This window comes from Rattus norvegicus, chromosome 4 (genome assembly GCF_036323735.1).
Source record: "Rattus norvegicus strain BN/NHsdMcwi chromosome 4, GRCr8, whole genome shotgun sequence".
In the NCBI taxonomy this organism is placed as follows: Eukaryota; Metazoa; Chordata; class Mammalia; order Rodentia; family Muridae; genus Rattus; species Rattus norvegicus.
Window position 1 is genome coordinate 44,931,831 of NC_086022.1, and position 144,179 is coordinate 45,076,009.

The 144,179-nt window shown below is 39.8% G+C and overlaps 1 protein-coding gene across 5 annotated transcripts; it reads left to right on the forward strand.

Annotated features, from left to right (window-relative positions):
• Positions 1–6,470: 6,470 nt before the first annotated feature.
• Positions 6,471–86,327, forward strand: Mdfic (MyoD family inhibitor domain containing). Of its 5 annotated transcripts, none has more exons than XM_006236103.5 (5): positions 6,477–6,945; positions 7,171–7,348; positions 26,340–26,462; positions 56,408–56,686; positions 59,660–62,793. In XM_006236103.5, exons 2-5 carry the CDS (start codon positions 7,255–7,257, stop codon positions 59,791–59,793), a joined length of 630 nt encoding a protein of 209 aa, XP_006236165.1. In that variant the 5' UTR covers positions 6,477–6,945; positions 7,171–7,254; the 3' UTR covers positions 59,794–62,793. The 5 variants fall into 5 exon arrangements, with proteins under 5 accessions (XP_038963698.1, XP_006236165.1, XP_038963697.1 ...); XM_039107769.2 differs by lacking the exon at positions 59,660–62,793 and adding an exon at positions 80,395–80,496 and having other exon boundaries at positions 6,484–6,945; XM_006236102.5 differs by lacking the exon at positions 59,660–62,793 and adding an exon at positions 83,779–86,323 and having other exon boundaries at positions 6,491–6,945; positions 26,343–26,462.
• The last annotated feature ends 57,852 nt before the right edge of the window (positions 86,328–144,179 follow it).

Below are 144,179 nucleotides of genomic sequence, written 5' to 3' on the forward strand. Positions count from 1 at the left end.
TGGGTTTACATAAACCTGATGCGTATGTTTTCTAGAAAAGACACATTCGTACAATCTGGGGATAACTCACTGAATGCTCCTGAAAGAACTTAAAACATTTATTAAGTCATTTATTCTGAAAACATGTATAATAACAATAATACTCATCATTATTTAAAAGAGAGAGGGTCCACACCCATGCCATGCCATCCCCTGCCATGTATGCAGGCTGAGAGAGAACTAATAGGAGTCTCTTTTGGTTGAAGAGATTGAATTCAGGTCATTATGGCTGTGTAGCAGCATTACCCACTACGTCATCTCGACTCCTCAAAGTTACTTGCTTTAAAAAGCAACTGATGAAATATCTGAGTATGAATCCTCATTGTGTCTCCATTCATAAATTATACATAAGTGATTACAGTAGTTTTCACATCTTGTACTCTTTAATACTCAACATATGATCATGCAAAAACAAGTGTACATGCATATTTAAGATCATTCTGCTCATATTGCCCTCCCCTGGAATACATATAAGTAAAATATCCTATTTACAGAACTCTGGTTTTGATATCCATGTGAGGTATATAACTTTGATATGGGGGTGGGCTGGGGAATAAACTATGCAAGAGCTGATTTTCACACATCGAACTTATTTCCGGAGCCTAAGACATAACCTAGGTATAGAGAAATGCGTCATACACATGTAATGAGTAAATGGTGAGGATGTTTTGTAATGCCATTGTCCTAACTCAAGAACACCTTCTCATTAGATGTTTGCATCACTCACACAGAATGGTTACAGAGGACACTGGACTGTCTACCTACAGTGGGGGGCTTTGATCTAGGATTGAAGCCCTCCATTCTACTAGAAGGCTGGCCTCCACGGAGTGCTTCCACCCATTTAGATTACTGTAAAGTACAACTTGGAAAACGTAGGCATGAGGCTCAACCTGAGATATTTAGAACAGCAAGTGGGACAGTGGTACCAGGGGTACCTAGCTACTTGTGATTTTCTATCTCAGTCAATAAGGGGTTGGGCTGGGGGTGGAGAATCAAACAAACCAGTAGGGACACATTTCAATTGAGAGTCCGTCTATGTAGGCCCTCTGGTGTGAATCTGCATAGTAACCTTGAGCACCCTTGTAACGGTCCCACTAGTAAAACACCAACGGTGTGTTGGTATTACAGATGCACACCTAGTAGGCCCCTGAGCGCTTCCCACTGAGTGCCTTGTGGATCCTATGTTGTTCATATCCATAACTAAGTCTGCTTTTCTGGTTAAGGTAGACATAGAAACCTTTGAATTCTCTAGTCCTCATCTTTCCCTCTGATTCTATGGTTCCATTCTTATCACCTGCATCACTTCTGATCTCATGAGCATCCCAGTGCTTCCAAACTATTTTATACACACACAGGGGCACATTTTTTAAAATTCTGGGGCCAGTGAGAGGGCTCAGAAACTAAAAGACCTTGCCACCAAGTGTGACACCTGAATTTCATTCCACAGCACCACATGGTGGAACAGGTCCTCTGACCTCCACAACGCTCTTTGAACATGTGAATCCATACACCACTATACCCCAAACACAGAAATGCAATAAAATCATAATTTGCACAGTGCAAACCCATGCTCTAGTCTGAATGCTTTTGTTACCCCCAGTTTCTTTTACTGAATGCTAATTATCAAGGCCTTAGATGAGGGGGTGGGAATGATTTGAGAAGGTGACTAGTTATTGCCATGACAAAACAAGCAGCCACGTCTTTTTACAAGGGCACTAATGTCATGACCTAATTGCTTCTGACAATACTGTCACACTGGAAGTTGGGATTTCAACATATGAACTGTAAGGGAAACATAAACACCCCGAGACACAGAATGGAATGTAGGCATTGGGTGGCTCACCAGGAGCCAAGCTAAGTAGTCAGGATAAGCAAATGCAGCAAGAAGAGGGAGACGGAATCCTAGGGATGTCTCAGGAGCACACATCCAATTCCTGTTCAGACACCAGGATCATGGCATGAGATCCAAGGGGGAGAAGACCCGAGTTTACAAAGCTGAGATTGATTGAATCCCAGCTAGGCCAGTGTAAGAATTCTTTGCTATAACTTGCTTAAAGTACATGACATCATTACTTTGTGTGTGTATGTGTGTGGGACGGTGATAGGTAGCTTGATCCCCTGTTGTGCTAAGGTTAGAAATACCAGTGACACTGAAGGCACACTAGGAGTTTAGCCTGTTCCCAGGTCCCAGGCCCCAATCACTAGCCACAGTATGTCCCTCCCCACCCATGATGGATTTGTGGCCATCAACTATATAAGGGCAGCATCCCAAGCCCCTCCACATATAGAGGACATGGTCTGAGGTCAAGTAGGCTCAAGACAGATCTCCATTTTTGATAAGGTGCCTAAAGGCCTGGAGGGCTTAGCCAGTTTCTTCCCAGACACTCCTCCCTGGAAAAGGTATTTTACCTCAGACCCACCCTGAGAAGTGGGGTATGGTTTTACACATGCACTTTCTGCCCTGACAGTAAATGCCTTAAAACCATGGGCTGTCTTTTTTCACCAGGATTTGCAATGGGAAGCCATGGAGAAGCCCTTTGCCTTCAGAGCCGCAATCAATCTCCCAAAGAAGGCCTCTCTGTGCTCCCAGTCATGACCAAGCCAAACCCAAGCCTAAGCCTTCAGCCTTCAAGCCAAGAACTTTCCAGATTCCCCCATCACACACACCCCCTCCCCCCAGATCCAGTCCGAGTAGGAGGGAGTGGGGACACTTCGTTCTCAGCTCTTCTAGGACTCCCAGCGGGGCCTGGGTGTCCAAAAGCCTGAGAACCAGATGCCCCAGCCTCATTGCAACTACCCCCACCCCAGCCACCTCCTGCTACACCTCAGACCTTGCTTCCCAAGGGCAGGAACAGTGTCCCAGGGAAGCCCCTACAGCCCAACACCCACCCACAGGGTAAGCGCAGTCAGCTTCCCACATCTTACCTCCCCAGTGGCCCAGCCCGTGGTGGAGCTGATGCGGGACCCCAAACCCTACATATGTGCATGAGAAACAGACACACACACACCCGGATTTTGAGATAGGGTCTCTCATTAGCCAGGATCTCCTGTAATTAGGCTGTGCTGTCTGTCCAGTAAGCAGCAAGGATCTCATAGCACTGGAATTACAAGCGCATGACCCCACTCGTGGCCTTTTATCATGAGCTCTGGCGATTGAACTCACTGACTGAGCCATTACCCATTGTTTTGATGTAGACCTGGTGATAGTTGTTTAGTTTGAGACTCCTGTGCAGGGGGCTGAGGTGCATGTTTTACCTACTAAAGCAGACCTAGCTTCCGGGTTCTCTCAGCATCCCTTGGTCCCTACCTGGTGTACCCTGCCCCCAACACTGAATTTTTCAATCTAGGAGCTGAGTTACCCTTTCCCCAGAGGCTCTTTCCTATATAATCCAGACATTTTGGGCTCCTCTTCTTTTCTTCTCTCTCTTTAGCTCTTTCTCTCTTTCTCTTCTTTTTCCTTCTCATTCCCTTCCCGCGGTGACTCTCCTGGCCTCAGTCCTTGGGGCCAGTTGAGTCGACTGAAAACTTCTTCCCAATAAACCTGCGCTTAATCTAATCTAATCTGACTTGAATCGGCTCATTTCACGGGCGGAAATGTCTCATGCTCATTTTTATAGGGAAAAAGCTTCCACCGAGCGGGAGGGAGAGGTGCATTAATATTGAAGGTGTTAATTTTTATTTAATGCATGGTAGTTGTGCATTTTCATTTCTTTACCTTGGAAAATCCTCTGTATCTGCTCTTTCATAGCTCTAAGTAATTGTTGTCGACCATATTTGCCGTAGCGTTTTCCACAGCTTTTAAAGTTATTCCTTCTATCTAGATGCACTTCTTTAACCATCAGCCACCCTCTCTCCATCCTCTCCCTCACCTTACTCTCTGCTACTCATAACCCTACTCTTTCATGAGAGCCATGGTCCATAATTTGGAGCACTTCTCACACACTTGGCACTTTTCCAACTGCTATAGGATATAACCTTACTGAGTCCTCATGGAGAAACTTACTATTCTTCCCTTTAAGAGGCAACCTGAGCACAGAGTGCTTGATTGACGTACACTCAAGATGCAGCTTTTGACCAACTTGCTGTCTCTACAACGCAGTCTTTGGTTGGTTTTTACCTAATCTTTTTTACTTGAATTTTATTTCTTCCCCAACTAGAGTAAGATGCTTATCTTTAATTCAAGGAGCGGTGGAATATTGTGAAACCCTGCTGATTGAGGCCGAAGTCTATGACCAGATAACTTCTCTGAGCTCAGTCCCGAATAGAGGACTCGCTTTACCAGCACTTCCTCTTCTCTGACCTTGTCTGGGAAGCCTGAATCCTATACCCTCTACCTGGGGGAAGGTCCAGTAGTCCTTGGCAGACCTACAAGTTCAACTTCCTCTTTTCCTCTTGCTTCTTTCCCAATAACAACCCACCCAGCCAGTACCTGGGATTCCTGGAATGCCTCTCTATGTAAATGAGGTATTACAGAACTTTAAAACTCTGAAGATTTTCATTTACAGTGAAAACTCCTTGCCACTCTCCAAGGTCCATACATACCCCTGTTCATCCCAATAGAGGCATTCACACAAAGTAAAGCGCTGTTTCTTTGAAGGTAATTAGAGAAGGTCTCTCTGCTCAAAAGAGCTGTAACAAGATCCTCAGAGAAGGTTTATCCCCAGTCCCTGGCCCTCACTCTCTATCCCTTACTCCTGCAGAACTCTACACATTTGAGAACCTGGCCTACCTCTCCAACATACATACCCTAGTGAAAGAGGATCAAGCTCTCTTATGCTTGTCTTATTAGAAAAGGTAGGTATTATATGCCGTGTGGAAGAATGAAATATGGCATGCAGTTCAGTGAATAAATATTTGTTGAGGGAGAGGGCTCTGTGGGAGAATGGTGTCTGTGGAAGCCTGAGGAGCTGAGCTGGGAGAGCTAGAAGTGTAGCCTCTCTTTCTGGCATTCCTGCTGGAAGATGGGTGTTACTAACATGTAAATAGCTGGAAATTCATGAGTCTGCTACACTGTGTATGCAGCTAGTAACAATATGGGCCCTGTTCAAACAGGTGAAAGGTAAGGACTGGCAGTCAGAGGCCATTCTCTGACCTCCACTCGGTCACCATAGCACATGTGCTTGCTCAACGAAAGATTGAAAAAAAAATGGCAATGGCTTTTAGAAGCAAGGTGTAAGTTCCCCACATCTTCACTTGCTTGTAACAGAATGAACAATCTGAACAAGGAGATAAACAATAAGGGGGAAAGAAGAACTTTCCAGAACTTTCTCACCAACCCTTGTAAGTAAAGCTGTGCTTGGTAGAGCACAAGTTTCCCGAGTGTTTTTAATGCTGACAAGCCTTCCTCACAACTGACTTGGCTCCAAAAAGTAGGTTCCATATAGTCCAGACTCTTGACACTTTCTTAAGAGAGTTAAGACACCTTTACAATGCCATCTATGAATCTACAAATTTAATTTTAAAATGGGGGGGGCATATCTATTAGCTATAGCCCGTTGAGTAAAATGTCATCTTCTATGGAATCCAAATATCTGTCTTCAGAACCTTTGAAGATTGACTTCTCAGAGTAGTTGAAATCAAGTTTGAACACACTGCTTCTTTAGAGGTAAGAAATAGAGTTTTTCAGTCAGTTGCAAAGACCTTGACTGGTCACTTTTTGAAGATATAACATTCCTGATGTATTAGTAATGACAGGGTTAGTGAGAAGGGGAATCCACCAAGTTTCTTCAGTTTTGATAAGATGGCTGACTCCTCATGTACTAGACAGTCCGTCCACAGATGGTGTGCAACTCGGCTGAATTCTGCGTTTCACTCACACAAAGAGCAAACATTAGCCAGATAGAGAAAAGTGCTTTACAACCAGTTTCACTTGGTCTTGGTCCTTTAGAGTCTGTGCTACAATCAGAACAGTTCATTTATAAAGCCACAGCCAATGAGCTTTTTACTTCTGACCACAATTTAACTTCTCACAGTTGTCATAGGGTCAGAGAGGCATTCTGCCCCTTAATGGGACAGATGTTCTCAAGTATGTTAATGTTAACGTTGCACACCTGGGTGTTTTCAATGGCTCTGCCTAACAGCAACTGGTTTAACCAGATCAGGAATCCTGTTTGACTAAAGTAAAACAGTAAAAAAAAAAAAAAAAAAGCAAAGATGAAGAGAGTAAACAAGTACTTGGGACCCAGGAACAAGGTTTTAAAATACTTGTTTTTATAGAACCAGGAAAGTCAGAGAGTGTGTGTGAACACTCGTGTAAACACACACACACACACACACACACACACACACACACACACACACACACACACACAGTCATCCCTGCTTTCCCTGGGGGTATTCCTCAAGATTTAATAGTCCTTTGAAGGGCAGGATTGAAAGTGGTTTTGGGGGTGGGGGGTTCCCAGAAAGGCTGGGAATTTCTGAGCTCCCTCCCTGTTTTCCCAAACCTTGGTGGGCCAGGGTGGAGAAGCCTGCTCCTGGCCTGTCCTCTCTGGCTGGCCTCCTGACCCAGACAGTTCCCTCCTCAAGGGAGCACAGGGCCAAACCTAGGTCGCGCCGCCCCCAGCCTCGGGGCTGTCTGCCAAGAGTTCGAGGCCACCCCAATCCGGATATGATGAAAGGGCGCCACAGAGAGAGAAGTGTTTGAAGAGTGTAGGAGTGGCAGCCCGAGGGTGAAAGAGACGCACAAGTGGATCCTAAAGTCCTTCCCGGAGAGGGACTGCCCGGAGGGAAGGGACAGAGTGCACGGAGTCAGAGCGGGCGGCTGCCACCGTCGCCGCCACTCTGGGAGACCGCTGGACCTGGTCAGACTGACCGGACGTGATGGGCCCGCGGCCCGAGCCTCGCTGACGGCCGGCGGTGGGAGGAAGGACTCGGAGCTGCCTGCAGGGTTGGGGTGATGCAGAGGTAGGTGGAGGTCCGGTAGGTCGCTCTGCTGCCAGGGTCCCCGCGCGTCCCCTCCCAGCGCGCGCGTCCCGCTCGCAGCGTTCCCCCCACGGCTGCTTTCAAATCCTAACTTCCCTGGGGTGGAGTTGGAGGAGGGACGCAGAGGGGGAGGGAATGGCCCGGCGCGGCGGCGTGCTGGACTCTAAAAACAGTTGATCTCGCTGTCCCATTTGCTTTTCCCGCCAGAGGCAGGCAGTTTCCTGCACCCAGCACCTAAGTAGCCGGGGTCGGTGCACCCCGCGGGGACGGCGCGGGCTCCGAGCGTGGCCCATGTCCGGCGCGGGTGAAGCCCTCCCTCCAGGGCCCGTGGGGCAGCAGTGCCCAGCCGAGGCGGGCGGTGGCCGGCTGGGCTCCCCAGCCCACGGTGAGTAACGAGTGCTCGCTAGTAGCGAGTTTCTGGGACGTGCTTGCACACTTACGGATGGGGCGGTGTTGGGGGTAGGGGGCTGCGAAGACCGGCTCCAACTTCGTAGTTGTGAACTTTCGCACATTTCATGTTACTTGAACAAGTCTGCCCTAGGATCCCTGCCCCTGATCAACAACCGGATAGGAGGGCGGGGTCCCTGGTCCCTCCGCTCCCTCTTCCTTGCAAGAAACAGAATGACTTCTACCTTCTGCCTAAGCACTTCTTGGCTTGACACTCGGGAGGAGTGTGAGGTCTCCACTTGTCTAGTTCTCTTAAGTTCTTGTGTTCTTTTCTCATTCAGGGCTGTCTGCTCTCTAAGCAAGCATGGGCTCTCCTCATCTTTCTGGTTCTTTTGGGGTACTCTGACTCCCAGGTTAAGCATCCAGGTTTCTGAGACCAGTTTCTTTTGGAATGGCTCCCGCATGTGTTTTCAATAACTTTTGTTTTGGAATAAACATGCGCCAAGAATGAATTAACTCTTTTGAGTTCTTCCAAAAGGAAAACAACATTTTTTAAATTTATTTTTATTTTTATTCTTTTGGTTCTGGGAAGCTTCCATAACCACATTTTAAAATTCTTTAAAGGTAATAGACTTCAGGTGCTCTTTGGTGGCAGAACCAGACTGTTCCATTTCTCTTACCCTTTCCAGTAAGGACATTTCAAATGGGGTTCTGACTGATATACACCGGATAACTTTCCAGGTCTCCAGAACTCTCGATTTTAAGCATGTCCAAAATCTTGTCTCCCAGTACCCCAATATATATTGCCAGAAGTTTCTTTCTTTTTTTAATGCAGAAAAAAAAAAAAAAAAAGGAAAAGAAGTTGCTGTTCTAGCCAGAGTAGATAAAGGCAGAAAACATCCAGGCTTAAATTGAAATGTTATGTTTATCATTTTGTTTTAGGAGAGTGACTCATTTCTTTTTCCTAAACAGAGAGAATTCAAGTGATTAGCTGTAGAAAGGCACAGAACTAGACCGGTAAACCCATGTTTTCTCAGAAGCAGCCCGTCTTACACACACTGTATTGTCAACACTGTCATTTCCCTCTCATTAGCCATGCCTGCCACAGCCATGGCCACTCGTTGATAGGCGCTCTACACTCCCACGTGAGCCATTAATCACTGCTGCTAAACAATGCTTACGCCAAAAACCAACAGCAAACACTCCAGGTAAAACGATTTGATTGTGAGGTAGTCAATATGCACAAAATTCAATGTTAACGCTATGGATGGTGCAATTCTCCAGGGAGAACTTGCCATGACACCTAGTATACCTGTGCAGTACAAAGCCACTTGGTGTCACGTGATCTGAGTACAAGAAGCAGGACATCCAAAAGGGCCTGAGGTTAAATGCTAACTGTATACACTATGTGTATCTCTATGGAAAAAAAAAATCAATGTCTTCCTCAAATAGTCCTACCTTCTTACCCTGCCACTGGTTATTCCTTGTCCTTTCTGAAAAACAAAACTAGTGTCTGAGCATCGTAGGACATTAGTGTTCAGTGAATCAAAGTTTAGTTTTAAAATTCTGCACACTAAATATAGTAAAGAAAATATAATTCTTTAGGGGTATTTGCAGAAGATGTTTTGTGAAAGGAAAAAGAGAATATGAGACATGTCTTCTGCAGAGTTAAATATACTTATTATATGTTCACGGTGGTCACATGTGTAATACCATTATACATATGTGTAATACCACAGTATGTTACCGTGGACCATTCACTATGTTAACCCAAGGTACAATTCTTAAAAATTGGAAGCAACTTTAGGTATTTTCTTTTTTTAAAAAAATCTTGTTTGAACCCCCTAATCAAATCTTGGAATCAGTTCTACAACCGTTAAGGTGTGTGGGGCAATGTCAATGTCACAGAGTAGCCCACTGGGTTGTTCAGCACTGAGGTGGAAAGGTTTTCTTTACTGAGAGGACAGCCTGGAAACGTGTACCTTTCTGCTGTGCTTCTGTGATCTTTTCTATTGCTTTGAAAGCATTATAGATAGTAGGACTCTTTCTGGTGTGTTCTGACAGGTGTCACAGAGTATGGTGCTGACATTGGCAGGCAGGGTATTGGTGGGATTCAGGGTTCAGGAGAGGAAGCGGGCCAGGAGATAACACTACTAAGTTCTAGATAAGTTCTGTTGTGTCGATCTATATCTTCGGGTGTCCAAAGGGCTTCGGGAAATCTACATGGGTCTGTGTTTCATCATTTTATAGTAAGTAATTGAGTGGTTTTTTTTTTTTCCTCTGTGGCAGAGAACCAACCACACCTGGAGGTTGGATATGACCTCTGGGGCTCTGATTTGTTGTTTCTGTTTTTGCAAACAGAAAGCAAATGCGGTTTAAAATGATTTTCCTGTTTATAACCAACTTTTGAAATATTGAGTTCCGTTCTCATGCAAAATTCCTGTGGCAATGCCTTGTTAGGTGAATGGCCATCTGGGCCACGATTGTTCTCGTGGTAAGAAAATGGGTTTGTAGATATGACTCCTCTCCTTGCCATTTCCTTTGCTTTTGGATGAAGCATTTGAATGCTCTTTCTGCTATCACGCAGTACTGTCACTGAAAAGGCCTTTGAATTAACTGCTACGCTCGTCAGTTTGTGATTTATACGTAGCAGAATCTTTAGAAATAATTTATTCCATTTGGTTATTTTTTATAGGAGGGGAAGGACCCCCCAATGAATTTAAGGGGTTTGCTCAATACGGCGATTGCCCCACAAACAAGAAAGCAGGTGCAGCACAAATTGTAAGATGTACGCCATAGTGATCAATGTGGCTGCAGGAGTGAGTCAGTACAACCTTGTCACATGGGGAGATGCACTGAAGTTAATAGGCTTTGGATAGCATAAAGCACTGGAGCCTGTTTCCGCCCCAGCCCCAGCCCCCACCCCGGTGCACTTGCCAAGATGTAGACTGTTGGGCTCAGTGCTGGTGTATACTTTAATGTGATAATGTGTGATTTAATGTACTCTTGTCTCTGGGGAGAGTCCTCTGAGACTATTAGGCGGACTTTTCATAGCAGGATGCAAAATGCCAGTGAAGTTAATTAAAAATAATCTAAAATAGAAGCGAGGGAGAGGCTCTTCAAGTTGAAACTGCTTAAGAGGAGCTCCGACTTAGAAGCTTAGCTGAGTTGTCAGGAGTTTATAGAGCTAATCAGATTTCCTTTTGGGGAAGCCTGTTTGTTTCAATTTATATAATGCAAGCTTTACGTATCTGAATTTCTCTACTCCTATCATGCTGTTTTTATCTCTTTTAAAGATGGCGTTTCCCAAAATTTACTGTCTTTGGACAGCTTCTGTAATTGGTTCTCAACTAGGGATGATTTTGGGCCCAGGAAGATTTTTTACTACATCTGGAGGCATGTTAGGTGGTCCCAAGATGGCAGGGTATGTTGGCATCATTTGGTGAGCAGAGGCAGGGGTAACTGCTCAGCATCCTCCAGGGCACACTGTAGCACAGTCCCAAAATAACTGGTCTGGCCCAAAGTCAGTACCACTTAGACAGAAAAACCTTCTGCCTGTATTTCTTGGGCACCAACAGGAATTTATCTTTACTCAGGTGCATAATAAGATTCTCTAGGTAGAAAATCAGAGAATTTGCATCTGTACAAGTTCCTGCTGCTCCTTGATTCTGTTTGAGGTGTATTAATTTAGAGCCTTTATCCACAAAAATACCCATTTTATTGATGTTTAAGTAGAGAATACTCCTTTCTTTTTGTGCTGGGAGGGGTAGAAGGGAGTGAGAGTGCAATAGAGTATCTTCAAAAAGCTATAAAAGCAAGTCTAAATTTAAATGTCATTAGTCCATGAAAACTCTCTACTGATGTCCCCCCCCAAATTTTGGTTTTATATTTCGGTTCAATCTCAGAGTACTTCTGAGCTTCGAAATTATATAGTCTAAAATGAAGTATGTCTTAAACAGCATACAAGAGATAGAAGAGGAAAATGAAGGCATACCACAGTGAAGAGGGTTTGAACGTTGCCTTTGCCACCTCAGTAGAGATTCTTGTCCTGCATCCCTTTATAAGCTTCTTGAAGATAACTACTCTGTAGCATGACACAGGGACAGCTCTCTCCTCTCACATGAGTCCTGGTCATTTGTATGTTGGACTCTTGGAGACTGGATTATAGTTTTCCCTAGAAATATTAATAAATTATATTTAGTTCCTTAAATAAATCTCAAAATTGTTGCAAATACATTTTATTGAAACTTTCATATTTTTAATGATAAATCCCAGACAACTATTACAACTCTGGCAGCCACAGACAAGTAACAAAGAATAAAAGTGAATTCAGTAGAAGGTGTCTTAAAACAATTCTCACATATTTATGCCTGAGGAATGACAGAGTTGGGAAAATAGATGGAGTCGTTAGGATTTAAAGGGGATGTGGGGACATTTTTAGGCACATTGAAAGCCAAAGTCCTATAATGTTCATGCTATAAGATTAGCTCCATTAGGGCAAGGCTTGTCAGGACTGTATTGTTTCTTCCTTTGCTAAGAGTTAAATGAGTCAAGGAATGCAAACTGGAAGATTTTAGTTACAAAGGGACAGAAGGCAAGGGAAGGAAAGCAGGAAGGAAAGCAGGAAGGAGTAAGTTAAAACTCATCTGTCCTATGCATTGATTTGAGTATTTGGAGGGTTTAAGTTGCCTGAATTGAATGGTAAGAAAAATCTGTTTTGTGGTTTAGTCTGGTATGACCTGGACAGACTAGCATGTTAAATACATTTACATACATGTATATGTATACAGACAGACAGACAGACAGACAGACAGACAGACACACACACACACACACACACACACACACACAATTATGTACCATAATAAAGGCACAAAGAAAGTTCAATGACAGAAATCAGAAGACACCAATCTTGTCTAGTTGGGGATTTGGCAAAGTCTTCAGGAAGATTTAATGTGACATAGACTAGGAAGCATGGTGTTAGGACTCCTTGCTGAGACCGTAGAAAACATGACTCACTCAGGAGGTTAGATTACAGAAGGTTGGGTACTCCAGACAGATAATTGAGTGGGCTTCATGAAAGAGCAGAAAATGACAGTGGAAACAATAAAGACTGGGTAAAGTCTGGGTCAGAAGGCTCTGTTCTGTTGAGGAACATGTACATTCTTTTATTGTTGGCATTAGTGAGCCTTTGAAGGTTCTTTAGAAGGGGAAAGTAGAAGACATAATTTGTGTTTAGAAAGAGAAGCCTGAAGACAGGTCAAAGGATGATTTTGGAGTAGGACAAGGAGCAGAATTGGAAATTGTCTTAGAGGGTTCCTGCAGTAGTGTGGAAAAGGGTAGAAGATCCAGGACAGCATCATTGTAGGGGACACTGAGGGAATAAATTTAAGAACAGCAGTCCAGATAGGATAACCTTTGCTTTTCTTTGAGGGCCCCTTAATATTTACTAATCTTTGATTCTTTTGAGATCAAGTGTATTTTCACACATGCTGATTAATTAAATGGGCATTATTACATAAAATATATAATATGGAAGCTATTTCAAGGTAGTAATTTAAGGCCACCTATAGATTTACCCTGCCACTAGCATGGTAACATGTAGGAGCCTTGAAGTCTTGTTTTGAAAATGTTGTGTTCAGGAAGCTTCACATTAGTCATAGTCAACAATAAATAGCCAAGACTTTGTAACTAGGCTTTGTAACTGGTGGAGGTGACTGTCACTGTCAGGGAGGTAGAGTCAGGGAGGGGATGAAATCTTGAGGGAAAGGCTGTACCTTGAGTAGAAGTAATAAAATAATATAGAAGAGGAATATATAATAGTTCTCCAGAAGTATTGAATATTCAGTGATATTTAATGGTTCCAGGAGGCAAGAATTGTCATTTGTAAAGATCAAAGGATGTGCATAGAAAGCTTCTCCCAGAATAGTTTGTTGAGAATTCTCACTGTATTGGGAAGAAAGCTCAGGACAGGGGCATCAAAATATAACATGGGTCAGTTTGGGTGTCTGTGTGGGGCCAAGCCCTTGTACACAAAGAGTCAATTTCTAGAAAGGGTTTAGAGAGTTGGGATAGTTTTCCCCTTGAAATGGTGTGGGAGAAAAGGATTAAACTATAATCTGGAGAAAATTAGATAAAAAGGGACTATTGAAGGCTCAGATCTTCCCCCTAAAGTAGATGCTGGTATTTGTAAAGAGCAAAGGAGGTTAGGATGAGTCAAGACATTTGAGATTTGTGGGAAATGGTGAAAGAGGAACATATTCAAGGGGGAATCAAACTGATGCAAACTGATGCTACTCAGAGAGGCTGAGGGCTTAGCTAAGAATGAGTGGCATGAATTCTGCTGGACAGGGATCAGCATGGCTGACTGCCTTTCTCAGAAGGGATCATGTGGGAGCTTGGGAATAGAAGCAGAGAGAATGGATTGCGGTATTGGCATAGGATTGGGAATTGGCAGGCTCTCAGAAGCAATGGAGAAAGAGGGACAAAGGACAAATATTGCACAGATGTGGTGTGAGTGCCTTTGTCACTCTTTCACTCATTGGTCATCACTTCAGGTTGGTAGAGGGGGGCAGGAGGAGGAGGAGGAGAAGGAAGATAGTGAAGGAAAGCTTCTCAGCTAGCAAACACTGGCACAGGCAGTTGAAGACTCCAGCAGAGGGCTGCTTTGTTTGGTTGGTCAGCCTTCAAGGACTTGATATATATGATCCAGTGACCTTTACAGAGCTGTGAGGGAAGCTGTGGAATTTTGGGGCGTGTTAGGACTTTTCCTGTTTCTTTCAACCTTATTTCCTGGATCTGGTTGAGATGATTTCATGGAAAGACAGCCAAATAACAGTGCATTTTACCAGTATTATATTTTTATAGTAATAAAAGGGTGGGGGAAAATAAGGAAACATAAATTGACATAGTCTACAGTTATGCCATTTGAAAGTGGAAAATTGTTTAGAACAACAAACAACTGGGGAAAAATTCCATCTAATGGCATGAGATAATGTAGATATTCTCTCGGGTGAAGCCGAGGCTAAAGCCAGTGATTTCTGTTTCTATCTCTAGGTGTTTGTGTTCTGCTTTTGTTAAAAGATAGCTGTGTACATTGCCTCATTCTAGACTTTGGGATTACTTTAATGTTGGTGATTCCCTGGAGGCAGACTGAAGAGATTGTAGCCCTTCTATTTCAGGGAGAGGTTGTATATATGAACCAGTATTTTAGATCTGTCTCCCTCCTTTTTTCCTTCTTTCCTCCCTCTCCCTTCCTGCTCTGTACCTCGTGTGAGTAACAGTAGCTTTTCCAGAAAGGATTTCAAAGTCCACCTCTTTTTTTCACCTTAGCATACATAGCCAGGAGGAGTAAACCTCTTTACTCTTAAACTACTGAAGTAGGAGTTCTAGTTTATAATTCTAATTCTGATCACTCAAAACTCCGGTAAGCAGGAACTTAACTATTTTAACCCGAAAATGTTAATTTTGCTTGTGGTTTCTACTTGCAGCCTACTTCTGTTTTCAGATTCACGCCCACATGATTCGTATGAAGATGATTCACATACATGTGCCTTTTGGCTCAGTCTTTTTGTAGTCTCCGGAATGAAGCTGGAAATGAGTTTCATGCTAGCACTACATTTTAGTATTGACATTTGAAAGGGGAAACCCTGTTCCCAAGTGTTCGGTGTACCTGCTATATACATGGTCGCTTGAAGATTAAGAATGCTTATGTGCATAGCTCTACCCATAAGGCATTTAGCCATATGCAAATTGGTGAGGCAGAGTGTGAGGTCTGCTAAAGGGAATTGCCATCTTCGTTTACATAGCACTGGAGATTACAACAAGAATATGTGACAGATTAGGTGAAGCCTGTTGTCACTCGGGTGGTTGGGGTCTAATTCTGGAGCTTCTCAGATTGTGTAGCGACTGAGAGAGACTCTCAGGATGATGATGAGAGCTTGGTTTTGTTGGGCTTGTGTTGCTGATGACACCAGTTGAAGAATGTCTGACACGGATTTTAGGCTTCATTTCTTTACCCGTTTAGTTTGGTTTGAATTTGTGTAGAGCTCACAGTCAAAATGAGGTTAACTTGTGGTAGAGCAGGTTTCAAACTCTGAAGGCAGGTGGCAGAGTGATCAGGAGTTACCTCTGCCTTTTCTACCCAAACCATAGTTTTCCTCTTTCCTTTCACGATGGAGCGGCTTCTGACCGTTAGAGCCTTTACACATATAAACCTTCTGTCTTGTTTTACCCAAGTTACAATCAGAATCCTTAGTTATTTTTTCCTGAAAGGTTTCATATCACTTCTTAGTAATAAGCAAAATAAATGATCAGGCAGGAGAAACCAGTATAGGAGCTGACAGCATTAGGTATGATGTTAGATAATTCTCCAGTCTTGGCCAAAGTGCAATGGGGAAAGCAGGTCTTTTCATTTGTTTGTTTAGCAAACAAGTGTTTAACATAATTTTCACACAAAACATATGGAAACAAATAGTCTAATCTGGGAACAGAAAGTACAGTTTCTGTGTAATTCTTGATCTACGGAGCACTGTGCTGAGGTTTTCTGAGGAAAGTACTTCTCCTTGGAAAGTAAAGAGACAGAAGGCGACCTGGCAGCGCATGGAGATTTGTAAGCAGGTAGGCAGGAATGGTAACCGATTAATGTTTAAGACACAAGGAAAACTGGAAAATAAAAGTTGCTGGTGATTCTGTTCTTACCATTGCCCCAGATTCAAACTTCAGTGGGGAAATAGGCAGGAAGAGTTGAAGACGAGGGATTTGGGAAGTCACTGCCTTTCCGTTGCTAAGGATGGTAGGCCTATCAGAATATCTAAGATAAGGGACCTGTACAATGTCAGCCTGTAGCTGCTGAATGGGTGAAAGGTAAAGAGATGATGGAGATTGCAGACTTACATAAAAGCCTACTGACCCATTGACTTCCATCATCAAATGTGGCATCCCAGAGGTAGGGCTGAGAGTGTCCCAAAGGTGAGTTAGGGAATTATTCGAGAGGCTTGGGGTTTAGGTGTTTCTGATAACAAGCAGAGGCTCTACCTCTTGACTTTAAATCGAATCTCTATCAATCATTTGGTAGTGTAAGAAATCAATATCAATATAGTTTTAATTCATACACCACCTTTTTATTTGTGTCCTTCCCACCACTTGTAATGGCCTGCTCTGTCTTCTCTTACTTATTTACTTCAAAGTCAGAATCTTGAGCTTTGAAACGCTGTTACAGATTAAAGAACCCCTTTGGCTCATTGTTGAGCTCCAGAGCCCTTCATTCTTGTAAAAGTGCCAAATAAGGGTTCAGTGCTTGGCTAGAGAGCCAGAAAAGGAATTTGGTCCTGATCAAATCTCTCAGAGCTAACAGAAAAGTGTTTAAAACTGAGACCACGAAAAGAGGGATTCTAAAGTACATTATACGCATGAACAAAACGTCACAACTAATCGCACTGTGTAGTATAATCACCATGCACTAATAATTTTAAAAGGAGGAATAAAGAAAAGAAAGGTGAGCTTGACAAGATTAAAGATTAGCGTATCATTGTGTTGACACAGGGGAAGATGGCAGAGTTTTAGTTCATCCTACATGGTCTTCATAGAGTGATAAATAAGGGAGCTACTGTGGACACCGTACCTGGATTTCAGCATCTAGTTACACAGAATGTTTTCCCAATATTCTGTCTTTTAGGTAAGGTTAAGTAAGACCACTGTGTCTATAAGGACAACTAGACTGCAAATCCAGAGAATGAATTGAGGTAGTTATCATAGGGGAGAGAGAACATGGAACATTTTAAAAAATACAGTGGTCACATAAGGCAAGGGTAAAATGTATATACACTTGTTTGCTTGTCAACTTTGTGAACAGCAAACTAAAGCAAATCAATCATAATGAAGCAGGAGAGGAAGTTCACTAGGCATGGAGGAGGTCTTTGGATAAAAGTGATTTGCGGCTGTATTTCTGCTTTAGCCAGTTCCTTTCTCCTGAAGGATCAGTGTCTGTGCCTTTTGTCAGTTCTTGGGGGATGGTAGGTATTGGACGTTGTAGTCTGGGTTGGTGTCATGAGTAATTCTGGAGACTTCTAAGACAAGACTGCTACATTCCATGAACCTCTGAATGTTTGGCTATAATGTGAGTGTTCCCAGTTGAGAAAACATTGCTAAGCTTGAGTGAGAATTCCATGCCTCAGGTCCGAAGACTTAAAAGAACGTTCACCAGATTAGGAGCCTAAAGGTACTAGAGATTAAAATGTTAGAGGTAATACGTTCTCTTTCCATTACCAAATTTCTCTTTCTACTCCTCCTCCCTTGTTAAACATAGACAGAGTAGTATCCTTCTTTCCCTTTTGGACGTACTGAGACACATTTTAAACCACCAATGCATTCTATTTCTTTGTTTAATGTTCATATACAATCACATTTTTTCCATTTTGCATATGCATATTTTCCTTTGGTCACTTCAATACATAAGCTGGGTCACTTAAAGTTCTTTGTTTACCTTTTGTTTTGTTTCATCTTTTTTTTTTTCCATTTCGAATCCAACCAGACCTTAGACTTCTGAATTCCTTTCGAAGGAACGCATTTCAAATCTTGATGGAATGTTTCACCCGTTTTCAAAATACAGATAAAGATGAAATAACTGAATTGGCTTAAGCATTCAGTTCAATCCATAAACACTCATAGTTTATCTGTGATTACCTGTTTGTTTGTTTTTTTTTCCTGTTTATAAAATCCTGGAAGTTTCTCTACGTGCCTGTGTGTTAATGTGATACGGCGCTTATTTAAATGATCATACAGCTTTTGGGATAAGGAGATTGTAATGCACTGGGAGGAATGGACAGAGAAGGTCGGATTTGCATTGCTCTGTAAAGGTCGTTAGGATTCAGGGTTGTTATTGTTTTGTTTTGTTTCCCTTTGGATCAGTGAAGAAGTGAAATTCCAGGCCCCAGGTCTTCCTGAGAACTGTCTTAACTTTGTTTTCTTGTTTTAAAGGTTATATTTGCAGAATTTCCACATTGTTCTGAGCCTCTGGGAAAAGATAGTCACAGAGTTTTTCTTAGGGATTTTTGCCTCAGATTTCTTAGGATGTTGTCAACTAGAATACAATGGTCTGGATATTGAATAGATAGCTAAAATGAGGTTGTAGGAGACAAGTTTTATAGAGAGCATAGGGATGGATAGAGGTTTGCAAAGGGTGATAATATAGATATTTTGGAAACTCTATCTGTTATAGATGACTGGGTACTTAATTGAAGTATATGAGGCATAACTTGTAAAAGACCCCTAAACTTAAGCACAGTGATCTGTATTTTCTTTTCTTTGAAAATATAAGTTCATTGAACAGTGGCTAAAGTTTAGGAGGGCTTGTAAAGATAGTTTCGAAGCTCTACCATTGTTTATACATCCTCTAAGTAAGCAAATACCACATAGCTAACAAGAGGAAAACATATTTGGTGTTTGCTTTGTGAGTTGAACCTTGTCTACTTCAGGAGAACATTTGAGAGGACATGGTAATAGTACGTTAAAAAAAGGGAAAACATATTGAAACAGAATACTAGAAAAGGCTGAGGAACGCCCAGACTCTGTGGCCACAGACTGCTAAGTCAGATGCAGGCATTCAAATTTGTTCATGGATTTGACTTGAGAGTATTCTCCTTCTCTTGGAACTGCCTTGTTCACAATGGAAAACAGAAACAAAAATCCAAAAAACAAAACCCCACAACTTCTCATAGGATAGTACTTTTCCTTAGTCAATCTACAGACATGTAGCTTGTGTGGTATTTCAGGAAGGGATTACAAAGTGGTTATTAAGCTCAACAGCTTCCCCATGATATTTTTATAGCAGGACTTTGAAAGATGGTTATGTAAAAGAACAGTAATAGTCACTGAGAATGATCAATTACTGTAAGAAGACACTGCTTTCTAGGTATGAACTCATGTCCATTTACTATGATATGACCTATGTCCTCTGTACATTATTGTTCTCATTTTTATAGATGGCACTTTAAAGATAGGAAGAATCTTAACAAAGAATAATTTTTATATGATTCGCATAATTAGTAGTGGTCCCATTGATGTGACAAACTGTGCTCCTAAGTATTCTGTAGTGCAGAGTACAAATTGGGGATATTATGTCTGTCCTAGGGATCTTAAAGGTAATCTTTGTTTATTGACAGGGAAGGATGCACACATCTAGGATTTAAAATGACAGCAGCGTTAGCTTTACTACTTAGAAGGCTGTGAATTTTCAGAATTTTATAGTGTCTCAAAGTTTAATCAAACATCCTTGTCCAATAACGTTGCTCACTGTGCTAACAGTTCTAGCTCACTGTGAAGCAACAGTCTGTATTGTTTTGTTACAATGCTTTGTCAGAAACATTCAGTAATTAGGGCTGGAGAGATGGGTCAGTGGGTAAAGTGTTTGCTGTACAAACATGAGGGCCGGAGTTCAGATGCTCAGCAGGTCCATTAAAGCTAGGCACGCGAACAAACTTTTCCCAGCACTTTCAGGGATCGACACAGGAGAATCCTTGGCATCCACCGCATCCAAAATGGAAAACTTCAGGCTCGGTGAGAGAACCTGTGTCAAACAAACAAACAACAAACAGTGGAGGAATAATGTAGAAAACGTGTCAGCTTTTCATCTTCACATACACAAACATGGGTGAGCACACACACACACACACAGACATTCAAGTACACACGTGCATATAACAAACACACACATACACACAACCATCAACTATTAAAATGATATATTTGTTTATGTATAAACTGGTGGGGCCATTCCTGTTAATAGTCTGAGTACTTGCCTAATAGAAGGATTGAGTTCACTAGCTTTTGTCTACAAGAGAGAGGACTATAGATATAGACTACCTGATGACCCATGCATGGTCAAAACAAAGAGCACCTAACTGACGTGCCAAACTAAGAGCAGGCCATGTTCCTGTGCGGTGTCATTCCATTCAGTTTGAGAGAAGGGCTGTCTGAGCAATGAGTTTTCTCTGCTGAAATCAGCTGGGCCACAAGATTCTCCCCACCATCCCCACCACTATCATCCTGTTTTCACTTCGACATCTGACTCTGAGACACCATGTTCTCTCATCTATAAAACTGTACTGATGTCTTCTTCCTATTTTTATCACTGACCCTTGTGAAGATCAACTAAATATTACATATTAAAGTCTTTTGGAAATTTCCACGACAGTGCTCTAATTGTGAAAATTTATTAACTTTTCCTCTCAACAAAGTAAAGCATTTGTATCTTTCTCTTTAAAAAAAAATTACCAAACAACTACATACCAAATAAATGTGGTTATATGGCATACATGAATTTTATGTAAGTTATTCAATTTGTTTAATGTTTTTAGATTTTTCTTGCTTGTTATTAACTTTTCTTTCTTATTCTGAATCAATTATTTGATTTCCCCAAGTATCTGAGATAAGTAAGTAACATTATCAAGGTTTGAAATTTGGATAATGCCAGCTAGGTAAAATAGTATAGAATTTTCACTGAGATAGAAATTGTATGTACTTGAAATCTATTCTCCTTCAGCAGAAACAACCAAGATTATTGGTGAAGATTTCCTCTCACTATTCATGCTGAACCTGGATAGTGTTAGTCATTTTGGAAGAGGAAATATTGTATTTATATTGATCATTTAGAACTTTTATTTTTTTCTACCCCTTTGACTTTTCTTTAACATAATCCATGCCTATTACTCTCTCTAAGAATGAACTCAAGTCCTATGCCTACAGAGTTTTTTTCTATGATTTCTCCGGTTCTGAACATCCTATTGTGTCTATGGGAACTTGGATTCTATTGTTTACCCTTGTGCAGAGTCACTTACAGTGTCTGAGGGTGAGATGGCCTTGGCAGCCTAACATCTCTGTTTTTCCATGTAGAGGAGGAGGAAGAGCCTAGGGCCTTGCCCTGCTCACACAGCTGTGAGCCTTGGAGCCAGAAGGCTGACCCTGGACCGCTTCCACTGCCTTCTGTTTTGTTGGGGCTTGATTGTTTCATATGAGTGTGTTTGGTCTCCCTGGCTGAGAGATTTGTTTGTAAGACATGGTCTCCTTGCTTATCTACAAATTGTTTTCCACTTCTTTGTGTAGAGGAGGCACACCGGAAAGCTTGGCACACCCACAAGTATACCCCAATGACCCTGTGGTAATTTTCAATTTTTCATATCTATAATATATTTATTTTACCCCAATATTGGTAGAACAGGTTAGTCTTATAAATTGTTCCAATTTTGTACTTTCATAGTTGTTCTGATAATAAACTACAATTACATATAGATGTGTTCATTAGATGATTAGGTAAACTTTCATTTTCTGATTCCTTGGAATTCTGTGTTTAGGAGGTGAATAGTAAGATATGGATCTTACTACCTATCCAGCTTGGCCACGTTTCTTTACTGACATCACTCGCTCTTCCATTCACCAAAGCCAACTGCACTAGATCCTCTAAGGTTAGGGTCTGTGCATCTGAATGTGGCTAGAGTTCTCTGCATGGTTCTGCCTTATTGGCAAAACCAAGAAGCATGGCTGAGAATAATCCACCACACAGAGGAAAGAACCAGAATAGTTTGGTCCATAGTGATATCTTATGTTAGGGGAATCACTTGGTATTGGGGGGTCTCCATCCTAGGCCTAGGTGTAACTGATTTGCAACTACAAATTTTCATATATCCAGAATGCAGTGGATTGAATCCTTGGCTTTCCAATGCACATGTGACATTGCAGGCCTATGTTGATAACGATCATCTGTTATTAAACATGGTACCGTGCCTCCATTGATAATCATCATAAATATCTAATTTCTAACTCCTCTGAAGAAGGACGCCACTATTTGAAACTTTTGCCCAGGTTGATTTTGTTTAGTTGTTGTCCTTCAAGGTTGTTCATCAGTGAAATCCCTCTTTCTCCCGTCCTTCCATTTCCTCAGTGATGTGTGTAAGTACCCACTATCTATGGGGCTAATATCTCATATTCCTTTAAGATGAGGAAATGTAAAACAACACAAATAAAATGGTGTCCAGGCATTAGCTTTTCCTAGTGCTGCCAAGTGGCCACAGAAGCTTAATTTATACTAGTAAAGAGTTAGCCTAAGACAATTTAAGTTTGTACTGGGAGCCTTTACTGAGCCTTGCCTTGGACTGGGTGCAGTAGATCATCACAGGACAAATTAGAGATCAGCTTTCAAGCCATTTAGTCTTCAAAAGAGGCAAAGTTGGACATCCTAGTGATTGTGATGTCATAGGAACCACACATAACTTATTTCCCTTTGAATATAATGAGACATGGAGCGGTAGTTTTTTTTCTTCTCCTCTTTTGACTTTAGGATACTAGTGATCATCTAATTCTAGAGTTTGCAGATAAGAAAACTCATTTAAAAAAGCATAATAAACTGTCTCTTAATAAGAATTTGGGGTAGAAGGAACTCCATTTCCCCCCAGGAGTAGGTTACATCATCATAAATCCATGTGTATATGGAGTACGTGTCATTGCCATTTATTCTGTGAGGAGTTGAGAGGGTCTGTGCTTAGCACTCGAATATTGGACATGATTCAAATATGCGTCAAGTGTGTCTAGAGGGTTTATTCATACCTATTTTCTTTGAGTCAGCAATGCTTCATAATGCCTCGGTTTCATGAATTAATTTTAATGGAATTAAACTTGAACAGCTCAAAATTATATAATTAATTTCATTCAGCTTCAATTAAAGTTACTAATTGAATCAAGCCTACTAGCATGACACCTGGCGGCAGTCAGCTTCCTAACCGTGTGAGCGTGTAGGGCTGCTGATAAGCCAGTTCGTGTGTACTCGCGAGGTCGCAGAAAGTCTTTTTTGCTGATAATCTCTGAAAGGCTTGAGTTGACTATAGCAGTAAAGAATTCTGGAATTGTTTAAGAAAGTTAAGATTTTAATTGAAACTAACACATCTCTTGAAGATTACATTCTTTCCTCTGATAATGCTGAATAAATGTTACATAAATCTAGAACATATTGGTTTAGTATGCTTTAATTTATATTTCACTGATGTTTGAATATGGTTTTGTAGTCTAAAAATGCCTGAAAAGTCCCTAAGTAGCAATCTTAGCGTCTGGGTTTCATCCTGAGTTTACACTCAACTATTTCTCATGTGTTGAAATGTGCTTTGTGACAGAATTGTTAATTTGTTGTGAAATCTCAGTGATACATGAAAATTTTTTTTTGCATGTGCAGAAATTTCTTCTCTCTTCTACTGGAAATGTTAAGAAGATTGACTAACAACTTCTGTCTGAGTTTCCTTCATTTCTTTGCCTCTATGGCTTGGTATCATGGAGTTTCTCTACTCCTCCCTAATGGTACAGACTCTATTCTCTCTGCAGAGAAGCTCAGTAATTAGACATGCTTTAGCAGTGGAATTTAGGGTGATGACTAGTATGTGTCTAGCATGGTGCCAGGGATTGACCTTACTGGGGCAGCAAGAGAGGGAAGAAAAGACAAAACTCATGGACACATATCCAGTCGAGATCAGGTGTATCGGGCTCTTTGATGGAGGAGCCATGGTGTGCTGGAAGCTCCTGTTTATGTTATACAGTCGAACATGAAGGCAGCATTTACAGTGTAGAGCTGACTCATGGAGGTGTTTACGGATGCTGTTGGATCAGAGAGGCAGATTTAGCTAATATCACTAGAAGTAGTCTCTACAGGATAGCTCTTTTTCAGGTTGTAAAGGAGGAGGGCATGGCATATATTTTCTGCATACACCATGAATATTCACTCTTGGATTAGAAGAAGGTTTTGCAGTCTATTTGAGCCTTACATGGTGTGAAATGTACCAATTCTCCATGGGCCTAAGGCTTTGGTCTTTGGCTTGGCTTACTCAAGACTTGACCCACTCCCTGCAGATTAGCTAGCCATACTTTGTTTCTGGTTTGCACAATCAGATACTCAGTTTTTAACTCATCTCCCAGACCACGAACTGCATGAAGACTAGGTAATGTGTTATATTTCAAGATAAGGACATCACCCAGTGAAATGAATAAATGTTTATACATACCATATGTCTTTAAAAACACAATGTATACGTTATTCTCCCATTCTTCATATAGTTTACCATCAAATCTTGATGAAAAGTTTCGTCATTTTAACCCCATCCATCCACTTATCTGTGCAAACTTTACTTCATTTCTCACATCTGCCGCGGTTTCTGATATGTCATTTTGTTAAACTCTCCTCGGTGTCTATTTGAACTTGGCTGACTTTCCACTTCAGTGAATGTATTAGTTCCTTTTCTATTGCTATGATAAAAGATGTCAACGAAACCATCTAAAGGGAGACAATGTTTACTGTGGAGAAATGCATGGCATGGAAGACATATCAGCAGGAAGAGAAGGCACTGTTGCAGGAGCAGGAAGTTGCCAGGTCTCATTTGCCACTTAGGGAGCCCAGAGTGAATGAAAGGTGGACCATGCTATGAAATTTCAAGGCTGCCCAAAGTGACCCATTTTCTTCCATCGAGGCTTGACCTCGTGACATTTCTACAACCTTTTCAAATAGCTCCATCATCCAGGTCTTCACATGTGTGATCGTATGTGGGTAGTCTCAGTCTCTTTCCCTGAGGAGTCTGTCTGTCCTTTCCTCTTCTTCCTCTCTCTCTCTCTCTCTCTCTCTCTCTCTCTCTCTCTCTCTCTCTCTCTCTCCAGTGAATATATGAAGGATATATAGGAAAAGTGGATCTCCTGAGGGTAAGCTCCTTGTCTTTTACATGAAGTAGAAATTATTCATCTTGGCCCCTCAGTCAATTAGGATTGAGGTTGTTTATTACTCTCCTTAATACATAGCCTTAGTCATTTCACAGAGCCTCCATGGCTTCTTTGATTTGTTCCCCCTTGCTTTTGAATTAAGTCCAGATTTCCTCTGTTGACATTCAGATATCCACATTCAATCTTCATCAGAACTTCACAGCCTCACCTCCTGTCCCTCTGAAAGAGCTTCCTAGCCTGGAGCTGGGACCTTTGCCCAAGTGTCTGCTTTTGGAGTTTTCCCATGCTGTTCTTCCGCCTTTCTCCCATGTGACTTTTTGAAGTTCTTCTAATCTTTTAGAAACCATCCAACACGCTCCCTTCTCTATAGTGTCTTTCTTGATCTCTGAATCCTGATGAGATTTTTTTTTTCCTGCTCTTTTGAACTCCTTTAGTGCTCTGGACCTTTCATAGCATGCATTTTACCTTGTGTTATAGGTTGTGTGTTGTTTGACTTATGCTCCCAACAAGACATTCCCTTTCCTTACATGTTGTCTTTCCACCCGAGAACTCATAATCCTACATACCCACCTCTCATCCTAAACACTTGCCTCTCCGAGGAGGCATTGCACACTCTTTGACTTTTTCCTTCCGTTTCTACAGAGAGACCTCTGTACCTGTTTCCTATATCCTCACTGCCCAGTTACTTCTCATTCAACTGTGCGCTGGCTTTCATGTGTATCAATCATCTGTAGTCTCTTCTCCTTTGATGCTTTTTCTGTCTCACCTGCCTCCTACCTGTGTGGACTCACTCCTGCTCATCCTTGATGTAACCTTTCTACATTTCTCTTGATGACAGATCACTTGCTGCCCTAAAACTTATTTACTGCCATCTTGATAGGTTTTATTTTCTTGGGAGCATGTTTCCTTAATGATGAAAAGATGTAGGTACCCAACAAATGTTAATGGGCCAACAATATATGCAATAGTTGATAATGGTATACTTAGTTATCCTTAACCTATGGCCAACAACTTGGAAGTAGTAGAAAGACTTAAGCCATGTGTGGTGCTGCACACCCATGATTCCAGCACTTGGGAGGTACTGGTAGGGAAATCTGGAGTTCAAGGTCATCACTAGCTACATAGAGAATTCCAGGTCTATGCTTTATTAGATACTGTTTCAGAAAAATCCTCAAATAAACAAACCTTGAAGTACAGAAAGACAGGTAGCTTTCATCAAATGATAATTGACTTTTAATGTTTTTCAGAAGAGTGTAATGAAGACACTACCGAGAAAGAAAAAAGACAAACTACCAGTAGCCACACTAGGTGTGGGCTGATTCGGGACCAGTCCATTTGGAGAAATCCTTCAGATGGCGAACTTGTCAGAAGTAAGTATTTCTTAAGAGAGAATTGGAGTGATGACTATGAGAGTGTACCCTCAGGTCCCTTCCCAAGTAACATTGCTATACATCACTACATCTGGCAGTGTTTCTATTGGCGCTGAAACATCAGAGCTAATGCTAGGATGTAAATACACTGTGAGCTTTCATATCTTCTTTAGACTGGCATAACTGACTGCAAACACTATATTCTACTGTGAGATTTACTCAGATAGCTCTTTCTTGAGTGAGGACCCATTGGCCATCCTTAAGTACACCATATCAGATCTAAGGGATAAAGTGCTCTTGTCATTGCTGTTCTCTTGTCATTTGATACCAACTGTATTTTATGTTGCTATTTGTATCTTTTGGATGCTTCTTTTGGATGCTTCTCTTGCCGCTGAGGTGGCTCTGTAGAGACTTCATAAAGCATTGCCGTATTTATTTCACTCTGAGAATTTTAGAAAATGGGGTATCTTTTGGGTGATGTTGACAATGTGAATTCAGTATGAGGTCTAAGACTTGGAACTTGATTCTAGAACCTGAGTCCCCCTAGATAGCTCAGATTACATTTGCCATTGAAAATAACTTAGGCAAGGGAAGAGTATAAATGGACTCATTTGAAAAAGCATAGAAGGAAATCTTTTGAATTCTTATTCATGGTTACTGTGTCTCGGTATTAGTATGCTAGAGCACAGAGAGAATGCATTTCTCAGATTCAATTGTTGTACTACCTGACTTAATTTTACCTCATCATTTCAGACAATTTATAATATAGATTCCCTCTGGTAGTACGTTTTTTTTTTTTCCTTCGAAAGTTTTGATGTTACTTTCTTCTGAAGAATGCTCAGTTCCTGGCCCTCACTGAATACTAGAAAAACACCAACTTGGCAGAAAATTAGCAATACTAATAAAAATATTGTTGAAAGACATTTATAGTTTTCCTTTCTAAAAAAGCTCCCCAAACATGTTTTCTTTCTCTTAACTTTAGAGTTGAGATACTTTTGTCCTACAGATGGGAATAGGAAGGAAGGAAATGTAACAAAGAAATTAGTGACAAACAGGATTTATATAGCCTTTTCCAAAGAATCACATAAATAACATTTGAAGAAAACAGTTATGCCTCAACATATATTTATCCTCTTTTACCAAACTACGAACTCTAAACTTGGGAACGATAAAGTTTGGGGAAATGCTGGCACACTTTGCATATGATTTCCTAGAAACTAGACTTGGTGCTAAGGTTTACTGGAAAGAATTTAAACTCCACTTATTAAGGGCACGTGTAGTTCCCCCGACCCCTTCTCTCTTTCTTTTATAGAAGCAGAATTGTAAGGGTTTGATTTAACTAATTTATTTCTCCACTCTTCTTTCTCAAGTCCACAGTAGAAAACTGTAAATAAGATCTCTTAAGGCAAAACCCCAAAGACATTGTGACATGAGGATTTGGAGGTTTGGATCCACATGTTAGGGTTTTTTTTTTTTTTTTTTTTTTTTTTTTTTTTTTTTTTGCTACTTGGTAAATCTCATGCTAGACACAGAATTCATCTTGTTAAAAGACAGGATTTAAAGTGAATTGTTCTTTCCATTGTCTTTACTGGTTAAATGGACACGGATCAAACATATTGCAGGAAATAGTTTCCTTACTGAAATAATGATGCATTTCGTGCCGTGGAACACTGGAGCATTTGAGAACAAGTGTTTCGGTTGCTGCTAATGCTCACAGAACGACTGTAGAGATAGTGAGATCTGTCACCTTCTCTAAGAATGCTGTGGTGACCTTTGGCAGATAAATAGACTCGTGAAAATAATGACCATAGCCTGTAATACCATTGGAAACCCGAGCTGGCAAGGATTTTTCAAATACTCGTGACTCAGGATGAGGATTAAAAATTCCAAACTCTCTGATTTCTGCTATTTTCCCAGTCATACTTTTGTAGATGAAGGCTATCTTATTGGCTGTATAAGAAACACTTGAAGTGGAAGAACTTAGAGCATGCTAAATGTGACTCCGTTCCAGCCAGCATCAAGAAGTCTCCTATTGTGATAGCAGCAGCTAGTCCATCGCACTGATTTAGAACTTCATGGAGCTAATCCATCTCCCTGATTTAGTGCTCCATGAAGCAGTCTGCTTTTCCTTCTTGGCTTTCCCCAACAGAGTCCTCAGCCATGTCTCTCTAAGTCAATGTCTGCTTCCCACATTAGGGAGATGGGTGTTTTCTTGCTTTGCTGTTCAGAGGCTCAGCAGATCTTTTGTAATAACAATAGGTCCTGGAAAGGGAGCTGGTGGCTCAGAACCCCACAGGGCTGGAATTGAATGTCAGCGGTGAGTCAGTCCTGGCTCCCTCCTGTTCCAGGAGTCTTGTGTGGCTCCCTGAGTGCTGTGGAAGAACGGGACAGCTGGCTTCCACAGAACTGATGTGAGTGTTCCCACTGAGGTGCTAGATGGGCTGGAGGGAGAGCGCGTCAGAAAGAGAAAAAGAGAAAGAAGCCAGGTGTGAGAAGAGTTTCAAATGCACGGCCCACTCTTTTTTTCCAGTCTTCCTTGGGGTAGCTCAGCTGCAGGAGTCAAAAGTGCAAAGAGCAACTGTTGAATCTGACTGAGTTTTCTTTGTCTGCTCTTGAGAGTAGTTACAGAGGGCTGATGACGCACTGGCCTGTCTCCACTGTTCAGGCTGCCTGCTGCCTTCTCCATTGGACATTTAGGGGGTAATTTATAATGGACCAATATCTCTGGCCATGAGAAGAGACTTTTGCACTTCTCTTTATTGAGAATAAAACGGCTCTGGAACGTCAAGGGAGGGGTTGCTTTGGAAATTACATTCTAATGATAGGGTGTATTCCCAGGCTTCCTAGATGAGCTCCAAGCAGAGAACTATTTCTTAGTTATTCCATGATCTTTAACCTTGACCTCTGTGGACCACCTGCTTGGAGCTCACACGAGTTGGCTTCAGGGCTGGGTGGATGCTTGAGCTTTTCTTCTTCCGTAGTTACTTCTAGAAGAAACATGGCAGGTGGCAGGTGTGGGACTGTGATTTGAAGGCTTCTATTTCCAATATGTTGCCCCTGAGTTGCTCACTTATTAGAGAAAATCCTTTCTGGAAGTAATAAATAAAAGAAGAAATCCATATGGAACAGAATATTGTGAATAAATAGGCCACACAGAGTCTGGTGCAGGAATGTGCTGTGTGAATATCTTTCTTACGACATTTAAATAAAAAAGCGCGGCAGTTCTAGCTACTTGGCGTTTGTTTAAAAAAGTCTTAAATTAGCAAAGGATTAAAGGCACAATAGCGATTTTTTTCTGAGGAAAATTTATAATTGGAAAGATTCTTTTCTATTTTATGATTTTAACAAAGAGATCCTTAAAATGCCTAAGAAGCCTTCATATTCTGAGAAACTACTTTTGAGTATAATTTAATGTGGGGGGATTTATTTCAAATTGCAGAATTTATATAATTTTTGTGTTTTGCTTTGTTTTGTTTTCCCTGAGAGCACAGGCTGAGATGTCGGTTCTTCCCCTTATAAGAGTTTATGTGGTGTGCTGTACAATTGAAACTATACTTCTTAATAGTGCTTTGTTTTAGTAATCGCCAGTTTTCTGGCTTCATAAAATAGACATTGTAGTGAAATAACACCCAATTTAACATTCATGTTTCTATTTAATCTGTAATACACACAAATCCATAAGAGGTAACGGGCAACATTGCATGTTTTAATTATAATTAAAAAGAAATGATCTTAGGGTGGTTTTTAAGATAGGAGAGGATGTTTATGTGTGTATATGCAGATGCATACGTGTGTGTTCACATATAAATTTGTGCATATGAATTTACATGTGAATGTACATGTATGCACACATGCACCTCTATTGACAGGCAGATAGCATGTGTCGGCAATATTTTGGTTTAATTTAGGTCAAATTCTACTATACTGGTTATTTCCCATGAAGAGCTTACATTTTTCTTTGTTCCTCTTCTTAAGTGCCTGAGGTCTCTATTGCAGATTTTTCTTGGTCTTTCTGAGCATTCCTGTTACTTAACTTTATCCATGGACCTTGCTTTGCACATAAATGCCTCTAATTCTAAATGTCATTACTTAACTCCAGAAATTTTCCTCAGCTTCTCTTCTAAAATAAATTTCCCATTAAATTAAACTGTTTGGTTCAGCTAATTCTCTCCTTTGTGATTTTATAGAATTCCCATGATCTGAAGCAAAGTTAGAATGCTCTACTTAAATGGTAATCCCCATTCTGTTTAACCCATTTATTCATTTTGAAGAGTTTTTAGCTCTCATAATAGTAAGCACTTAATTGGCAGGAGAATGCAAGCCGCTCTCTAATTCACACTTGCCCGCCCTTACAGAGGGAGCCTCAGCTCCTTGCTTTTCCACTCACCCTCCTACTTGAAGCCTTCCTCTTGGCATCCTCTGAATCTCCTCTCCATATCAACAGGCTCTGCTGTTAGGAACTCTATTATTTCTTTTCTGAGCCTCTGCCAGCTTAGAGCTGATCACCCTTAATGAACACCATTCCATCACTCCAGGGGATTCTGCCTGTGTGGAAAACACAAGAAAGAAAGGCAGGTGCTCAGGCATACTGTCATATCCTTAGAACATTTCTTATTTCGATGGGAGAGAGAGAGCATGAAGAGGTTTTGATTTAAGAGTTTTCTGCAGCTCTCTTGTTTGAATGCACATTTCAACAACTATTATTTGGCTTCCTTTAGAGTTCGGTTTGTATGAAACTAAAAATTATCCCCCATTAATGTAGCACCTTGCGAGGACTGGTAGATGTAGCGTATTAAAAAAAAAATCAGTCGTCTTATTAGTTTCAGGCATTGCCTGACACTTCATGCTCATTCAGGTCTCTGAGAAGTACTAGGATCAAGTCGTTCTGACTTTTGAGCTGCTCACTGCCCTTTCTTGCTCTCTCCAGCTGTCAGTAAATTCTTTGTTTTTCACTATGCTGACCAAGTGTTTACACCCACGGGCACAGTTGCTTTTCCTATTGTCCTGGAGGAGAACATTTAATCATCAGTTATTACAAAATCAAGCTGACGGTTTGGTTTCCAGGTGGGGTGTGTGAAATTGTGAGTCATTTTTTGGATGTCCTCGGTTAATCGTAACCATGTAGACCCCTATTCTAGAGCAGAGGTGACATTTCCTTACACAATTCACTTTCAGGGTAGATTATTCCATGCTCACCCTGGGTTCTTTCCCTTCACTGGAGAGAAATATTGTTTATCTTTTGTGTTGAACCTCTTAATATTAGATGTGAGAAGGCCGGTAGAAATGAACTACTAGGAAAAGGGTCCTGATTATGTGGTTGCTACTGGTGTTGAGTAAGTTATCATCAGTGAACTCCTACTTCTTATTTCCCAAATGGGACTGCTAATACCAGGAGGCTCATCACGCCATTTTGAGGATTATACAGGTGACTTTGTGCTCCATTGCAAGAATGGATGGTGAGTTAGTTCATCAGTGTGCATTAGTATTATCCTTGAGTTGAGCTATGCATTTTAAGATATTTTTCTTCTCATTATGGTTCCATTGAGTCAAATGCTTGGAAGCACTAAGATAGATAGACTACATTTTATGAGACCTCTGAAGTCATGGCTGCAGGTTTGCTGCGTTCAGTTGATTAAGAGCTTTAATGTGTTATAAAGTAGCAAGATGTTTATAAACCATTATACAGAATATAAAAAAAATATTTGTGTTGCATTTAACAGAAATAGGTGTTTGTATGTATGCCTCTTTATCTTTCCCTAAACCACATTATTTTTCTTTTCCTAGAAAATCTAGGAATTCTCAACCTATGGGTCAAGATCTCTTTTGAGGTTGAACAACCACTTCACCTGTCTCCTGTCATATATTCTGCCTATTATGCATTGGAATTATGATTCATAATAGTATCAAACTACAGTTATGAAGTAGCCATGAGGAAATTGTATGATTGGGGTTGCTACAACATGAGGAACTGTATTAAAGGTTTGCAGTATCAGTAAGGTTGAGAACCACTGCTTTAGATTAATTCCAGGTTTAGAACTCACTGTTGTTTCTGTTAAGACTGTTGGCTGTGTGTTCAAGTTCCTTGAGTTATGCACAACACAACACATGTTGTCATTGTTGCTCTTATGCTGCTATTTTTGTTCTAATTTATTTGTACATGTTTGTCACCATATGCTAGGGTATTTGGCTTTTAATCCACATCATCTATTTTTCTGCCACAGATTTTCAAGTTCTTTCTGGTAGTCCTATAAAGTCTTTTGATCCTTCCTCACCAGCTAGATGGTTGAGTTGGAGTGCAGGTAGGGGATAAGGGCTTACCATTGACCCTAAATTTAGCATTTGTAAATTTTTCAAGCTTCTGAAGAAAAACTGAAGCCTGGGAATTATCATAGAGATCATCTCAAAAATGTTAACCTCTGAAGAAATAAATAGCATTTAATTATCAAGACCACAAGTGCTGTGGTCAAGATAATTTTAGTTCTCCAACCTCAAACTTCCTGCATCTGAAAATTCCGAGAACTTGTACAGAAATTATTTGTTTTTAGACTATTTCTATATGAAAATTTTGGGATTAGGATTGGAACTAAAACTTTGAAAGAGCATACTATGATAGCTGTGTTTACTACTGAGCTACATTGAGGATTAAGTCATGGTCTATGCAGGTGTAGCTTTTGCATGTGAAATTTATGATCTTGTGGCAAAGGCAGTTTCTCCTGAGATGATTGCTTGCTTTAGCAATACCTCAGGGAAAAGTGCAGGGCTGCTGTATGTTTACATAAGGGAAGTCCAAGTCCTGACATGGGAAGGGTATCAGAGAGAGCTTTGCAGAGGAAAGCCCTGAGGAAGCCATACCTGTGATTCTACCAAAGTGGTTTAGATAACTGAAATGGGTTGTGTGGTTGTATGTGTGTGTGGTGTTACAAGCCTAAAATATAGCACATTTTGGCATCTAGAAGGGGGCTAGTTGAATGGAGTTGGAAGTTTTGCATAAACTGGGACATAAAGTGTGTTCTTCAGAGGTAGAGAGTGATGAGAGGGAAAGACTTCCTTAGATGAAGACTGATGGTGTTGCAGTTTTGACCTGATAAGGTTTATGCTGTTTTAACTCGTACTTCTTTGTGGAAGATGGTGTTTGTAATAATTTGGGAAATAAATAGAAATGGAGAGGACTGAAGTCAGGAACAAACTCATGATAAGACCATTATTATATTAATAAAGGCAAGAAAGGAAGGTGTTTGGTCTAGATTATGTCACAGAGAATTGCAGGATGGAGAAACAGGAAATAGGTTTCTCTCTCTCAAGAGTCTCCCTCTCAGATCTTTCAATAGGCTCTCACTCTAGGCAAGACTAGCTTAGAATTCTCTGTGTAGCCCAGGCTAGCTTCAAACTCATGGGAACCCTCCTGTTTCAGCCTCCCAAGTTCTGAAATTACAGCTGTGAACCATTTGGCATTATTCACAAGGTTCATTAATTTGCGAGGCGAAGTCAGCCAGATGAAACAAGTGCTGGGAACAAGGCCAAGGATTTTAGTTGAAATAACTGTTGTGCAAGGACAATGGGGCAAAGCATTTAAGGACCTGTCATCAGAAGGTTTAAAGTGATGAGCTATGGGTATGGGGGAAAGAAGACATGAAGAGGCTTACAACTAAAAGAACAAAGATTAATATTCCAGAAAGGTTTCTACTATGTCAGAATCAAGATAGAACTAGTTGTAGTTGGATAGGTAATGTGGAAAGGTAAGTTTGGACATAATAATGGAAAATGTGGATTTAAGATGTGTAGGTTGAACCATTTTAGGTGAGATCAGGGTCTAAGTGTGGTCATGGAGATGAACAACTGAAATGGTTCATGTTAAACTCAGAAGGTTAACTTCAGAAAAAGCTTCGAACTGGGTTCTGCGCTCAACTGTCCTGCAGTACACAAACTCAATCGATTATCGATTATATTGCTGTTTCCTGCTGTGTGTTTGTATCTGCTAGTATGTAGATAGGACAGCAGCTTCATATCCCAAACTACAGCCTCTGAAGAGGTGGGATATGATACAGATCATTTGGAGTCTTTATTATTATAGGACACTAAGGAGGTTTTTCCACCCAGTACAGTCAATATATAACACTGGAATGATAAATATATGTGTCATGAAGAGTGTTACCTTCATGATATAGATGTTTATAGCTATCTGTATCTGTATATATAACATTGCATATATATATATATCTTCTTATTACAAGGTATATGGCCACTCACTTTGTCTCCTGGGGAGTTCAGTGAAATTGTGTGTAGACATATAGATGAAAAGGGTTTCCACTTAATATTTTGTGTACCTAGACTGCATTTCTGATCATCTCCTTAAGTGAATTATTTTATTACATTAAATGTAATTCAATAGTATTAAAACAAAACAAACAAAAAACCCCAAGTGCTCCCACATAGCAAAAATAAAAGAGTAGGGTTCAGCTTCCTGAGACAATAGAGAGTCCACCCAAGCATATATAGGACAAGCTTCAGGTTGTAGGCAGGATAGGAATTTTTTTTTTTGTTTTTCAGGATCTGAATACATTGGAATCCACCACAAAATTTGGGGACTGGATGATAAATACCAATAGAGAGGTAGAGGGGGAGAGAGGGAGGGAGGGAGGAAGAGAGAGAGAAAGAGAGGGAGACAGAGACAGAGAAAGAGAGAAATAGATGAGAGACACAAAGACACAGAGATATGAGAGACAAAGAGAGAAAGACAGAAGGCAGAGCAAGATACACGCAAAAGGAGGGAGAGAGAAATCTGTATACCCAAACCACTGTGAATTTTAAGCAAACAGAGACAGAGCATTAAACTCAATGCTGGGCCATTTAAAAAACCGGACACTCTGTATATATCCATACAGTTATAGGTCAGTAAAACTGGGTGTGGATGGAGTGGTAATCATGAAGGAGCAGGGATCTAGTTTTGCTAAGCATGAAACACTATTGTATCCTAATTTCATAATTTACTTCTCTCTGAGTTCTTACATTTCATGGTCAATGAGGTTTTCTAGGTTTAGGAAAATCTGTTGATCTCTTAGTTAATAACACTGAGTAACAGACAAACATTAGGGAGAAGGAACTATGAGAATCTCTGAGCCGTGAAGCTTCTCCCTCTACAACAGTCACAGCCTATAGGAGTGTGAGACTTGCTTTTAGCTCAGTCCATGGCTCAGAACAGAGGGTGAGGGTGTACACAATGAGAGAGGTTGTGGAAACCCCTTTTAACCCCTTTCAGAAGCTCTGTTCCTTCTCACCACAGCAGAGGGAAGAATCAATGCTATAACTTGTCCTGTTTCTTTCAACTAGTCTTTGGGAGTCAGTAGCAAATCGGTGCTACACAGTTCTCTACTAAAAGCAGAACTCTACCCAAGTTTCTTGGGTTCAGCAGCAAGATACACAAAAATCAGGGGAAATCACTCTAAAGCTCTCAAATGGTACCATTAGAGGGTGAAAATTACATTAAGTGAAACATAGACGGGAGTTGGATACAGAATGTGTTCTGCCTTGGAACATTATTTAATTAAATACATTTGCCATGGCTCTTGAGAACTTGTGAGAACTTGGCCTGGAAAATTTAAGAAATAGAGATTCCCACCATCTCAAATTGTCATGAATAATTGATTCATGCCAGTGTAACCAGAAAAAGGCTCTTCTGCTCATCTCCAATGCTGCCTGCCATTACTTGTCCCCTGTCCCACTCTGCAGATTGTCCTGTCACTCTTCCATTGACATTACAAAGCTGCTGTCCTAGCCACAGAGAGTGACAGGAGCAAAAACACATCCCATTTCTTTTACGGAGTTAAAATAATTTTATATACAGTAACTTACTATTGGAAACATTTTCTTATATATTCAAATTTTTAATACTTGAGTTAAGGTGGCTGATGTTTGTGTTGACAATTTCTTTTAAAGATTGATAACGTACTTATATCTACACAACTGACATTTTAAATAACTTTAAATAACTTGGTTAATTTTTAAAGTACTTAAATTTCTAGGCTCACGACCCAATGAAATAAAACACGTATCACTATTAAAGTATCTTTTAAAAAGATAACTTGAATAGTACTGACTTTTTTTCTAAGTTCCAAATTTGTTTAAAATTACTAAAGGCTTATTGAATAAAATCTTATTTTTTGACTGTTTTAAATGTTATATTGGTTGTGCATCTCAGCCCTGAATTCTTAATGTTAGAGATTTCTGGATGACAATGGGAAAGAGAGAGCTGATGCTTAGTGAATCAAAGAGGGTGTTATATGACTGTGACTCTTCACCCAGCATGCGTACCTCTGGGTTAACCTGTAGGTGACATCTGAACTCTGACTAGCATCTTGACTTCTGAGTCATGACTCCACAGTGTTTGGTTGACCCAGGACTTCTTTTAACGTCATCGATTGACATAGATCTTCCCTTTGAAGCGCTGACTTCCTTTATTTTACAAATAGGGAAATACATTTGTCTTTATTAGCACCAACATCTGTTCCACTTAAGATTTTCAAATCTGAAACTCACTTGATTGTTTTCCCACGACTTTGTCTTAGAAGTAAATAAAGCTTCCAGGGCTATAGATGATAGAAGAAGAAAATTATAATATAGGTACCATTCAAGGTCTTCTGTGCTTTGTGGATACATTCTAGGAGACAATTCTTCCTTATCTTTTGTGTAGTATTTGATGGAACGACTCTTGACCAACATTTCCTCCCTCTGCCTCTAGTTCTACTGTTTGCCTCTGTAGTGAGCCTGGCTTTCTCTCAGGTGCCTGTGAATGCGGCTTTACATGCCATTCCTTCTAAGGTTGTGTCAACATTGATGTCTTCCTAGATATCCACACCCTGCTTCATTCAATGCTCTTTTCTTTTTAGCCAGTGCCATCTTTTGTGAATTTGGTCAAGTCTATGCCTACAGCCACTTGACTCTAAGTCATGGAGATTAGCCCAATTCCAGGACCCCAGGAAACTTTCAGGGACTGATCCTGGGTGACTGAATCTAGGACCAACATCAGGCCTGCTTTTGATCTCACCACTTCACCGTTCATGAATCTGTTCCAGGTTCTTCTTTCTTCATCCTTCAGGGCTGGTCTTCCTTTGTGCTCCTTTTATCTGTTCAGCCAACAGCAAGGCTCTCATCAAGACAGGTCTTGTCAGGTTTCCTCAGGATAAAATTACTGGTTTTGAGGTTGCAGCCCACTTGTGTGTGACCTGTTCATCCACTGCTGGGCTGAGGTCTCCTAAAGGCAAAGTTGGCATCTCAATGAATTTTGTGGTGCCCTTTGTACACATCTATTCTATGTTCATTGCTGGATAAAGGAAAGGCCTTTTCTTGTTATCAGAGGGCAGGGATTTTGTGATGTTTGGGTCCTCTAGAGCTTATTTATTTGCTCTAATATGTAAATATTTCAAGCCCAAATTCTAGACCCCTGCCTTAGATGAAAGTCTCTGTTGCTTCAACATCAACTGTGAGTCCGTAGCCTTCCTTACTGTTGAGCTGTGGGAAAATGTTGGAATAATTGCAATATCCTATATGCCTTCCATATTTCATCTTTATTGTAATAAATTCAAGACAATTTCTAGGTTTAATATAAACTTGACATCTTAGAAAAGAAACTGCTTTGGTTTTCATAACTTTGAGCTTGGTCTCATTCCAAGAAAGAGATAAGCACTTTGGCATATGCCATTCTTTTTTTTAAAGCACCATTTCTTTTTCAATAAGAAGAAATCTAAAAGACTGACATGGAAGAGGTGGGTGGGGCAGGGACAAGATGCTGTGGTCACATCCCTCTGTGGGAAGTAATGGCTCCCACTCTTCATGTTAGCTTAAGAAACAGTTTTCCAGGTCCCGCCCAAACCAATTAACTTGGAATCTTGTGGGAGTGGAACTTACCCATCCTTGAGTTCCCTGGATAATTTCAGCCTGCAGAGAAACCAGTAAGGTTTGCACTTGAACGTACTGCCCCAGAACAGATGTGTTTGTAGAATAATTTGAGCATTAGTTATCAGCTAAACATTTGCCTTAAAGGAAAGAAAAGAAAAGCAGTTTCTTATGATTAATATAATCACTAAAACCCCATCTGTGTGACTGGTAGAGCAGGTACCAGCTTCTTCTTTTTTTAATCCCATAGTCCTTTGGGGAAATTGTTTTCTCAAACATTGTTCAGATGTGTTTCTAACTTTTCGTTTCACTATGCATGGCTTGTCAGTCTCATTATATGAAAACAGAACTATTTAATTTGCACATGAAGCCTTGTTAAATGGCAGAATGAAAGACTTCAGAGTCCTTCAGATGTAATCTTAAGGAATTATTTGATTGCCTTAGTATTCTTGATACCTTAAATAAAAATCAAAGTTTATCGTATATATGAGTGAAATTCTAAAGATGAAAACCATTTTATCTTATTTTATGAAGAATTACACACACCTACCTCTTTCATCCTCCTTTGATAACCGTGTCTTGAATTGGAGTAAGCTTTCTCTTTCCGTTAAAAATGCCCAGAATAAGCAGTTTCTAATCAAGTGTTTGTAGATAAATTGGAAAGAATATCTTAACTATTACATCTAGAGCTTGTTCTTGGAGGAAAGTGAGGCCTTCTGTAATAGAGATACGGTTTACCTAAGAGCCATATTAATAAGAGAAAAAAATCAGCTTTTTGAATAATATATGAATCCATATGGTATCAGTGGTATCAAGGCATTTGGGACAATACATAATTAGTTTCAATTCCCTTTGAGAGGAAGATGTGGATGTTAAAATAAATTGCTGATGAAGCATATACTTTGGAGAACAGTGTATTTCAAAACTTTGTGCAATATCAGCTATTTCTTTCAATGGTATGGAAATACAGAGGAAGTATGAGAAGATTTATTAGGTGTGATTTTAAACCATTCTTATGATATAAAGGTTCATAGATTGCTTATTTAAGACAGAAAGTAAAACAAGGATGATAGCTAATGCTTAGAGCCTCTGGGAGAACACAGCTTCTATACACAGTCTGGTGCCATTGTTTGTAGTTAGTGAACTAATAATGATCACATGTTTGTATGTGAGCTGTGGTATAACAATAGTTAACACTGTGTAGGACCCGGCTATTTAAATTATGATGAGTGAGTTTTTTTCTTTTTTCTTTTTGCTAATGAGCAACACAGAAAAGTCAGTATTCACAGAATAAGAAAATGTGGAATCATGAAATAAACAACAGGCGAGAAAGAAGAATAGAGTCTGTAATATGTAGGTGAAAGGGAAGGAAGGGCCTCTCTGCAAGGAACTGATTTGTTGCACGGACTGGACTGCGTATACTAAACTAGAATTTGCTTGTCTGGTAGGAGTTCCAGTCATACTCATGTGCAGGAAGTGTCTGTGAGCATTTCACTTTCATGGAACAAATAAGGGTGCTGTATGCATAATACAGAGGACTAAATGTGTGTATAACTTTCTGATTGGTCCCCCCTTTAAAAGACGCTCATGCTGGCTGCAACTTTTGTTATATGCATTCAAAGCAGCATCCTTAATAACTCACGGAAACCTAAAATGACTCAAAGGCATCTTAGGATAAAATAATGCATGGTATATGCATGGCATAGTCATGGCATAGTCAGGGCGTAGTCATAACATATAATAAATACCACCCAGCAAAAGAGTAATACATAGCACAGTATCACAGACACTCATATTTCTGCATTCTCTGTAGAAGTAAAAGTCTACAAAAAAAAAAAACTATATACTTCTTTTAGTTCTTTTCAGACAGGGTCTCAGTGTGTAGCCCTAAGTGGCCTCGAATTTTCTATTTAGATTAGGCCGGCCTGGATCTCATAGAGATCAGACTGTCTCTGTCTCATAAGTGGTGGGATTAAAGGTCTGTGTCACTGCATTAAGCCTTAGTGCTCTGAGTTTTTGAATGCGTACCCTGAAGGTGGGGTGCATGATCATCATGATATTAAATAACGCAACCTTTCTTCTTGAACAATGGAGCTCATGACATGGCTCTCCCCCTCACCCTTTGATTCTCATTTTTCTCCGCTGTGTTTGTTTGGATAAACCTTGAGTTCACTACACTGATAGGAAACAGGGGCTTAGTATAACTCTACTTGGGAAGAAGCCTTTAGTTTAACCTGTTTTCCTCATGCTATCCACTGAGTTAAGGTGACAGCATTTGAGTGCTACAGTTCCCAGAGTATGTATTTAATGTGCAAAGCCCGTGTGGGAGTGCTCATTTTCTGCAGTTACTTTTTCTTTTAACTAAAAACAAAGGCTAACCACATCACATTTTGAGCCTAAATATCCAAGCTCTCAGAGTCAGGATCTAGAGCAGCTTTGTACTGAGAGGAAACAATTACAGCCTGGTCAGTAATAATGACAGATTTTAGTGTCCATTTTAGTGTGTGAAACACTAAATTACAGTGAATTGAAAAATGGGCAGTTTGTAGTTTTCGAATAGAGTGTCTCGGGGTTGGGGACATCCTTTATGGATGGCTTTCGTCTTCTTCTCCCTCTTAACTGATGCTATCGTTTTTTTTTTTTTTTTTTTTTTTTTTTTGTTTCTCTGCATCCGAGTAAGAAGAGTGACAATATGTGTGGGCAGTCTCTTTGGATGATCAGCTTGTTCTCATATGTGTGTGCAAACTAAACATACCTCAGTGATGGGCGGATGGCACAGCAAGTTCAAACACAGCCCTGTGACTGTTGTATGCTACAGTGATGGTTTCGTACCCACAGGCCCTACTTTTATAAATCTTTCCAAAGAGCCATTTCAGCTCAGATAATTTCGATCCATTGTGCACCTGATGGGTGTGCTGGAAGCACCCGGTCTAAGGTTAAGGCATGAAAACCTTGAAAGAACTGGAGAAGCCACTATTGACAAATGAACGCAGCATGGCATTTACATAAAGAGAGAAAAATACCATTGCCATCAATTAGCTTGAAAATGAAGTAATGGCCCAAATTTAACTTGCTAGTAGCGAGCTCTATTATTGACAAGAGCAGGACTCAGCAAGGGTGGGGGCAGCACAAAACACCAAGATTCAGAGAAAGATTTTTGTGTACCTAGGAAAGCTGAGGCCTAGGGAAGGTGAGGGTCCTGTGGTTAAGTTTAAAGAAAACATACTCGTTATGGGACATTGGGCAAGTCACTCTTTCTTTAAGTTGTAAGTTGGCCAACTTTGACCTACACTCAGAGGTTAAACCCTCTCATTATTCCGTTGGTGATTGGTTAAGCAAGAAGATCTAAGTACACTCTTCACTGGCCAAGTCCTCAATGACAGGGCAGAGGAAGAAGTGTGGGTACACCGTAGGCTCTGCTGCTCTGGAAATACTGCCTTTTCAGGCCCAAGTACAGATTTAAAGTGGAACCAAGGGAGAAAAGCAGAGTGCGACTCCACACCTCACTCATCACTCAGCTTTTTGGGAGAAACAAGCAGAAGATCTAATGTGGCTTCTATTATGTGATCGTAAAATACTTATCAAATTGTATCTGAGCACATTGTGTGCAACGGGTGAGGCAGGAAGCCATTGCAGTGAGCAGAGTGTAATTAAAGTTAACTTTGGGTTTTAATTCATGACGTACCTTAATCAGATGAGAAAGGGGGGCAGTACAGTACAATCCCCGATGTATTGCCACCCATATTTAATGTGGGTTAACATTTTGTCATATCACATGACCTTAAGAAGCTGCGTATGGTGGATGGCACATGCCTTTAATTTCAGCACGTGGGAGATGAAGCCAGGCAGATCTCTGAGTTGCAAGGCCAGCTTGCTCTGTTTATCTATATCTGAATAGCCAGGCCAGGCAGGGCCACGTAGTGACACAGAATACAGTTCTACCCGTTTCCTCCTTAAGCATTTCTTCACATGAACCAGATGCTATGAATCAGCCATAGGAAATGTTTATTTTCATATTCCTCTTTGTTCAGTGGTTTTTCCGATTGGAAGAACAATGACAAAAGGAGGCAGAGATAGAATCTTACCTCCTGCTGGTTGCTCTTGTCATTGCAGTGGCCTTGAAAGTGAGGAACATGGCACTTGCTCACTTGATATTTTTTGGCCTGAGTGTGTAGAAAAGGCTCGACCGCTGCCATTACTCGTGCAGCCTGGTGTTGCTCCCAAACGCTTTTGTTTCCAGCAAAGATGTTATACTTGCGCCCTATTGTTCTTCTTTCTCTAGGAAAAGCTAAATAATGTCATTGATAGAAATCATTTATTTTTAGGTTTATTTATTTTACTACGTGTAATGAGTGTTTTTAACTTGCGTTTATGTGAGTGTGTACTACATCCGTGCCTGTGTCCCAGGAGGTCAGAAGAGAGCATTGGGTCCCCTGGGACTAGAGTTATAGAGATTGAGAGCTGCCTTGTGTGTGCTGGGAAGAGAACGCTGGTCCATGACAAAAGCAGTAGCTGTTTTAACTGCCAAGTCAGCTCTCCAACACATATATCAGATATACATATACAATACAATATACATGTACATGGATATTCAGACGACTTAATTTTCAAAATTACAAGTCCCTAGAGAAATGAGTCTTTACACCATCTATTCTACTTTACTAGATTTCTAGATATCAAGGCATGTGCCTATTATGCATCTACCTGTTGTCAGTGGTCATCTGAACTATGCTTTTGGATTACTATGGGTCAGCGAGATGCCATAGGAATTGTTGTGCATAACCTGTGTTTCTCGGTTGACAGAGTGAGGCTAAATGAAATAGACAAGGAATCGCCCAAGGATGCCTAAAATGGTGGTTGTATGTAATTCTTGATAATGAGCTTTGTTTATAGATGAGAATATGTGCTAACCACTTGTAATTTGTAACCCACAGGGTCTGAAAATCTGTATTAATAGGAAACAATTAATCAAGGCTAATAGGAATTTTTAAAGCCCCGTGTAGGGAAACATACTCAGTTCACTGTCACGTTGCCTATCTACTCTCTGAGGTAACTTCTGGTAATTTCTGAGGAAGTACTGATGCTCGGCAGTCATGTGAGCCCAGAACACACCGGAGGAGATGTAATACTTCCCAGAGAAGGACTAACATGAGGCAAACATGTTACTCAGCTCTCTGGAACTGGACAAAGTTTGAGAACTTTTGCCCGAGGCTTACGTAGTTTATCTGATCAAGGAAACTGGTTTAGGAACTTATAAGGTAAAACCGGAATGGAGTAATAATCTCCTAAGATCTGTTAAAATAACAATGTGATTCTTTAAGCCCTTTTCACTGAAAAAGCATCAAGCTATTCCTGCTTTTCTAAGGAGCCCGAGATCAGTTTTCACTGAATTGCAGCAGAAACTGGGTTAGTCCATTTCAGAGGCATGGATGTGTATGTCTTTTGTTCTTAGAAGGTAATTAAAGTGTAAAATTTCTGTAAATGTTTCCTAATATCCCTAGTTGTGGTTTCCCATTACATTTATATATAGCTGATGACTGTGCTTGATAACTTCCTAAGAGCCTTTTGTTGGGCGTGTCTCGAATCACTTCAAAGTATTTATGCCAGCTTCTGGTCAATGGAAATTGAGAGTGGTCCTGTAAATGAATAATTAATTGTAGTAATGGGCTTATGGTAAAGAAGCACAAGGTCCAGAAATGTATTTCCAGGAATAGTGATGGTCTGTGTTTCTCCAGCATATTCATTATTGTTTTAATTAGGTGATACGTGGATTGTCCAAAGGGCAGTGAGTATATGACCTCCCTAGGGAGGCACCTTCTTCTCAGGCCAGCAAACGCCCTGAGATCTGTTCTGCCTCAAGCTTTACCAGGTTGTTAATGTGACCAGATTGCTGTTCCTTCTCTTTGCCAGGTTCTTTCCCTTTCAGCTCTTTGTTGAGATCGCCTTTGCAGCTTTTCCAAAATGGAAAAGTTTTTTTTTCTTTTTTCTTGTTATTAGGAAAATAATGTTTTGAGTACTGTTTTGTTTTGTTTTGTTTTCACTTTGTAATAGTTAACATTCTTTTCAGTTGTGCACTGTTTGTGTTCTTCACCGTTGTTTCACTGACTGTGCATCGTGTCTGATACTTAAAATAAACCCAATAAGCACTGGATAATAGGCGGCAGACCATCCAAAACAAAGCAAGACAAACGACCTCACCCCTAATAAACCCACTAGTTCTTTGCACAACAGCTGTTTGCATCAACTGTTCACCTCAAGTGCTAAAATATGTTGTTGCCTTAGCTTCTTATTATGTCTAATTATTTACAATTTCTTGTCCACTGTTAGAATACGTGGTAATATTATACTAATGTGAAATTAATATGAGGTTCATGGTAATACATAAATTTGACATTTTTTCCCCTAATTCGTTTGAATGAGAAGTCGTGATAGGCCTAATGAATTACAGGCTATGCTGGGTGGTTGGGGATTTAGAGGATTCAGATACTTGACACACGTTCTAAACATCACCAAGGGAAAGAAAGAAGCCAGATTCTATTAGGGAGTGTAAGGGGAAGGCAATTCGGCTCAGCTTTTCCATGAGAGCACTGTGTAGTTCTCAGGGCTTCATTTAAAGAATTGGAATTGGGAACTGCAGGAGAGAGCTGTTGCTTCCATCTCTCTGTTCCTGTCAGTTTTCTAATGTTCTTTGCTCTTGGTGCTGGAGCAGATACCGGGCAGAGCATTCTACAAAGCATGACACACGATACATGCGTGTCATAGTAAACAGTACTATTCTATCAGTGCACTTGATGCTTGGTGTGGAGGCACACACCTTTTGGTGGAGAGGGCGGAGTTTTATACATATTTCTTCTCCATTCCAAAAGGAGGGAGTCACAGACATCTCAGAGAGAACCGTTTAGCAACGATGGCGAGTTGGCAAATTGTGGTGCAGATTTGAACTAAGAAAGAGGCAGTGGAGGGCATCCCAAGGCAGTGGATAGAAAAGAATGTCACAATGGCCTGGAAAGACTGATGCATTTGAGAAACTGAACAAGTTCCATATAGCTGGGGGGCCAGGAAAATGGTGGGGTAGGAGATGAAGCCATCATTGGGAATGCTCCATTAAAGTAGTGGTTTTATGAAGAAATAAACGTGGAAATTTTCACCAGGACAGTATGGCAAATAGAGTCTGGGTTGGTTCTGTTTGTATTAGTTGCAAAGTGGGCTAGATCTAGAGAGCTCTGAGTAGGTGGCCTTGGTGACTTAGGTAAGAAATGACTGGTGGGGCCCAGGCAGAAGGAAGAATGCTAGCACAGGTGGCACGTGACACAGGATTGAGATGCTCAGGGAGCCTGCTTGTGAAATTGCGATGCTTCTGGATGTGCTCATACCCCAGCCCCGCCTTCCCCGTCTCTTATTCTCTTGCATCCTCTTTCATCTGTCCTTCCGCTGTAGTTTTCCATTATTGTTTTGTTTTATCCCTGCTTTCTGACATTGTATCTCAGTTTTGTCTTTGTTGTTCCTCTTTAAGAGCATTGCGATTTAACATATTACATGCAAACAAAATAGCATGCGTCTGTGCACCGCTTATGCGGTGTTTTGTTTAGACACACACTTGCGGAGGATGCTGTCGTTCAGGAAAATGTGCCAGGCTATTCAGCTGAAAGTGATTTTGTTTTTTTTTTTGTTTTTTGTTTTTTTTTGTTGTTGTTGTTTTGCTTTTGGCTTTGTTTTCCCTTCCTATAACAAAAGCAAACTCAACTTACGGTACAAGCGAAGTTACTATGCCCTTGTGCACAGGGCAGCAGAATTGAAGATGAAGTGACCATTGAAAGAATTGCAGTGCGTTAGAGGGTACCACACGTTCAGTCTGATGTCTGGCCCAGGGGAAAACTGTGATGTCATTTCGATAGCTACTTTCCCTACTTTTGAATCCTTGCCTTTAATGGCAATAATGTGAAATTAACACTCGTAGGTCTGTCCTCTGGATTTATTGTTTCTTGAGACCATAAATATCCATAAGCTCTATGCTGGTGGATGACTTCTTTGTCAATTTCTTCCCTGTTAGATCCTTTGTCCCCAGAATAGTACATAACAAATATTTTATAATGACTTATTCCAGCAGTTTTGCAGGCAAAGTGACCTTGATAGATTTAGTGTATTTTAATGGAGGAATTAGGAGAGGATCCATTTATGTAAATGGTCTCAATCTGTGACTCTTCAAGTGTGGTTAATGGTTTTGTCCCTCTATATGTAGCCACTTGTTGATGCTTTTGTTTTAAGTAATATTTTATTCTGTCAAGTATTACTGCAATTTGATGACTCCAGTAATCTAAATCAGGATCCAGAAAGTTAAAGCTACCATATAAAAGAGGAGTTAAGATTTTTAACCTTGGTGTTGTGAATGAGAAAATACTTTGTTTTCTTATTCAATTATATATTTACTTTTCCTATTATGTACCAACTAGAATTTGCTATATATATTGGCTATGTACATTTTAAGCGTGCACATGAGAATCTACATGTGTAATCTAGCAATCCTTTGGATCACCTCTTTGAATATCGTTGGCAGTTCTGTAGGATAACAGGTTTTGCATCACTTCCGTATAGAGGAATATTGCCTGGACTCTGTAGGAGTCAGATATGATTATTATAGCCTGATTAGTCTTTGAGTCAATTCTTTGAACGTTACTTTCCATCTTGAATTTTCACATTAGTTCAGCAGGAACATCATTTATAAAAAGAAGTATTACTAATTATGAAGCACAGAGGTTTCCTGGTCTCAGGCCACACTTTAAGGGGAAGTTCTTCCCCTTAAAATTTATTGAAGCTCTCATCACAGCTGCTTACTGCAAACTTGGGGAGTTGTACTTGCTTAAAGCTGGGGTTTTTTCTTCTGGGAATTTGTTTTTCTTTTGGTTTATTTTATTTAAGCTTTCAGAAATGCCATTTCCTTCTTCAGTAGTCAACTGCTTGGCTAGAATTTTAGGTTAGCATTCTATGTGATTACATCTCTTTTGCCTGTGATGTCATTTGTACATCCATTGCCCTGTGCTCAAGGACATCCAGGCTTGACTTGTACACTGAGTTGGGTTTGCTTTTGTTATGGGATGGACCTTTTAGATATATAATTCGGCAGTGACTTTTCATGTGTTACTTTTTCAGCAAGGTTACTTGGTGAGCATTTTGATGCATTTCTCCACACGTCCTACGATATCTGTAACTGAATCTTTAATTCCCTTGTTATAACAGACAGAGTTTCTTGAATCCTCACCACAGTTCGACTACCCTTATATTATGCTTTTACAGCAATTCCCTAGGCCCAGGAAGGTGAAGGATGAAGTTTATAATGGTACTGAATACCAAACTGTTGCTTGATTTATTCAGGAAGGTTATTATATTCTGGGATCAAGTGACAGCTTAAAAGCTAGTATAATTCATCATCATCAGCTAATTTTCACTGGGTGTCCACTGGGTGCTGAACATCCTACAAGGCTCTTTGTCAGCATGCATGTGCCTGATAAGGTTGATGGAATTCTAGGAAGATGAGATCTTGTCCTCAAGGAACATTCTGCTGTCAGTGTGAGTCACTGAAGACTCAGGATTGTCAAGTTCTGTGTACAAATGCATGTAACTAAAAACACTTCATTGCTGCGGAAATTACTGTCAGCAAATCTAGGTCCCGTTCTCATTAACATCTACACTGTTGCCAGGGAAATAGAGAGATTTTGAATAGACAAGCATAGGTGTCTGCTCCAGTGACCTTAGCTCAGCAGCGTACATTTATGCTTGGGTCTATGGCAGATCCTTTTTGTCCTGTACACATAATTTCACGTTCTTAATGAGATCCAATTGCCCCTCTCCTCCCAAATACCTACGCACTTCATCTTTCCTCATGAGAAACGAGTCACGTAGATTGTACATCTAGATCTAGTGCCTCTTCTTCCCTAGACTGTTGGGCTATAGGTATCCCTCCTCTTCAATCATTTGGAAGACCAACCTAGATCAAATTTGGTACAACTTGTTTTCATCCCTTATGTAGATTAAGACAGTGAGGGTGATGCAGAGCAGCCCCTGTATGGATGGATGAAGAGCAGAGTGGGTCTGTGGAATGCTTGGTAGTGAGGATGGCATGAGTGGAGCCTATGCCCAGCATTTCCCTGTTGAGTTTCTAACCTGCCTGGGGCCTGGGTTCTGTGTGCAGTGAGTTTGTTTACTGGAGGACTCTGCTGAGATTTCCTTGTTTGGTGTCCACCACAGCCATTGCAGAGAGGATTGAATCCCCTGGAGGAGACCTAGCAGTTCTTCTCTAGTTGATAACAACAAATATTTAGATTCAGGGATTACCTTAGAGTGGAAAAGTCTCAAGAATTTTAGTGTAGCAGTCCAATTTCTCCCCCCTCCTTTCACCCCATCCACCTTTTCCTTATGGAGACCCTTATTCTTATGGTACCTTGCTACTTTTACTTTTGAAATCTGGCCTTCTCTGTTCTCTTTTAGTTAACACTTAACAGCTTCTTGCTATCAACTTGTAGTGGGAGTGGGGCTTGCTCCAGGTAGCACGTGCTTCTGTACCTTGGGCTTTCTCCCCTGAAGAACTTCCCTCTCTGCTGTCAGTCTATGATCTGACATTTGAGGTTTCCACTTCTGTTCTTCCCCCTCCTTAGTATCTCCTACTCCTTTGCATAGCATTTTTGATTACAACACTAAATCGAGACAGTAACAAATAATTCGCCTGCAACTTAGCTATCACACATGCTTATCTGAACTTCAGTGGCTCTAGATCCGTGGCTCTTCCTTGCAATCCTGCATCTTGCGATAACTCAAAGGTACCTGGAGGCTGAACGCCAGCCTTTTTTTGACTCACCCAAGGTTGCTTGACCTCCGGTTTCAGTGGTTTTTTGTTTCTTTTTTTGTTTTTTTTTTTTGAAATTTTTCTCTTTGTATGTAGGGGTACACTGTTCTAGATTTATACAGTGGCCAATTTATTTGCATATTGCTAAAATGGCTATGTTGCTTATAGGAGAATCAGCTCTTAATAAAAGTTGCCTGAGTTTTCTAGTTGATGTTCACAGTCCAATATCCTTTTTGTTTTCTAACTATAGACTGTCAAGAATTCGGGATGTCAGTATCCGTTATGTTCCTTACAACTGCCTCCATTCAGAAGTTTCTCACACAATGCCATAGCTCGCCAGCGTTAATAAGCACAAGCTTTCTTCTATCTCAAGAACTAATGGAAAGTTTTGCAACTTTCCTTTCATTAATATCTATTACTGACTGCTTAGTTTTGGCAAGGATACGCGATGTCTTTTCTCCCAGTCTTACCTCTACTTAGCCACCTTTGTCTGTCAAGAAAGTGACTCCTTGTGAAGAATTTGATTCTGGACCACAATCCTTTAGTTTAAAGCTCTTTGATTTGTGTTTTCACTCCTCATCTATAAGACACAAAGAGGGCTAATTGACGCAAAGAACTTGGGTCTAGGCCTTATATGACAGATCAGTCCTACATCTGTCCAAATCTCAGGGTTTCTATTAGCATGAGGCTCAAGAGTGCTCTAGGCTTCCTAAAAGGAGATCTTGTATGCTTTCTGGTCATTGGATGCTTTAATTAGTGTGGGAAGCCTCTAGGTGAATCTGAGGTTTTAGTTGCTTGAAATTTGGGGCTAGTGCTTTACAGTTACCCACTAATTACCATTGTTATCCAGCCTAGTTCCACTGTTAGCATGCATCACGTGCTGTGGATGCTGAATTCCGTTAAGTGATGTGGATCCAAAGTGCTCATTTGAAAAGATTATATTTAAGTCTATCCTATTCTCTTCCATAGACTGCTGGGTGCCTTTAAAATGATCATGGAGAAGTAAACCCATCAAATAATAACTTAAAGTACAGTTCTGAGGATCATTGTGGAATAACATCACCAAAGTGAAAACAACGCTTCCCTTGTGATCTGGTTGTTGAAGTATTAAGTAGCAACCTCACTGGAGTCACCACCTGGTTGTTGTTTTGTGATTTCTCAGCAAAGCCTCTGTTTGGTGAAACAGAATATAGATAACCTCTCGCACTTCTAATTGCCCATCAGTTGATTCTTTTTAAAATGTAGAAGTAATGCATTATATATCTTAAGAAAATAACAGGTATATTGATCCTAAATGAGCCCATTGCTCCTTTGAGCAAATCAGGAACGATTCCTTTGAAGAGGTGAATTCATTGCTCTTCATAAAGCTCTCTGCCACTTTATACAAACTTCGGTATCTAAAGGTAGCTTTTAGAAAGATCATACCTGAATGGTTATTGTTTTATTGAGTTATTGTTTTTATAATACAAGCATATTTTAGTAATTTCTGTAAATTATATATAATGCACATGCATTTTAGGCATCTCCACAATATGAGTATTAATAATCATAGGTGGTAGTCATTTTTTATCAGTTGGTTCCGTGATAGAAAGTGATAGAAGCGTCTCTTGAGTCAGGTAACAAAGAGACACCACTGCAAATTCCATAATGCTATGAGATTATCCAGGAAGGATACTATTTTAAACACATATATAAAGCTTATAGATGATGCTTTAGAGGAAAGTTTGGCAATATAAACTTTTCAAATCCATGAATAATATAGTCTTTACCCAGATAAATTAACTAGAAACTATGAAGGAAGCATCATAAGATAGAAGGCCAAACTTTTCATTCATTTAAATATAAAAATCAGGCAGTAGATGCGAATCTACTCTGTCTGGAGAAAGAAAGTAGTAGGATTTTCTTTTTCACTGACTTACAGTTTAAGGACTTTTTAGAAATATATATATATATATATATATATATATATATATATATATATATATATCTTAACTGAAAAAATGCTTTATGTTCCTTGATTTTTCTGAATTTATTTCTATTGTCTTTTCCCTAGAAAATGCAAGATTATGTTTTCATATTTAATTGAGAGAAGTTTTTCAATAGTTGATAGGAAAACAAAAAATTAGTAGCAGTGTCACGGAATATAAAGACAGGAGGCAAACGAGAAAAATTTAAAATGTGGGGAAACTCAGTAATGGAAATTAAGGGAAGGACCAAACACAGTAAGACTGGGAAGTCAGACTTCTCAGTGCAGCCATGAAGATCCCTCGCGCTGGAGTCTTTCAACATCCTTGAGTTAGGCTCCTCAGCTGTGGTGAAAGCTTGGTGGCTCCCAGCCACAGTAAGGGGAGGTCACACTCAAAGTCTCAGGGCATGGGAGGAGGGAGTAGAATGTGGGTGAATGGCTGAATCTGCCTCTAAGGGAAGCTTCAGCCCAGGAGTACGTACCTGCTTTGAACAACATGGAAATGGATTTGCCTGAAGTTATCAGTCTCTATCTCCGGACATTAAATATGTTTAATTTTGTGATAAACGTTCTTTATGAAATGCAGTAATCATACTCTGATTACCTCTCCAAACAATGTTGAACATTTGGTCTTTTTTATTTTCAATAATGCTACTTCCCATTGTCATCTGGTGATTTATTTCACAATTGATTTCTTTTAACGTGAAGCACGAGGTGCCACGATCAGGACCCATCTCCGTCTTGTCAGCTCACATCCAGAGAGTCACAGTCCCTGACGGGGATCACAAATTCATGAATGTTCCAAAGAGAACCATAAGAATGCCAAAGTATAATTTAATATGTTTATAGTATATGTTAGAAGCAGTGAAGATAGAAAATAGTCTGTGTGACCAAAAGAGTCCAGAAACCTTTTATAGTTACATGATAAAAGATTTTTAGAAACCCTTGGAAGGTAATATTGAGTCTCTAGCCCGGCAGGGTTTTAGGGAAGTTGTGCACCCAGCCTCTGCACATAGAGAAAGTCTTGATCCTGGCTGATAAAAAAGAGAGGTTTGTCACCTTTGGGTTTTACCTAAATCCACATTGTGTAGTACAAAAACAAACAAGCAAACAAACCAAAAACTAGTATAGATTAATCATGGGTCATATTGAAAAACGTTTCATCTCCCGTTAAAGGACAGCGATGCATAGAAAGTGTTAGGATTAGAGCTCTCTTAATCATGCTATTTAATATGCTATATTATACATATGTATAGTATTGCCCATATAACATCTCTACCATCACCGTGTGTGTGTGTGTGTGTGTGTCTGTGTGTCTGTCTGTCTGTTCTATATAACCATGTGGTGCTCCATACCCACTAAGAACCCTACAGCTATCTCTAAGGAAGTAACTTGGGATTTAGTGTGGGTTTTTTTATGTGTACATCAACCATTAAAATGAACTAAGTGCATGAAAACTCTTGTAATTTTATTAAATATAGCTTTGGTAGAGACTAGCAATAAAGATGCTTTGCTCATGCTAATAGATGATACACTGGAGTAAAACATAGCTTTCTATTGCTACTCCAGGAGCTGCAGTTTCAATATACTTACTGCGAGCTACACTATCACTGAGGTGTTTTCTTTTTTTTTAATTATCAAAAGAAGTTCATGCTATTGATTCATTTACCCCATGATTATTATTCCCATTGAGACCTGCCAGACCTAATTCTACTAGTTCCCTCCCTGATTGAAAACATTTGAACCTAGAAAGTACAGTATTTTTTAAGACTTTGTAACCATTCATCATGGATATTAAAATTACAATCATGCTGCATTGTATGAACCGTGGTTTTAAAAAAAAAAATCCGCACACGTACGGTGATCAGGTGAGCAATGCTATCCAGGCTTGAAGATGCTGAATGTTCTAATACTTGGTATTTGAATTTTTGACATGTATTGCATTCGTTTCTGAATATGGAGAATACATTTTTTGCTCATAGAGAGTAAATTTAAAATGGGGTCTTTTGTAGCAGCACCCGTCCTGTTTGGAGTGATATGGCAGACGCTGAATGTTCACATATCAAACAAAATGCCAGCCTTCTGTAGAAAAGAGGTGTCAAAAAGTTTCTTTGTACCTTGAACGCATGTGATTATGTAGTACAAAATGCAGAGTTTGTAAAAAAATTTCTTGAATATACAGGCAAAAAAATATGAATAATTCAAAACAACCCCTAAGTTCTACATTCTATTGTCCCTTTATAACACAGGCAGAAGATAGCGGTGTACTCCCAATAGGGCTGAACTTGCACACGTTACACCTCGGAAAATGCCAGATGGTCTATGGTCTACTTTTGAGAGCTGTCACATATGTAAAGATTTGAAGAAAGAAAGACAGCTGAATGAGAGCAGTGCATCATTAAAGCTAGAGCGAGGGTCCCCAGGCGTTGCCTGTGTTTTAAGAAGCATTGTGTCATCTCCATATTAGCATGCATTTTTTTGAGCTATGCATGATTTGTACACAATAAAAAGAAATCTATTATAGACCAAGCAGTTGTGGTAAAATCAGGCAGGCAGTTCCATTCTTATAAAGTCATGTTTCCTGTTTAGTCTTAATTGCATCTTGACCATAAGATTAAAATCATAGCCGTGAAAAATGACAAGTGAAGTAACATTTCCTATCTGTTGAGATGAGTGAGAGGCAGCTTATCCAGTTTTGATTTCGTGTACGGCAACACATATGGCAAAATCACTCAACTAGAAAAAAAAAAAAAACGTTTAGAAAAAATACGGAAGTGAAGAGTTAATACTTGACTATTTGACTGTAATTCAGAAATCACAGGAAAATAATTAGATGATGGTGAAACAAAAAATAAAAGTACTATCATTTAACTGCCCTCAGAAATAGATATGGATTGAAGATTGAAACGTAGATAAATTGTTAAAGATGCATTAAACTATCACTTTAACAGTAACCCATAATTTGCAGAGTCAGTTCTGTTAGGAGGAAAAGAGGTCAACTCTCTCATTGTTTAGGATTTGGAGGCAGGACAGTCATCTTCTACCACTGTCTCTTCATTTAATGAGATGGTTTAACTGTTGCATAGTAATTCTTAGGTTCTCTTGGCCTGGAGTGTGAGAAGACGTTTTTGATTGATTGATGAGGAGTTGCCTGGAATTGGTCAATGACATTTCAACTTAACCAAGCTCTCAGATCGCTTGACTTGTTAGTTTTAGAGAAGAAGTAGCTCAGACGTTGCATTTATTTGGAGAGATTACCAGAAAGTGCTCTCTGTAAAAGATACTGAAATGGTTTTAACTGTCTGTTTTGGCGTCTTCTGAAATGCATCTGCGTAACTAGCAGTGGGTTCAGTCACCGCCCTTAGGATGTCATTCTCATTGCTCTGAGAAGCAGGCGCATATGATTCTCTAAATCTTATGATTGCATGTTCCTAAGACACGGATCTCCCATTTTAAGAGGCTGGGTTGTAGATACTGGTGCACGCCACTGTTCAGAAATGCTGGTCAACAGAGATTATCACTATTCACCCAATGGTTCAATGACACATTGTCCAAAGCATTAAATTCATTAGCTCTTCTTAGTATTGTACGAATAGCGTATTCTGTCTTTCTACTTTAAACTAAAAAGGGTTTCTTTCTTTCCTTTCCTCCTTTTCTTTTTTTTTCTTGTTAGTGGGAAAGAATTATCAAACAAAATTAAGATTCATGTGCCCACTATTTGGACTCTGTCATGCTTTTCAGTAATATTTTGTTTTGTTTTTGACATCTGTCTCTGCCCATTCTTCCTGCTTTAGCGCTGGACTTCTGTAAGTATTTATTAGTATTAGATTTTGTTCTTCTACCCTAGTATGCCAAGCTATTTTTTTTATTCATTTGTTAATTGGTTACCACGGAAGTACTGAATACTGTTTATTTTGTACAGTTCATCCTAAATACATTTTCTCAATTCTTAAGCATTAGTAACTTAGATTATTCAGCTCAACAAGTTTGTGTTTTTTCTCTAGAACTCTGACATATTTTTCTTAAGTTTTCTCACTTATTTCTTTTCTCGGGGCTTCTGATGTGATGTTGTCTAGGAGGGATGAATAAAGGTGGGCTCCTTTGCTTGGTCCAGACTCAAATGGTTGTTGTGCGGTTTCCACACTCGCTTTTAACAGCTGCACTGCATTGAATCAAAGTAGTTTCTCCTTAAAATGAAATTGAAAGAATGAACACAGAGAATATTTTCTCCCAGATGTAGAATTATTTTGAGGAAAACTGTATGTTTGATTAGTGTCCAGCTTTGAATGTCTGAATTTATTAATCCTTCCATTACAAAACTGCTTATATTATATAACTGGTGTGCTTAGTAATAGGGTTCTGCTATCTTATGTATAGTATTTGGGAGAAAATAAACCAACCAAACAAAAAGCCACCACCACCACCACCTCCACCACCACCACCTCCTCCTCCACCACCTCCACCACCTCCACCACCACCTCCACCACCACCACCTCCTCCTCCACCACCACCACCATCACCACCACCTCCTCCTCCACCACCTCCACCACCACCACCTCCTCCTCCACCACCACCACCACCACCACCACCACGTCCACCACCACCTCCTCCTCCACCACCTCCACCACCTCCACCACCACCTCCACCACCACCACCTCCTCCTCCACCACCTCCACCACCACCACCACCACGTCCACCACCACCTCCACCGCCACCACCACCACCACCGCCACCACCACCACCACCACCAACAACAACAAAACAAGAGCAGCTTTAACTGCACCAGTGTCAATTTACTTTTTTTTACATATTTTAACTTATCATTTTAAATTATCAAAAAGTTCAATGTATTTCTCCAATTTTCTATCTTTGTATGAAGTAATTTTTGTTGAAATGATTTAGATTTTTTTCTAAATCTTTTGAGCCATCTACTTTCTTCCTTCCTTCCTCCCTCCCTCCCTTCCCTCCTTCCTTCCTTCCTCCCTCCCTTCCTTCCTTCCTCCCTTCCTTCCTCCCTTCCTTTTTTTCCTTCTGGAACATTCCTCATCTACGTCTGTCTTTTGTTCCTTTTCTTCTTCCTCCCCTTTGTTCATAAGACCCCCTTTTCTTTAGTTTTATGATCATGAGTTAGGCCTCAAGCCTGTATCTTTGTATTTACATTTTCAAATCTAAATTTTCATTATTATAAAACGATAGCCTCTCTGCTTAAGTAGATGAAATTTTCTTGTTTGTTTGTTTCTTTTTTTAACTCAGCCCAACCTGAGCGTCTGCCTCAACTGCAGACATCAGCACAGGAGCCCAGCAAGGAGGAAACCAGCAAGATACAGAATGGTGGCCACACAACTATGAACAATGGGAATGGAATTCCTCACAGAGCCAAACATATGTCTATGGATAATCACAAAATGTCATCTCCTGTCTCTCAGAAAATGCATAGAAAAATTCAGTCCAGCTTGTCTGTAAACAATGACGTCAATAAGAAGAGTAAAGTAAATGCTGTCTTTTCCCAAAAATCAGCTTCCTCACCTGAAGGTAAGTGTGACATAGATGTGCACCTTTTTTAAAAAAGAAAACATCATGTAAAAATATTCAGTAGTAGTAAATTGATTCAGAAAACACCAGGAACATTTTTGCCTTTCTGTCAGACAAAACATAAATTTTGGTAAAATCCACTTAACTTTCTCCAATAAAAGTCCAGGATAAAAAAGGGAGATTTGGAAGCCAGCACTCCGCTTTTAGATTGACAGCCTAGAGTGACTACTCATTACTTTAAATATAACAGGTGCATGTTTTTTAAATGCCACAGTTAAAAATATAAATATTCCATTTGGGGGCGTATCAGAGTGTCTCAATTCTTTTCCTCCTTGGTGCAACATGTTACTCTGTGCGGTAGAGATAAGATTACCTGCTTGCATTTTTTTGTCTTGTAAATTCATTCATAGTATGCAAACGAAATAGGAAAAAGATCATGTAATTTTCCTGGTCTTGCTGGAGAATGGGCCAGGTGATGGCTATCTACCTTGTGAGCCATCTTCCAGCTCGCCTGCTGACAGCACATAGCACACACGCACTCCAGCCCTGCCCCACCCTTTTGCTCTGCCCTCAGCGACTCTTGCCAATGCTCTGTGACCTCAAGAGAGCTAGTTATTATTTCTTCTTCCATGGGACCTCGTCTGCCCTTAACCAACTCAAAGTCAAGTTAAAGAATATGGACCTAGGGCAGTTTTCTTTATTATAAAACAAACCCAATATGATGAAACCTGCGGACTCTATACATTTTGTTGTGTCATATTAAAGGGAAGAAACAACTCAGTCTGTGTAATTATGGTTGTAAATTACTTCCAGCCTGTGCATAGACTTCTGTTCTTCCTCCTACATCCATTTGCAATTCCTTATCCAAAATCCCAAATCTGCCATATATATTTGGTTCTAGTAAAAATATGTATCATGCATATATGTATATATACACATATACATTTCACTATCTGTGCATATTTCCTTTACCTTTCCATTTTAATTTCCCTGAAAGCTTGCAGAAGACACTCTGGAAAGCCTCTGGAAAGTTAGTTACACATACTCACAGTGATACATTGAGTGGTAAATAGGGAATTTTATCCAGAGTTACCAATCATGAGTAGGAGAAAGGATATTACATTTTGGCTACCGATGTCTTAAAACTCAACTGAGGCAAAGTGTTAGGTTGATCAAATGATATGATAATAAATGGTCTGCATAGTTCCAGGTCAGTGACACTACTTTCCAAACTAATTAGATTGAAGAGGACATGATTGACATTTGAAAATGAGTTTGACATGTAAGCTGCATGGTCATCTCTGAAGTATAGGTAGGCTGTTAACTAAACCGGCTCTCCAAGGAGTTGAGAAGGCAATGCAATTTTCTTTGGAGGATCTTTACTTCGAGGTGATTGGGTGAAGTAATTGAATGCAATTGAAATCTACTTGTTTTATATATATGAATTTACTTGTTATATATTCTTAAGCCCTTGTTTTCCTGTTGGTGTTTACTTGCTTTAATATTTAAAAAGTGTTAACACTGGCCTATCAGTCAAACCAGAAATAGCCTGCTGGACACTTTCAGGAGTGTTTGCTTTTTCGTTGTGTTTGAATTTACCTGCAAGAATGTAAATGCAGGAGTGCAGCTTTAGAAGAAGCAGGAGGAGAAAAGGCAATGCGTATGAATGAGAGACATACAGGCTCTCTCCCATGGTTTTCTTCTCATTTCATTACTTTGTCATCTTTTTCTTCCTCTCTGCCCTCCAGTTAGTCTTGACCACAAATATTTGGATATGGGGAGTTTATAGGCTATAAACAACAATCCTCACAAAATAGCATTTAAGGTCAAGTTGGGAGCATGAGGATAAACACCAAGGAAAGTATCAAACGCCTTGCAGACACCTGTTCATGTCTTCACTCTTCGTTATATATTTTGTGATCTGTTTTTGAATCTATATTATCATTTCATTGTCCCATCTCCTATGTTCTCATCATTACAGATTTTTCATGAATTTAACTCTCATTCACGGTTGTGCCCTTAAATTTTGCGTCACCATTTGTCATACACCTCCTCTTGACCTCAGGGATAGTGAATAAGGACTATAGGTCAAGCTGTGAAAACAGAACCTCTAGCTTTGAAGGTCAGTTTGACCTTGAGCCAGTTGACTGTAGTGTCTCCTCTGAACCCCTCTCTACCAGATTCCTCGTTTATATTTTGATAATTGTATGCAGTTCACACAACAATAGTGTGGCTGGGAGGAATGGGAGCTCCCATGTATGAAGCAGGTAGACTGTTTCTGGTACATTGGAGGTACGCTCTACTTAATGAGATGACACGGATAAAATAGTCTGATGGAGTGTCTCCTGTTGGCAGACAGCTCTGGCTCAGCTTTCCACACACTCAGCCACACACCCCAGGCCTTATCTTAGTACAATGTCCCATCCCACACTGGGTCAGTGAAAGCCCCTCATCTTCGTAATGAATCACTGTGTATTGGCTATATATTAATTCTATCATTTGAGCCAGAAAGATGGCTCCCAAGCTGTCAATATTATTTATCCTCGATGTAAACATCACAACCAAAAAAGAGCATAGTGTCAAGGTGGGTATGGAGAGCTGTTTTTGAAGTGTTCAGATAATATTATCTTGTACTTTATTGTTAGTTTGCTGCATGTAGAACAAGCATCCATGATGAAGGTTTAAGTAATTATGAAACAGAAGATCGCACAACTATAATATACAAAGAACATCATAATTCTGACGTCAGTAGTATCCACAAAACCAGTTTTGGACAATCCAAGGCTATATCATAGTAAGGCCCTGTCTACCAAAATCAAAAAAGAAAATATCTCTCAAACAAAGAAACAGAGGCAGCTTTTTAAAAAAAAAGTTTATTGATTAAAACTTTCTATTGCAATGGCTTTAAAAAACAAATTCCACGCATGTTTATTCAAACAAGTAACCAAACCAATTAAAAACCCACTGTTCTAGCATGTACGATGGGCCTTCTGCATCCAGGGACAATTCCAGGAGAGCCAAACCATTCCTGCTGCAGCCCTGTCCTTCTGGGAAAGCCTGAAGTTTTTCCACATTTTACCAAGTGGACTGTCCTGTGTCTGAAGTGACTTGGCTATAAAAAGGCACTCAAAGACTTAAAGACAAATCCGCCTTTTAAAATGATGTAATCAAGACACTGGAGAGGTGGCCCAGCAGTTAAGAGCATTGGCTGTTGTTCCATGTGACCCGGTTTCCGTTCACAGCCCACAATTGTGTGGGCTCACCATTGTCTCTAATTCCAGTTCCTGAGAATTCAATGCCTAGTTCTGGCTGCTGAGGATACCAGGCATAATTCAAGATCAGTTTGCTTTGCACAGTGAGATATGACCTCAAAGGATCAAGCTAACTAACCAAGCAAATGACTAAACAGTCTGAACTAAAGGCAATTTACCCAGCATTCCAACGTCACTTGAGTGTGAATGGCCATCCACCTGTGGTGGATACATGGAGTTTCATTTCAGTGAGCATGTGTCTACTTAAATCCTTTCCTCTTGAGATTTTAGGAACAGCTATCACACCTGTACTCTGCAGTGGTTTTTCTCCCCTGAGAGATTGAATTCTCAAAACCAGTGAGTGGTTCTGACTCTGTTGTGTTTACCATGGTACCTGTAATCTTAAAGTTTCCCAAGTATTCATGAGTGGCGTGTTGATTTATTTCAAACTGTGGTGTCTCCTTCCTTGAAACTAATGTAGCTCATATATTCTTCTAAAATGTTCCTTTTTATGGCAGAGAGGAAAAAATACTTATGTGGGAAGACAGCACATTTTACTTAAAGGTTATTAAATTAGTAGATTTCTTCCTGTTTTGTATAATTAAATATTTTCATACATTCTTAAATTTTCTGATTGCATCACCCAGGTGGAGAGTTTTAAGACTAAATGTGTAAGATTCTTGACCTTTGAAATAATTATAGTGTAATTTAGTATCATCTAATATTCAAATTGCCAAGGGTTTTCATTAGTCTTGGAGACACTTTTCCTTTCATAGAGATGGTAAATGCTAATATGTTTTAGGTGTGCCAGTTATAGCTATAGTTTTTGTAAAAAAAAATAGGTTTCAACAAAAATATTGTTAAAAAATTTCATTCTCTTTAGGGATGTTTGGCAATTTATTTGCACTCCACACTTGATACTCAAGAGTCAGTATTTGTAGGAGGAACACATTGGATTTCAGCATCTCACTGAAATCAGTGCTCGGAAAGACAATGGAAAGGACTGGTTCTACAGCGATAGCTGGAGAAATCTCTGATAATCATACGGAGCTGTGGTAGTCTGATGTGTAGAATATTTATGGAACCCGTCTGTCTGGGTTTGCTTATTAGCTCTACCCTTTGCTTATTAGCTAAACCCTTGTATTAGCTCTACTCATCTGAGGGTGAGTTAGTAGCCTGTTTCTGTTGTAGCATCTTATCAGGAAAATGGGAATGGTATACGTACTGATGCCATAGGATTATTATAAGTATTCCGTGAGGTTGAGCAACTTTGTGGTCATAATTGCTGATGTGTATGGGGTTGGTGGCAGAGAGATCCGCTTGCTGGAAAGGGTGCTAGGTGGAGACTTAAAAGGTAAGGTAGAGTTAAGTTGGATGGTTGAAGGTAAGATCGCTATACTGTTTAGAACTCAAACCCAGGGAATGTCTTTGTCCACAAGGACTCAGTTTCCCCACATCTGCTAATGTAAGAGGCTATCCCCCACCTACTGGCCCTTCTGATCTAAACATTTCCTCATTAAGACTCTCTTGTCAGGTGATTTTATACTGTGTCAAGCTAACCGTTTAAAGTAGCCGTCAGATAGGAGGAGGCATTAGGAGGGTACAAGAAGCTTTATGAATTAGTATTTTCAGATTACTCAAGTGACTTGATCTGATGGATAAGCTGACATAGGGGAGATGATACTGAACAAATAGGAAGCGGTCATTCCACCGGCAGCCGAGATGTCTGTTCTGAAGATGGATCCCCATTCTCTATGACTTGCTGAAGGACATCATTGTGTCAGCTACATTAAATCGTGTTGTGTTTTCATTCCGTTGTTTGGAACCCCCTCTGGTTGCTCTTGTATATGTCTAGGGAGCTTCTTACTTGGTGCCTGCACTGCAGTGTATGCAGTGTCTTTGTTCTGACTCTCTTACAGCCCTTCTGCTCTTTTGTGGTGAACTGTTACTGTAAGTCAGATAGTAAGAGGTTGGAGACACGGTGGATTTCAGAAGCTAAGAGGTTGCAGTTCAGTTCTCTGGACCTGTTGATGGATTAAAGTCCAATCTTGATGGTCTTGTCTTCTGTCACCCTTTTTTTTTTACAAGGTTCTGTGAGATTCTTACTCTGTGATCTTGTCTTTGATCCTTTTTAGGCTCTTGTTCTTTCTTTTTTTCAGGGCATTTTCTTGGGCATCCGTACTGTTTATTTTTGTTGTTGTTTTGTTTTGTTTTATAATATAGTAGAGGTTTGAGCATCCTCTTGCCAACAGCAAGTTCTCTAGGAAGTTGCTGCCAGTCTTACCAGTTTTCATCATCATCATCATCATCATCATCATCATCATCATCACCATCACCATCATCATCATCATCATCATCATCACCATCATCATCATCATAGTATAGTTTAAATGACTTATACATTGCAGAACTTTAAAACCTGGTATAAAGTGTCAACATTAAGGTTAAGTTACTCATTCTAAATTTTATAACTTTAAAATTTTTGTTTTTCCCCAAGAAAAGATTTTGCCTGTAATTGTAGAACTAGCAGACCAGCCTCGTAGTGAGGATGGATAATAATGAGGCTATATGGTATCACTACAGTGTTCTAGCTGGAGTTTCCAGGGACAGACTTTTGATGACTTGGGGAAAATATGTCATGGCATTCCACAAAGTACTTAATTTGCAATGGTAAAATTGTGTTACTTGTGCTCTGTTTTCTCAGGCACACCGCTTCCCAGTGCATGTCAGAATAACACTCAGCATGAGTGGTTTAGAATTGTGCTTTCCAATGCAATATTTGCCAGTACGCTGGAGAATAGGAGCTCACTAAGGGGGACAGCAAGTAGTGTGTGTGAGTGTGTGTGTGTGTGTGTGTGTGTGTGGGTGGGTGTGGGTGGGTGGTAAGTCATTATTTTTATTTACTTGAAATAAGTAAATGTTTAAAAACTATAATTATAATTTATAAATAGAAACTTTGCAGAATAATATAATTTATCAGAAACTTTACAACAAGTATTTGGCCCAAAATAAGTATCTAAATAACTTTAGAGTTTAGACAAAATAGAAAAGATTTAACAAAGTTCTAAAACATGAAAGCACGCACACACACACACGCACACACGCACACACACACACACACACACCAACATAGAGTTATTGAAAACATGCCTCAATTCTCAGAGTCTACCCATCGACAACTTTGTTAAAATAATCAAATCTTTGTAGGTTATGAGGAGGGGTGTTAAAAGCTATCATCTGTGTGTGAACTCCACCACTGGAATTTCTGGCTTTTTGTTTTGTAGTCAATTTGTCTCAGGCAACTGATCTAACCATTTAAATTAGCACAGCATCCACTCAGGAGATGGGTGGGGAGGAAATCAAACAATAGAGATACAGATAGATTGGCCAGGAAGCTTGAGGGTGTGGGGTGCTTGGGAGAAGAGGCTATTCAGAGCCAACTGAAATGGAATGAATAGAGTAGACCTATGACCCTGTTTGCACGCATGCTTTTTACCGTAATTTTAGTACAGTTGTTTAAAACCATAGGGGTGTGTGTGTGTGTGTGTGTGTGTGTGTGTGTGTGTGTGTGTGTGTTGTCTGTTTACTTTTTGCTTTCTTTTATTCTGAGACCAATTTGTACACCATAGGAGAAGAGGGCAAGAATATAGGAAGGTCTGTACTCAAACAGACCATATGTGGACAGTAGAAGCCCTGATGTTTTGTCTCATAGGTTTCAAATAGATGGACAGGTCTTGTTCTTCATCTGGGGCTACCTCTAAGTAGAACAGGAACAGAAGTCACATGCTCATTCTAAGAAAGACTGCCATTACTTTCCTAGTTATAGTGATTGGGAAAATGATGAGAAATTACAAAATCAAGAGAAGTAGTTGGATGTAGTTGACAGCTGGTTGTGGCTGGTCATGTAGGTGATCAGTCTGAAATAATTCAAGTGGGAAATTCCAAAGTACATCTGGAAACACGCTCATGAGGCTTGAGAAAAAGTTTAGAGCCAAGGATGCTTACTAATATTTATTCTTATTAGAAGATATTTGAAACTGTGAATGGTTTGTTCTTAAGTAGAGTTTTCCAAGGGCAGGTCAGGTGGTCGGGATCAGAATGCATCAGATCCCTGGAGGATGGCCAATTCGGTGCCATAGGTGTGTAAGTGCTGGAGTCTTAGGGGATAAACACAGAGCAATGTCAGACTTCTTTGAGATACAAAATGGAAAAGCAAGTCTGAGTACTATCACACTGACAAGGTAGCCTGAAAAAATTCAGAGTCAGAGAGAAGTGGAAGATCGTTTCATTGGGAGGGGCTTAGAAAGGTGAGAATACAAACTCTGTAGCCTATTGTCAAGAGTAGTGAGAACAAAGACTCTAAGAACATGAAGGTGACTGTATCTGGTTGTACCAAGTTTGTTTGCAAGTAAAATAAGATTAGCCCCAAGTAATAGATTTAGTGATTAGAAAAACACAAGGTAGAACTCTTGTAACACATACATACACATGCACCACACACACACACACACACACACACACACACACACATACACCACACACACACGAAAAATATCCAAAACAAAACGACAAAGGCCAGGGCCGAAGTGCATGCAGTGCGAACTGGTTTCCTTGAGTTTATATTGTTTTGTTTCGAGATGTTAAAGATGTGCGTACAATTACATTTGGATGAAAAAGATCCAAGAGAGAGAAAATGGTTAAAGATATAAGAAGGTAATTATCATGACTTTTTCACAAACCAGCATGTTGTTTCCTTAGAGTTTAGATCTTGAGTTCTGTACACTAGACTAAATGAAAATACAAACAATTTCAAAGCAAGAGCATTGAGCAGCCAGAGAAATATTTGATGAGGCCCTAACCTCAGGGGCTCAGCTGTGTATGTGATGTGTGCTTGGTTAATCCTACAAGTCATCTGAGTAATTTTTATGGAATGACATGATATGAAGCTTTGCTGATTCAAAAGTGCCTCTTCTCATGTCCACACTCCTATTCCATTTTAAAATACCCAAACCATTTGAACAAAAGGCATTAAAAGAGTCTTATGATTACGAGTCTCACATTTCTGACTTTTGTATCTCAGTCCACAGATCCCTGGGGCTTGATAGCTTCTTGTAACCGACATTCACGAGACCCTGAGTTCAATTTAGTCACAGTTTTACAAAAATCAAAATAGCAACAAAGCAGGGAACAAAATGGTGAACAAAAATTTATGGCATTAGAGCACATGTACAGGAGGGATGAGTCAGGAAACCACTGTAATTCAGATAAGCAGAACACAGTATGTTGATTTTAATATATGTTTAAAGATGTTGTACTATTCCAGGAGAGGTATGAACAAGTGTTACTCATCTCAGGTAGGGAATTAATGACAAACCAAAGCCCAACTTAGTGAACTAGTAAGTTTTATTGGAATTATTTCCAAGAATATGTATGAGGGGTTACTTATAGGAGTAGAAATACTTTAAAAGCAGCTCTACTATCAATGCCCATCTCAGCATGACAGGTGACAGATCACAGGAGAGGCTTGGGGCATACTCCACAACACACAGACAACTGAAGAGTTTCTCTCATGAGGGTCCTTTCCAGGCTGCTCCGTTTGGATTCTACTTCCTCTACTTAGCTTCAATGCTCGCTGCTTCTTCCAGCAGCTCAGCTTGCCTGAGACTGCCTCTCTGCAATCCTTACAGCTTACCTACACTTTGGAAGAAGGATCCTAATGAGTCTAGTCAGTTTCAGAGACTTCCTGAATCTATTGAGTTGTTTATACCTTGAGTATTAGGATCTTGCTTAAAGTGTCAGTATTTTAATCTTGAAGAAAACTGTTACAGAGGGAAAACAAAGGTGTGATTGAATGTGGTCTGTGCTTCATAAATTAGTACCATAGCCCAGATTTGAAAAGGTTGAGATTTAAACTGTAATTGTGGTTGTGCCTTACACAGTTACTGAACATGTTTGGTTTAATGGATTAATTTGAGAATTGATAAACATTGTTCCTTTTTTTTTCTAAGACTTAAGAAAAGGTAAAAAAAAAAAAAACTTGTTAATCCTTGTGGTATTCTTGAGGTAATTTAAGATGTTAGATCTATGTAGATATCTTATTTTAAAAAAATCAAGAGTTTCTAAGAACTGAACTGATGGTGGAATTTACAGACCCATTGTGGCCAGTTTTAATTTTGAGACAGGAAGTCTGCAGCAGGTATTGAGCAAACTGTGCTGACGTGATCTAGATTTAGTGCCTTTAAATATCGCCTTGTCTTATCTGATGAGTGTAGGTTACTAGCACAAAAAAAAAAAAGTCAAAGAAAGGCTTTTCATCAGAGCTCTTGCCATGATTCAGAGGGTAAGTGATGGGTTAGCGTCTGTGTGGCGTTGCTGGAGGCCATGGGATGTAGTTGCATGTGGATTTGCACTGACTGTGGAATCTTCACTTTGGTGAAGAATATGATTTCAGCAGGAGAGATAAAGCGATTAAAGGATGACTCCCATTGTTTTGGCCAGAGGAAGAATGAAGTTGCCACTAAATGTGATACTAGAGACAGAAGACAGTTTGTGTGTGTGTGTGTGTGTGTGTGTGTGTGTGTGTTGTTGTTGTTGTTGTTGTTGTTGGATTTGAAATCCCATCATTTATAGGACTAGTGGTTTGCAATGTGTGTTAGTTCAGGAAGATGGAGTTCAGAAGAAAGGCCTGCAGTTTGAGACTTTTTTCTATGGGAGATGAGGGTGTATTATATATGATGCCTGAGTCATCATACTCTAAGATGATGGGAACACTGAATAGACTATAAGTATGGGGTTTACTATGATTCATTTTGTCTGAGAAGCCAGCATCCTTTGGACACTTTCCATATAAATCTAATATGAATTCAGCCAAAAAGGAAAGTACAGAAATATCTCAAGAACACAGCCTTGAGCGGCCACTTCATTATGTAGAAGACAGTAAATGAAAAAGAACAGGGAAAAAAGTACAGTAGAGATTTATCAAAAAATAATAGCAAGCCAGTTGGGCTCGCAAAAAATAATAGCGAGCCAAAGGAAGAAAGTGTTTTAAAATGGGATGAGTATTTACATGTCACATGCAAGCAAATGTTCAATAGGATGAATGAGACTTACCTGTGGAGGGCATTGATGGTGCTTGTATCAGTGGCTCTTCTTGTTGCTATGACAACCTACCTGACAAAAGCAATTAAGGACTGGTTTCTTTTGGCTCACAGTTCAAGGGTACATTCTGTGATGGTGCATGATGATGGAGCTGCGTGAGTGGGGGGATTCATAACATAGTACTGTGCTATAAGCATGTGTGTATGTGTGTGTGTGTGTGTGTGTGTGTGTGTGTGTGTGTGTGTGTGTGTGTGTGCGTGTGTAGTATCAGAGTTTAGATCATTACCAAAAGAGAGGTCATGTTTTGAAAACAGGGAAGTTATGGTGACAGGAATGCGTGGTAGGTGGCACCTTCCATATTTAGTCCACAAGATAAAAGATTAATCCTGGTGTTCAGCTAGGCATCCCTTTGTACTCAAATCACAATTCTACTCCATTAGTGGACTGTCCACCTTCACTGTGATCTTTTAAACCTTTTAAACCTTTCTGAAAACATTCTCATAGGCACAAGTGTGTTTTCTCCATCTTTCTAAATCCACTCAAATTGACAGTGAAGATTAACTGTCACAGTGATATTCATATTTTGGTCTGTTTTCAGGGCCATGTGCATGTCTTGTGGGTTCTAGACAGAAAAATAAAAGGCTGAAGATTAGTTAATTCTTCCCAAGCAGGTTTCTTAAAGGGACATAATAATAAAACTGGAGGCTAGAGATGAAAGTTTTAGGAATAGAATGTCTTGATTAACCAAGTCATTTGATAAAGGGAGAAATTGATGATTCATAATGTTGAGACTAGGAGAGTCAAAGGGGAGAAAGTTCATGACACACTGTATTGCTATTCCCTCTCCCTCCCTTTCTCTCTCTCTCTCCCTCCCTCCCTCCCTCCCCCCTCCCTCTCTCTCTCTCTCTCTCTCTCTCTCTCTCTCTCTCTCTCTCTCTCTCTCTCTCTCTGTTACCTATCAGATTTTTAGATCATTACAAAAATTGTCCTGTTTTGTGAGCATTATTATAGTATCTGCATTTTTCCATGCCTTAAACATATGAGACATTTTCTCTTAACTGGAAATCTGTCAAATGGACTGTAGATTATCCTATACTAAACATGTAGTTCGCAGACCATCTATGTAAAAAAAATATATTATAATTTGGCACCAAGTCAAATGTACTAAATGATTCTGATTCTGAACATTGTAGAAGGAGTTCCTAAGGTTGTTTCACAGTGGTATTGATGACACTGGATATAAGGAAATTTAGGGAGGAAGGCTTTTAGAGGAGATAGAGAAATTTGCAAGATGTATTGAATCTTCTGACAATAACTGGTTGGTGACTCATGAGTGTTTTGCCATTTGTAAAACATAGTCAGAGAGAAAATGAGCACCAAAGTATTTTTCATAGAATACTTCATAGTGTATTGGTGTGTGTGTGTGTGTGTGTGTGTGTGTGTGTGTGTGTATGAGTTTGTGTGTGTACAATACTAAGATGAGTATACTAGAAAGCTATTTGGCAGTGTCATCCATGCTCCTTTAGTGATGGGATCTTAAGTCTTGCTAGTTGTGATAATGGCGATGAGATGACCATTACTTAGATAGTGTGGGTGGGAGCAACAGTTTCCTCAACCTGTAAAATTTACATTGAATTGAATATTTTCCTCAGGTATGAATTCTCTGCTAAACTTCCGTAGCATTTGTACCACGTTTGACTTTATCACTAGGATTTTCATTTTGTATTACAGATTTATAGATCATGAATGTTACTTACCTTAATTAATTACTCTGGAATTACAGTAGCTATTTGATTGCTACTAGATCTTCCTAGTATATTTACAAAGTAACAGGCCTTTCTCTACCTTCATTTTTTAAATGATATTAAACTAATTTAATATCATTGATTATTTTTAAAATTCTGTATATTTTAACGCACAGATTTAAAAATGTTTTCCCATGGCACATCAAAAACAAAAACAAGTGATATACAATATGGAGACAGATGCTTTTTTCTCTTTACTGTCCTCAAATTTGTAATGAAAATTATTTGTTTTATGACATACATGTATTATAAATTTGTATAAACTGTATTCTTTCACATGGTGGGGGAAAATATTCAAATCGCTTTTGAGTGAACTCCCAGCAAATTGAGGTTATACCAAAGGGCACATTCACATAGTCTACTTAAAAACTCTACAGTAAATAGAAAATTTCTTAGTAAATGTTACTTTTATGTTTATATTTTCAAGCCATTTTTTTTTATTAACACATACTTATTAGCAATGCCAGGTCACAGCAGAAAGTGAAATTGAGTATGTTAGATTTACATTTATGTTTTGAGTTATCATTCTTAAAATCTCCATGGATAAGTACAAGCAATATACTCATATCTGAGCTGTTAGACAAATCTTCACATGTGATCAAAACTGGTGTGTAGTGAGTGTGGCCTCAGGCCCTTATGGAGCTTGGGGGAGTTGGTACTGGCATCCCCTGCTCTCAGAGTACACTGAATGGAAATTGAGAAGGGGGTTTGAAGAGGGAATAGGAGACAGTCAGAGGATTGAGGTAGGATCGTTAGAAAACAATCCACTTGTTTTGAAGGGAAATAAAGCACACAAGTAAATAGTAGCTGTTGCTTAGAAGACTGAAAAATCAAGACTTTGAGGACATGTGAAGATAATTGAAAGAAAAGAATAAAATGGATTAATACACAGTTTTCCAGAGACATATTAAGCCTGCCTAAGTTTCTTCTGGGGCTTCTCTGGGGAAATTAGTCTGAGGGATGTGGACCTCCTGGGGAATAATATCCCAATAGCATAGCATCATTTAAACTTGACACAAGAAGTTGAAGTTTATTTTCTTCCTAATAATTATGCTCAGTGAATGAGGCAGAAATTGCATTTTGGAATGACAATAGAGTGGTTATTTTAAAAAGAACATTTCAATATCTGTGGTAGATAACTCTTGAGGCTGGGTGTTTGTAGACTGGTGGGAGACTTTCCAGTGAAACTGCAAGCCAACTTTACTGGGGGCCACTCAGATGGCTGTCTTCGAGTAAATGCGTATTTACCAAAGGTTGTCTGTGTGCTAGCCTCTGAAGGGGAAGGGCCAACTTATTTTTTAATCAAGTGCTTCTCCTTTTATGTTGCTTATAAAAGAAAAAATAAACAGAGAAATCTGTGGATGGAAGGAATAAATAATTCAATATTAAGACCACTTCCTGCTCTTGGAGAGGGCAAGGGTTCAAATCCCAGTGCCTATGTTAGGGAGCAGTCACCCATCTGCAACTCCAGCTCAAAGGTATCTGGCATCCTCTGTTTTCCAGGGACATCCTCACACATGTGCACATGTACTAGTACAAAGAGACACATATCTACATAAGTAAAAATAAAAACTACACTCTAAAATGATAAATCTGGTGCTTTTGGCTCTTGAACCCCAAATTATCTATGAAGATAAAAATCTAGCTACTATTTGCCTAGCATCTATTGTCATCATTATCGATATATCTAATATCATTTATCCATCTATATGTCTGTCACCTGTCTTCTATAACCATCATTTTGTCATCTATCACCTACCTATCATCCACCTATGTATCTACCTACCTAAAACTGTCTTCTATGCTTCTCTGTGTTTTGATTTCTTTGTTCACAGTGGCCATCTTAGAAAAACTCCAGTCTTACTTGTGACCCTGGCATTATCTGTCACACCGGCTTTCTAAACCAGAGATCTATATTGTACTATTAACGTCTGACTATTCCAGGGAGTAACACTAACTGAAGAAATCTTGATGCCCTTAAAATGCCTCTCCTGTGGTCTTGGGTCTAAACAGGATTCTTAGAGTCTCAGCAGAGTGCGTGTGCCTCAGACTCCTCTGACACATTTTTTGAGTACTTGTTCTGTGGAATTCAGTGTTCCTAACATGAAGACGAGCAGACCTGTCTGTTCCCGTTTTACACAGTGGCTCTCTCGTTCTGCCACTCTACAAAGACAGAAAAGGCCACCAGCTTTTCCTCAAGGTCTTTGTACCGTGTACTCCCTTCAGGCTCACCTGAACCTCGGCCTCAGCAGGCTCCCTTTACTTCAAAGCAGGAGATGCCTGTCTTCCTGTGGTAGCCCACTCCTTGTCAGTGAATACTTTCCAAACACTCCTGGAGAAACCATTCCTGATTCTATCGGAATTCTTCCAGAGTATAGTGACCAGAGATGAGCTCCTACTTAGAAATGTGAGTGTGTGTGTGTGTGTGTGTGTGTGTGTGTGTGTGTGTCTGCGTCTGTGTGTGTGTGTGTGTGTGTATGGATATGAGCTCTGTGTGCATGCGTGTGAACATGTAGAGTTATGTGTGTACGCCGCCTGTGAGCATATGTGTCGTGCATTATGTGCATGCGTGTGTATGCATGTGAGTATGTGTTTAGGATCTTTTCTCAGTTGCTCATTCTTTACATTTCTCATTCTGGTTACATAGGCAGATAGATTTCTTAAGTTCAGGGCCTCTGCTTTGTTAATTTTCAGACATTCCCTATGCCGCCGCTATTCACATACATTCCCACCATATGCCTGGAATTTCTCTGGCCCTTTCAAACATGTTTATCTTTTTCTTTCATAGTACCTTCTTTCCCCAGGTTTTTGTTCTTATTAACTGTTCTTGTGTGAGTTTTCCCGGGAAGACTTATACAAATTTCTGCTCATTCCAGATAGAGGACCATGACAGATCAAATGAATAATTGCATTCAAGTTACCTTGGTGAGCAGTGAGTTTCCCTGGGGTTGTTTGCAGGACTTTCACTGAGGATTATGGGCAACTTATGGGTGGTGATATGTAGGAAAAGCCCCACTCCCAAATATTTACTCTTTAAGGCCCCATTAGAGCCACGTCACGCACCTCTTCTCCTCAAGTGAATGTTAGTGGGCCCTATCTTGGTAGGGTTTTATGGGGACAATTGTAGCTGTTGGGAGGGTTTTATGGGGATAATTGTAGCTGTTGTGATTTCAAGACATGAGTAGTCATGCACTAGTTAAAGGGCAGCATTCCACAGCAACTTTTCATCTCTGATAGCTTAGCTCTTCTTCCCTTGTTCCTCTCTTGTCACCCGGCATATTTTCCCTGGGAAACTGTACAAAGTTGTTCACTATGAAAGCTGTAGTTCCTTCCACTCCCTACAGATCTATCTTCTCCTCGGGCTTCAGGCCAGCATCTTCTCCTTTTGAATACCCCCCCCATTTGAGTATCTTCAGGATTAACATGTCTCATATCGATGACATGTCATACTGAAAATCAATTTTATATCAAATCTAGATTTCTTCATTGGTGAATGACTCCAGAGGCTAGGAAGTGACACGCGACTCTTCTCTTTTCATTTCTTCCTCAACCAGTGTCGTGTCAACTTATATCGCTCTAATGCCTCATATCTCTTTAAAGTCACCTGTTTGACCCTCCTGATCCTGTGATTGTGACTGCCTGTCCTCTGTGACTCCTTGCTTCTGACATAGAAAATTAAAGGATTTCTTCTTGATTAATGCAGCTCCAACAAAATTGAGTCATCATATTATTTAAAGAAAAGAAAAAAGCTACAGCACATCCTTGCTGTATTCCTTTGCATAACGTTCTGGCTTCATGCATCATTTCCCTATTTTTGTCGCAATTAGCATGTCCTTCTTTAAGGCATAGTTCATGTATCCATCTAACTTTTCCCCATCAACCCTGTGTTCTCATCCTTCCCAGCTCCAACTTACAAATCTGAATCGACAGGGATTCTTCTATTCATATCACTTTTAGGAATAATCATAATAGCTCTCCTATACAATTTTGTGTTTAATGAAGATGTATTTGTAACTATTACTAGCAGTATTTGGGATACAGGAAGTAAGGCAGTGTGTAGGCGGCATGACAGCAGCCTGCTATATCAGCTCTCCTGTTGCACTATGGCTCTAGCTGAACCATGTGTCATACTATATTGCTACTATGCTCTTCTTAACATCATGTCCTTGGGATTTGTCTATGTACTTAGAGTAGTGTCTGTCTCTTAAGCCAATGCTCAGTGAGTTTTGTTGAATTTAACCACCAAGGTCTTATCTCTGGGTTCCTCTGCTGAGAAAAAATGGTGACAGTATTTTGTCATCTAGGTTATTTTTTCACATTTATTACTATCTTACCAGTTTCAAAAGTCTTCTCTGTCTAATACTTCCTGCCTTGTATGTCTTGTGGTCAAAAGAATGTAGCTTATATGTTGACTGTTGCCCAACATTTTTTCGAAGCCTGTGTCCTCTGCCTGAAGACTCTGGTACTTTATGACCTATGCACAGTATGGATATCTAGTCCTCAGGCATAGCCAGATTTTTGTCTGCCTTTATTCAGCATTAATTAGTTGCCCATTGTACTTTATTTTTGTAAGTATCAGGACAGAGATTAACTAGCAGAGTCTGGGGACATTGAACAATGCTTGCTGAACAAACATGCGACTTGAGTTTGGCCCACTAGCACCCATGTAAAAGCTGAGTGTGGTGACTCACAGAACTCACCCCTAATAGGAGGTACATTAGGGGTGGGACAAGAGGCTCACCAGTGCTGTCTGACCAGCCAGACCAGCTCCAGCACTCTGAGCTCCAAGTTCAGTAAGAGATTCTGTATTGAAGGCATGAAGGGGAGAGATATATAGCAAGACACCTGATGTCTTCCTCTGCCTTCAGTTTGTATTCATGACTCACAGTACACATCTGTACACACACATACACACACACACACACACACACACACACTCATGCATACATACAGACTCACGCACATACACAGGCACACATACACGCAGGTATGTATATTGGGAACTTGATGGAGTAGAGACACAGCTCAGAGGTTTAGAACACTTGCTGCTTTTCCAGAGAACCTGTGTTTAGTTCTCAGCACCCACAACAGAAGGCACCCATCCACTTACAAATTTAGCTCTTGATCTGACACTCACCAGGACTTCTGGAGTACCTGCACACTGTGGCATATTTACACTATCTCTCTATACATGTCTTTCTCTGTCTCTGTCACTGTCTTTGTCTCTGTCTCTGTTTCATCTTTGTCTTTCTGTGTCTTTATCATAAATAAAAATAAACCCTTTTTAAAAAGAGAAATGAATATTGCCATAAGTACAAAACCAGCTCTAAAAGGTCAAGAGAAGACCCCAAGCTAGATATAAAAATCTATTCTTCTGGATAACAGGTACCATGGTGATGGAGTCCTGGTGCTTAAAAAGAACTTGGCAGTTATTACCCCTGTGTTTCATGCCTACCAACACACAGACAAATGACTTGCTTAAGATTTCGTAATCCATTAGTGAGAGAGCCAGACAGGGAAGCCAGTCTAAGCTTCCTAGCATCAGTCCTCCTAAATAACAGGGCATTTCCCAACTGTGACACTTGGGGAGGACAGAAGGATGATTCCTCTCTGCAGTCCTTTTGTCTGTGTGCCCCCAAGTATGTTTTTCCCTGTTGTGCTTGTTCAAACAAACACAAACAGCCTTCACCACCTGCAAACATACAGCCTTGCCTTTTGTAGTGTGAATGGCAGAAGTAAGTAATGAGCTGTGACTGAGGGAAGCCTCAGCTGCAGGGTGGCAGGGAAGAAGAGCTAAGGGGACTGGGAAGCAGCTCAGGGGGAGGGTTTTTATTTTTATCTTCCCTTCCACAATTTAAAGTAGTCGACACGCCTACAAGACGTCTTGTTTAGCAGGCCAAGAAACCACGGCTGTCACATTTAGGACACTCCCAAACATGTCCTCTTGGTTGTTTTGGCTTCAGAAATGTTGGGGGACTAAATTCAAGTGGCGATATGCATACCTTATAATTTTAGTGTCACGCTGTCTTGCTCATCTGAGGCTTGCGATGGTGCCTTTGAAAAACATCACATTCCGTGAATAGATGAGACAAGCTGAGAATGGGTGATGTGGAAAGACTAACAGCCATCCTTGATTCACAAATTAATTCCATAAATAATGGGATTTACCTCCTGCGCACAGCTTTGAATTGCGCTTTGGTGTCTTGTCCCGGGGTAGCTGCTCACACTGCCTTTCTCTTCATCTTGCCTGGTGTGTGTGTTAGACTGCTGTGACTCTTTGCTTGGGGCCTGTCCCCTCTGTCAAGACTAGGGAACACATCCTGGGCCTTCCCTAGACCAGACATCTCCTGCCCGTAGGACGTAGTGCCTCCTGCTGGACCAGCTGCCCTGCCTCTGTAGGAGAGGGCCCCGCTTCACAGACAGCTTTGTTTGGGACTTTTATGCAATTTGGAAGGCAGAGGCACCCTCTGTATCCCAGCTAAGCCCTGGCAAGTCAGATGTCCAGAGAACTGTGCATGATCCCTGTCCTCTGAGACTCTCAGCCTGTGTGACTCAAGCCTTCTCTCACTGTTGTTTGTGTACTTCAGTCTGCCATGGGGATTTCGGATATAGGCAACCTGGCCAACTCCATGGGTGTCTGTAATAGACGACTTTCACTTGTTATTATCTTCATCGTCACTTCATAGAGTGTAGTGGGTGCATCCTTGTGGGCCTTTTGCCATTTAAAACACTGCTTTCTTCTGAAATAGGCCTTGCACAATTTCTAAACCAAAGACATAAGTAACGAGAGGCCAGCCAAAATTTCAGCTGTGAAATAGATGCAGCTTGGAAAATAAAATTGGGGAAAATGTTAAATTAAGCATCTGGAAAGAAGTGTTCCATCATTTTTATTCAAATGCATATTTTCATTAAAACTAGAGGACTTATTCAGATTTACTTTGTCCTGAGCATAAAAGGCAGTGCCACCAACTTACACCGACTGCTCTTTCAAGCAAAACAATGCTTTCTTAATGAATGCTATATTTACTTATTTATTTATTGGGTGCTGTACGTGCGTGCATTCGTACACTCTGTGTGTGTGTGTGTGTGTGTGTGTGTGTGTGTGTGTGTGTACTTGCTTGCACATGCAGAATAGAGGTCAGAGCAAAACTTATGAGAGACAGTTCTCTCTTACCCCATGGGTCCTAGGAATTAAACTTAGGGTCAGCTGCCTTGGTAGCAAGTACCCTCACCTTCTGAACCTTATAGAAATCCTGGAGACTAAAGTATTATATACATTTTATTATTCAAAATTATACTCAACTTTACTTTAGATATATTACCACTGGTCAACTTAAAAATAGCACTGAATACATTCAAGAAGAATATAATATTACCTTTTTTTCTCCCAGCTTTATTGCTTCTGAAGAAAACATATAGTCATTGAAATATGGAAAACTAGACTATTATTTTTAAATCTTCTGCTACAGTCAGACACAGATTACTTATTTTTTGGCTGAGTTTTTATTTCACTCTTCCGCAGTGTCTGTCTCTTAGAATTAGTTACTTTCGGTGCTCTCTCCTCTTTCATATCTGAGCAGTTTTTCCCAAGCCGTCCTGCATTTGAGGAGAATGGCCCCTGTTGGTATGCCACAGAGTATGCCCGGACATAGGAACAGAGTTGTTGTACTCCTGGAACCATATTCTGACAGCACCACCACTACAACCACAACCACCACCACTACCACCACAAATACCACCACTACCATAATGACCACAAACATAACTACCACCACAAATTACAACCACCACAAGCACCACCATAACCACCACCACCACAAATACCACCACTACCATAATGACCACAAACATAACTACCACCACCACAAATTACAACCACCACAAGCACCATCACAACCACCACAACCACAAATACTACCACCATCACCACCACCAACACCACCACCACCATTACCACCACCACCACCACCAAAACCACAAATACTACTACCACCACCACTACAACCACCACAACCCACCACTATAACCACCACCACAACCACCACCACCACAACCATCACAACCACAGACTACAACCACCACCACAACCACCACCAACCACTTCCATAACCACCATAACATCTACCATCACAACCACCATCACCACAATCATCACACTACTAGTACTTAGCAGGTGACACCCGTTAATTCCATATTTTCATAGTGTTCATCATGTCCCTGAGGACAATGACATTCTATCAGATTTGCTATCTTAAGTGGGAATGACTCAGTGAACACTTGGCTATAATTTGCATCACTGATATTTTAGCGACTCTCAACTCAGATATTGACTTAACTTTACATGGAAAATGTACTAGGTAAGTATCTCTGAGGCAGCAAGATGGCTCAGGACCTAAAGGTGGGTTTCCTCCAAGCCGGGTGACCTGAGTTTAACCCCTAGGACTCACATGCTTAGTGGACAGAAACGATCCCAGTAAGTTGTCCTCACCTCCATGTATACTGTGCCAAAAAAACAAAACAAAACAAAACAAAAAAAAACCTTTAGCTCAAATTCACATCACATATTATACTCAATAAATAAAAAATGAAAATGTTGAGATTCATAGAGACATATCTAATACCTGAGGTACCATTGCCTGTTCAGATTTCTATGTTAAATTTCTATGAAACAATAATTTCTCTGATATAAATGTTGTCTTCCTCAACTGTAAAATGACACTTTAAACAGACTTCTTGGATGAGTGTTGTAGTTGAGACCAAGTTCTGGATCAAATCTGGGAGAGCTTGGAATACTTTGTGCATTAGCTGTGTACAATGCTGGCAACAGAAGAAAGACCGGGACGGGGTGGGGGGAACACAACGCCAGGCTATCTGCCTGTGACCTACAATAACCTCTCCATTGGACCAGGTGGGTCCCAGGGTTTGGATATGGGGCATCGAAGCCACTGAGGAGTCCCTTGGTGGGTGCAGGACAGGGTGGTTTTTCTGAACTTGTTGAGGAGGAAGATGGTAATGAAGACGGTTGTTCATTTCCCCAAAGTCATCTCTGCATGGAAAATCTAACTCTTCACTAACTTTCTGAAAGAAAAAAAAAAACCTCCTGCCCTAGCTCACTTTCTTCTCCATTAGGAAAATGTTGCCTCTGTTTTCTAGCCATGGCCCAGAGCCCTAGGGACGGCCATATGCCAGAGGCTCTGTGTAGGCGGTGACCTCCAGGTCTGTTTCTCAGGCAGGTGGTCGGTCTACAGCTAGGGGCCAGGAACGTTGTACAGCTCCTGTCTTGAGTTGGGCATCTGCCTGAAGCTGAGCTACTGTGCAGAATTCATAAAGATGCCTTACCCACGCACACTGCACGTACTTGAAAAGCAGAACTCTCTGGAAGATGCTCGTGTCCGGCCTGACCAGCTAGATTTTTGCAAAGGGTAGACATTCAGCTATTGTAGCTGAAACTTGGCAGAAGTAAAACTGACCTCTGGCCTACTTTTCCATTCTCTATTAAGAAGCAGCAAAGGTAGTGATGCAATTTCTGGGGTCAGTGATGTCATATCTGACCTCAGGGATGCACTGCCCAGTCAGGCCCCCGCCCCTGTGTAGTGTACACCCACCACCACGGAGCAGAGAATAACTCTGGGTCCTCTTTACCCCACTGATAACACTGATCCCAAAGCAGTGCTCTCAAACCTTAATGATGTAGCCCTCTGCAAGCTGACATCTAGCACCGCTTACCATGGCTTGCCCAATGCTAATGTACCTTTTTGCTCTTCAGCAACTCATTTGCATGCTCGTTACCCAGAAAGGAAAAGTACGTTCAACACTTTAAGTCATAGGAAACTATTATAGATTAGTCAAGATAAGAGGCATACTCATCTTTCTTCACTCAAAAATGGGTTGTGGGTGATTCTGAGAATTTTCTGCTTCCTGCCCACTCCTGTATTCCACTTCCTGTGTCGGGTATCTTCGTTCCAAGAAATTAAGAGTACCTGTCATACCACATCTTATGAGGAAGAAATGAAAGAAAAAGACTGTGTATCATATAGACCTGAGTGTATCACTCATATTGTTTCTTGATGGCACTTGATCAACTCTTTGCTCTAACAGATTTCCTCCTTGATGTCGATATTTCCTAGTGCGTTTGGCAACATACTGATGGGACAAATCAATCGGGGATGCTTTCATTATCAACTGGCTGTTCTCCCAAACAGAACCTTCCGTTTCATTTTCAACAAAACAGGCAGAGCTCCTGAGATCAGTCACAGACAATTTCTTCTAGTGGCTAAGGGGCTGTTTATGGTTTGCGTAGTTACCTTAGGGGTGGGATGGGGCTGCAAGCCTTTCAGATGGGCTGCAGCACCGGCTTTGCAAGTGGTGACCTTGGCTTGGGACTGTGACTGTACTAATTCATAATGGTATGTTTTTCTTTTATTTGCTGATGCTTTTAAAGTCAAAAGTCCTGCTAACGATCTCTTTTGATGTGTCCTTCTAAGCTCTTTCCTGCCTCCCGTTCCTCTGTTTTTCCTAAAGTTACAGTAGCTGTCAGTCTTCTGCTGAGTCCGCCTCTCAGTACACTGAATTGCACAATTCTTGCTTGGCCCAGTTTAGGCTAGGCATCCTTCCCAGAACCCAGTTGGCTTCTTAAAGGTTAAACAGTTTTGGTAAAAACTGCAAATCATGACTAAATAAAACCCATAAAAGCTGAAAACCTCAAGGACCTAGGGAAAAGGAATTTTTTTTTTTTTAACGTGAACCACATACAGGCAGAGTTCATCTTTTTTAAACTTTGTTTCTCTACTTTTCTTCCCAAATTTGGTTTGTTTATTTTGGATTTTTTGTTTAGTTTTGTTTTTTTTTTTCTTTTCTTCCTTCCTTCCTTCCTTCTTTTCTTTTCTTTTTAGATAGAGACTCTCGGTGCAGCCCAGCCTCGCCTTAAATTCTTGACACTCCTTCTTTGTCATTATAATATATGCTACCACAACCTGAGTTTCCTTCCTCTTTTGCTGTCTTTTGTTTGTTGGTTTGAGGCATTGTTCTCTAATGCCAGGGCTGCTCTGGAAATCCTGCTCTTTCTGCCTCCAGATCCCTAGTGTGGGTCTCCCTAGCCTGCTCTACCACACTGCCATGACAATTCTTACAATTCATTTTTGCTTCACATGTCTCTGCCACCCTAACGTGGTCTCTGACTCCTCTAGACACGGTAAGCACTACGTCTGTAACACATCTTTGTTCTCTGTGTCTATAAGCTTTTCATTGTGCTGAGTCATAATTCTGAGAACAAAAAAAGCAAAAAAAATTTTTTTTGGCAAGTAATAAATACAACTGCGTAATTGATATGGTAGGATGTAGGGGTCCTTTCTTCTATTTCTCTATGGAGAGTAAGTAGAAAATGAACGCGCTTGTGTAGATATCTGATGTCATTGTAATCATCACAGTTTTGATGTGTAGCTTCTTTAGGTACTTGTTAGTAAAGCAGAAACCCTGAAAATGATCAGTTTATTCTTCTACCAAATCTTAGTAATATTTGCTACTCTTCTTTCCTTGTTTTCTCATTTTGTCTTAGGCACTTCACTGCCTTGGCCATGTAGTGCCATATCTACAGCTGCTCTGAGATTTGACTAGCTTTAGCCCCCAGGACCTCAAATGCTCGACGTCTAAAGATTAGGTCAGTTCTCCGTTCTGTTGCTTTATTTTAGCTAACACACGTTCAACACTGAGCAGTCCATCTCATTTCACAATAGGATTGTAGTCTGAATTTATAAAACTTGTATACTAATCAATGAGGGAAAAGTGCAAACATGGAAACAGTATGAACTCAGTGAGAATGCATTTCAATGAAGAGAAAACTTGAACAGTCAACAGAAATGAGGACAGTCTGTATTAGCAAATGCAAAAATACACCTCTCTAGGGGTTCGGTGTCAAATTCAATGACTTGTCATGTGACCAAGTGAGACAGTTTCAATGACTGATAAAGATGTGGACAATCTCTTGCTTTGTTAGGATAAACAACGGGGCAGTTGCTTTGGGGGAAAATTTTCAATTCCATTTCCCAATAATATTAAACGTATACAATACCCTAACCCTGATTCCCTACAACTACTTATTTAGCATCCGTGTTCCCCCTCTTTAGCATATGTGTTCTCAGGAACTTGTTTGCAGTTTTCCCTAAAAGCAATTTTTAGTCAAGCAGAACTCCACAAGCAATCCGAATGTTTAGAGATTTGTGAGGATAAATCAGATCTGGTGTGTTCATCAACTAAGATGCCTCACAGCAGGAAAACGAACCATAGAATTCAAACCTCATGTCCTCTGAGAAAAATGTACTTTTCACTGGACTTCATGCAGGATGATTCCAGTCTCATGAAGTAAAGAGCACAAGTAGATATTAAAATTCACTCTTTTTTCCCTCAGTCAATGAAGTATCTTTTGTTTGTTTGTTTTATTTTGCCTTCTATTTGAGAGTGGGCCTCACTATGTAGCCCATGCTGACCTGGAACCTATTGCCACCCACCTACCTCAGTCTCCTAAATACTAGGATTACAGGCAAGGACCACGCCATGTTTGGCATCTAGTTATAATGTTCAGTGGGACAAACATTCTGTCCTCTTTATATTTTTGATAGATTTATCAGACACAAATAGTTCTTCCTAAGCATATTTTATGACTCATATATAAAGAATCTCTATGCTCAGTGTTCTAGTGAAATGACTCTGGTTTAGGAATTTCCTTTCTCATTCTTGAAATTTAAACATTCTACCTAGTATAAAATTAGGAATTGCATTTGTTCTCATTGAAATGTTGCTGAAATTGGTCAGTTTAATTGTTTGAAATTCATTAAATAGGACTGAAATACTGCCAATTAAATAGTATGTTGCTTTTGAAACAGTTTCTTACTCTGTAGCATGAAATGGGCTTTAACTCATGATCCTCCCTCTAGGAAGTGGTGGGATTGTAGGCCTTCAGCATGACATGGAACCTTCAACACAATTTTTTCTTAATGATAATTTAGTTCTCTATAACTTTTCACATGTTTTATGAATCACAACAATAACATCATCCTGAAAAATATCAAATGAGCAAAAAAAAAATATCAAATGGAAACTGGGGTGAACATGTATGAGAAAACTTATCAGAAGAATCCACCCCAAGATGCTTTATAAACCAGGAACCTTGCAAGGCCTTTCACATACTCTTCAGACTAATGTAGACTTCGGACTCGCACCGTCTTCACACTCTCACAGTTAAAACACTCACATTGACTCACATTTCTTTAGATGCTCTTATAACCAAAAACAAGAAAGTTATTTGAAATGTTTGTATACTGCCAAAAGCCAACTCGTTAGGGGAAGATTGGAGAGATGCAGCTCTTCACGACCACCATTTCTTTCTAGTTTCTGTATGAGCATTCTGTGTGGGAGTGCGTTTGGAACTTTAAAAAGGACAAGGATGTGTTGCAAGTCTTTAGTATCACAAACAGCTCTCGAGTTTTCAGTGTTCAGACCCCTTTGCCTTCATGATATTCAGTGCGTGTAGAAGGCTTTTGTGTTGCAACCTTTATTTCAGCCACCCTCCAAGTTCTTCACTGCAGACAAACTGAGGAGTTGGGAAGCTGATGAGATGCCAAGTGATAGGTTTGTGCAAGTGGAAGGTTACTGCTTGCTTTCCCTCACCCGAAACACTTGGAACAATGGAGGTGGAATAATCCTGTCAGGTCACAGCTGCTTACAGAATAACAGCATGGCACAGCAAGGAAAGCATTTCTCTATCAGAGCCAGGCCAACCACACCGACAGCTTTAGTTTCTGTCACGAGTGTCTGGAGTCTCCCTTTATCCTTTGGTTTTCACATAATTTGCTGAAACTCAATCGAAGGTTGGTTGTGTAGCTCAGAGATAGAGCACTTGGCTAGCAACCATGAAGTTGTGTGTTTGATCCCCTGGACAGTATAACTTACATTGTACAATACATAAACAAACCGATAAACAACAAAAAAAATCCATAAAATAACCAAAAATGTATACTGTAACAAGTACAAATATCCTTGATCTTGGCACATGTCTTAAGCATTAGTCACATGATTCCGTGACATGAGTTAAGGAACCGAGAAATAAGTATTTCCACCAGTTGGTCCTCCCGTATGTCAGATTTCCTTTTTTTAAAAAGAATTTTACAGCATGTGTAAAGAATGCATGAGATGGTTGTTTGATATTTCTTCCCATCAGTTTGTGAAAAATGGTAAGTGCTATTTAGGAAAACATGAAAATAATGGTAGTGATCGAAGGACTTTGCCCCCATCTGGAAGCTACTTTGTCGTTCTTGGTACCTCTTATCCCTTTTGTTAGAAGTAGATAAAGCTAGTAATTAATGTTGGATCCAACTAGAGAGTCTTACTGTTGGTCCTGTAAATGGTTTTGTGACAGAAAGAGAAGGAGAGGGGGGAGTTGGAAAAGAGAACATATAGATCATGGTTTAATGAACTCTAGTTTAAGTTCTTAATTAATGATCAATGTGTCTAATTTCTCCTATTTGCTCTTTCCTGTTTTGAAGGCAGTCTGTGGAACAAATGAATAAACTTTCTATTTAGCCAATTTATTTTAGCAGAGAGCAGCATGTTGTAGGGACAATTGATACGATGCACAGAAAAGGGATACCTAGAATCAAGAGCCCTGACATCGTTAGTCAGAGTGGTAATCTAACACCCCTGCACAGACATACACGCAATCACAATCACAGCTCCATTTTCTAGTCCAGGTTCTATGTCCAGAGATGACTCATCTCGAATTGAACTGGAGCTCCTCCTTGTATTATCTAGCTTACAATCAACAACAGAAGTACAGGGCTGAGTATGATTTGAGTTGGACCAGCTTTGACTCAGTCTCTGGACTAACATGCCTATTTTGTGTTTCTTCTTTCTTTCACTACGTGGTCCCTCTGGCATGCGAATGAAGACTGTTGTGTCCACTGTATCCTGGCATGCTTGTTCTGTGAATTCCTGACCCTCTGCAACATTGTCCTGGGACAAGCTTCGTGTGGCGTCTGCACCTCCGAAGCCTGCTGCTGCTGCTGTGGAGACGAGATGGGTGATGACTGTAGCTGCCCCTGTGACATGGACTGCAGCATCATGGATGCCTGTTGTGAATCCTCAGACTGTTTAGAGATCTGCATGGAATGCTGTGGCATCTGCTTTCCTTCATAAAGATTTATCTCTTGTTTGTACTAAAACTGGAGACAACTTTACAGTATTTCTTGTAGGGGAAAGGAAAGCACATGGTGAGATTTCCAGGAAGCAGCTCAGTATTTGCACTGTTTAACTCATTCCTCTTAGGTAATCTCTGAAATTCTTCCTCTTTCACCAGTCGTGTATGATTTAATATGTGAAGTTCTAACCAACTAACTGGTTTTTGAAGCTTCTTCGTAGGGGAATAATAATCGGAAGACATTTTGACACACACAGCCTGAAATGTTAAATGTCTTCTTTTTGTTGACATGTCTGTTTTCCCTAACCGTTCTGAGCAGCTCTTTGTTCTAAATACGACATTGCTCAATATGTATTTAAACCAGATCACTTTGTTGTTTATCTATTAAAGGTTAAAAGCAAACATTTTTTTTTTATTCTAAGTAAGCATGAACATGGGGCAGAACCTTAAACAGATGTGGGACTCTCCGTGCTGGTCTGCTCTGGGCTTTGCCCCTCTCTTGTTCTGCCCAGAGCACACTGAGGAAGATGGTGTAGCTCTTGTCCAGAACAGCAGGAAGTATAACTGAGGAGGGCAGGATGGGAGGGGTTAAGGTTAACCAGGTTGCAAGGCATGCTGGTTTCAGGACTGTAAAGGCCATAGGAACAAACAGAAGTGAATAAAGGGTTACTGAGGAAAGCCTGGAGGAGGAGGATGTGGCATTGTGGATGCCCTAGGAAGAGCTACTTAAATTTAGGAAAAAGTTGAAGGTGGAGGGCCTGAACTGTCTGCGCTCTGTACAAGTGAAAAGAATTTGCCTTCATTGCACATTGAAGCAACACAGCTTTCTTAGAACTATAAAATCTGAACTAATGCAAACATGCACTTTCCTACACATAATTTAAGTGTTATAAATTTTAATGAAAACATAATACCTTGTTAACATAACTATATTTTACCAAAAAATGTAGAACACTTTTTAACAACGTTTATTTAAATGAGCTTTTTTTTTTTAAGATTAAAAAGTCCCAGTATTCATTGGGGTTTTTCCAAAGCTGGCTTATATTTGGAAAGACTCAGTTCTTTATCTTGTAGGGTTGGTGTGTGTGTGTGGGGGGGGGCCTATTTATTTTCATTGGCTTGTAGTTCTAGCCTTGTTGTATTTCATAAGTACGTAAGTTTTGGATCCACTACAGGAGGACTTCGGATGGCTATCACCATTAGCAGATATTAGGATTCCAATGGTGTGTGAAATTATGCCAACAGGCAGGTTATAAAGATACTAAAGTATGAAGAAGTGAATCTGCCATGAGACTAATGCTATAGTGACGGAGTGAGCTCATGTGGAAGGGAGAGTTCGGTTTCTCTCACATCCTCACATGTGTCTTTTTTTTTTCTCTCTAGATTTGAAATTTGGTTAAATTGACTAATTCCTCATAGGCTCTTGGGAGTATGTTTTTGTTAGTGGTCCTTTCTAGTTCTGGATGAGTATTAGATTGTTAGAAATAGTGCGTTTTTAGGAAGCCTTTTGTCAGCCTAGAACTTTAGGAGACCTGAACATATTTTTTTTTTAATTCATGAAGAATGTCAATATCACCAGTGTCTTTCCTTTGAAAGTTAGCCTAGCTCACAATTAAATTACTATTTTAAATATTCTTTGAAAAAGGAAAGCAAGTGTGTCTCCTTTTCTAGTGCAATTTACACGTGCATATATTTTAAATACGATGCTAGTGGACAGCTGCCTTCTTCCTTTTCTTTGAAACAGAAGCTTTGATTCGCTAAGTCAAGTATAACGGCAACCTTAGTATTTCCATATACCCAATGTTAGCTTGTGCTTATATCGTAGGACGAAGAAGAGCCATCTGTTTATGGATAAGCCTCCTAATGGTTGTTAAAATATTTGCCTCGTTATCCTGTAAAACTGTTTAACCAAGAGGCTTGTCTGAAGCCTGAATATATCTTGCCATGATTTGCAATGAAAATGTTAGTGCATTAGAAATGTTTTTCTGTAACAGAGAGCATTAGTGAATACCAGAATTTAATTTCCATACTTGTACGTGTAGGACTTTTCTTCAGCTCTCTACTCCAGGCAAGCCGTTCCTTAAGGCATCTTGTATAATTCAAAAGAAAAATAGGCAAATGTGAAAACAGTTTTAGCATATTTCAGAATTTTGGTATGTAAAGTGTTTTGTTGAATCTTATGGGCGTCAAGACTAATTGCGATAGTTTACACCTAGACATTCAGTCTCATTTTAAATGTGGCATATTTTCAAACTGGATCCTGGCTATTTTAAAATTAAAAATATATACATGACTACTTATTGTGTGGTAAGATCCTTTTGTATCTAATTAATATATTAGTTGCTTTATATTTAAATAATTTCAACAATAATTTAAAACTGAAATTTTTCATTACCCTTTTATATGTCTTCTTGGAAAACTTCCTAGTCTCCCTTGCATGAGTCTCTGTCTATAGCACAAGACTCATAGCCGCTAATGAACTGAGAAATATATGGAAATCATTTGTCTGCAAGTCATTGCTGCCCTATGATACCAAAATGCAGTGTTTTTTACATATTCTCAGCATGTAAAGAGTGCAAGCTTTTTTCCCACACTTTCTTCCTTCGTTACCTCCGCCTTCCCTCTCTGGTCCTTATCGTCTCCCTTCTTCCTTTCCTCCCATCTCTTCTCTCCTCCCCTCTTCACATACTTCCCTCCCTCTTAAAAGTACTCAAAGATGGCTGGGCACCTTACTATATAACCCCAGGATAACATTGAACTCACATGGAGTCACCCTCCTCAGCCACTCATGAGCAGGAGTTAGTCATGAGCAACCCACGAGACTAGCTTGATTTCATTCATTCACTTAAGGAATTCATTTCCGTTTACAAATCTAAAAACAAACTTGTTTTGTATATGCTGACATTGAGTCACAAACACAAGTATTCCAAGTCATAAAATTGGGTATCACATTTAATGAATTTTACATGCAACTCCATTGTCCAAACTCTTTCTACCTCAAACAGCATTGGCAAATATTTAAGATGCTTTGGGGTTGAGGTTTTACAAAAACAATGGTATAACTTATTCATGAGAAGTTTTTTGGATTTCTGTATGTTATGTTTTGTTGGCTTTTTGTTTTTTGTTTTTTTAAGAAAAAATAACTTTATTCTCTGTCTTCACGGTGGGTTGCTATAACCATTTTCTTCACCTGAAATGCTGGTGTTGTCTGAATAGATTAAAGAGTAGCCAAGGCAACCTTGTAAAATAACTTGCCATTTTCTATCCATAAAATCTCCATTTCTAGATTCTGAAGTTCTATCCATTACACATCAGTACCTAACAAAGCCAAGGCTCCATTCAAGGAATTATATGGCTTGCCTTTTGCAATGACAGTTAATGTTTATGTTTCTCCATCTTCATAATCAATCATTTACTAATGATATTTAGTAATATATTAATAACATTACTACTAAGATTATTTTTAGTTTAACACTATTCAAAACTTTCCTTTCAATTACTTGTGATTTGTAGGTTCACAGGACTAAGGTTTTATCAAATGTTATTTTCCCATCCTCTTATGCTAATGCAGTAGCATGCTGATTTTTTGAAACAATTGGTAATATATTGCTAGGATTTTCTTGACATCTTTTTACGTTTTTAACCATGCATGTGCTATTGCTGGGCATTCCTTGCGGTGTACATCTCTGTGAATGTTTTTTATGTGCTTGACTAAATATAAAATTTACTAGGTATCCCAAGGAAATGACACGATGCTCAGGAAATTTCAACCCACAGAGGAAGATTGACATCTCCAGAGAGGATTTGATAACTCTATCGCTGAGGCTTCCATTGTTGCTTGACTCTTTAAGATTATTATTAGAGGTTTGGTTTTAAATAGAAAAAAATAGGGAAACGGAGTGACATTGTGGTAGAGCCCTAACATGAAAGTTGATTTAGTAGAAATGGTCACTGGTTACTAAGTTGACCCTGGATCTTCCCATTGCAAAATTTGCAGTGAACAGTGGCAGCACCTTTTACTTTAAAAATCTGGGACTCGGGCTGGAGGAGTAACTTCTGCTCTTGCAGAGGATCCATATTCTAAAGGATCTGAGTTTGGTTACAAGCACCCACATTAGGGAACTTACAACCACCTTTAACTCTAGTTCTGAGGGATCTGACACCATCCACTGGCCTTCTGGGATACCTATATACATGTGGTGCATGTAAACCCATGGCCCCTCTGGCACACAAGATAGATCAATGATAGATAAATAGATGATAGATACATCTTTTTTAAAAAATGAAGGAAGATGACTCAAATACTACATATAAGATCATACTACATATAAGATTTACTCAAAATACTACATATAAGATCATACTAAATATAAAATTTACTCGAAATATTACATTTAAGATTTTAATGCTATCAGTAGCTAATCTGGAAGTGAAGTCAAAGCCATAACCAGACCCTAGCTAGCTAGAGACCAGAATCCTTCAGAGACCTGGTCCCATCTTGTTCTTACCATACTGAAGCGGAGAATGTTTTCCAGTGAGGCTCAGAAGCAGGAATTCTCCAATAAGCGGTTACACATCTGCCCACCGGATAGGAACTCACATTACTCGTCCTCTTGCTTGTTTGTGCGTTATTAATATCTGTTTATGTTTCTATCAAATAGCATTCCCTCAGCCTATTTGATGAGCACAAACCAAGAAGCATTTACCTATTTGGGAAGTGGCTGTGAAGAAATCATTTTAGGAAGCCCATCCTTTGACACATTAGCCACCTAGAACTAAAGATGTATCAGCTAAAGACAGAGCAGAGCTCTGCAGTTAGGCGTTTATCTCGAAGCAGCCTCCTTTTGTGAAATTTGGTTGAGAAAGTAATTATTCTCTTTTTTTTTTAACTAGAGAAAAGCAAATTCAAACACAGAAATTCTAAGTTTAACTTGAAAAAAAAAACTGAAAAGGTTCTTAAGTTCTGTCTGATGCATAAAGGGGTAGAGAAGCAAAGGAATTCCATTCCAAAGCCAAGAAAGAGGGGTGGACAAAGGGCTTCCGAGCCACTTGACATAGTTCATAGCCTTTTCCAAAGGAATAAAAGTCTGTTGAGCAGGGAACCAAAAGATCTCATTATAGGATGAAGCCAAGCCATATTAAAGCTTGTGCACTAGTAACTATGTCTAAAAACAGCCTGCTGTTTTATATTGAACCAATCCATTTCTTAACTTGGTAGGTTGCAGTGTAAAGATGTACAGAGCCTGACTGCTGGATGCTATGCCAATTACAGATGTGGCTGAGTTGTGCCGAACACCTACAAACAGGACTGAAAGCAATCTTGGAGTGAAACAAAAGAGGTTTTGAAATGTCACCTCCAAAACCTGGAAAGCACAGTTCATAATGCGTCTGACTGTTAGAGTTTTAAAATCTCCTTTATTATATAATTTAATGTGGCCGTCATATGATCCCTCAATCAGAGTGCACAGTTCTTTCAAGGACATGAATAGTACCCAAGAGATACAGAGAATATCTTAGAAGTAGCACTTTCAGGTGACAAGTTATCTCTGATCAGCTCGGCGGAAAGTGCGTTTTATCAGCATCAGGGTAAGGGACAACTGGAATACCCCAGAATACTCATTAGCTTAGATTTTGTGAGATCATCAGAAAGAATAATTGGGCATATTGACACAATTACATTTTAGTAAACTGTTATGCTAGTTTAACTATATAATACACATTCTGGTAAAAGTACATTAACTTGCAATCCAAAAGCAATTTAGCTGCTGGGGACATTATTTCTTTTTTTATCTAATTATTCACAAATTAATGAATAAAATTAAATTCCAATCACTGAGGAAAAGGAAGCAATGGGGAGAAAGACACACCGATGACTTAAAGCGAAGATACGCCATGCATTTCTTTATTCAGACTTGGTGCTTAAAAAAGAACAAATCCATCATGTTGGAATTTGACTTGTAGCTTGACATTCAAAATAATCTGAGTGGAATTTCAGTGAGGTAAGCACAAAACTAGTTCAAGTTGTGTCACTCCCAATTACTGTAGTCAGGTGGTGTACCCATTAAAATTCCCACTTGTGGGTTCAGCTCACTATGCAAATGGGGTCATTACCTGGAGAATTTAATTGGTTATGACACGGGAGTAGGACGTTTCCTTTCAAAATAAACCCACTTACACGTATTCTCACTAAAAAATGTGATTGCTATATAGACTTCAGATTATTTTGCTTTATAAATATTTACGAAAGCTAGGCTCTCCTTATTTATTCATTACAAATAATTCAAGCTGCGCCTAAATTACTTTGATGTAGTTTTATTTATTGGCCTGTAAGGTGAGTTGGAAAGAGTCATTATATGCACGTATCTTTCAGTACAGATACTCTCGCCGTGTGATTCTAGCATTCTTTCCTAGTAATTCAATCTATTTGATTTGAAAGGCTCATTACTTTTCTCCATGTGACACTTTGAAAGATCATACAGTTGAATATTAACTTGTCCTGCTCCTTGGCAAATTTGTAAACATGCAAACACATACCGACAATATTGCTGAAGCCAGACGTCTGCGGTACTTATCAGATCTTTATATTTACTGATTGAAGGGAATGAGGATATTAAGTTGTTTGCCACAGTTAGCCTCAGAGACACAGCCATTCATTATAAGCTATAAGATTCCTGAATACAGAGTGGAGAAACAACAAGTTGCTGTAAAAGGCCCAGGGCTCTGTGTACACCAAGGGGTTTTCATTGATTCAAGAGATTTTTTTTACCAGAGAAACCTCACTATCTAACGAGAACAGCGATACTGCCTGAATTTGCATTGAAACCTGAAATCACACTGTAGTTACAGTCAATGGGGTATTGAACTGAGCATCCCGGAGTTTAGATCCTGGATGGTGACTTGATAGCATTTCCCGGAGTGAAATGGAAATTGGAACAGAATTTCTGTGTTTATGAGATAATATTAAGAAAGCACTAATGATTTCTCTATGCAGTCTCAATTTGTATTATTAGACCAGGTTGTATATCTGCCAAAGACTATCACCAGTTTATAAAGATATAAAGAACATAAGTTTATTTTATTGGAAGAAGAGGATTCTAAAACCATAGGGGGGCCGAAAAACAAACTTCAAGGCTATAAAACGGCGAATACCTCAAATTCAGAGTTGGACTGTTGGGCAGGATTTTTAACATCTGTAACGATGGGAAATTTCCCATAGAATATCAAATATGGATCCAAGTCTCTAGCACTCATTTTCTATGATATTTCTAATTGTGCCCGGAGGATAAGAAGGAGTTGGCGCATCCAATAAATATAATCATTTACATGCACGGAGCTCCCTTTGAAGTTAATGGAACCTATGGAAAGTGGAGTTATGCATGGCAGAAATGAAGTTCAACGGGAATCTTGTTCTTTCTTTTTAACATGCAGTGGTATTGCCAACGCGTTTGGATTTCCGCACCGCTTATCTTTCCTTTGTGTGTGATGTTTCAGTTGGAGTTGACTGAAGTGCTCCATGTGTTAAGGGAAGATAGTCCAAGAGACAGGATATGATGATTGGCAAGCACATACCCAGGGACCAGCTTTGGGAGATAGCATCCAGAAGCGATAGGGCTTGACATTTGTAGAGCTTGTTAAGCTTTTCAAAAGCAAACCAAATCCATTTTCTTATTTGATCTTCTCAACGCTACCGTTCTTCTTGGATAGACATTTTTTTTTAACCTCCATTTTACAGATGTAAAAACTGGGACAAATTACTAGATTTTGTATCCCAGAGTGATGCTTCCTTCACTGATAAAACAAGGAAACCTAATCTGTACTCTTGGATCATTTCTTTGTATCAGCCCATGTTTTATGAAATCTCCCACATTGTTTAGTAGGAAAACCAGACTTGATCGCCATTGTTCTGCTTCAGTGTGGAATGAAGACATGAAAGCTCACAGGTCGTGGTTCTTGCTCCCACCTTTCTTACTTTGAATAGTTAAACTGCCTTAGATTCTCAACAAGACATAAGATCATTGCTATTTACAGTGTGACTGTCATCTCAGGCCGTAACTCTAGACAGAGGCACCCTGCTGTAGATCACTGACTTGTGCTTATTATCAATCCTTTTGCTCCTATCAAGTGTCTGAAGTCTTTAAGATCATGCCGTCCCTTCTATGTTTTACCCTTCTATATCTGTTTTAACACCTCTGCCTTGTCCCTTCTATGTTTTACCCTTCTATATCTGTTTTAACACCTCTGCCTTTTTTTTTTTTTTTCGGAGCTGGGGACCGAACCCAGGGCCTTGCGCTTCCTAGGCAAGCGCTCTACCACTGAGCTAAATCCCCAACCCCCCACCTCTGCCTTTTTTATGTGCTTGCCTTCTGATGGGCATCTGTTGATGGTTGACACTGGTAGAAACCAAAAAATAGGAAGAGAAGAATTGTTATTAACTCCCATTCTGGATGTGGATTCCTTTCTGATAGGCAGCGGTTTGAACTCCATATACAAGATTTCTGGCCGTACTCCATTCTTTACTTCTATGCTTTGGAAGTAATTTTGGACTGGTTGATTTCTAACACCTCAATCCTCTTGTTGATATTCTTTCAACAGATTGTTCTTGTGCAAACAGTCTTACAAAATTTCTTTATACCCTCTGAGTGAGCCATCTATTTCCTGCCAGTGTCCTGACTCATGAGGTTATGTTTGTTTGTGTGCGAAAACATGTCTGAATCCAGTCATATTGTGTATTTCTATATTTAATTTATATATAAATGTAGAAAACATCAATACCGAGAATCCCTTGGATGTTTGTGTGTGTTTATCATGGACAGCTGGTGAAATATCATAAAGTAAGTGCAAAGTGCAGCACTGGACACTCCAGATGGCCTCTCAGCAATCCTTTTTGCGTGCTCACCCACTGCCACTTGATATTATTATAAATTGGTGAGAGTAAGGAAAAAGGAGAACATCATTACTCACAATGGCCTAGCTTACATCTGGGTTTACAGAGAATGTTGTAGGATCCCTAAGTACAATGGGATTTTGCTTTCCTCCACAAATTGAAATGATCCTACACTGATACACATAAACAGATCTGTAGCAGAAATCCTAGTCTGGAAGTTAATCTTCCAGCCTATTGAAGTTATTTAAATTGACTTACCAACGATAATAAAAGAATTTAATATGTGTTTGCCTTCGGTGACTAGATCTCGGTTGAACTAAAATATGTCCAGTACCAGTTCACTCCTAGGCAAGTAAACTTGCATGAGTTCTACTTAAGTTATTCACCAAGTTAGTTAAGGAACATCTATTGATCATCTTCATAAGATGATCTTAAGGCAATAGGAAGCAAAAAGTGATGTGATAGCACCAAGAGACAAGTGATTACCGGAGTCACTGGATACCAAGCTTAGTCTACTTGGCACATTTTATGTCAATAAGAGCTGTGGATCATGCCTGAAAAGCAATACCAGACGTTGTCCTCTGGCCTCCACACATAGGAACACACATGACCCTGCGATATGATTAGTTAAGTTCTGGGTTTAGAGAGAGAAGAACATTAATAAAGAGATGGGAAGTGATCACAGAGTAGAGTCATAAGAGTGATAGGCTCATTCTGATTACCAAGATGATTTGCCAAGAAATATTTTGGCTGGGAACTGAAGAAAGTTCCCAATCGTCAGTATATTCAGAAAATATGATAGTGGTTGGGATAGAGAAGGAATAGAGGAGAGAAGCAGAACTGAGCCACACTAGGCAATACGGTGAATGCCTTTTGAAATGTTTGGACTCCTTCCTGCAAGGCATATGCATGAAGCTTGTGAAGATTCTAAATGAGAACAAATTCATATTTTCCTACATTTTATCAAGGAAGCGATATGGATGGAGGATTTCGAGGCAGCAATGAAGAAGAACTTAGAAAAACTGCATTGATTTGCTTATCCAAATGGTGGTTAAAAACAGGGATCAATACTTTGCAGAGACACATGCAGGGCAACTTTGATTAAGCCCCTTTAAAAGTGTGATCATTGAAAGCATGTCCTAGGTGAATGGATTTGTTACGTATTGTTACGTCCGGTATTCTCAAATGAGCTATATGAATGGGGAATAAAATCAAGTTCATAAAAGTTTGAAAGCTTCTTGAAAACACAAATGCTATGCTTACCTCAACACGATGGATTGAAGCAGCCTTACCACTGGTGGAAACTTTTGCCAAAATTCCTAACTTTGGATGGTAATCATGGCTGCACATGTAGTGGCCTGGGGTTGATATTAGGAAAAAAAATTGGAATAAAAATGTTCCAATTCTCTAGTTGGCTACTATTTCCTGTAATCCCAAGTGCAGAGGTGGGGTGAGTTTAGGGACTGGATGACTGTTGAGTGAGATGGGGTGAATGTGAGACATGTAAAAGGAAGAACAGGGTGACATGATCAGAGATATCCAGAGGAGCTGGCACAGAAGAGTTGCTCAATTGTCTGCTGTTGGTGTACATGGTGGAAACTTTAGATATCAGACGTAGACTTAGCAGCTTCCAAAAGTGATGTGTGATAACAGGAAAGGTCACCACTGGATTATTCACACCCCTATAGATTGACCTTTTAAAAGTAAGTCAGCAAATCTCCAACCATTCATTTACTGGTAAGTAATCAATTGACTAACTAATTCTATAAGTAGTGCAATGAGTAGTTCCACTTCCAGACTTCAGCCTGAGGTACTCTAGGAGTCAAATCACTGCTCTGCTTCCAGCTGCAATAAAATTAGCTAGTCAGATTTCCACTGCTAAATTCTTGCCAATCTTTGATTGCACCACCTGTTTCAATTTCTCAATTGAAGATGTTTCAATTTCATGTTGGTCCCAGAGAGTATCTGCTGCTCAGGAGAAGTTACCTAACTTGCCCTGAGTTCCAGGCACCATTTATTATTTTTCCTGAGTTCTAATAAAAGGCCCCAAACCTGTTTTAACTATTTAGCTTTCACACTAAATTATAAAAAAGACATTGAATGAATTGCTGTGGGTTATTTTTTAAATAATTAACTTTAAATGTAAATATTTAAATATTTTTAAATAATTAATTTCAAATGTAAATACTTAAATTTGAGTTGCAAATATCAATGGAATTTCAAGGAAGTCTTTGGAGAACACAAATAATTAGCAAAAGAAGGGGAGTTTCCAGGGCAAATGAAAGCCAATTGTTTTGTTTTGCTTTGTTTCATTTTGTTTTGGGTTATGTTTTTGTTGTTGTTTGCTTTTCTTTTCCTCTCTTTTCTTTTTGGACAGGGAGCTGAGTCAGGAGTCCTTTCTACTGAGAGAGATAGAGATTACAGATTCCCTGGCAGAAACTCAACTTATCTCTGGAAAGTGGGTCATCAAATAGGAACTGACATGTTACTTGTTCATGCAAATACATATTTTGAAATAATTATTGAAAATATTGGAAGAAAGGCAACAAGAATTGCTGCTGTCTGAAAACTGTAACAAGGATAGCTAAATGTGGCGGACACGTAAAAGGTTTTTTGTCTTGATCCCATGGGTGCTTTTGTTTTGAATGAACATGCCATAGACCAGAAGTCCCAGGCTGAGCCTTTGAATTTTTTAGTGAGCCAAAAGGGTGCTGCTCCTTTGGACGACATCTTCTTTTAAGCGAAATATGTTTTAGGCATTTGAAGGTAAAATAAGATAGATTGTGTTGAAGTATATAAATGGCGTCTGTATTTAGGTTATTGCAAAAACTATTCACTTTTAAGAGTTCAGTGCTTACTGTTGGCATTTTAATAATTTCTTCCCTGAAGAAGAGCATTCATCTGGGACAAATGACTTTTTCCAGGGAGAGCAAAGTTAATATTTAATAAGAGAAAACATTTCACTTTTATGCTTTCTTAAATTTCAGCAGGCATATGATTTTGAAAAGTATCAAAAAAGTATCTTTGAAATGTAAAAGGTTATGGTTTCTTTTTGTTCCTGTATTTGTTAAAAAAAATCCATTGTTTGTAAGTTGGCAAGCCGTCTCCAAAAACTTTTTCTAAATGGAAAAACAAGGTGGGATAATGCATTATGTAATTGCATTCCAGGTTTGCATTAATAAAGTATTATTCTTGTAAGTTTTACAACTAGAGGTAGTACTCTGGCTGTCATATATTACAGTACATGCAATTTGATTGTTACAGAGTAGACATCTGCCAGAAACATTTCAGTTTAGCATGATGAATTTACCTTACCTTGTCAAGAATCACATTACAATGCCAAAGTGTTGCTTTGAATATATGTTGAAAAACAGAAATAAATTTGTTGAGGTAGGGTTTCAAATCCCCTCAGGATCTTGTCATTACTGGTATTGTGGCTAGGCACATTTGAGCTCATGTTACTCTGTGGGGGATTTACCAACAGTGAATGTCACTCATTGAATCAAGACAGCTAAAGAAAAGATATTGTTGACTGTGGGTGATAAACAAGGAGTTTATCAGTATTGCAGCAAGGATTCTGGCATACTCAGCTGACATCAAAGCATAAGGATATTTGAGCATAATCTCTTTCCAGCCACTTATGCACTCACAAGGGAAGTTTGCTTATCAGCACGTCCTTTTGGTTGCTAGCAGTAACGTTGTACAGAAGATTTAGTGTTGCCCTATTTACCTCCAAATCTGAATGAAAGCCTTTACTCACAACCAGAAAAATCCACACATGGGTGACACATCAGACAAGCAACAGGTAGAGTGTGGCAAACTCACAGTGGCATCCCTTGGAAATGCCAGGAAATTGTACTGCGATCTTTTGAAAGGCCTATGAATTCTATTAAGAATTTGCTGCACACATTTTCCGGTGGAGACATGGCCACATCATAGGCTTCTTATATCCATAGCAACTTTGAAAGTCTAAGATGAAGAATAGACTACTGCTTAATAATACCATAGGGCACAGCCACGGAGGCGAGATTGTGGGCCAGGTTCACAGTTTAACTACCATAAAAATTAGCTGCCGCTTTCATTTGAGGAACATGGCAGATAAAAGCAGTCTTGATATCCCACCATTACATTAATGTAGATATCATACAGATATATTAAATTTTTCCCTCTCAACACCAGGCACTAAGAAAGTAGTAAAAGTATTATGTTTGTGTGCAACTGATTTGACGTGTAGTCTGGGAAATATATGAAATGTTATATTTTTAAAGGAGTTGCCTTATGAGAAACTCATATTTGAGGGAGTGTGGAATCAATTCTCCAGAATAGTTTATGGTCCAGGAATTCCTATAAAGTAATGGGAGAACCTGGTATGTGTGTGTGATCGCACATATTTTTATATTTATATATAAATAAGAAATTAATATCTTACGCTGAATTTCATCAAGAGTGAAGACTGAAAAGCATGCTATCCATGCTTATATTTGCAATATGTCACTATTATTCACTTACTTCAAAAGTGAATAACACTTATATGCTTGTAGCACTTTCTAGCACGCATTTAGAATCTTCTTTCCACTTCACTAAATGAAAGTTCCATCCCTCTTGGGTGAGCGTTTTGAGCCTGTGCACACATCCGTGAATATATCTTTGTTTCACTGAAGCCACTACCTTATCCCAGGACCCTCCCTGTGTGATGGATATAAAGGAAGTTGGTCATCATTTCTGTAGAGGTATGTGAGTGTAATATTGCTGTGAGAAATCTCATTCTTTCTTCCCAAGAGATGAGATCTGTGTTAAAAACAGCTCAGTTATACGGAGAACATGGGCAGATAGAGAACAGATTAAAAGTGATCATACTGTGCTCAGCAAATACTGTCAAAGGCCATTGGTAGTATATTGGGGAAGAAAGGAATCCACAGACGTTCAAATTGTAGCACAATAGACTAGCAAGTATTGTGAGGCTGCAGCGAGGCTACACTGTGCTCAGGAGGAAGGATGGCCTTTTATTAGAGTTTAAGACATCTCCCATTCCTTAGGAATTCAGAAATTTGGTACAGCATAATAGTCCGTTATCTTTCCAAAATGTCCACTTTATGAAAAGGAGAGAGGATTCCAAATCATCTCCATTTGCTTACTATTGCCAAGCAAAGGCGATTAGTGGTATAAATCAGAACCGTTCCCTCTAAAGGTGCTTGAGCGATGAAGCATGTCGATTTTCTTATTTGTGAAAGGTTCTGAGTCTTTTTGGCAGCTTAATACTACTACACATTGAGTTCTGGCTTTCCAATCAGGGAAAATATGAGAAACTAAAAACCCTGATGCTCAACGCCTTTCTTGTGTAACGAACCTAGAGCACCAAGGTTCTTCAAGGGGAATGACAGTTCATAAAACATTCCTGAGAGAGAGTGACACGTAAATCACCTGCAATTCTTGGGTACTTATTAGCTTTATGTGTGCAATAATTCTGAGAGAATAGTTTGCAATGGCGAACTAAATCAATTTTGAAAATGCAAGAGGCTAACCAGGGTAATCCTTTGGAAAGCGTAACCATGGTAGTCTTTTAAAAAAAAGTAGCACTAGCCACTCACGGGCCATTTTCATTTTCTACTCTAGGGATATGTTTGAACTTGGCCTCCTGTTTCTTCTGGGTTTGCTCTTGCTTTGCATTCTGTCTACAGCCATTTTTTTTTCTTCATGTGTTCTGGCTTTTCTTCTCTTTGAAGGCTCTATTTTCAAACATTTTTTTCATTTCTCCAAAATTATCTAATTATAATCTCCTCAGTCCACCACTGTTTTCTCTACACCATGTCTAGCATCTACTCCAATACATCCTCAGAATACCTCAGTTCAGTTTGACATGAACCTTTAAAGAGGTTGTTTCCTTCAAGGCATTGGAAGACAAGAAAAAGAAAAATCCCAGTTGGCTTGGCTCTGGCACTTACTGTAAACTGAAGGAAATAAATGATGAAAATATAAAAAAATATATATTATTTCATATGTATAATTTGCTTACATATGATTATATATATACATATACATACATACATGTTTGTGTTTGTGTGTGCATGCATGTACCATGCTTGGTGCCCACAAAAGTCAGAAGTGGACATCAGATTCTCTAACCAGAACTATGGATGATTATGAACTGCCACCCAGACTCTGGAAATTCAGTAGATCCTCTTTTTTTCCCCCCCCGGAGCTGGGGACCGAACCCAGGGCCTTGCGCTTGCTAAGCAAGCGCTCTACCACTAAGCTAAATCCCCAACCCCCTCAGTGGATCCTCTATAAAAGCAACAAGTGTTTTAAGCTCTGAGCCATCTCTCTAGCACACATAAAGAAATCTTTAAAAGATTAGGTAGGTGAGACTACTTGGAGGAACATGAAAACTGCTTAGAATTGCAAGAAGCTGAGTGTCCTTTGAAAGAAGAATCAGGATGGAAACATCATCCAAGTTAGTCTTCAAATGATGATTGGAGTGGCAGCAAGAGAGAAGTGATGGTATTTACAAATCCATGACATGGCAGAGCAGAGCTAAGCCCATAACATGCAGAACCTGCTTTAGTTGAGAAACAGCTGTACCGGAAGTCAGGATGAAAGGAGAGAGAGAAATCACAAGCCGGGCCTGAAGAGCCCAGTGTTTGCTTTTGCTTTGAATTTTTTTTTTTTGTTGTTGTTGTTGTTGTTGTTGTTGTTGTTGTTGTGTTGAATGCCACATTGTCCAGATTTCTATTCCAGTAATAAAATAAACTTGGAGCAGGAAGTGAGAAGGTAGTGGGGTCATTTATGTAAATATGGTAGAAGACACCAGGAAGGAATTAAAAATTAACGAGAAAGTTTGGACTGTTATTATAACAAGGGAAGGGAATGTCGATCACCAGAAGCTAATAAGGCTGTGATAATGGATTAGGAAGAAGTGAAGGTAGGGGAAGAGGAGACAATCTCTAGGTAAACAGAAGTCAAGGGAATAGTCAAAATAAACAGAAAGAGTCACAAGTGGACCCAAATTGATTTTCGTTATTTTTGTCTTGGTGATCTTCCTTATGTAATGGCATCAGACAAGGTAAGCAACATCAGTCAAGTGTCCAGTGGATAGAGTGCATGCTCACGAGCAAGAGGCCCTATGTTGAAATTCCTAGCATCCTTAAAATAGCTAGATGTACTGGTATGCTTCTGATCCAGGTACTCTGGACAAACCATTCCAAACACATGCAAGAAGGGCCAGCTTACTGACAGTTTGATATACAGATGGACTTGGGGTGTGGTATAGGATAAAAGAAAGGGCAGCACTAGAAACTCAAATATGAAATATTTGAGGATTATTTTTAGCATTGAATAATGCTTCTATCAGAGAACATAAACCAAGAACATTTCGTTTGCATGGCAGGGATACTGAGAGATGAATTGAGGAAGCTGATGTGAGACCTAACAATATGGTGTTAGTTTTAATTACTGTGTCTAAGAGATCCATAAAACAAAAATGACTCTAACTTGACAGACACTTCCTGAAATGCCAGAGACTCTTGTTTATGGAAGATGACAAACCACATGTTGTTACTTCCCTAAACAATTTGTTAGACCCAGCTACACCAGATGTGCTTGATCTGGCCACATATCATATCATATAGGGGGGAGGTGCATAAACAAGAAGTCAGTCAGGATGTGTGCTTGCTCCCTGATCGGATGTAGGTGGGAGGTATGCAGGCAAGAACATGAGGATGTATGCTTGCCCCTGATTGGACCTGGTGGGAAATATGTACCATTATAAATTTGCCTTTAGAAGCCTCTACAAAATATAACTTGTCACCATTTTCTGGGAACAGTAGGTTGGTCCTCCCCAGAGTCCTTCATCCTGGCCAACATTTAATTAAAGCTTGCTTCAAATCTGGCTCAAAATTGTGATAGTTGCCTTATTCTAGCCCTGATAGGATGAACACAAGAGACAGGAGACAGAATCCCATGGTAGCATGAGTACAAAATAGGAAGCTTGTAAATTAGCCAGGAAATGCCCAGTAAATGAAGATTTGTTAGAGAAGTAGAATGGACCCAAGAAGCAGTAGTGATGTAGAATTTAGACAGACAGAAAGACAGTCTGAATTAATAAATACACAGGATCTACTGAAGAATTTACTAAAATTCCATGACTCTTAAGAAAAATCAGAATGCAGTAGTTTATTGGGAGTTCCCAATTATGGACTTCCAAACAACTTTACAAAAGAAGCACTTAGAGAGGGAGACATCTCCATTTATACTAAGGAGCATTTGATGATCTATACTGTACTCCCAGATACTCATAAATCTCAGATGTACTTAAAGAGTGATGAATCCTTTTACAAGGGAATCGTGCTGCCAAGGGAATACTGTGGATAATTTTCCTTCCTCCCAGAAAATACTAGTTATGCGAAAACCCATTCAGCAAAGAGATTAGACCTACTTAGTTGTATTTAGTTATTATCTACTTGTATCTGTTTGTTTGGTTTTTACCCAGAGGGTGAATGGACCTTAAGTCGGCTGCAAGAATTCTATTCCACTCTGCATTCATTGCTTCCCCGACCTCTACCATAATTGTCTGATCCTATTTCTTTTCCAATAGATTAGCAATTCTGTACAAGTGTTCAGTGTATAATCTTCCACAACTTTCTTTAAACCTATCCATGGTTATTTGTATATGTTGGCTTCAAAACAGGTTTATATGTGCACATTCATAAACATATATATGAATTAGAATCATATATATGCATAATTCATTTATACATACAATTTCACCTCTATGTTTTTACAGTGTTAATGATGAAGGATGTAAGAGTATATTTTCAACTTAAATGTTTGTCTGTCACAATATCAAAAACACTGTAAAAGACAGAAGCTTCTGGGTTAGGGACAGAAAGAGTTACTACTAACAACAGTAGAACGATCTAGAGTATGAGAATTTGTGTCAGTTTTCTGACCTCAGATTCCTAAGAAGATAGAGAAGTAGTTCCTGTCCATGCTAACTATTGAGCTTCCTACAGTTCCAGGAATCCTTTGTGTCTTATTTCTCTGCTGACAGGAGATAACTGACTTATTGGCGAGTAAATAAGAATAGTCTGTGCTCCAGAAGGAGATGCCATCTTCATCCAGTGGTGCTCATTATACAAATATACCATGAAGTGTTAGAAAGTCAGTGACTGGATAGGATTTGCTCTTACTTCCTTCTGCTTTTTAAAGCGTGTGTCTTTGAGCCAATCATGGTCCCAAGTGACCCACCACAGTAATGCATAATAGAAACAGAATATAAAACAGTCCAGAAATTTGTATTAGCAACCACGGAGGTTCTGGTGAGTTTTCTACATTGGTTGGAATCTTCTTTTTAAAATAAATGAAGTTTCTGCTCTCCTTGCTTGCATCCGAAGAATGAGGAACTGCAGCCTCTTAGTCATTTTCAATGTTGTGGACTCATTCCATTTTCTTCTGCAAAGTCACGTAGCTTGGTTTTTGTTGATCTTCCTGCTGCTACTGCTGCTGCTGCTGCTGCTGCTGCTCCTGCTTTTGTCCTGTTTTGATTTAATGTACTATTTGCCATTTGGTTTTGTTTGAAATTGTTTGAGACAAGGTCTTAGTAGCTGGGAGCTCACTACATAACCCAAGCTGGTTTCGTATTACAGCCACCTTCCTTGTAAACAACTTTTCTCATTTTCTCTTTTCTTTTTCCCCCCAACACCAACATTTTCTTTCTATATATGTTTTTCCACATTGCTATGTGTTTGGGATAGAATAATTAGCTTAAAACAATAGACTGACAATATGCAAAGTTATCATAATAAAAGCACAGCTAAACAAATCACGGAAATACACAGAGTTATGGCTCAGCCATGGGCTTCAGAAGACAGCTAAATTTAGAATTCATTCTGAGATCTTCATTTCTATTTAGAGAGTAGATTTATCGATTTTATGACACTATTGGTTATATACCCAAACTCAGAACTTGCTTTCATGCCCCAATAATTCAGTGAATTTAAAGCACATATTCTTGCCATATATGAAATATTATTGTCTGATATATAGGTCATAATTACCCAGATTCCAAATTTTCCTAGAGCAGGGGACAAGAGAGGTTTCAGGGAAGGGGGGCTGGACATGTTAGAGGTAGGAGGAATGGGCAGCCAGTAAGCTTAGTTTAAAGTACACCCGCTGCTTCAGTACTAAAAGTAAAATGTTATTTTTATTTGAGACCGTCATAGATATCTAAGGATCCAGTAATTTTAGAAAAGTAAGAAACAACACAATACAGCTAGAGTAAAATAATCATTTTTTACACATCGACTACATTATAAGCATTTAAGGAAATTATGTGTCTTTTAAAAAGTACAGTGACTCAAAAATATGACATATAGACTTTAATATTCTACTGTTATTTATAAATGATGCAAAGCATAAATTTTAAAAAGGTTTCAAAGTTTGAATGGATTGCTAAGCACAATTAGTGAAGGACAATGTAATCAGACCTTGAAGGACTTTCTTTTGTATTACTGTGTGCTTTTCTCTCAGATTGTCACTTATTTGTTATATATATATATATATGATCAACACTGTAAGTTAGGGCTGAATTAGAAAAATAGCAAAAATACATCCTTCAACTAATCTTTACCCAGGGAAAAAAAGCAAGCATCTCTTCTCAGCCCGTTTCTGGCAGTGTATGTACACTGTGAACACACAACAGCCTCCTTTGGGAAACTGAGATCAGTAGACAGGTTTAATCCAACCCGAGATTCTTGACAAAAATTAACAGAGATGTAATATTTAATAAGATCTACAGGTCACACTGCTTTTTAAATAAAACTCACATTAACGGCTGAAATCATTGAAATCAATTGTGTTCTAATAAATAACCCATTTTTCAAGAAGCTTGTATGTTTACGATCCCACTTTGGATTTCTCAGAGCAGCAGTCCTAGAAACATTTCTCAAAATTTATTTACTTTCAAATTATCTAGCTGTTGCTGGTGTGTATTAGTTGGATCTCATGTACAATGACTACTTTCATCTTTCTTTTTTTTTTTCCGGAGCTGGGGACCGAACCCAGTGCCTTGTGGTTGCTAGGCAAGCGCTCTACCACTGAGCTAAATCCCCAACCCCCCAATGACTACTTTCAACAAGTGTACTGTATATTTTGATTTTTTTTGTCCTCTTCCACAAAACAATTTTGAGAATGGACAACATTTTCTTTTTTTTTTTTTTCCGGAGCTGGGGACCGAACCCAGGGCCTTGTGCTTGCTAGGCAAGCGCTCTACCACTGAGCTAAATCCCCAACCCGAGAATGGACAACATTTTCAACTGTGTTTTTAAAACTTTATTAGCAAAAATCTTGCAAGTAAAATAAACATTGCACGGAAAATTAACTGGACCCACAGTACAGGTCTTTCAGTGAACTTCTATTCAATTAGAATAGCGTTCTGAAGCAGGGGGGTGGGGCTTCACCCTGCTTGCTTCATTTACACTATCAAATATTTTTGTATATACTTACCCATCACCAAAAATGAAAACTTTATAACAGTTACAACTAGAAAAATGTTTATATCCTTTTTCACGACTTGTGTTTGTTACCCACTCTTCATCTTTATATATCCCATAATATTTAGCCATTCTGTTATATTTTCTATATGTGCTACATGGTACCCAGTGTGCCTTTGTTCATATATTATTCGTCAGATTGTGCATGTGAGAGAGAATGTGCACTATTTCTTTTCTGAGATTATGTGACCTCAACATTATACATTCTAAGTCTGCTTTTTTCTTGAAAAATCCTGCTAATTTTTATAAATATTAAAATAATATTGTTTGAAGAATTGCTCACAATCCTTATGTCTTGGTGCCCAGGAGCTGGAATAATACAGATATTTTACATAACGAGAAAGCAATGATCTAAGGAAGGTTGTTTGGGTTCAGAAAAACATGAAAATAAACTCCAATCAGCACATGCTAAATATTAACAGAGCAGCCCTTTCCGTGAGTATTTTCAGGATAGACCAATTTAAACACAACTACCAGGTACAAACTGTAGCATATATCTAGGAAAGCATAAAAGCACGGATGAATGTCAGTGATGATTCAGGGTATACTGACCAGCTTGAATTCAATAGCTATGATCCAAGAATAAATACATCTTATAAACTGAAGTGGAGGCATGAAGTCACATCCAAGAACCATCCAGGGAACAAACTGCACCTGAGGTAAAGGGTCCTCTGTCTTATCCTGGGGCCTCTTTCACAGTTCTCCCAAGGTATTGTTACCAGGGGTCAGTCTTTTGACAGTGTTCGAGCTCCCTCCCCCAACCACTAATGTCATCATTAGGATCTTTAACATACATAGAAGGTGAACTCAAAAATTTAATGTTAAGGTAAAAGACTTTCATGCAAAGATGTTCATTAGAGAATTATATTGCAGAAGAAAGAGAGAAAGTGCACATGTAGACATATTAGCATGTGATGGTAAATACGAAATAAATCCACAAAAGTCAAACCAACAACAAAGACAAAAAAAAGGTGTCATCATTGAAAAAGAAGCCCTAGGTGAAGGAATGACTCAACAGTCAAAAGTATAAATTGCTCTTTTAGAGAACTGGGGTTCAGTTCTCAGTGTCCAAGACAGAGAGCTCACAGTCATCTAGAACCCGTCTATAACTTCAGCTCCAGGGGATCCAACACTCTGTTCTTGCCTCTGAGGATGCCTGCATTCACATGCACACATACATGCACACACGCACATGGGCACACATATGCACATGCACACACACACACATGGGCAAACATATCTACACACACACACACACACACACACACACACACACACACACACATCCCTAAACAGATAAAATTAATATTTTTAGTAAGCAGAATGAATGGAGTTAGGAGTACTGTAGTGAAATGGATTGTGATTATTATTTCTTGGAACGGTCAAGGAAGGCATTTCTGGTGAGGTAAACCTGAAAGAAGTGAGGGAAAGATGCTAACTAAGAGGAGAACGGTCCTCCCAGAGGGTAGGCCAAAGCAAAGACCTTGAAAGAGACAAATGCTTAAGATGGTTAAACAGCAATTCACGCCCCTAAATGGCCTCAGCTAAGTAAACTAGAACAAAAATCCTTTGGGATGGTTAGAATTTTCCGTAGTTTCCCTATTAGAAATGTAAAACACACTTTGGAAAAGCCAGTTAATGGCACATGCCGAAACAGGAAGAACGAAGTCTTAAGAAATCTTATGCTTTGATCATAAACAACATATCCTAAACAAAACCCTCCAAGAAAGATCACACTGTTTACAACATGACAAAACTATCTGGTTCCATACAGGAGTGAGTTTCAGAGGTGCTTATGTTCTAAATCTGTTGTAAACTGGAATTTTTGCTGGGATGTAGGAGGAAATGCAGATTCCTATGTTTATTTATGGAGAAGGAATGAGACTCTTATCAGCCTTCGGAGATGATGAGAAGATGAGGGTAAACAGCTCAGTGGTTAAGACGGTCTTACCCAGGACTCATGCTTAGTTGCTAGCAATCACATGATGAGCTCAAACTGGAATGGAATGAACAGTCTAGAATGTGGTGAACAACTATGTATCAGTGTTGGTCATTTGATTTTGACAAATACATCACAGAGGAAGTTAACTGTGAGTACTCTTACATAAGATGCACGCAGAAAGGATTAGCATTATGTTTCATTCTTGTAAAAAACTGTGGTGTGTTGGAGCCCTAAAAAACCCCTTTTGGGATCCCCAATAATTTTCCAGCATAAAGAAAATTTGAATTTAAGTAATTAAGACTTATTACTCCAAAGATCACATCTACACAGAGCTGTGTTTTCTATTATAAATTGTTACTGACATTTTAGGTCGAAAAACAATGGAAGAAATTATATAAAAAGTGATTTACATTCAGGAAAGTTTTAATGGCCGAATGCAAAACACATGAACCCCTCTGGATGATGGAGAAAGTGGCTACCTGGAAAAATGTTACAACAAAAACGTGAGGAGCCAAATGTGTCCTTCATGTAAGAAGTAATTGTTCCTTATTTAAAAACACTGTTAATATCTGTTTTTGTTCTCCTCTCTCTCCCTCCCTCCCTATCTCTGTCTCACCTCTCCCTCTCCTTACCCCTCACCCTGTGCCTCTCAAATGCTCTCAGACTTTGTCTCCTTCTTTCAAAGGCACATTAACGCTCAGGTGTGCTTTCTCTAACTGCTGAGTGCTTCGCTCAGTTTTCCTTGTTTCCGTATTTTGTGATACGAAGAGCTCGCAAACATGTTTACAGACCAAATGCTTGTAGCTTTAAATCGGTAAGTTCAAATTAGCGACAGATGGCTTTGATGTGTCCTCCAAGCCTTTACTGCTTTTTCACATTTGAAGTATATTTTATATAACATTTAGAAACACACAGTAATGGTTGCTAGTATATTTATTAGTGTCTATAGTTATTAACACTTTCAGTTTTTTAAAATAAGAATTATTTGATAAGTGAAAAATGAAAGGCATTGATTTAAATAGATTTGTGTAATTCGTATTGATTTAAGTTATTCTTAACATCCTAGTCCTCTATTATTAAGACAAACCAGGAATTATTAATTTCTGATTGCACACAATTTGAAGGACTGGCCTGATAATTAGGTTCGCAGAAGAATTTGAGTCCAATTTTCTAATTATGTTCATTTTTATTTCAGCGTAAGATACTAAATGAGAAGGTAATATTTAATTTTAAAATTCTATCAAAGGACAGAATTTACACCTAGGCATTTAAGCATGTCTGTAATTTCTGATGTTCAAAATTTTTAATATATGAGTTTTCAAGGAAAAATAAGGCATTGTGTGACAACTTTTATTACAGAAAACTCTAGAATAACATCTTTGTTCTACAAATAATCACGCTCACCTGAGAAACAAAGTAGCAGATCAAAAATGCTGTCCATTGGTGGTTTACATTAATTTTTTGTCAGTTTTCCTTAATATGTAATAATGAACCACCCTCATCCAAATTTCAGGGAATTCACGTTCCCTCTGACTTTTAGGTGTTTAAGAAGCTGAGCTTCAAGAGACCTTGGGTGAATTTTTTTGTTTGTGAATTGTTCTTTGCCTTCTCAAAAAAAACCACCATACTGAGAAATTGAATGACAAGTTTACTCGCAGTGTCCTTAATTTGGTATTTTTCTCTTACCAAAGGAGTTCAGCTAAGAAGAGAGAGAGAGAGAGAGAGAGAGAGAGAGAGAGAGAGAGAGAGAGAGAGAGAGAGAGAGAGAGAGAGAGAGATCCTGCAAGTCATTTTGCTTTCCTGTACTTGTTTCAGACATGTTCTTCACAGTACAGCACATGCCCTAATATAACTCTAAGAGGGTCACATTTCCAATACTAACCCCTGCTTTGTTTAAATACTAAGCAAAAAGGTAATGTCTCCATATTTCCTTCCATTTCTACTGGACAGCTGGCTGCTCGGTTTTTATTGGAGCCGTCTGTACGTATGTGTGAGCAGAAATGCCTTCCTTCCCATCAGAATGTCTCTTCTTCATGCTGAAATCTGGCCCCAATTTCATAGCTTTTCTTCCCATTGTTCTTCCATCCCTAGCCTTCTCTTTGATTGCTCTCTCTTGGCTTTCCCAGTGTTCATCCGAGAAGGACACCTCAAAATAGATTGCTTTTTTAGGTCACGAGTCAAACTTCCTGTAAGTCAAGTTTGCTCTTCGGCTTTCTTACTAAGCCCATTGAGCAGATGCTGTGTGCTGCGGAGCAAGTTTGAGGACACTGCAGACGAGAATTATTCAGTAGCTCTTCAACACTTCATGGCTATTTTCCTAAAACTGAAAAACACTGGGAGAGTTAAAGGGAAGTTGTTTCCTTTTTACTTCCTGACTGGTTTGATCAATCGGTCTACCTGGGTGGAGGTGTTAAAGAGGTCTCATTCTTGTGTTTATGTCTTCCAAATAAAATAAAACTTTTGCGTGTGACTTCCTGCAACTCTACTCCTACATACGTTTTTATTTTCATCAAAAGCTTTCTTGGAGTGAGTGGAGGCCACCTACGGAGCTAGTTTATGTCTTTAAATGCTTGTTTATCACTCAGAGAGATAGTCTATCACACACGAGTCATTTTGCTCCAAGGACATATTATTTTCTTGATTGGGCTTATACATCAAAGGAAAGAATTAAAGCGATCTGATGAATCCCCCACCCCCACCCCCAACACACAGGTGGCTGAGCGTCTGTCCGATCCCTTTCTTGGTTCTTTTTGTCGCCTTTCTTAGCTTTCTTGTTTTGAAACATGATAATAGTAGTATTTGAGTTTTCTGGGGATTTTTGTTCTATATTGCATGCTGTGAAAGGATTTTTCTAGGTTCTGCTTCTGGGCTCCCTCTGATCTTGTGATGTTAACCACGCTGCTGCCTTCCCTCGGCATCGCTCTCATCATTTTCTTCTCCACTTGTTCGGCTTCTGTCCTGTGTATGTGGGAGGGGGTGGATAGAAGATGTGAGAGGAAATTTAGTAGAATGGCAGAGTGGGGGAAGTCAGGGAATCACACCGCTGAAAAAAAAAAGGCCTCTACAACTTCTAAAGAAAAAAGGACTGTCTGCCCGGGTCTTTGCATTTTTTTTCAACATAACTACAAAAGTTAACTTTTTCCAATGAAGCCTTTAAAAAGAGAAATATTGCCCCTTATGTTTGAATTTTGAGACCCACTATTTCCTAGAATTGTGCCCTAAATTTGAGGAAATTCATGGTTTTGTTTTCTAAACAGTGAGAAATGATTGATGAAACTTAAATCCCACATTTTCAAGTCAGACGAGTGTCATTTTGACCTTGACGAACTGTGTGAATTGTAATGAAAATAAACATTGCAATAAAGCATGACATCATATCTTGATTCATTTTACATTGTGTGTATATACGGAAATACTAGAACTTCTTTCTGATAGCTTTAAAACCTTGGGAAACGTGCTGACTTTTGCTTTCTGCCTTGCTCCAGGGTCATATTTGGAAATTCCTCTTAATATTAGAACCAGATTTAGTCAACAACAACAAAGAAAACGAATGTTGAATTTTTTTTGCACTTGATATCACTTTTGTCCTGAAGCCAGTCATTTTAGTAAGAAATATAAATTCTGATGAACATCAAGAAAAGTAAAATATTAATAATGTATCAAAAATAACCTAATGTAGATCAAATATCTGTTACAGAAGATATTTAAATATTTTTTATTGCTTTCTGGCTTCCAGAGCTATGGATTAAACTTTCTTCGTTGAACTTACATAATTGAAATGATCTGCATGTGCTAACACATACTTGATTGTTCGGGACATCGGAACTAAATTCAGCAGTACCCATGAAAAGCTTTGAAGATTAAAAATCTAGATATTTAGAAGGTCACATATTCCATTCCTCATAACAATCAGAAAGAATTACCCTTGTTAAAGAACTTAACGCAGTTCCCGATACATATATCTAAAAAGAGATACAGATATAATTTTGTCAGATGTGTAAATTAGGGTCTATACAGAAAAAATTAAGAACAAATTATTTTCTTTCTTCTTTTCTTTTAATACAGAATTTGTTTTTTATGAGGAACTATGTTTAAAAACAAATATGGAATAAAGCGATGGCCGAAAACACTGGGCAAAGCACAGCTGGCAAAAGTCCCCACTGTCACTGCTCTCTACTGCAGCTTGAACACATTACAGGCAACACCAAGGATGCTGCTCAATGGCTGCTTTCCACAACTAGTGCTTTTGTTGAGGAACTTGTTTCATGGAAACTCTTAGCTTTTTATTTAAAATAACAAAAGGAGAAAAAGGTCACAATTGCTCATACTAACGTAGTCATGTGCTAGTGGGATTCTCTGTCTCAGTCTCTCTCAGCTTCTCTCTGTTTCTTTCTATCACTAGGCTCTTCCCTAGTATAATTGTTTTAAATTTTATTTTATTGTTTATTTACAGATTCTATTCTCCTCCACCCCCCATCAATCACCTTCAATATACTCTGCTACTTGAATCCTAATGAAGTTTTGCATATATAGAATTTCATTATTAAGGTTTGAGGATTTGCTTATGTTTTACCCAAATAATTAGGATTTCTGCAGAAAATAGTAAATACTGGTGAAACAAAAATAAGATAATAATAAACTAAGACTCAGTTTCCTTTATAAGTAGAAAGTGAGTGATATTATCACGACATAAAATTATGTAAAGTGAACAGAAGATATACATGACAGGCATCTGGCACATAAATCACTAAAAGGATTTTTTATATACAAGTAGTTTATTGTGACTTCTCAAATAGGATAAAGTATAGTGAAAAAAAGTAGAGTTATAGAATCTAAGATAAAACCAGAGAAATGGAAGGGGCAGGGCATGGAAAGTCTTTTGGAACATGACCAAGTAATTTCTACTTTAAATTTGATGTGCAGATACCAAGGGAATCACCCACAATTCAAAATTCTTATTCTTTAGTCATGGTCATGTCCCCCAGCATTTGACCTAGCCATGTGGCTTAAGTATATTATTTTAAAACAGTAGAGTTAACTTTCTGTTTCTATTATGTTATGTTGAGTTAAATCCTTCATTTCATTCACTCAATTCAATTCATTATTCAGAAAGTTTTCATTCTTGTATCTTAATTTTAACATCTTAAACTTTGATAAAATAAAAAGTACTTACAATATTTTGCTTAAAATACAGAGTCAATAATTTCCTGGGTGATAAAAGTTAGCTATGTCAAGTATTGAACAGTACTCTCACCCCACTTCAAGACTCGTGGTGTCCTCTTTTTCAGTCTATCTCTCTGGAAGAATGAAGAAGAAAAATGATCACTTCTTCAAACCCCTTCCATGGCTGGAAGAAATCTCATCAACTCAGTAGTTTCTTGAATTTATAAATGAACACACAAAATAAAACCGTGGAGTGATGATTTTAACTATCAGATACTCTTTGAATTTTTTTGAGATGTCCTTGCCAATAGAGAGACAAACATTTCAGAACCATGATAGTCAGTACTTTGCATATAACAGTTTGAGTTGAAGTTAGTTTAAAACTAAGTATAATCAATGGTTTAATTCCTGCACTACAATAGACATGTAATGTTTCTAAACATTCTTAGTATCTAGTTACCAGAATATGAGACTTTCACATCATTGAAAAGAGTAGCATTGATAATGAGTTTTTTTTTCCAATATCATTCAAGTACCAAGCATAGGGGCTGCATCCGATAACCACTTAGGTCCAAGACCAGAATCCACTTAGAAAATATTAGAAGTCAAGAATGAATGTCAGAATGGAGATATAATCATCAGCAGTGCTGAATTCAGTTAAGTGATTAAGTAAGTCTAAACTTAACTACTCTAAAACGAGTTTACAGGGCTTGACAATTTGCTAAAGTACTTAACAGCATTTGTCACTGTTGCAAAGATCCTGGTTCGATTCCCAGCACCTACAAGGTACCTCAAAACTGTTTGTAAATCCAGTCTCAGGTGATCTTCTGAACTTCAGGAACACTAGGCACACATATGGTATATAGAAATACATGCAGTTAAAACATCCAGGAGCATAAATAATAAATAGATATAAATTTTCTTATTAGAAATGTTAACAAACAAAACTAGCTAACTTGTGAAATCTGATTTCACACATCTTTAACTTCAGGTCTCCAGAGAATGAGGCAGAAAGGTTGCAGGTTGAAAGTTCCACCCAAGCTTGGTCTGTGAGACCCTGTAAAAACCAAACTGACAGCAATGTAAACAACACAAATACAGCAAAAGGCAAAGAAACAGTTCAGGTGTTTGGTTACCAAGCATTACTGGTCACCTGTCAGACAAGTGCCATTGCTATGATAGAGATCCAAAGAAAATTTGACAGAAAACTCTTGGAACTAAAGCAGGGGACAGAGGTTTTTTAGGACATGACTGCCAGTGGATCAAGATAAATAAGTAAATGTATGAGAATATGAAGCTGCAGAAAGGTTGATTTACTCATGGGTGATAACCACGTTGATTGAGTAGGAAAGAGGATCAAGAAATAGGAAAGACATGGGAAGGGTAGACAATATGACGACTGTCAGAATTCAGTGGCAAGGAGATAAAGACAGTAAAGCTTCTTTCTGCGTACAAAACACAATTTATTAAGAAAATAAAAGAAAAACTAAAAAGGAATAGAAAAATCATTCAAAAAAATAGTCTCAGAAGCATATTTAACAAGTGTGTTTAAGTGTGCCAGCAGGGCTCAAGTGATACCTCAGAGAACAATTTGGGAGTATTTTGTCACTAATTTCTGAACATCTGCATTTCCCACCTCATTGCTGGAAACAGATACTAAATTCCAAAGCTAAGTGGTTAGCAGTTGGTTGACTTTCATGCTCTAACCTGTGGTATAAAACGCCAGATGAGGGGATGCTGTGATGATCTAAGGGGGTTTTGAAGTTCAAAATCTTCATTTTGAAGGATGTCTGGCATCTGTGAAAGGAAAGCCATGTAAAAGAAAAACAGAAAAGGAAGACCAGAAGTAAAAACACACAAGTGAAAACCCGATTTATCAATCTGGAAAAGATTGACAGTAAAAGTCGTTGATAAATGGTTGGATCGATGAAATAGCAAAATTGGTGCCATTAAAATAGCTATGCTTCTTTTCCTGATCTTTATGGTCATTTCTTGGATTCAGGAAAGGTAAAATATTATACGGAAAAGTATGTTTTATTCAACCTATGGATTAGACATTAATATCTATTATTTGAATCATCTTGTACATACATATATGTACAAGAAATATATTATATATTATATTATTATATATTATATTATAATATATAATATATTTTATAGCAGATAACAGGCTCCTAAATACATCCACACCTTAATATATAAAATCTATGTATATGTTGTGAAATATGTCACTAAATTACATGTTAGATGTTAAGAGAAAATAGGATATAGACACCATTACTACTTAGCTGATCTGGAGATAAATTTCTTGTGCTGGAAGCCCGGAATACCCTTGAATTCTCAGTGTAATAAAAAGACCAACTCAATGTGGAAGGAAGGGACAAAGAAGAATATAAAATGTGACTGAGACTAGTTATTGATGCCTTTGGAGATGCAAGGAATATATGAGCTAAAGTGCATGGATGTCCCAGGAAGCTGGAAAAGGACCATTTCCTTCCCTTCAGCAGCTCAAAGGGGGGATGTGGTCTTATTAGCATCTTAATCTTAGCCCAATAAAAATTACTTCAAACTTTTAACCCATAAACAAATTGGTTTATAATCATTCTTCTGTCTTGTCAATATTTTTCTCCATCTAAAAGCATAATTTCATTTTTCATCAAAAGTATTGATATTTTTCTTTGGCCCTTTTAAGTAGTATTTCCAAATTTTTTATTTCTTCTCTTTGAAGGATAGCTTATAGTGTGTATTTTAAACGTTCTATATGTTAACGAGAACGCTGTTCATTTATTAGCTGTAGGTAGGACGGAGCAACCCTAGTGAGGTAACTGTTGGGACACTACCTCAGCATTACAGGAGTGAGATGCACTCAGTTTTAGGTGATGGATGAAGAAAGCAGAAGATATAGTGCATGCAAGAGATGCTGTGGAGGAATCATTGAAGCCTTTCAATGATTGCCAAGGCAGATGAGAGGAAAAGCTATGGACCAGAGAGGCTTCTGATTTCAGGCCAGAGGAGCTGACTGACTTGTGAACTCTTGACTGAGACAATTAAACTGGGTGTTGACAGGCTAAATACAGGGAGGGCTGATTTGAGAAAAATCATACATGACCAAGTGGAAACTGGCATGGATTTTGAGGCAAGGAATTACAGCCCAGGTTAGAGTAAGGTGATGGTGATATGGTTTTGAGTTTCAAGGGGGAAACACAAGTCTGAATTTAAATGAGAATACCATGATTCTTAGGAGGGGAAACTTCAAGATAATGTAATAGAATCTTTGAGTTTGGATGATTTTTATCCCTTTCAAAACATGTACCATATTTTATGTGTTCTTGGATATAAGACAAGCTAGGAAAACAGGTCTAAGAAACATACCGCAGGAGGCATTCTATGACATCTCTGCTACCCTCATTATCTGAGTGTCTGAGGTATACTTAACTTCCTACATGGTCAGATTTTTAAATATGTGTGTGTGTGTGTGTGTGTGTGTGTGTGTGTACAAGATTCTGCAAAGACAGAGCGAGCGAGTTCCCTGGGAACAGCAAGTAATGTGGTCTAGACAAGGGATTGGGAAGAACTGAATAGAAGTATATATATATATATATATATATATATATATATATATATATATATATATAAAATTCAGTATATAATATATATATTATTCAGAATAATATATATTATTCATATATATATTATATATTATATATATATTATTCAGTGTGTGTACATTTGGGAGGGGTTATGGGGAGGTATGAGTCTGGTACCTGAGGCGCCCAGAAAAGGGTGTCAGGTTTCTGGAGCAACACTAATAGACAACTGTAAGCTGCCTGACTCTTGAACTTGGAACCCAATTCCATTCCTATTCCAGAGCAACACAAGCTCTTAACCTCTGAGCATCTCTTCAGCCCCTTTAGACGACTTTTAACACTGAAGTATTCCCTGCTTTGTGACAGTTCTTTAATTTCTTCCCCACAAGAGGAAAATCGGAAATCTTGAAGACAGCCTCTAATCCTGATTTGATCATGTGATCTGTTTACACGGACTCCACATCCTGACTTTCTTGGTTGACTTACACTCTTCTACTTGGTGCTTCCCAATCCCTTGTCTAGACCACATTCCTTGCTGTTCCCAGGGAATGAGCTCTGTCTTTGCAGAATCTTGGCTCCTTTGCACTCTCCGCTGAAGTGGAAATTTCTGGCTTCTTTGGAAACTCAGTTGTGCCTCATGCTGTTTTCTGGAAGCTGATCTCTGGTCAGTGGGTTAGAAGGGAGGCTGAAGCGCTTAAGAACCGTAATTAAAGTGGGTTTTGAAAAAAAATCTAAGCTTAGACTCTGCATGGCCTTTACAAATGGTCTGATGTTCTCAGATTTTCCCAGATTTTGTTCACACATCACTTAGTAGAAGAGGCTTGTCCTGACTATTCTACTTCCTCCTGAGAGGAAGTAAAATTAAGACCGTAGACCCTTGCTCTAGGTCTCCTTTTCCAATCACAAATTCCCTTCCAACATACTAACCCATTTACTTGTTCATTATGCTTTTTTCCCCTTAGGATGTGAGTTCTATCAAGGCAAATAGTGTCTCAAATAATTTCTTTTCTGAAAATCACATGACTAGCTATTCTTGCTATTTCTGACAAATAACTTTGCCATTTTTTAAACCAGACCTCAATACCATATCTTTTAGAATGTTTGTATCCTAAAAAGGGTTCTTAAGCCCCCTGATGGTTCTTGATGCAGGAATTTTGTCATTTGCCCTTAAACATTACATAGTCTCCCAACTTGCTTGTCTAAATGGCAGGCGTCTGTGAAACGGTATTCAGTGGCCACTCAGACCTGTCTTGTTGATGCTTGATAACTCGGCTTATTTTGTCAGGCTCACTTCCTAATTCCTCGAGAAATCTGGCAGAATATTTTCTAGTGGTTGGAGGCACTGCCCATAGGCTTCTTGATATAGTGACTATTTCTCTGTGATTATAACATCAGAGGAACTTAAAATAAAAGGCTGAATCATCCTCACACTTGCCGGCCGTGCTGCACATCATCAGGTCAGTCCTACAGAGTCATTCACTCACTTTACCTATGTGCCTATACAGCCACTGTGGAAAAGAGATCTGGAAAAAAAAGACCAAAAGAAATAAAATAAATAAAATAAAATAAAAAATCAGCTTTCTGTAGTGATTGTCTCATGTTTGTGGGAAGCATAAGACTTCTTTTGCATTTTCTCTTAAATCTACTAAAGAAAATCCTGGTCCTCTCCATATGAAAACGGAAACAACATGCCTAAGAATATTCTAAAACTATTAGAGAAAGGGTTTAAACTTCCACATAGAAGTTTGGGAGCTTATATACAACTTTGGAAGAAAAAAAATCTCAAGGACAGTTTTCTGACACTCTTCTTCTCTTCTTAGATCCAGACAGCAATCTTCTGAATGTGTTGGACATTCGATGTGCTGATTTCCTTTTTTTTTTTTTTTTTTTTTTTTTATTTTATTTTATTTTTATTAACTTGAGTATTTCTTATGTACATTTCAAGTGTTATTCCCTTTCCCGGTTTCCGGGCAAAATCCCCCTCCCCCCTCCCCTTCCTTATGGGTGTTCCCCTCCCAACCCTCCCCCCATTGCCGCCCTCCCCCCATAGTCTAGTTCACTGGGGGTTCAGTCTTAGCAGGACCCAGGGCTTCCCCTTCCACTGGTGCTCTTACTAGGATATTCATTGCTACCTATGGGGTCAGAGTCCAGGGTCAGTCCATATATAGTCTTTAGGTAGTGGCTTAGTCCCTGGAAGCTCTGGTTGCTTGACATTGTTGTACTTTTGGGGTCTCGAGCCCCTTCAAGCTCTTCCAGTTCTTTCTCTGATTCCTTCAACGGGGGACCTATTCTCAGCTCAGTGGTTTGCTGCTGGCATTCGCCTCTGTATTTGCTGTATTCTGGCTGTGTCTCTCAGGAGCGATCTACATCCGGCTCCTGTCGGTCTGCACTTCTTTGCTTCATCCATCTTGTCCAATTGGGTGGCTGTATATGTATGGGCCACCTGTGGGGCAGGCTCTGAATGGGTGTTCCTTCAGTCTCTGTTTTAATCTTTGCCTCTCCCTTCCCAGCCAAGGGTATTCTTTTTCCTCATTTAAAGAAGGAGTGAAGCATTCACATTTTGATCATCCGTCTTGAGTTTCGTTTGTTCTAGGGATCTAGGGTAATTCAAGCATTTGGGCTAATAGCCACTTATCAATGAGTGCATACCATGTATGTCTTTCTGTGATTGGGTTAGCTCACTCAGGATGATATTTTCCAGTTCCAACCATTTGCCTACGAATTTCATAGACTCATTGTTTTTGATAGCTGAGTAATATTCCATTGTGTAGATGTACCACATTTTCTGTATCCATTCCTCTGTTGAAGGGCATCTCGGTTCTTTCCATTTTCTGGCTATTATAAATAAGGCTGCGATGAACATAGTGGAGCACGTGTCTCTTTTATATGTTGAGGCATCTTTTGGGTATATGCCCAAGAGAGGTATAGCTGGATCCTCAGGCAGTTCAATGTCCAATTTTCTAAGGAACCTCCAGACTGATTTCCAGAATGGTTTTACCAGTCTGCAATCCCACCAACAATGGAGGAGTGTTCCTCTTTCTCCACATCCTCGCCAGCATCTGCTGTCACCTGAGTTTTTGATCTTAGCCATTCTCACTGGTGTGAGGTGAAATCTCAGGGTTGTTTTGATTTGCATTTCCCTTCTGACTAAAGATGTTGAACATTTCTTTAGGTGTTTCTCAGCCATTCGGCATTCCTCAGCTGTGAATTCTTTGTTTAGCTCTGAACCCCATTTTTTAATAGGGTTATTTGTTTCCCTGCGGTCTAACTTCTTGAGTTCTTTGTATATTTTGGATATAAGGCCTCTATCTGTTGTAGGATTGGTAAAGATCTTTTCCCAATCTGTTGGTTGCCATTTTGTCCTAACCACCGTGTCCTTTGCCTTACAGAAGCTTTGCAGTTTTATGAGATCCCATTTGTCGATTCTTGATCTTAGAGCATAAGCCATTGGTGTTTTGTTCAGGAAATTTTTTCCAGTGCCCATGTGTTCCAGATGCTTCCCTAGTTTTTCTTCTATTAGTTTGAGTGTGTCTGGTTTGATGTGGAGGTCCTTGATCCACTTGGACTTAAGCTTTGTACAGGGTGATAAGCATGGATCGATCTGCATTCTTCTACATGTTGCCCTCCAGTTGAACCAGCACCATTTGCTGAAAATGCTATCTTTTTTCCATTGGATGGTTTTGGCTCCTTTGTCAAAAATCAAGTGACCATAGGTGTGTGGGTTCATTTCTGGGTCTTCAATTCTATTCCATTGGTCTATCTGTCTGTCTCTGTACCAATACCATGCAGTTTTTATCACTATTGCTCTGTAATACTGCTTGAGTTCAGGGATAGTGATTCCCCCTGATGTCCTTTTATTGTTGAGGATAGCTTTAGCTATCCTGGGTTTTTTGTTATTCCAGATGAATTTGCAAATTGTTCTGTCTAACTCTTTGAAGAATTGGATTGGTATTTTGATGGGGATTGCATTGAATCTGTAGATTGCTTTTGGTAAAATGGCCATTTTTACTATATTAATCCTGCCAATCCATGAGCATGGGAGATCTTTCCATCTTCTGAGGTCTTCTTCAATTTCTTTCCTCAGTGTCTTGAAGTTCTTATTGTACAGATCTTTTACTTGCTTGGTTAAAGTCACACCGAGGTACTTTATACTATTTGGGTCTATTATGAAGGGTGTCGTTTCCCTAATTTCTTTCTCGGCTTGTTTCTCTTTTGTATAGAGGAAGGCAACTGATTTATTTGAGTTAATTTTATACCCAGCCACTTTGCTGAAGTTGTTTATCAGCTTTAGTAGTTCTCTGGTGGAACTTTTGGGATCACTTAAATATACTATCATGTCATCTGCAAATAGTGATATTTTGACTTCTTCTTTTCCGATCTGTATCCCCTTGATCTCCTTTTGTTGTCTGATTGCTCTGGCTAGAACTTCAAGAACTATATTGAATAAGTAGGGAGAGAGTGGGCAGCCTTGTCTAGTCCCTGATTTTAGTGGGATTGCTTCGAGTTTCTCTCCATTTAGTTTAATGTTAGCAACTGGTTTGCTGTATATGGCTTTTACTATGTTTAGGTATGGGCCTTGAATTCCTATTCTTTCCAGGACTTTTATCATGAAGGGGTGTTGAATTTTGTCAAATGCTTTCTCAGCATCTAATGAAATGATCATGTGGTTTTGTTCTTTCAGTTTGTTTATATGATGGATCACGTTGATGGTTTTCCGTATATTAAACCATCCCTGCATGCCTGGGATGAAGCCTACTTGATCATGGTGGATGATTGTTTTGATGTGCTCTTGAATTCGGTTTGCCAGAATTTTATTGAGTATTTTTGCGTCGATATTCATAAGGGAAATTGGTCTGAAGTTCTCTTTCTTTGTTGTGTCTTTGTGTGGTTTAGGTATAAGAGTAATTGTGGCTTCGTAGAAGGAATTCGGTAGTGCTCCATCTGTTTCAATTTTGTGGAATAGTTTGGATAATATTGGTATGAGGTCTTCTATGAAGGTTTGATAGAATTCTGCACTAAACCCGTCTGGACCTGGGCTCTTTTTGGTTGGAAGACCTTTAATGACTGCTTCTATTTCCTTAGGAGTTATGGGGTTGTTTAACTGGTTTATCTGTTCCTGATTTAACTTCGATACCTGGTATCTGCCTAGGAAATTGTCCATTTCCTGAAGATTTTCAAATTTTGTTGAATATAGGTTTTTATAGTAAGATCTGATGATTTTTTGAATTTCCTCTGAATCTGTAGTTATGTCTCCCTTTTCATTTCTAATTTTGTTAATTTGGACGCACTCTCTGTGTCCTCTCGTTAGTCTGGCTAAGGGTTTATCTATCTTGTTGATTTTCTCAAAGAACCAACTTTTGGTTCTGTTGATTCTTTCTATGGTCCTTTTTGTTTCTACTTGGTTGATTTCAGCTCTGAGTTTGATTATTTCCTGCCTTCTACTCCTCCTGGGTGTATTTGCTTCTTTTTGTTCTAGAGCTTTTAGGTGTGCTGTCAAGCTGCTGACATATGCTCTTTCCTGTTTCTTTCTGCAGGCACTCAGCGCTATGAGTTTTCCTCTTAGCACAGCTTTCATTGTGTCCCATAAGTTTGGGTATGTTGTATCTTCATTTTCATTAAATTCTAAAAAGTTTTTAATTTCTTTCTTTATTTCTTCCTTGACCAGGTTATCATTGAGTAGAGCATTGTTCAATTTCCACGTATATGTGGGCATTCTTCCCTTATTGTTATTGAAGACCAGTTTTAGGCCGTGGTGGTCCGATAGCATGCATGGGATTATCTCTATCTTTCTGTACCTGTTGAGGCCCGTTTTTTGACCAATTATATGGTCAATTTTGGACAAAGTACCATGAGGAGCTGAGAAGAAGGTATATCCTTTTGCTTTAGGATAGAATGTTCTATAAATATCCGTTAAGTCCATTTGGCTCATGACTTCTCTTAGTCTGTCGACATCACTGTTTAATTTCTGTTTCCATGATCTGTCCATTGATGAGAGTGGGGTGTTGAAGTCTCCCACTATTATTGTGTGAGGTGCAATGTGTGTTTTGAGCTTTAGTAAGGTTTCTTTTACGTATGTAGGTGCCCTTGTATTTGGGGCATAGATATTTAGGATTGAGAGTTCATCTTGGTGGATTTTTCCTTTGATGAATATGAAGTGTCCTTCCTTATCTTTTTTGATGAATTTTAGTTGGAAATTGATTTTATTTGATATTAGAATGGCTACTCCAGCTTGCTTCTTCTGACCATTTGCTTGGAAAGTTGTTTTCCAGCCTTTCACTCTGAGGTAGTGTCTGTCTTTGTCTCTGAGGTATGTTTCCTGTAGGCAGCAGAATGCAGGGTCCTCGTTGCGTATCCAGTTTGTTAATCTATGTCTTTTTATTGGGGAGTTGAGGCCATTGATATTGAGAGATATTAAGGAATAGTGATTATTGCTTCCCTTTATATTCATATTTGGATGTGAGGTTATGTTTGTGTGCTTTCATTCTCTTTGTTTTGTTGCCAAGACGATTAGTTTCTTGCTTCTTCTAGGGTATAGCTTGCGTCCTTATGTTGGGCTTTACCATTTATTATCCTTTGTAGTGCTGGATTTGTAGAAAGATATTGTGTAAATTTGGTTTTGTCATGGAATATCTTGGTTTCTCCATCAATGTTAATTGAGAGTTTTGCTGGATACAGTAACCTGGGCTGGCATTTGTGTTCTCTTAGGGTCTGTATGACATCAGTCCAGGATCTTCTGGCCTTCATAGTTTCTGGCGAGAAGTCTGGTGTGATTCTGATAGGTCTCCCTTTATATGTTACTTGACCTTTTTCCCTTACTGCTTTTAATATTCTTTCTTTATTTTGTGCGTTTGGTGTTTTGACAATTATGTGACGGGAGGTGTTTCTTTTCTGGTCCAATCCATTTGGAGTTCTGTAGGCTTCTTGTATGTCTATGGGTATCTCTTTTTTTAGGTTAGGGAAGTTTTCTTCTATGATTTTGTTGTAGATATTTACTGGTCCTTTGAGCTGGGAGTCTTCACTCTCTTCTATACCTATTATCCTTAGGTTTGATCTTCTCATTGAGTCCTGGATTTCCTGTATGTTTTGGACCAGTAGCTTTTTCCGCTTTACATTATCTTTGACAGTTGAGTCAATGATTTCTATGGAATCTTCTGCAACTGAGATTCTCTCTTCCATCTCTTGAATTCTGTTGGTGAGGCTTGTATCTACAGCTCCTTGTCTCTTCTTTTGGTTTTCTATATCCAGGGTTGTTTCCATGTGTTCTTTCTTGATTGCTTCTATTTCCATTTTTAATTCCTTCAACTGTTTGATTGTGTTTTCCTGGAATTCTTTCAGGGATTTTTGCGATTCCTCTCTGTAGGCTTTTACTTGTTTATTAATGTTTTCCTGTGCTTCCCTAAGTGTGTTCATGTCTTTCTTGAAGTCCTCCAGCATCATGATCAAATATGATTTTGAAACTAGATCTTGCTTTTCTGGTGTGTTTGGATATTCCATGTTTGTTTTGGTGGGAGAATTGGGCTCCGATGATGGCATGTAGTCTTGGTTTCTGTTGCTTGGGTTCCTGCGCTTGCCTCTCGCCATCAGATTATCTCTAGTGTTACTTTGTTCTGCTATTTCTGACAGTGGCTAGACTGTCCTATAAGCCTGTGTGACAGGAGTGCTGTAGACCTGTTTTCCTCTCTTTCAGTCAGTTATGGGGACAGAGTGTTCTGCTTTCTGGCGTGTAGTTTTTCCTCTCTACAGGTCTTCAGCTGTTCCTGTGGGCCTGTGTCTTGAGTTCACCAGGCAGCTTTCTTGCAGCAGAAAATTTGGTCTTACCTGTGGTCCCGAGGCTCAAGTTCGCTCGTGGGGTGCTGCCCACGGGCTCTCTGCAGCGGCAGCAACCAGGAAGACCTGTGCCGCCCCTTCCGGTAACTTCAGTGCACCAGGGTTCCAGATGGTCTTTGGCTTTTTCCTCTGGCGTCCGAGATGTGTGTGCAGGGAGCAGTCACTTCTGGTTTCCCAGGCTTGTCTGCCTCTCTGAAAGTTTAGCTCTCCCTCCCACGGGATTTGGGTGCAGAGAACTGTTTATCCGGTCTGTTTCTTTCAGGTTCCGGCGGTGTCTCAGGCACAGGGGTCCTGCCGCTCCTGCGCCCTTCCCCACGGGAGCCCAGAGGCCTTATACAGTTTCCTCTTGGGCCAGGGATGTGGGCAGGGGTGAGCAGAGTTGGTGGTCTCTTCTGCTCTGCAGCCTCAGGAGTGCCCACCTGACCAGGCGGTTGGGTCTCTCTCTCACCGGGTCTGGGAGCAGAGAGCTGCTGCGGGCCGGGATCCGCGGGTGTGGGACTTCCGGTAAACACAGAACGTGCCCGGTCCTAGAGAAATTCTGCTTTCCTGTGTCCCAAGCTCACCAGGCAGCTTTCTTGCAGCAGAAAATTTGGTCTTACCTGTGGTCCCGAGGCTCAGGTTCGCTCGTGGGGTGCTCCCCACGGGCTCTCTGCAGCGGCAGCAACCAGGAAGACCTGTGCCGCCCCTTCCGGGAGCTTCAGTGCACCAGGGTTCCAGATGGTCTTTGGCTTTTTCCTCTGGCGTCCGATATGTGTGTGCGGGGAGCAGTCACTTCTGGTTTCCCAGGCTTGTCTGCCTCTCTGAAGGTTTAGCTCTCCCTCCCACGGGATTTGGGTGCAGAGAACTGTTTATCCGGTCTGTTTCTTTCAGGTTCCGGCGGTGTCTCAGGGACAGGGGTCCTGCCACTCCTGGGCCCTCCCCCACGGGAGCCCAGAGGCCTTATACAGTTTCCTCTTGGGCCAGGGATGTGGGCAGGGGTGAGCAGAGTTGGTGGTCTCTTCCGCTCTGCAGCCTCAGGAGTGCCCACCTGACCAGGCGGTTGGGTCTCTCTCTCACCGGGTCTGGGAGCAGAGAGCTGCTGCGGGCCGGGATCCGCGGGTGTGGGACTTCCGGTAAACAGAGAACGTGCCCGGTCCTAGAGAAATTCTGCTTTCCTGTGTCCCAAGCTCACCAGGCAGCTTTCTTGCAGCAGAAAATTTGGTCTTACCTGTGGTCCCGAGGCTCAGGTTCGCTCGTGGGGTGCTCCCCACGGGCTCTCTGCAGCGGCAGCAACCAGGAAGACCTGTGCCGCCCCTTCCGGGAACTTCAGTGCACCAGGGTTCCAGATGGTCTTTGGCTTTTTCCTCTGGCGTCCGAGATGTGTGTGCGGGGAGCAGTCACTTCTGGTTTCCCAGGCTTGTCTGCCTCTCTGAAGGTTTAGCTCTCCCTCCCACGGGATTTGGGTGCAGAGAACTGTTTATCCGGTCTGTTTCTTTCAGGTTCCGGCGGTGTCTCAGGGACAGGGGTCCTGCCACTCCTGGGCCCTCCCCCACGGGAGCCCAGAGGCCTTATACAGTTTCCTCTTGGGCCAGGGATGTGGGCAGGGGTGAGCAGAGTTGGTGGTCTCTTCCGCTCTGCAGCCTCAGGAGTGCCCACCTGACCAGGCGGTTGGGTCTCTCTCTCACCGGGTCTGGGAGCAGAGAGCTGCTGCGGGCCGGGATCCGCGGGTGTGGGACTTCCGGTAAACAGAGAACGTGCCCGGTCCTAGAGAAATTCTGCTTTCCTGTGTCCCAAGCTCACCAGGCAGCTTTCTTGCAGCAGAAAATTTGGTCTTACCTGTGGTCCCGAGGCTCAGGTTCGCTCGTGGGGTGCTCCCCACGGGCTCTCTGCAGCGGCAGCAACCAGGAAGACCTGTGCCGCCCCTTCCGGGAACTTCAGTGCACCAGGGTTCCAGATGGTCTTTGGCTTTTTCCTCTGGCGTCCGAGATGTGTGTGCAGGGAGCAGTCACTTCTGGTTTCCCAGGCTTGTCTGCCTCTCTGAAGGTTTAGCTCTCCCTCCCACGGGATTTGGTTGCAGAGAACTGTTTATCCGGTCTGTTTCTTTCAGGTTCCGGCGGTGTCTCAGGCACAGGGGTCCTGCCGCTCCTGGTCCCTCCCCCACGGGAGCCCAGAGGCCTTATACAGTTTCCTCTTGGGCCAGGGATGTGGGCAGGGGTGAGCAGAGTTGGTGGTCTCTTCCGCTCTGCAGCCTCAGGTGTGCCCACCTGACCAGGCGGTTGGGTCTCTCTCTCACCGGGTCTGGGAGCAGAGAGCTGCTGCGGGCCGGGATCCGCGGGTGTGGGACTTCGCTGATTTCCTTTAATACCTTCTAATGGGGTTGCTTCTTGGAAGTTTATATTCATGATGCTTATTGTACTTGCTAGAACTCAAAAGAAAATTGGATGTTACTAATCTAACTCTCACACTGACTGTGATAAAACATCATAGTCTATGAAGAAAGTTACTTCTGTGTGTTTGGGGGACTGGAAGGTAGACTGTCAAAAGCATTACAGACTGAGTGTCCAGTACAGACAGGTTTCCTAGGCGGTAGTTGATACCTTCTTGGTGTAGCCACACATAAGAAGGACCAATGAGTTTCCTAAGGTCACTAATTCTCCTCCAGAGGGCTCTGCCCTAGTGAGTTTTTTAGTTCTCAAAAATATTACTTAATTCCTATGGACATCTTAGCCTGGAAGGTTAGAATGCAAATATATGAGTCTTGGGAAGATATGAGCATTCATGCCCTTAACATATATTATGAAAATATAAACAGAATCAGGAGATTCAGGGATCATAGTGTATCATATTTTATCTTTTGAAGCTAGATATCAAAAGACCTAATCATCTAACTTAAAATAAAGTGCAGATCTAAAGAGAATTTTGAGGGAGGAATATTAAATGACTGAAAAACACTTAAAGACATGTTCAACATCTGTCAGGGAAGCACTAAACATGCTCGCATGAATGTGGAGCAAGGGAAAACAGCCACCGATAGCTGGTGGGATTGCAAATGAGTATAGCCACTGTGGAAATCAATATGGCAGTTCCTCAGAAAACTGAGAACCGATCTACCTCTATACCACTCTTGGACATATACCTCAAGAATTCTTCATTCTATCACAAGGACACTTGAATAACCATGTTCACTGTGGCTTTTTCATAATAGCCAGATACTGGAAACAACCTAAATGTCCCTCAACTAAAGCATGGATAAACTAAATGTGGTACATTTACACAATGGACTATTACTGAGCTGTTAAAAAGGTGGAATAATGGCCTGAGACACCGCCGGAACCTGAAGGGACAGACTGGATAAACGGTTCTCTGCACCCAAATCCCGTGGGAGGGAGAGCTAAACCTACAGAGAGGCAGACACGCCTGGGAAACCAGAAGAGACTGCTCTCTGCACACATCTCTGACGCCAGAGGAAAACACCAAACGCCATCTGGAACCCTGGTGCACGGAGGCTCCCGGAAACGGCGGCACAGATCTTCCTGTTTGCTGCCGCCGCGGAGAGCTCGTAGGCAGCACCCCACGAGCAAACTTGAGCTTTGGGACCACAGGTAAGACCAACTTTTCTGCTGCAAGTGAACTGCCTGGTGAACACCAGACACAGGCCCACAGGAACAGCTGAAGGCCTGTAGATAGGAAAAACTACACTCCCGAAAGCAGAACACTCTGTCCCCATAACTGGCTGAAAGAAAACAGGAAAACAGGTCTACAGCACTCCTGACACACAGGCTTATAGGACAGTCTAGCCACTGTCAGAAATAGCAGAACAAAGTAACACTAGAGATAATCTGATGGCAAGAGGCAAGCGCAGGAACCCAAGCAAAGGAAACCAAGATACATGGAATCATTGGAGCCCAATTCTACCTCCAAAGCAAACACGGAATATCCAAACACACCAGAAAAGCAAGATCTAGTTTCAAAATCATATTTGATCATGATGCTGGAGGACTTCAAGAAAGACGTGAAGAACTCCCTTAGAGAACAAGTAGAAGCCTACATAGAGGAATCGCAAAAATCCCTGAAAGAATTCCAGGAAATCATAAATAAACAAGTAGAAGCCCATAGAGAGGAGTCACAAAAATCCCTAAAAGAATTTCAGGAAATCATAAATAAACAAGTAGAAGCCCACAGAGAGGAGTCACAAAAATCCCTGAAAGAATTCCAGGAAAACACAATCAAACAGTTGAAGGAATTAAAAATGGAAATAGAAGCAATCAAGAAAGAACACATGGAAGCAACCCTGGATATAGAAAACCCAAAGAAGAGACAAGGAGTTGTAGATACGAGCTTCACCAACAGATTACAAGAGATGGAAGAGAGAATCTCAGGAGCAGAAGATTCCATAGAAATAATTGACTCAACTGTCAAAGATAATGTAAAGCGGGAAAAAGCTACTGGTCCAAAACATACAGGAAATCCAGGACGCAATGAGAAGATCAAACCTAAGGATAATAGGTATAGAAGAGAGTGAAGACTCCCAGCTCAAAGGACCAGTAAATATCTTCAACAAAATCATAGAAGAAAACTTCCCTAACCTAAAAAAAGAGATACCCATAGGCATACAAGAAGCCTACAGAACTCCAAATAGATTGGACCAGAAAAGAAACACCTCCCGTCACATAACTGTCAAAACACCAAACGCACAAAATAAAGAAAGAATATTAAAAGCCGTAAGGGAAAAAGGTGAAGTAACATATAAAGGCAGACCTAACAGAATTACACCAGACTTTTTGCCAGAAACTATGAAAGCCAGAAGATCTTGGACAGATGTCATACAGACCCTAAGAGAACACAAATGCCAGCCCAGGTTACTGTATCCTGCAAAACTCTCAATTAACATAGATGGAGAAACCAAGATATTCCATGACAAAACCAAATTTACACAATATCTTTCTACAAATCCAGCACTACAAAGGATAATTAATGGTAAAGCCCAACATAAGGAGGCAAGCTATACGCTAGAAGAAACAAGAAACTAATCGTCTTGGCAACAAAACAAAGAGAAGAAAAGCACACAAGCATAACCTCACATCCAAATATGAATATAACAGGAAGCAATAATCACTATTCCTTAATATCTCTCAGCATCAATGGCCTCAACTCCCCAATAAAAAGACATAGATTAACAAACTGGATACGCAACAAGGACCCTGCATTCTGCTGCCTACAGGAAACACACCTCAGAGACAAAGACAGACACTACCTCAGAGTGAAAGGCTGGAAAACAACTTTCCAAGCAAATGGTCGGAAGAAGCAAGCAGGAGTAGCCATTCTAATATCAAATAAAATCAATTTTCAACTAAAATTCATCAAAAAAGGTAAGGAAGGACACTTCATATTCATCAAAGGAAAAATCCACCAAGATGAACTCTCAATCCTAAATATCTATGCCCCAAATACAAGGGAACCTACATACGTAAAAGAAACCTTACTAAAGCTCAAAACACACATTGCACCTCACACAATAATAGTAGGAGACTTCTACACCCCACTCTCATCAATGGACAGATCATGGAAACAGAAATTAAACGGAGACGTAGACAGACTAAGAGAAGTCATGAGCCAAATGGACTTTACAGATATTTATAGAACATTCTACCCTAAAGCAAAAGGATATACCTTCTTCTCAGCTCCTCATGGTACTTTCTCCAAAATTGACCATATAATTGTTCAAAAAACGGGCCTCAACAGGTACAGAAAGATAGAAATAATCCCATGTGTGCTATTGGACCACCACGGCCTAAAACTGGCCTTCAATAACAATAAGGGAAGAATGACCACAAATACGTAGAAATTGAACAATGCTCTACTCAATGATAACCTGGTCAAGGAAGAAATAAAGAAAGAAATTAAAGACTTTTTAGAATTTAATGAAAATGAAGGTACAACATACCCAAACTTATGGGACACAATGAAAGCTGTGCTAAGAGGAAAACTCATAGCGCTGAGTGCCTGCAGGAAGAAACAGGAAAGAGCATATGTCAGCAGCTTGATAGCACACCTAAAATCTCTAGAACAAAAAGAAGCAAATACACCCAGGAGGAGTAGAAAGCAGCAAATAATCAAACTCAGAGCTGAAATCAACCAAGTAGAAACAAAAAGAACCATAGAAAGAATCAACAGAGCCAAAAGTTGGTTCTTTGAGAAAATCAACAAGATAGATGAACCCTTAGCCTGACTAATGAGAGGACACAGAGTGTGTCTCCAAATTAACAAAATCAGAAATGAAAAGGGAGACATAACAACAGATTCAGAGGAATTCAAAAAAATTATTAGATCCTATTGTGAAAGCTTATATTCAACAAAACTTGAAAATCTTCAGGAAATGGACAATTTCCTAGACAGATACTAGGTACCGAAGTTAAATCAGGAACAGATCAACCAGTTAAACAACCCCATAACTCCTAAGGAAATAGAAGCAGTCATTAAAGGTCTCCCAACCCAAAAGAGCCCAGGTCCAGACGGGTTTAGTGCAGAATTCTATCAGACCTTCGTAGAAGACCTCGTACCAATATTATCCAAACTATTCCACAAAATTGAAACAGATGGAGCACTACCGAATTCCTTCTACGAAGCCACAATTACTCTTATACCTAAACCACACAAAGACCCAACAAAGACAGAGAACTTCAGACCAATTTCCCTTATGGATATCGACGCAAAAATACTGAATAAAATTCTGGCAAACCGAATCCAAGAGCACATCAAAACAATCATCCACCCATGATCAAGTAGGCTTCATCCCAGGCATGCAGGGATGGTTTAATATACGGAAAACCATCAACGTAATCCATTATATAAACAAACTGAAAGAACAAAACCACATGATCATTTCATTAGATGCTGAGAAAGCATTTGACAAAATTCAACACCCCTTCATGATAAAAGTCCTGGAAAGAACAGGGATTCAAGGCCCATACCTAAACATAGTAAAAGCCATACACAGCAAACCAGTTGCTAACATTAAACTAAATGGAGAGAAACTTGAAGCAATTCCACTAAAATCAGGGACCAGACAAGGCTGCCCACTCTCTCCCTACTTATTCAATATAGTTCTTGAAGTTCTAGCCAGAGCAATCAGACAACAAAAGGAGGTCAAGGGGATACAGATCGGAAAAGAAGAAGTCAAAATATCACTATTTTCAGATGAAATGATAGTATATTTAAGTGATCCCAAAAGTTCCACCAGAGAACTACTAAAGCTGATAGACAGCTTCAGCAAAGTGGCTGGGTATAAAATTAACTCAAATAAATCAGTAGCCTTCCTCTATACAAAAGAGAAACAAGCCGAGAAAGAAATTAGGGAAACGACACCCTTCATAATAGACCCAAATAGTATAAAGTACCTCGGTGTGACTTTAACCAAGCAAGTAAAAGATCTGTACAATAAGAACTTCAAGACTCTGAAGAAAGAAATTGAAGAAGACCTCAGAAGATGGAAAGATCTCCCATGCTCATGGATTGGCAGGATTAATATAGTAAAAAATGGCCATTTTACCAAAAGCAATCTACAGATTCAATGCAATCCCCATCAAAATACCAATCCAATTCTTCAAAGAGTTAGACAGAACAATTTGCAAATTCATCTGGAATAATAAAAAACCCAGGATAGCTAAAACTATTCTCAACAATAAAGGGACATCAGGGGGAATCACTATCCCTGAACTCAAGCAGTATTACAGAGCAATAGTGATAAAAACTGCATGGTATTGGTACAGAGACAGACAGATAGACCAATGGAACAGAATTGAAGACCCAGAAATGAACCCACACACTTATGGTCACTTGATTTTTGACAAAGGAGCCAAAACCATCCAATGGAAAAAAGATAGCATTTTCAGCAAATGGTGCTGGTTCAACTGGAGGGCAACATGTAGAAGAATGGAGATCGATCCATGCTTATCACCCTGTACAAAGCTTAAGTCCAAGTGGATCAAGGATCTCCACATCAAACCAGACACACTCAAAGTAATAGAAGAAAAACTAGGGAAGCATCTGGAACACATGGGCATTGGAAAAAATTTCCTGAACAAAACACCAATGGCTTATGCTCTAAGATCAAGAATCGACAAATGGGATCTCATAAAACTGCAAAGGCAAAACTGTAAGGCAAAGGACACTTTGGTTAGGACAAAACGGCAACCAACAGATTGGGAAATGATCTTTACCAATCCTACAACAGATAGAGGCCTTATATCCAAAATATACAAAGAACTCAAGAAGTTAGACCGCAGGGAGACAAATAACCCCATTAAAAAATGGGGTTCAGAGCTAAACAAAGAATTCACAGCTGAGGAATGCCGAATGGCTGAGAAACACCTAAAGAAATGTTCAACATCTTTAGTCAGAAGGGAAATGCAAATCAAAACAACCCTGAGATTTCACCTCACACCAGTGAGAATGGCTAAGATCAAAAACTCAGGTGACAGCAGATGCTGGCGAGGATGTGGAGAAAGAGGAACACTCCTCCATTGTTGGTGGGATTGCAGACTGGTAAAACCATTCTGGAAATCAGTCTGGAGGTTCCTCAGAAAATTGGACATTGAATTGCCTGAGGATCCAGCTATACCTCTCTTGGTCATATACCCAAAAGATGCCCAAACATATAAAAAACTCACGTGCTCCACTATGTTCATCGCAGCCTTATTTATAATAGCTTGAAGCTGGAAAGAACCCAGATGCCCTTCAACAGAGGAATGGATACAGAAAAAGTGGTCCATCTACACAATGGAATATTACTCAGCTATCAAAAACAATGGCTTTATGAAATTCGTAGGCAAATGGTCGGAACTGGAAAATATCATCCTGAGTGAGGTAACCCAATCACAGAAAAACACACATGGTATGCACTCATTGATAAGTGGCTATTAGCCCAAATGCTTGAATTACCCTAGATGCCTAGAACAAATGAAACTCAAGACGGATGATCAAAATGTGAATGCTTCGCTCCTACTCTAAAAGGGGAACAAGAATACCCTTGGCAGGGAATAGAGAGGCAAAGATTAAAACAGATACAGAAGGAACACCCATTCTGAGCCTGCCCCACATGTGGCCCATGCATATACAGCCATCCACTTAGACAAGATGGATGAAGCAAAGAAGTGCAGGCCGACAGGAGCCGGATGTAGATCTCTCCGGAGAGACACAGCCAGAATACAGCAAATACATAGGCGAATGCCAGCAGCAAACCACTGAATTGAGAATAGGATCCCCGTTGAAGGAATCAGAGAAAGAACTGGAAGAGCTTGAAGGGGCTCAAGACCCCACATGTACAACAATGCCAAGCAACCAGAGCTTCCAGGGACTAAGCCACTACCTAAAGTCTATACATGGACTGACCCTGGACTCTGACCTCATAGGTAGCAATGAATATCCTAGTAAGAGCACCAGTGGAAGGGGAAGCCCTGTGTACTGCTAAGACTGAACCCCCAGTGAACTAGATTGTTGTGGGGAGGGCGACAATGGGGGGGAGGATGGGGTGGGGAACACCCATAAGGAAGGGGAGGGGGGAGGGGGATGTTTGCCCGGAAACCGGGAAAGGGAATAACACTCGAAATGTATATAAGAAATACTCAAGTTAATTTAAAAAAAAGGTGAAATAATAAAATTTGGAGGCAAGTGGATGCAACTAGAAAAAGAAATCATCCTGGGTGAGGTAACCCAGATCCAGGAAGAGACAAATGTTACATACTCATTTATAACTGGATTTTACATGTAAATGATAATCAAAATGTAGACCCAGAATGCTTAGGTAAGGGGGAGGAGCCGAGTAGGCAAGTTCAGATCTCCTTTGGGAGGGGAAATGGGAGCAGTGGGGATGGGAGCGGGACAGATTAGGTAGGTATGGGGAGTGTAAGGAGAGCTGGCTAAAATTGGGGGGTATTTGAGGGACTATGTGGAAAGCTAATGCTATTCTTATGAGGTCTCCTGGGAGGTGGGGATATGGAGTCTCAACTGGCTATCTCTTGAAGCCAGGCAAGTCTTCCACTGAGGAAGGACTGAGTTGTATTCAGTTTAGTTGTTAGTCGGGGAGGTGCCATGGAAATCCCCATACTCAGGGTGATGTTAATATAAACAGTTGCTTTCTCCAAAATAACAACAAGGCTCCACTGGTGTGAACAGCACCCACACAACTCAGTGAACATGGAGAAGTCAAGCTGATGCCTACATGGAGACCTCACTCCTATATTCTAATCTCTTTGGTGTGAGAAGGTTCTCTGTAGGCTACCAAAAGAGAAAAGTGAACACTAACCCTGCCACAGAACATTTGACCTGCACTCTGTCCTGCCTATAAAAATGTGCTTAGGTTAATGGTGGCATAGAACTTGTGGAAGAAGGCAACCAATGTCCGATTTGACTAAGGCCCACTCCACAAGAAGGAACTCATACCCAACACAGCTTGTGTAGCGTAGAAAAGGAGACTAGGTAATCCAGAGACCACGGGTAAAACCAAGCATAGCTGGTCTAAAAGGAAAAAAATCAATAAATTAATCTATAATTATCTTCTACTATACTCACAGATCAGTGCCTTATCCAGTCACCATCTGAGAGGCTTCATCTGGCAGCAGATGGGAACAGATGTGAGAAACCCACAGCCAGATATGCAGAGAGAGATTGTAAATTGGAGGTCTCTATCAAATCCCTCTCCACAGAACTCAAAGAATCCTGCAGAGGAGGAGGCAGGAAGATTATAAGAGTCAGGAGAGATGTAGATCACTAGGAGGATAAGGTCCTCTCAATCAACTAAGCAAGGCATATATGAAGTGACAGAGACTGAAGCAGCAATACAGAGCCTACAGAAGCCTATAGCAGGCCCTCTGAATATATATGACAGCTATTAGGTTAGTATTGTTTTTACATTTCTATAAATTCTTTGAGAGTTTTACATCATGCACCTCAGTCCCACCCATCTCTTTTTCCTTCAGATCTGACCTAGCAACTTTACCCTGAAAAGAAAATAAAAAAACAAAAATAAAACAAACAAACAAAGCAAAGCAAGGCATAGAAAACATGTGGACATGGAAGCTGAAGGGTGCCACAGTGTGTCCCACAGTTAACGCTTTTGTTCATACATCTTTACTTGCAAATGTTCATTTCAACGAGTCATTCCTTGGTCTGGTTTGAGGCCTCTGGCTTCTGGTACTGCATCACTACTGGATTCTTGCCTGCACTCCTCTCAGTTATACTGTTGTTGCCCTGTGTCATGGAGATCTTGAAGTGTTGGATCTGCAGGGGTAACCCTTCCACACTCACCAGCAGTTCATAGATAAGATAGATGTTGGGGTGGGCCAACTCAAATTCCTGGGTATGTGCCTGGATAGTAGCTGAGTTGATCACTCTACCAGCTTTCCTGCACCTGCACCACTAGGACTCTTCAGCACTGCACTGGCTAGTTCACCCAGTGTTGCAGCTAACAGGAGGTAGGGTCAGCTCTTTGGCTCTCATACCCTTGGGGTTGGCTCACTGACACCTATTCCATAAGAGCAAACTCTACTGTGCTGCCCAGTCAGGATGCATGGTCCGTTCTCCCAGGGCTACAGCTGGTGAGGGGCTGGGACAGCTCTTCAGCTGTCACATCCTTGGTCTGTCTCACTGGTACCTTTACTGTTGCTCAGGGAAGGTGCAGAGCCCACTCTCCTGAGTGCTGCATCTGATAAGTAGTGGGGTCAGCTGTGTATTATCCTTGGACATCTGCATGGTCTCAGGTGGCTGCTCAGACCAGGGACATCCGCCCTTTAGCGGTAATATGAACCACAGACATTGACACAAACCTCTGCTGCTGCAAGGCCAGAGATACAGACATGGCCCTTAACAGCCTCAGGGGGCAGGGCAGGCTCCTTACATGAAGGTATTCCTTCCTTCCTTCCTTCCTTCCTTCCTCCCTCCCTCCCTCCCTCCCTCCCTTCCTTCCTTCCTTCCTTCCTTCCTTCCTTCCTTCCTTCCTTCCCTCCTTCCTTCCTTCCTTCCTTCAGTCACATCTCAAGTTTCACTGCTCTTCCTAATGCTTAAACTCGTTTGCTTCCCTTTCTCCTCTATCTGTCCACGACATACTATGACATTGTAGCGGCTTCCTCTGCAAGTGGGCCATGAGGCTGGCAGGCTTCTGGGTGTTCTCTACCCACCCATGCTATGTGGCAGTGCTATATGTTGTGGCTGCATACAGACTTCTGTCTGTCTACAGCCCACCTATGCAATGTGCCAGTGGGCTGGACTCTGGGTATCTTCTGCTCACAGTACTACTGTGGAGACCAGTGGATTTCTGGGTATCTTTCTCTATCTGTACTGTGTGGCATGGGCCAGGTGGATCTCTGGACCTAGCTTAGTATTCTTATGGGAATCTTAGCTGTGAGAACAAGTAGATCTCTGACTACTTGCTCTCGGGATCCTTTTCTGCCTGTTGGGTTCCCATCTCCAACTTTGATATGAAATATTTTGCCATGTGTGGTTGTTATATCTTTGAAGCCTATTCTTCTAATGAGAGAAAGTAAGGGAGTGGATCCAGAGAAGAAGGGAGGTGAGGAGGAACTGGGAGGAACAGAAGGATGGGGAACTATAATGAGAATATTATTATAAAAGAATATTTTTACATCAGCCTGTGGGACATTTTCCCCTAGAACAATATTTTTATTAACTCTTTGGAAATTTTGTTCAATGTACCTTGATCACACCTCCCATTCTTCCCAAGTCCAACTCTCCATACTGCCCAAGAAAAACTAAAACCAAACCTAACTAAACCAAACCAAACCAAACCATAACAAACGAAACAAACAAACAAAAAAAACAAAAACAAAAACAATAAAAACCAAAACACCACCAAACCTACCACGTCTAGTTTATGGTCTCATATACTCAGAAGCATGCAGTGGCCAGCTTTTCTTAAATAAAACTGGTTAGTTACCTCATCCCTACTAGAAGCCACCAAATGTGAAGAGGTATACTTCAGCATCTTTATCACAGTTTTTACAGACTCTCTTTAATAGTTTCTTTTTTATGTTTTTTCTTCCATTTTTCTTTAATAGTTTCTTGTTTGGACTATTGGTTTTAATTTTGGTTTGTATGATTGATTGTTGTTTTGTAGGAGTTGTATCACAGAAGCCTTCAGTCTTTCATTCTCAGCTACTAGTCTGTAATTACCCATACCATTGCAATAAACTTCTTTGACCAGGGACCATGGGCATCATCATGTTCTCTGGCAAGCAGGGACCACAGAAGACTTGATCAAAACAATAAACGATTTTTCATCTCTGCTATCTTGTTTACAGTCAGGATAATAAAGTGTGTTGGACAGTGTGTCCAGGGGTAGGACTCCTTATAGGAGTCAGCTATAAGCAGCTATATACCACCCTGCCCTTGAAGCTGACAGCACTGCCAATACCCAGGGCACGGCCATCATGCTGGCAGCCCACAAGCAGCACCACACACTCCCCCCCCCCCAGAAAAGCAAGGAGCAGAAGCAGGGGCTCTGTTAGGATTTGAGTATCAGCACTGGCCTGGCAGGCAGCAGCAGAGTGCTAGGTGAGCCTTGGTGGCCTGAGCATCCCAGCAGCCCAAAGACCAGCTTAATTCATCATTACCGTGTTCCTTTATCTTCCTCAGTGACAGTGACAGTCTCTAGTTTGTGTTCTTTTCTCTGAGTATTTTGTACACTAAAGGAGGAAAAGTAATCACCAATTTCATAGAGCTACAGACCCTGTGACCTACAGTCGAGACCTGCTTGCAAGATAGATTTGTACAACAGTGGCACAACTGTCATGTGTGTAACCAGCAACTTTTTGACTGGATTTAAGGCCCATTTTGTGGGATAAAATTCATACATGACACTGCCAAAGTGACTATGAACTGGAGACTAGATAGGTCATATAACTAGAGGAAAACCTAATATTCTTATTCTGATAAGGGATCATAGCAAGAACATGATTTTAATTATATACGTCTGTGCTTGAGTATACCAGTACATGACCCAGTCCTTACAGAGAAGTTTTCTTTTTAAATTGCAGTAGATGGTAATTAATATAGAGACCCACAATCCAACAACATGCAAATGTTAAGACTTTGTAGTACCCAGTTAAATGGGATGTCTTTACTAGACTACTGTTATCATACATATAGAGCATTTGTTTGGTTTATAGGTAAGACAACTGAGACCTAGAGAGCCTTTGAAGCCTCCAACACTACAATTAAACTGCTCTAGAAATCATGCTGCTTGATTCCTCAAGCCCTTCAGACCATAATTACATAAACAAAAACTACTTAACATTAAGAATAATTGATGCTCATCTTAATTAATCTGCTACTCAAATAAACTGTTATTTATAAATACTTAGAAAAATAGGTTTTTACTGGTGAGTGTCTAAAGTTGGGATTTCATATTTTGGAACAATATCTATTCTTCAAAATGTTGGGTCTATAATTTTTGGTGGTTCATGAAATATTTATTAATGCTAATGCCAATAAAATAATGCCATGGTGATTATTCTCCGCAGTCATTAATTCCCCAAAAGAAGTAATTTGCAAATTGGTACACTGTCATTCAAAGTGTTAATTTACCACATGTGGGTAACAAATTACCCCAAGAATTGGGATAGGAATAACTGTTAAGTCTCTAGAAACTTTCTCTCCCAATAGCTGTCAAATACAGTTAGTTTCCCAGTCTTGTAAAATTGTTTTCATAAGCATCTCATGTTCTTCAGATAGTGTCACTGCTGCAGTTTGAATCCAGGTCTTTGTTGCCTCTTATGTCATGATATACAAGCAACTAGTCCCTTCATTGTCTGCATAAAGCCATCCTACTGCTACACAAGTCTTCTAAAATGTGGCTTGATTCTTCATTTTCTCTTAAAATAAAGCTCAAGGTTTAGGCCTTCTCTTATACACCTGAATTTCACATATGCATGAATAGACATACACAATTGTCCTCAATTTTGTGCACTTTAGAATATACTAGATAGTTCTAAGTATACTGATTCTGAATAATTGATGAACCATGTGACCTGGATATTGGGGCTTCCTACATTTTCTGAGGTAGTGCTGATGTGCACTTAGGGATAAGAACCACATCTTTAATACACAAAAAGAATCAACTTCTCATACAATAGAAGTAACAACTCCTGAGAGTGAGGAGGCTAAGTACTAGCTTCTGGTTTTTGCCATTAAACAAAAGCGTTGTCTATGGTACATCAAATAACACAACCAAACACCATTTCCTCATCTGTAACTGCAACACAAGGGAGATAGGCTTGGTTAATTTTTAAACTAATATCAACAGCACTTATTGTAAACTTAAATCCTATATTTTAAGCTGAAAGTTTATGAACTTTTAGAGAACTTTAAAAATCAGGAGGTAGTAAATAAGTTAGAAAAGAAATTACAAAATGACAAAAAAAAATCTGTGGACAAATAATTTTTTTTTTAGTTCTTTTTTTCGGAGCTGGGGACCGAACCCAGGGCCTTGCGCTTCCTAGGCAAGCGCTCTACCACTGAGCTAAATCCCCAACCTGGACAAATAATTTTAACAACTTAAAACACAGTGGGTAGGAAAAAAAAACACAGTTATTTTCTCTTACCTTTGGTTTCTCTCTTGTATTTCAGTTATCAATAATTGCTATCACATCTCAAATACAGAATTGTGGCAATCTAATAGTAAGATATTCTGAGATGGAAACCACATTGGTATAACTTTTATTATAACACATGTTTGTAATCATTATGTTTTGCTGCTAATTATGGTTTTACCGTGTTAGTATTCTAAATATATAAATTAACCTTTGCTTAAATGTATATGTGCTCAGGGATGACCATTTGGTATTGGATATTTAATTGTATGTGTTTTCTCGGGGAAGGCTATTCCCCCCATTGTCAGCATTCTTTAGCTACCTGTGATTGTTTGTCCAGGGCTGGGGCCTCAGAAGCTTTTCCTCTTGCATTCCTGTTCAGGTTATGTCTAGGAAGACACACACACACACACACACACACACACACACAAACACACACACACGTCATTGTACTCTGATCATATATATGTATACAGAAAAGCAGCATTTCTATATAGTCATGATCTCAAGCATCTAGTAATGGTCTGTTCATGCAGCCACTGCCAATAAGGCTGCTATCTTAATTTAGGAGTTATTATTTTCACATTAGTTGATTCCGGTCTCAGTCTATAACAATCAAAAATGTAGGGCATGTCTCTAGAGAGAAGTATATATAACTCAAGGTTCTGCTACTGATATATTGGTATATATTGTCTCACAGACTACGAAGAATGGAAAAGTATTCTCCCTCCCTCTCCCTCCCTCCCTCCTTCTCCCTCTCCTTCTCCCCCCCGTGTGTGTGTGTGTGTGTGTGTGTGTGTGTGTGTGTGTGTGTGTGTGTGTTTCCCACTATATGGACCCAGTTATTGCTGAAGTTGTAAAAAATATGAACAGCAATGCCAAGCAACCAGAGCTTCCAGGGACTAAGCCACTACCTAAAGACTATACATGGACTGACCCTGGACTCTGACCTCATAGGTAGCAATGAATAGCCTAGTTAGAGAACCAGTGGAAGGGGAAGCCCTTGGTCCTGTCAAGACTGAACACCTAGTGAACGTGATTGTTGGGGGGAGGGGGGTAACGGGGGGAGGGTGGGAAGGGGAAGCCCATATAGAAGGGGATGGGGAGGGGTTAGGGGGATGTTGGCCTGGAAACAGGGAAGGGGAACAACAATCGAAATGTAAGTAAGAAATACTCAAGTTAATAAAGATTTAAAAAAAAAAGGAAACAAAAAAAATAGTAAAATTTTGAAACTACTTGAGAACCACAATGATTAGATTCAAATAATGCCCTTGCCGTACTGGGTAATGAGACTCTAATGGAAATATCCAAACCAGCTGGAGGATTGGTAAGAGTAGGCCCTGTTGATCTCAGTCAGTACATGTCTCATCATCCTTACGTTGGTGACCCTTGCTTTTGTGTATGGTGCAGCAGCAGCACAAAGATCCAACTGGGTTTCCCTACGGCTGTTATGGCTAACAGTAAACTTCTCAGGACCATTTTGAACTGCAGTGCTGAAGACAACTCACAGAATTATGGTAGTGTGTACTTTGGAAACTGTTCCTGAAATGGACACTTGAAATATTTGTTACCAAAATATAATAAACTGAGGAGTATGGGTTCGGATTCCGTGCCATGTCAGTCTAGAGGTATGAATGGCTGCCAATGAGGAAATTCTTGAGTCAAGGAGGAAGCAAACAATCAAAAGGAGCTTAGAAAGGTGTCTGAGAGACCCAGACATTTTTTTACCTTTCATACCTTCAGGAGAAATTTGCTGAAGTTCTTCCATTCATGGTGAGTTACAATTGTGCATGTCAAGATTTAATCCTTTTAAGACAGGATTCCTTTAAGACTATTGAAAACTTCTTGACTCTTGACAGAGAATTTTTTTGTCCTTCTCAATCCCTTGAATCATGATTATGAAGATGATTGTCAAGTATAGAACGTAACACCTTATTAGTAATGTGCTAGTGCTTTGGCCACCTTGCTTGATTTGGTTTTGAGGGCTAACCGTGAACTGTAGATTTTAAAGTGCACTATAGTCCACTGCTTTTGGAACAGACAAGAATGTCTGTAGAGAGTCGTTTACAAAACTCCACTGCATTGTTGCTGGATATTTTCTTAGGAGAGTCATGGATGCCATGGCAGAATTGTCCGGCCATCAGAATTGTAATTCTAGCCAATTGTTAAACCCACTGTGCATGCAAAACAGCCACAATTTCCAGATTGGCTCTGCCACTTGGAAGCTAGAGTGCAGAGTCCAGGATGACTGGTGAAGAAGGAAAGCAGAAGAGGGATGGGTCTTAGGGAACAAGAAATTAGAAGAGCCCAAGCCTCAGGATAGGTAATCTGAGAACCCCATATAATTGTACACCGTTTAGATTCACCACGCTAGCTATGTGAGATTAAGATCTGAGCCAGTAGGGAATGAGAAAGTGATGAACCACTGCCCCTGCTCTTTCCGACACATTTCTCTGAAGACAAAGGTACAGCTGCATTGATAAAAGTCCTTACACCTATTCGCTATTTTATTTCAGATATCCTTCCTGGTCTAGGTTCACTGTTGTTAACATCCAGAAAATATGCACTGTAGCTTAATGGTCCAAAGTAGAAATCGAACTATAAATGAAATGTTTGCCAGGCATGGTGATGCCTGGAGAATCCTGACACTCCAGAAACTGAGGCAGGAGAATTCTAATTTCTAAGTCAGCTTGAGATATGATTGGAGACTCTTCTTAAACACAAAAGAAAGATACAAAAATGAATAAGAAAAAGAAATCCAAAAGTGCAGTCCTTATTCTACCGCAACCACGTTTGTTAGAGAACTTTGTATACCTAACTCATTCAACCTTGCTAATAAGTTCTTGAGACCAAGAGGGAGGCTCTACAATATCCCAGTCTACACAGGCAGAAAGCGGTGTTCAGAAGGAAGAAACTACACAAGATCACAGACTTGAACCCGGAATGTCTAGTGTATCAGATCTGCTCTTTACGTAGACCACTAGATGCGATTTCAGAATTTTCCTTCATGTTTGTTTATGTACTGTTCTTCTGAGGTACACAAGGCAAGGTTTTCCCAGTCTGCCACTTAGGCACAAGATTAATGCACAGAAGCACCACCAGGGTCAACGTCATGCTGTTTTGCAAATTAACCTCTTTTATGCTCTCATCAGACTGTGTGGGGAAGTGAAAGGTTTTTCATCTTTGGACTTCCTCATTTACTCACTCTCAATGCCAGCTGTGGCCAACAGGCTTTTTTCCCCCTTGACTACATTGAAACAAATACTGCCATAAGATTACTTACGTTTCAAAGATAGAAATGTTGGTATAATAAGCTTTGAGGATACAAAAGTCTGTCTTTTATGACTCTTTGGCTTTTGCCAATACAGTTTAAAGAGAAATGATTTTTAAACAATGCTCAGTGAGAACCGGGTGATAGTGACTCAGAAAGCTTCTGGCATTAGGCCTTTCCTGGTGCTTGTTTTCATGACAACACAAGCTGCTCTGGACACGTAGAGGGTAACACTGTGGATAACTGCACCAGTGGCTGCTTGAAGAACTTACAAATGATTCACTCCATTGTGTCTATTCTTAGCCAATGGTGGCTACTTTTTAGCTCCAGCTCCTTTTAATACTAGGGGATCTGTTATTGTCTGTAGCTCAGCTACAGAGTGCTTAGCACCTATGAGTTAAAGACGTCATCACAAGCGCAAGACAAGTACAGCAGAACAGAACACTACTTTAGAAAATTGAGCATGAAACAACTCGGCGTGTTTCTCCATAAAGAATCTGCCCTTCACTGGGCCTTCATTTCAGGGAAGGGTATGCTGATTGCATCTATTATTCTCACTTGAAAAATTCTCTTCTATTGTCTCAAACACAAACATACAAACCAAACCCTTAAATTAGTGACTATACATGGGATCAAGTTCAGAGACTTTTAAAATGTCCCTTGGTAAGAATGTCACTTTCTTACCTTTTGCATGAAACTGTCATTGTTGGATGTGAGGTTGATGAGACTGTTGTTCATTGGGAGGGTTGTGTCATGTGGTATTCGAAAACTCTTCAGCAACAGAGTTGGAATAAATAAGATGCTTAGATAGAACCAGAGTTGAATCCATTGCTCAGCTGTTCTTAAACCATCACATTATTGCCTCTTTTGTATTTCCATAATTAAAAGGAAAGGTATCGACCTATTGGAAACTTGAAATGGTCAAGATAAAAACCTAGACAGATTCAAATAAGTTGAAATGAAGGGTAAAAGGTTAAAAGTAATGTCGGTAAAACTAAATGTTGATATATATGCAGTAATGATAATAAAAGCAAAAGAGGCCGTCAACCCGAGAGTAGAGGAGATGGCAGGGCTTGAAGGAGGCTACCTGGGATGGGCTGTGGGAAGGACATGAAAAGCGAAAAAGTGACATAACCATATTCAATTGAAACATTTCAAAATCATGTAATTCATCTCTTAAATGTTCATTCAGAGAATTTAAGTTTATTCATAAACTCACATAGCCATGACCACTGTCAACGTGATGACATTTTCTTTACACCAACATGAAATTTCATTAAAAATATGTTGAAATTTATATTTAAGGATTGTTTTTCAAATACAGAAAAACACTGTTCTTAAGAAAAAACTTCCAATAAAAAAATCAAGTTCATCTTGTCAAAATTAAGGACAGCACACAAAATTAAGGAATGGCAGCAGAGACAATGTTACAATATCATTTACTTTATCAATATCTGTCTCCAGGAGCTCTGAATTTCATTTGATGAATTTTATTCATAGTTTCACCAGTTTAAGATCAGCTTACACTATTCTAGAGAGGTAATATGTTGCTTAGAGCTAACCCAGTCAACTTTGACCTTAGACAGACAGTTTTATTATATAGACATAAATGTGTAAACTGTACATATGCATATATGTTCTACAGGTATATGTCCAGGTAGTTCTAAGAGTAGCACTCTAGATACTTATAGGAGCAGAACCTTTAGCTAGAAATATCTGATCATGGAAGATCGTAGGTGCTAGACTTAAGAGGCAGTAGGCATGAATGAGACTAATTTTTATATGGCAGAGGTTTGCCCCTTGCTCAATTACAATGGACTGAAACCATGAACCAAAGTAAATGTTTCTTTCATTGAATTGATTAGATCAGACATTTATCACAGCAATTAATATTGATCGGCACAATTACATGGTAACGCTAAATGTTAGAAAAACACAATAAAATCTTTTTGCATCATTTTCATATTGTCATAACATGTTTAATACCCTCTTGGTCATATCATGGTAGAGGGGAGAATGGCAACATGACTGGCTCTGGAGCAGTAGCTGAGAGATGCATCCTGAGCCACAGGTCAGAGAGAGAGAGAGAGAGAGAGAGAGAGAGAGAGAGAGAGAGAGAGAGAGAGAGAGAGAGAGAGAGACTGGACATGGCATGCCTTCAGGGACGCACCTCCTATACTCCTATAACAAGGCTATTCTTACTCAACACTTCCTAATCCTTTTAATCCTTTCAAACAATCCAGCTCCTTGGTGACTAATCATTCAAAAGCTTGAGCCTAAAAGGGTTGTTCTTAAACCACCACAAATACACTGAAATTTAAGTAATCATTTTAGTTATCTTTCATTTT

Bases quoted from the DNA above. Each gene is read 5' to 3' on its own strand.
- Mdfic (NM_001105668.1), top strand. From the start codon at position 7,255: ATGTCCGGCGCGGGTGAAGCCCTCCCTCCAGGGCCCGTGGGGCAGCAG. The intron at 7,349-26,339 runs GTGAGTAACGAG...AATGTTTTTCAG, and splicing joins GCTGGGCTCCCCAGCCCACG to AAGAGTGTAATGAAGACACT. The intron at 26,463-56,407 runs GTAAGTATTTCT...TTTTTAACTCAG, and splicing joins AGATGGCGAACTTGTCAGAA to CCCAACCTGAGCGTCTGCCT.